Source organism: Cinclus cinclus, chromosome 4 (assembly GCF_963662255.1).
Source record: "Cinclus cinclus chromosome 4, bCinCin1.1, whole genome shotgun sequence".
NCBI lineage: Eukaryota > Metazoa > Chordata > Aves > Passeriformes > Cinclidae > Cinclus > Cinclus cinclus.
The window spans coordinates 58,996,491-59,132,484 of NC_085049.1; the positions used below are offsets into that span (position 1 = coordinate 58,996,491).

A 135,994-nucleotide genomic window follows, 5' to 3' on the forward strand; every position below is an offset into this window, starting at 1 on the left:
GAACAAAAGGGAAATTATGTGTGAAATAAGCTTAAATTTTATTGTTAAAAATATGACTTAAACATCAATTCAACTTAATCAGTGGAGTAATGAAAATAAAATTACCAATTAATAAAATAAAGAGCCCTGAAAAACTCTTTCTGCTGTTGTCTAGCTACCCCAAGGAGGTTTTGTCGTCCCATGGCAGCCACTCCCGTACAACAGAAAAAATAAACTGGTTTTGGCCAGCAGGTTCCCTCCAGCACGTGGGCTCCTAGCTGCTCCCAGAGGAGCTGAGTGAACAGAGGGGAGGCAAAGGAGCAGCAGCTTGGCTCCTGGAGCACCTCCACCATCCCAGTCCTGGAGAAAAGAAGGTGCTGGGGAAACCTTATTGCAGCCTTTCAGTACATGAAGTGAGCCTTGAAGTAAGATGAAGACAAACATTTTATCAGGGTCTGTTGAGACAGAACAAGGGATAAATTGAAGGAGGATCAACTTCAATTACCTATAAGGTAGAAGTTCTTTACAATGAGAGTGGTGAAACACTGGAACAGGTTGCCCAGAGAAGTGGTAGATACCCCATTCCTGGAAGCATTCACAGTCAAGCTGGATGGAAATGACCAAACTAGTGCAGTTGAAGGAGTCTCTGCTCATTGCAGGGAGGTTGAATTAGGTAATTTTTAAAGGTCTCTTCCAGCCCAAAACATTCTATGATTCTATGATTTGAGCATCCCAGAGATTCTGGGAACTCAGAGAGAAATCAAAGTGCAGTACTCACTTTCTGTAGGGACCCACTAAAGCAGGAAAGGAGCCCAGCACAGGGGCAGCCACAGCATGCACTGCAGCCTGAGCTCCTGACAAGGACAGCTGAATCAGCACAGAATTAGCTGAGTGAGAGAAAGTGAGGGAGTGGAAAAACAGAGGGGAGATGAATGAGAAGAGCTGGAGAGAAGAAATCCCTGCCACAGGTCCTCACAGCGTGTCCTCCGAAGGGCTCTGTAGGCTCTCACCCACCTACCCTCAGGTGTGTACCCACAATGAAAAGTGATACATTGTACAAAACCACGACTCAGTTACCTTCTTTCCTGTCACTAAATCTTGGCATGGTGCCTTCCTCACCAAGAGCTTTTGTACACAAAGGATGTCTGACACCTGCTGAAATGGAGCTGGACTTTCCTTCAAGCACATCCTTCTCCCTGGCTGCAGGGCTGCTGGCACACTGAGGGGGTGAAGCTGCCAATTGCCCAAGAGATCAGAATTTCAGCACAAAGAAGAATTAGTAGGAAGGTGGGTTGGGATGGAGGCAGGAGGAAGTAAAGCCATGTGGGTGTGAAATGCTGGAGGTGGTGAATGACAGCGAGGATGGGTGAAGAGGGCTTTTGTTTTTAAGCACAACTGCAAGAGAGAGAGGAGCACCTGTCCCTGAACTTCAGAGCCCGGAACAAGGAGCCCATCCATTTGCACCTGTAAGCCATCCGTGCTCCTCTGGGCCATGGACGTACACTTCCATGGTGTCAGATTCCAAACCTGACAATAACCGGTGCCCCTCGGGTCGGCCAAGGGAGCAGCCAACAAGAGAAACTCTGTAGACGAGGGGCACGGGGCTGTCCTGGGAATTGATGGCAGCTACACAGGCATGAGGTGGACAGAAAGTTGACCAGCAGCAAGGTCAGGAAGGAAAAGGAAGGGAAGGATAGTCACTTAAAATTCCAGCACACTGTTTTTGGGGGCTCATCACAAAGCCAGTCTAGGAGGCTGGGATGCTACTAGACCAGTGCACAGGAAGAAAATGATGATGATGATAATGATGATGATGGCAACAATAATTCCAGCCCCCAAGCCTCTGCAGGAGCCCTGGGGTGAGAGGCAGGAGCTGGCAGGTGATAGCAGCAGCAGACAGGCTGCGGTACAAGCAGGGGACAGAAATGGCAGCAGGTTGGAGCTGCTTGCTCATCTTCAAGGCAATGCAGTGTGCCACTCCTACCCAGCCCTCCTCTTCTGGGAGGTTCTCAGCTCAGCCTGACACTCATCCCTACCTGTGCAGGAGGGGGTGTCACTGCTGATTTTTTTGATGGTGGCATTAGAAATCAGTATCCAGAAAGGCTGCTTTAATTGCCTTCCACTTCTTTTATTTTTCTGCATGTTTGAATATTTCCAGAAAGAATTAGGTTAGTTTCATTTGTTTTGTTTGTGTGTTTTTTTTGTTTTTTTTTTTTTAACATTTGGGTAAAGAAAGTATGAACTGTGGAAAGAAAGGCCCTAATAAATGGCAGATGTATCAGCAGCAGCAGAGCCTCTGGCTCTCCCTTCTGTGGGGTTTTTAGCCCCTCATAGACACATCTGCCTTTGAGAGAGCTGACAAGAATTAAAGAATAACATGATTTAACCTGGACAGCATACGTGGGCTCACCTGTTCCTGCAATTACACACTCAGGAAATTAATTTTGATAACTGCTCCTGAATACCTTCCTGTGCAAACGAAACTTGGCTGTATTTCTTTCCTCTTCTAATCCCAGAGGGGATACTGAGAGGCCCTGAAAGTGTGTTATGAAACTACCATGAGACAGGAACCTTCACATAAGGAAGAATTGGATCCTTGCCCATCCCAGCTGGGAACATCAGAAACTGCTCTGTCTGGACGTGCTTTGGCTCAGGGGGATGTAGTGACAGATTCTCCCACTCTGCCTTGGTCAAGTGGTCTAGATTGTGAAGGGAGCTGGAAATTGTACGTGTGTGACTCGCCAAAAAAATCCTGTATTTCAAAACTGTTTAAACTACCCAGCATGGATTTTGTTGCAGTGATCTATATATACTCCTTAATATGAGGACTTTTTGTATCAGTGACCTAAATATGCTATTTGATATGAGATGTGTAGCTGTTGTCTGATTTCAACTCAGAGACCTTCCTGACAATTAAATCAGAACAAGAGGTACTTGCTTTGAAAAATCCAGCCTGATCCCACAACTTTTCACAATCAGCATCACAAATTGGAACCATTCAGTACTTTTCACCAAACAGCCCAAATTTCACAAGACTAGCTCTCATTCCACACAAGAACCCCAAGCTCTTTTTGAGTATTACAGAAGAAGCCACAGATTTATTTTTCTTTGGTTTTCTGATGCACAAATGAAGTTTTAGAATTCAACCACTGACCCATGCTAAGAGTTTTCAGATGTTTCTGGCTGCGGCCCACCTTAGGGGCTAGGCTTGCCTGACAGCAGTGGAAGAGGGCAGGAGAGGTGATGGTTCCCTTCCCTTCAGGACAGGGAGCCACTCAACTCCCACCTGCAGGCAACCTGCTCCCATTGTGCCACAGACTGCCCAGGTCACCAGCTTAGCCTGGGAGGAGGGGAAATGCATTCAATGTCAGACATGAAACATTGATAGTGAGAACAGGGAGGCGGCAAATGAAAACTGTCCATCAGCTGCTTGTGTGAGTGCTCAGAAGCCTGAACTTGTTCCCTGGCTGCACACAGTGGGGTCTTCCCTTTGCTATCCTGGGAAAAGCAGTGGGGAACACTGCTGAGTACTCTTGGGCCAAAGTTGCTCTTTGATTCATCCCTCTTGGCTTATAAAAGATCCATCTGAATGATGCAGCTCCCTTGAGTGCTATGACGGTCCAGATAAGGACAACCACAGGAAAAATGCCCAAATATTTTAGCTCCTATGTTTTTTTTGTTTTTAATGAATCTACTATGAAAAAGGACAAAGGAAAAGATGACTGATTTTCTGTAAAACTACTAATTCTCTCCTCAAGAGAATTAGTTCATTCAGTTGACTGCCCTTCAACCTCACATCTTAGGACTGAAAAGCAGAAAGAAAAATTGCACCCCTATTTTGCACACGTAACTCCAGCCATTCAGAATGGACCTGTTTTCCCATTACCTGTGTTTTCTCCCTTTTTCTACCTAGTATCAGTCCTAGCAGAGTGTCACATGGGAAAACAAACCAGAAACTTCACAACTGCTTTCCCTTGCAAAGTATTTAAAGTGTAAGGTTCCCACTTATTACCATGAGGGGAAAGCATTTGTACAGCAAGGGCGGAAAGAAAGCCCTTCTTTCTTTTTCTCTTTGCATGATTTTAAATGATTAACACCAGAGAGAAGTATAAAACAATGGCTTGATAGAGACTGTCCTTATTCCTGCCAGATCTTTCCTCAGTAGAAGAGCTAGGAGGATGATCTCTAACGTCTTCTGCATGACTAGTGTGCCAAACTCACCCTTCCAGGATTCCTCTGAAACATTTGTGAGTTTAAACCATACTTGCATTTCTTGCTTTTTTAAAACCTATATTCTGATCACTGCAATGTCAGACAGAAAATACAAACTCACCATAAGATGCAGCTCTACACAAAGGAGTGTGTACACAATCAGGAGACCAGGAGGAAGGCAGCTCTCATATTCCCAAACTTTTTGGCTTCTCTTACCAGACTCCTTGCAAGACAGGTCAGGAATAAATTATTATCAGTGATAACAGTGCTGGTACAATGCAGCTTCCTGTCCAGAAGCAGCTGATTGCATCAAACAACTCATTCTGGCTAATCAAGGCAGAAATCAGAGGGGGAATTCCTGTGCTTACTACAACTCTGGGCAGAGTTGCTGAGGTTCAGGACGTCTCCAAAAACATCCCCCACCAGCTGAGAGGTCTCAGCACTCTTCCCCTGCCACAGGTTGAATTGTGGCCAAGAGAAGAAAGATGTTAAACTTCTGTCCTAGGTTTTTCAAAGCCTCTCCTGGTGATAACCCAAGGCTTTTCTAAGCACCACTACCTGTGGCTAGAAGAAATGGGAGATGTGCTGGGTTCACATCTCTCACTGTGTGCTTAGTGAATGAGGGGACTTTCTGCAGCTGTGTCTAGATTGGAGAATGGAATCATAGAATTGTTTAGGTTGGAAAAGGCCTCTAAGATCATGGAGTCCAAACATTAACCCAGCACTGCCAAGGCCACCAATAAAGAATGTCCCTAAGCACCACATCTACAAAATTTTTGAAAACTTCCAAGGTCAGTGATTTCAACACTTCCCTGCAAAGTCTCTTCCAATTGACTATTCTTTCAGTGATTAAATTTTTCCAATATAAAATCTAAACATGCCCTGGTACAACTTGAAGCTACTTCCTCTTGTGAATTGTTACATGGGAAAAGAGACCAATGCCCATCTTACCCAACCTCCTTTCAGGTAATTGTATTATCAGTAGGGACTAGAAGGGCAGACAGGGTGCTGGAAGCAAACCTTATCTGTAAGCTCCCTGAGACAGACCTTATAACCTGCCCTGAACTTAATTTGGTCACATCTCTGAAGATGATGGTGCTGTGTCAACAGTGATTATTCCAAAAGTCAGCACTGAGCCAGCTTAAAAACAGGTCACATTCCAGTGGCATTTGCATTAACCCCAAAGCACTGAACAAGGAAATTACTTTCATGAAGGTCTCTCCTCATGAGAAGGGGCTTGGATGTCATCCCCATTTTACAGATGAGACAAAAGAAAGAGCACAATTTGCTGTAAAATCAAGCACATGTTCCCTTTTCTATTCAGCATGAGACACCTGAGAAAAGTTCACAACACCACCTGGACCACACCAAGACAGCTGGAAGATCACAGAGCCCACACTGTTGAGTTTGCTGGCCCCCAGACCTTCTTGAGGAGCTACTCATGGTCTCTTCACGTGGAGCAAACTGCACTGTATGCCCTGTGCTACATTTTGTAGAGACAGGTGGATGCTGGACAATGCCTGCATCCACTAAAACACATGGTCCAGCTTGCACACAGCCACCAGTCACTCACTGGCACCCACCATCCTCACACCACAGGCCAGAGCTTCTGCCATCCCCTGCCAAGGGCAGTTGGATGTCATTTTGTGTGGCACTGGAATGATGAGCTTCGTGCTCAGGTGTCATATCATACATCACATTAGCTGCTCCAGCAGCTAGGAAGGGACAGTCAAGATTCATTAATGCTGTTTTAACATTAATTATGTTTGTAGAGTAGTGCTGCAAAGGAGCCTTTTGATAAGCATACCCTTCCCCAGCTACATATAATTTTCCACTCCCTTTGCTTTCCAGAACCACACACTTCTTTCCATTAAGAGAAAATGACAGAGCATTACAGTGTGTCAGGACAGAATAAAGCAGTTCAAGGTCATTGTGTTCTTCACTTAACAGATGACTTTTGACTTTTCCTCCCCATTTCTTCCAATGTATAGAATATCAGATCACTGCCCTGTGGAAACTAACCTGAATTCCTCTCTGAAAGTAACTGGAGAGGTGGCTGCCTGGAAAGTTCTTGTTGCAAAGAGTCAGTTTTCTTAACACAATGCTTTGAAGTCTTTGTCACCTCAAACAGAGAAAGTCAGCAACTACAGCCACTCTGCAAATCATACAGGCTTTCACAACTGAAAAAGTGTATTTTCCACAGAGATCAGGCCACATTCTCTCATTCACCTTTGACATTCTAATTCAACTGGAAAGTAACTCCTCAGGAAAAAAAAGAGGAGCATATACAGGAGTAGATACAGGAGAAGAGCTGGGGGGAAGTTGTAGCTGGGCAGAGGAAGGATGGCTCTCAGGTCATTGGCAGGGACTCGGTTGCACAACCCAGAAATCAAAGACTGAAATTATGGGTGGTGTTGGCACTGTGAAATTATTTGGTGATATCCTTAAACCAAGTGGTAGTAACAAACATGGGCAAAATGCCAACAATCACACATAACATCTACTTTTGTCAGCCCAAGTAATTAACTTTGTCTCACAGAATCACGTCAAATCTATGAAATAAACATAACAATGGCAGGTTTTGGTGCTGGTTACAGCAATATGGAAATATCATCCCACCACATCCCTGTGGTGACAACCTTTTGCAACAAGCACATTACAAATTCTTCCTTCTTGCAACTTAGTTTTTCCATTTAATATAAGTCCATGGGTTTCACTCTCCCCTCTGAAATGCCTTGCACAGAAACCCACCACTTGGCTATTTCTTTTTCTTCTCACCAGTCTCTCACTTTGATTCAACATATATTTTTCAAACTAGAGGTTTGTTGGTTTCTTTTTGCCCAGCAGCATTCAAGGCAATAGGCAGCATATTCAATTCACTGATGTTCTGACATGGCAACAAACAAAAAGTTTTGACTGCATTGAAAAAAAGGCCCGAGATTCACCTAAGGCTTTAATTCACTGTAATGCTATAATGACACTAAGGAAAAAATTTAAGCTCAGCAATGTGTACCAGCAGCATTGGACACACACAGCACAGGCCAAGTGCAAGCACCCATCACCACCCAGCAAGGAAATACAACTCTGCTACACAGAATGGCATTGATCTCCTCCTTCCCAGCTTCTGGTGTGCCCTCTCTCCAGGAAAAAGTTCCAAATCTTCCAAATGTCATTTGATTTCCTTTGGCTCAGAGAAGAGTCCCTCTGCTTGGGTCTCTGGCAGCGAGGGAGAGCGAGGCAGGGCAGCGGGACTTGGCTGCCACCTCCTGGCATCTGATCGCCTTCTTCTCTGCACACACCAAACCCCGCGGAAAACAGAACACAGCAGAAATACAAATAGGAACCACCACTGCCCCCCGGCTGCTCAGCCTGAGCCCCTTCTGACTTCTGGAATTAAACAGACTTATCATGGAGAAGGGCAATGAGATATTTTGCTGAGCTTCAGAAATTATTTTAGGTTTTTAATGTATATGAATATGCATATATTCATAGTTTTTAGTGATAGGAAACTTGTGACACACTACAGGAGCAGTTAACATCTTGCACACAAGATGCTATGGAGCTACAAGACTTCCATGAATGTTTCTCCTTCAACTTTAGAAAAAAAATTACATGTATTTTTTCCAGACAAAAGCAATGAAGAAATAACTCTCACTAATTCTTTCTCTGGCTTTTTGTCCTCTTCCATGTTTATGAGGAAAATATCTTCTTTTTTCCTATTTTATCCTCCAAACACTAAATACATCCACTAAACAAAATATTTTGGTTCCCTTGGAACACTCTGCTTTATTCTTGATACATACTTGGAGAATTTTAAAAGCATCATATAAAATCTCCAACTTGTATCTTTCAAAATATTATGGAAAGATAAAAGGTTGTCATGTGAAAAAAAATACAAAACCCTCACACATTGCCTTCTGTAATCCTGGGACTTTCAAAACTAGAAAATGGTGGTGTCAAATCATTCCTGATTCATGTCCACAAAGCAAGCCTAGGGGAAACAATTCACAAGAAATGAAGACATTTGTTTTGTATGCAGCAGGTGACTCTGAGGTTTGGCACTGCATGGACATGTGCACTAGGAAAGATAATGAGAAAAATCCATCAAATTAGTTTTCTCAAATCAGCATTCATGAAAGACAGCACTTCATAAAACCATCATATCAACAAGCCACCATGACTCCTCAAGGACATTAAAAGAACAATGAACTTCCCAAAACAACAGGACAAAGGAAATTTTTTTTGTTCAAAACAGCAACTCTGGACTTTGATGTGCTATCACTCTGCTGAGACAATGAAACAATTAGGGGAGGCCCCCTCACATCTTGAATCCACCCAGACATGCTGAAATCTTCTGCCCATCACAGATGAAGGTCAGAAAGGCCAAGCCAAGAATTGTAAACTGACAATTTCCAGCAAGGAATCCACAGCCAAGCCAGCCAAGCCCTGGCCAGAATTTGTCTCTAATTCCAAATAAACCCTATCGGGGGAAAAAACCCCAACCTCACCCTCCATATGTGGATGTCAGAGTACAGAAGAGATTAGCTGGTACTAAGAATAAAACCGACGTGTGCTGTGACGACAGCTGGATAACAGGCACTAACAAACCCCCAGTGTGAACTGAGCACTGAACTGAGCACTGGCTGAAATCAGAAAAATGGGCTTTCCTCTGGATAAACCTGGGCTGATCCCAGGCCCCTTCTGCATACACATCCCTGAGCCCAGCACGTGCGAATCAATCTGGCATTTGGCATTAGAGATAAAGCTACAAATACAACATTGTTAAGAGGCTTTCCCTGTAGTTAAAATCTGCTTCTCTGAGGTGCTGTTCCCAGTAACTGTGTCATTAAAGTCCTTTTCACCTTCTTGCAATCTGGCATATTGCCACATTTGGGAGACTTTCTAAATGCTTTATGCAATTTTGGCAGCAAATCCAAATGCAAATACCAGCAACCTAGACACACCTATTGTTTTCTTCAGCTAGTTTGAAAAGTCATAGAAAGCAACACAGCAAATGAAACGTGCTGAGTAATGGGGTATTCTACAAAAAAAAAAAAAAAAACCTGACTGTCCAACCATTCCAACTCCAAAAGAATATGCATCCAAGATTTCAGTCAGGGATTGTTAAAATGAAACCTCTCCCCACTGGTACAGTGGAGATGGGGGTGTGAACTGTGTAGCTGATTGCTGCTGTGATAGCACCCCCATGAGCTGTGCTACACCAGGATCTGCTGGAGATTCTCTCTCACATGGATTCTGGCCTTGTTATCACTTCACATTTCCATTGCTGCAAGTTATGGAGACTCTTATCTTGCTGGGCTTTCTGATCTGGACCACCACCACCGAATTCCTGCTCTTCCCTCTCTTCCAGCTGCAGTAACTGGAGGATAATTTCCCTGACTGCAAAGGACAGAAATATATCCATCTTTGCACAAGCTTCTGCCTCTTACCTTGAAGTGGCTCTGCTGTGCTCCAGGCTGCACTGACAAATTCACTACATTGCTAGAAACAGCAAAGAAAAATGTTGTCAGCCAAACAGAAAGGTGGAGATACCTCTTTTTAGTTACAATTTTCCAGAAAGTTCTGGAGTCCATTTCTTTTAAACACAAAGCAAAAGAAGAATAAAGAAGTCAAAATAACTCTTTAGCAGACAGTTTATTGCATGGTGCACTGCCAGTTCAAAAAAGCTCTTTTGCTGTTATTCATTGAATCCTAATGCTATCCTCTTATCTAGTGCTGTCAAAACCTGTAAGCTATGAATACTGTGTAAGTTATATATGCTGTTACACACTAGTAAGGTTTTGCACTAGGTCAGCATCAACAGCTCTGTACAGACCATGCAGTCATGCACAGCTTTATTTGTGCAAGAGATGGACCTGGCCCCTCTCTGTACCAGGAAAACCTGAAGAGGGTTCTTCAGCATAGACCATCAGACCATGCCCTAAAATCTCTGTTTCTGCTGTAAAAGACTGCAAGAGGCAGAGAGAGGTTTATAATGCCCACAAAGGACCCTTTTGTAGACACAGAATCCAGCTTTTTAGATCAGGTGATTAAACAAGCACATAAAAACAAGTGGTTTAATACCCATCTTCCTCATGATATCATTCTCATTCTTCTTTGCTTTAAATCATATTGAAAAAAAGAAGACATAAACCCCAACAATGGCCATAAAAACTATGGGCCTCCTATATAGCTCCCGCTCTCCTGCAGCCCTGTGCTCTTCTGCACATGCTCACCAGCAGAGAAATGTTTTTGATATGTGGTGTAAAAATAACTCCATCAATAGCAATGATTACCTTTTTCAAGATGCCCATGCAAGGAATATCCCAGTTGTGAAAGCTCACCTATTTTTTTCTCTGAACGGACTGTGTTTACCTGTTTTTACTACAGAAGTCCAGCAAGGAGCAGGGTCAGCACTCCCCCTTTTCCATCCTCAGCAGGTGAGCAGTAAGACATGTAAAGAAGGATTAATCTGGACAAGAAGCTTTGCAGTGCAGCAGCGCAGCACACTTTACTCCTCTTGGTCAGACCAGAGGTAAATCCTGGTTTTCCTCCCACAAAGGGTATGCATCAGCTTTCAGGTTTTAATAACTTTCTCCAGTGCAGCCAGAAGATTGTTTCATGGAGAGACTCTTCCAGCACAATACAGTCAGCTCTGACAGTAAATACCCAGCAATTTAACAATACATAAGACAAAAAGAACATGTTATACCCTATAAGTTGTCATCCTCCTAACTGAGGCCTAGTGAATAGCATTTCTATTATATGATATACTGAGATATATATATCCAAAAGATATATATACATGAATAATATTAATGAATAAGCTAAAACGTGTTAAATATTGCCCTACCACACAGGCAAACGATAATCACAAGAAACATGGTTTGGAATAAAAACTGGAGCAGAATTAATCCCAAACATCAGAGATACCTGAGAAGCCACTTGTTTTGCAATCTCTAAGATCCTACAGGGGCTTCCTACCTTCAGTCAAAGTGTGGGGCGGAGAGAAAGAAGAGTAAAGGATTAAATTTAAATCTCCTAAATTGAGCCAAGGACAGAATTACCCATGATGGAACTTGGCTAAGACAGACGATCCTCTCTGCTGCTGTCTTTTTTAATCATCTTTCCTTTCTCTCTTCTCTCAAAAAACAGTATTAAAAATGTAGGCAGAAGATCTGTTTTTCACCTGAAGATGAAAGTATTTTCTGCTAAGTTGTCTAGAAATGAATTTATACAATTTTTGGATGGAACACACAGTTACTACTGACTGCACAGCAGAAAGGCAGAGCACTGGCAGCCAAGGCTGTCACTGCAGGTACTTGTGCCAGAGCTGCTTCTGCCACCCCACCTCATAGTCTGCCTCCATGTTCCATCTCCAGCTTCAAATGCCATAGCCATGTCCATTGGGAGCCACCTGTATCTAAAGGAACACTTGGATGTTTTGTGCTGTTTGATGGGAACTATGTCATTAGTTCTCCTACTATTTTTCTCCAGTGAAATGACAAATCTACAGGGACAGATTAGCTGTCTTTACACCATCCCCTGAATCTGTTATTTGCTTATGAGGAGGACAGCAGGAAATGACAATTTATGTAAATGCATTTTAAAATAGAGTAAAATTATTTTATTTCATTTTCATTTCTGGACAGTAGTTATCCATCAAGGATGAATTACAGCTCCAGTACCAAGATTAAAAATAGTATTTCATGGCTTGCTTTGATAAATTATGGACTTTTTAATGTCCAAAATATTCACCAATGCCTTTGAAGCCCAAAATAGTTTCAGGTAGTCTAGCAGAAATGTCATCTGCTCAAACTACATCTGAGAAAACTTAGGTAGAGGTACCAGCTGCAACATGAACATTTGCCTGCCAAAAATGACTTAACAATTTCTCAACCAACTGCATTTTGGCTCAGTCATGCAAGGTTAAGTAGTTTCTCAGTTATTTCAGTTTAATGCCTAAAACAATACTGGAGAATGCAGAAGCAAAAAAAACATTAAACGCCACAGGTCTGCCATTAACAGAAGACTGGAGATATTCCCAACTTCAGTTGCTTTTGCTTTCATTCCTTTATGAAACTGTTTCACTATAACTGGTCAGCAGAGCCAAGTAGAGAGTTTAGGGCAAAATGTCTATTACAAGCTTAATGGTAACACAGACACAGCCAAGGCCAGCACACTTTTACATGGGGCTTCTGCAGTCAGCTTTTTTGCAAAAAGAAAATACTTCTCCCTTTGAATCCACGCTGGCAGGTAGACAAGTATTTTTTGGCTAGTAGATGCTTAGCAAGCATTTACCTTCTTCTTTCAGGTAGAGCAACCAGAAAAATATTTCTGCAGGAATTGCTCCTTCATGCCCCAGACCAGAAAGGTCCGAGGTGCTGAACTCAGCTCCTGGCAGCCAGGCAAATTTCAGCCAGGCTGGCACAAGAACCACATTGCTTTCCCACAATGATTCTGATAGCAGGAATTTTCAGGTGAGGTAGCTTATCAAGAGCCATACTACCAATTCCAAATTTCTTATTTAAAACACCCCAAAGACAGCAGACTACCTTTCCACAGGGCATCTCATTTCAGTATAAAAGTATTTTCACTGAAATTTTCAGAATTGTGATTCACTCTTCTCCAGTGGTGAGGTCTCCAGTCTTTCATTTTCATCCTTTAACAAAGTATAATTACAGCTCATTGCACTTTTGTATTGTTACTTGTCTATGTAAATCCTACTTGGACTGAAATCAACCAGCATTGAATTAAAGGCATTCTTCTTGTATAGATATTGTCAATACTCATAAAAGAAGCAATTGGTGTAAAGGGACTTACTCTTATTCAAAGACATTATCTGCAGAATTATTCTACAATTTCCTTCTTAAAACTGACTCAATTCAGACTCCAAAAACAGGTGTCATTTGGCAATTCACTAATGTATTTCCAGCAGCATTCAAGTCCTTTCCCAGACATTCTTGGTGTTAAAACTGCCATGAAATTTTTCAATACTCCAAACAGAAAACTGTCCATCAGAACAATCCTACTGCCAACTTAACAACAGGCAGAGCACAATGTAATTTGGATTTTAGGGTCTAGGAATACTGACCAAAACTATGCAAAAAGAACATACACAGATACACTAACTAAGACAAGAGTTATGATTTTTAGGCTTTATGGTCAGGGAGTATCAGTGGAAAAATAAACAATACATTTTTGAGCGGGCATAGCACTCTTGAAGCATAGGGCAGTGCCCCCTGTCTGCATAAGAACATGGTGTGAATTCACATATTCTCAAAAGGAACAGGGTCACAAAACTTCACATATTTCTGTAGCAAGCCCATTTTCTTGAGGCAACTTGAGGGACTCAGCTTCAAAAAGCAAGAGGTTATCTTCCTCCTATCTAGCCAGTATCTGCATTCAAAATTTTCAAGATTCAAAGTAACTGGATTAAAGAAGACAGATGGCACACTCACTTATAATATCCATTCCAGCAGTTCAGAGAGCTCATCACCACGTATTTGGGGCAACATCAGATATTCTGCCACAAGAAGGTAAAGGAAAACCATGCCAAAAATGTTATTCTTTATGAATTATTTTAATGAACCAAATATGAAGTGACAAAAACAGGTCAAGGAAAATAACACCAAACCAGTCCCACCAGCTGCTGACAGAAGGTAAAGATACAAGAATAGTTGAGGACAATTTGAGGGCAAAGAAGAAAGTATAGTGAGAGATAATAATTCCTGCCAAGGATATCAACCAAATAACCAAATCACATAATAGTTTAAATTCCATGTCAAGTGTCTAAAGAAGGTCTCTGTTTTTTTCCTTAACACAGTGAGTACACAGAACAATAGGGAATAGGCTATCCCTGAATTTGTGGCAACAGGTCCTATAGAGCATATTCCAGATTTCTCCAAACACTGGAGACAAAGGTGGCTAAAAAGAGAAGCAGAGAAAGTGAGGACCCTTTGCTACCCAACTAGATCTCAGAAATGGAATGTGTTTTCTAGACCCCAGAATCTTTGGCATAGGCTCCTTTTCAATGTCTATGTGAGTGCTTTAACCCCATGACTGTGAAGGTTGCAGCAGTCAGTTTCTCATACACCAGAAACATAAGAGCAGCAGTAAGGACTGTCTGCAGGAGCTTGGCTTCAAGGCCTTTGTAGAGTCCCACTAATCCAAAACGCCTAAGGAGGAAAAAAAAAAACAAACAAGAAAACAAGTATTAATAGCTTTCTGTAAGTAAATCAGCACACTACAAAGAAGAATCAATATCACAAGTTAATGACAACTGTAGGAATCCTAAACCCATTCTTGATCTTGAGCCAGCTATGTTTAATAATATTTTAAAGAAAAATTTCTGCAGAAATTCAAGGTCTTTTGTGAAAGAAACCTGCTTATTTTCAAGTTGAGAGGTGAAATGAATTAGTATCCATATGCATCTTATATATCCTTGCTGTCACTTATGGTATAGACATTTAGGAGAATTTGGGTTTGTGGGCTTCCTCTGCAACGTATTACAAAGACCAGGTTGACGCAAATGTCAAGTTTAAGGGAGGCAAAAGGAAACAAAATCCAGATCCAGCAACATTTTCAAAATATTGGTAATATTCAAGTCTTCTCTACCATGGTGGGAGAAATAAAACGGGACAGCTCACCTCACTCTCTGTTGAAGAAGGTAAAGAACGTTTCTAAGACTGCCCAGTGTTCGGTTCTCTGGGTTCAACCTGTGACGTCCAAACTGAAAAAAGGAAGAGTATTTTGCTGTTCTATTTCTGTGCTTGGTAGAGAACACCATACATGCATGAAATCTGGAGAGCCTACCCTAGACCTCTTTAAAAGTTTTCTATATTATACGACCACCAGCAGAGAACAGAGGCCAAAGCTCACACTGCAAGCTTTAAAACTGTATATACTACTGTAATTTGGCTTGGTTTTAAGATGCAGTCTAACAAATATTTCCTCTCTTTCAGTTGCTCTGGAGGAAGCATTTTTCAAGATCTCAAAAGCATAGTTTGCAGAGTCTTAGTAGGGACACTCAAAGCAAGTTCTTTCTGGCTTTCTCAGCTTTCACTTCAAAAAGATTCAGACCCTCACACATCTGCAAATCATTACTACATCGAGACTGAGAGCTGAACACAAAATTTATCTGCCCAGCAATGGTTCTGGAGCACTTCTGTGTGAACTACTGTGGAAGAATTCAAAACTGTTTGATCCACCTACCTGGTCTAAATAATTTGGTTTTTTTTACACACTGCACTTGCTTATCCCCAAGCTGGTTTTCAGTAGGCATGGTAGCTGCTGCTGTAGAATTAAACTAGCAATCTCAGCAACTCCTTCTCTAGCATTCATTGATACTTTTATCTGATACAGGTCGATAGCACTGGCAGCAAGGTGTAACTATGAATTATTAATATACAGGAGTTGGCACACTTGTGCTTGTAACAGCACAGCCTAATAGCTTTTGAACACTGTATTAGGCTTCTGTAGTAAGAAAGAAGAACTTGAGCAACTGCATGTTTTATGAGTTTTTTTCCCAGAACATGCTCAGGCAACTGCTACTGTTGAGGTGTAAGAAATTACCACTGACAGTAGATAAAAGTATGCCAGCTGACTTAGGCAGCTCAGAAATTTTAGGAGAATGCTAGGATGATACAGGTTCCTTTACCATGTGTCTTAATGACTTGGGTGGAAACAGCAGCAACAGAATGCTAGTGGAAATCTCCTGTTATTAGGGAAATATGTACTAAAAATCCACAATCTTCTCATCAGCAGCCACCCATTTGATAATGATAAATCAATGTTAAGAATTATTGTCAAAGACTCAGACAAGCCCCACCCCCAAAAACTGCTATCTAGGTTCCAAGTTACAGTGTCAATCACAGCCCAGATTAGTCATAGGCTTCCACACTACACCATTACATGCCTCAGTCTCTTCTCTTCTCCACCACTGGACAATTTTTGTACTACAAACAAATGTTCATCAAGAGAGAAGAAAACAATTAATTTTTCAGTAGGATGTTAACACTTCAGTGTTTACTGCAGATTTCCCAAAGGGATTAGCATTCTCTATGATGGAGAAGAAATACTTCAGTTTTAAAGACAACTTTTTCATCTGGGAACACTGAGAACATTAATGCTATTGCTGTACCTCCAGAGGCAAATTTAATTTATCTGCTCTTTACTGGCACATAGGCTAAAGAACAGTTTCACTGCATATGAGTAACACCAGTGTCACATAGTTTTAATGACTGGGAGAAGGACACACCAAATAGCAAAGCTGGAAGCTGCTATCACTGTCAGTTACACAAGATAATTGTTCATTACTGTCATAGAGACAGTCAGAAGAGAACTGTGCCAAAGAGTTGAAAGCAAAGGTGTAGACTGTATTACAAAGAACCCTAAGAACTTCCAACAAAGAGTAAGTTTCTAAAGGTTTAAGGTTAAAAAGAAAAAAACAACTCCTGTACTATTTTGATGACAGAACTTAATTATGATATGTAAGTTCATATGAATTATATTGAGTTCATATTAGTCTGTGTGCAAATCTGCTAAAGTTGTTTTTAAAAAGCACTTACAACTATTTTTTTTCCACGTAGAATATTAGTTCTGAAAATACTAAGCCTTTACTCAATCTTTTTATAACATCACTTAGCGTGAGCGACAAAAACTTCCAACAACTAGAACAATGCCAACTTTAGATTAGAAAACACATCACAAAGTAGAGCAAGTCTGAACTGGACAGCACAAATGTCACAGACACACATTTCTGCAGTCCTTGACAGATGTGTTCAGGGCTCCTGGCTATTCTTTCATAGAGCAGAGACAGAAATAACCCCTAGTGACTGCAGAACTAGAGACAGGGTCCTTGTGTTCCCCATCATCACAGGGAGAGGATGGACTGGCACTGGATTTTTTTGTTTGTTTGTTTTTCTTTTTTACACTGTCATTGAGAGTCAGAAAAATTTTGTTCAAAAAGCTAAAAGGATACAGAAAAAACATGAAACCTCAAGACTGTAACCACTTCTCTAGGAACCAGGGAAAGGAACGAGGACTGAAGCTGTTCTTTGGCTGCAGCCCCACGAAACCTGCACTGCTGTGCAATGCTCAGGCTAAAACAGAGCACTCCAACTTTCCTTCCAGCTCTCCTTCACACCAGGAGAAAACAAGAGCATCGCAAATTAAAAACAGACTGATGTTGCAACTTATCCAACAGAGCTATAAAGGAGAATTACCTCAAGTGAGATTGGATAAAGCTGTTTATGTGTTAAACTTCTTGCGCCCTTCACCTAATTAACACTTGTCTCCTATATTTCATCATTTTTCTTTTCTAAATTCTAAACAGACCAATTTTTGTAAGGATGTTCAGGTATGGATAAAGGATTTAATTACTGGAATGTGGACTTTCTCAGTGGAATTAATAACACAGGGAAGAGATATGTTTGTATTTTGACAGAGAATGGTCATTGTTGGGTTGCTGCTCATTTAAGTCTTGGAGCACACCAGAAGGAAGAGGATGGGTGGTCCCATAACCAAAGCAGAATGTGTGGAAGACACTGGCCACCAGGTGGATTGAAGCATGGACTCTTAAAGAACACACTGTGAAGATGATCACTCAGGGCAAAATAAATGGGGATATCGACTCAGGCTGAAAATTCTAATTTAAATTGGTGGATGTTACCTTTACTTTGGGTTTTTGTTCTCCTCCACAGAGAGGTTGGCAGTACTGAGTAATGTCTTGTAGCATTTCCCTTTACATAGCACTTATTGCCCCAAAATAGAGGAACTTAATATACCTAGGGAGAGGTACTGCTTTTGTATAAGGCTGTTGAATTAGTAGCTGAAAGTTCACACCTTAAGCACCTAGGTTTGTTGCCCATTATGACAGCAGCAGCCAGTTGTAAAGTTAAATGGATGCTGCTTAGTTCTAATTGGTGACTGGACAGATGACTTGGTCTCTTGGCCATAAAATGTAACTCTACGTGGAGAAAAATTTATTTAACTACAAGTGAAGGTATCATTCTGCCACAAACGTGTCATCAAGGGATTGTGGAGTCTGTAATGGTATTTGAAAATCCATCTTTTATGTACCTTGTTAATGTACCGTTTTTATTGTTGGTGCATGGTTATGGATGCCAGGATTTTGAGAGTATGTATTGTAAGGACTTGTTAGATCGTAATGGGTCACTTAATGGCAATGTTTTAAGTTTGAAGATGAGAATAATTGAATGGTTTTTTTGTAAGGTGAAGTATTGTTTTGTCTCCCTGTTGTCTGCTTGGATTTTTGCAAGGGATCTGCAAAGTCCTTAGCAGCTGTGCTCTTGGTTCAAATAAAAAAGGGGAATTGTGGAGAGGTCAATAGCTGGCCTGCAAGCTACAGGGTTAATGCAAAGAGGGTTAATGAATAAGGGTTATTTCTGAAGGTATTCCATCAAGGCCATTGGCCTGGAGACCAAGAACAGAAGGAGGAGGAGATAAGCAGAAGACAACCTGCAGATGGGAAAAGTATTCCTAGGAAAGTTTTGTGGAAAACAGAGGTGGAGGTGGGTTTACACCAATCAATGTTATGTTGATTTATTGTAACCAATGAACAAAGTGTAAACTTTGTAGTGTATAAAAGACAGGTAGCTGTTGTAATAAACAGAATATTAGCCTGCTGAAATGTAGTGTGTCTATTTGTATGTCGTGCCCACCTTAGCAGTGACAAGAGCTATTTTTGCTTGAATGCTTTTCTGTATCTGCCACTCCAGTGACAGAAGTCTGTGTTATTAGTTTAGCTACTACTGAGATGTGACCAGGCTGTTAGAATAGAATAAGGCATTGAAAGAAAGCACTAGTTCAGCTGATCAAAAATTACAAAAACTTCAGAAAAGATGACTGCTGACAAAATTACACAGTAAGTATATTCAAATCCTCTTCTTTGAAATACAGCATCCTAACTATCTTTTTACATGTTACGAAAAATCAAAATACATTAGTTCCACTCTAACTAGAGTTACAAATTGTTACAAAACTTGCTTGAAAATTATTTTTACCAGATGAATAATTAACATGGAAAATTCCCTTTTTAGAGAAGACGGAAAAAGTGGTACTCTTAGCATGGAAGGCTTGTTTTCAATAATTCATCTCATTCTCCAAATCTGTCCAAGTTTTAGAACATACACAACAGCTTTACTGTACAGGAAAGTTAAGGCTTCTCCTTCGGAAAATATATTTCATGTGGAAACACTTATTAATATTTAACTGTTACAGAGTTTAAAGCACAGAAATTAAAGTACAACATACTTATGCATGGCCAGGTCTCCTCCTTCCTTCCTACTCTCCAGTTTTGTCTTCTGTCAATATTACAATATTGGTACACTCTGAAGGCAGCAGCATTATCCACCACATACACAAATTGCAAGTAAGAATAAATGCAAGTGTTTCTATTACCACTACAATTAGCCTACATGGCCAGGCAAGTGGTTAAAGATATTATTTATGGGGGAGCTCAGCTTCCCCTGATGAATAACATTCTGGACACTGACAAGGTCAGACCACCATCTGATAAACAAAACCTATGAATAGAACTTTTTTATTTTTAAATACCATTGGTCATCTGGAAACAGACTGGTTTTAGAAGATTTAATTTTAACTTCCCACTTGACACATTCTCCATTTATATTCCAAGAAGCAATGTACAATTCTGTAGTGCCTAAAAGCAGTACAATACATCAGGTTCTGTGAGACACTGTACCAACACAATACACTGGCAATCCTACCAGCTACTTGAAACAAATGTGCTCCAGTATACCAAGCTCAATCAAAACCAAAGAGGAGAGCCATTCTAATTAGGGACCTTCATTGGGAAAAATGCCTTCCAAAACAATGGGTCCATTAACATAAATAAAAATAAGCCATGTGAACAAGGCATGCACTATACAGACCAAGTCACAGACAGAGCTACCTTGAAATGAAATTATTACTTACCCTCAGAATTGACTGTACTGTCTGCAGAGGATAAGTGAGTGTGGTGGCAACTGCTTTGGCTATTGCACCAATGACAAAAGCATCCAAGGATGTGAGCTGTTCAATAGATAAAGAACAAATTTACTTCCACATAGTGCCAAAACAGCCAATTACCCATTTGTATTTGGGGATTCTGTACTGGTACCTGCTACCAAATTATCTAAGGATCTCTGGAGTAAAGATTTCATGTAATCTCAGAAGTCTTCTCATTTTAAAGAGCTGGTTATGGTTCAACTAGCTTTCCCACATCTTAATTTCATTTGTAACTTCCACCTGTTTTTGCATGTCTCAATATAATTAGACTACTAAAACAGGGTTGATAGAAAGCCATACAATTAGACCACTTCAAAGCATTGAGAGTAGACAAAAGGTAAGGAAGTATCATTTGAACATACCATCAATCAATAAGCATTTCAGTTTTTGCAACAGTGAAACCAAAAAGTCATACAGTTCTTGTGAAAAGGTGACAGCGGAAGATTCCTTGAACACCACTCTGTACTCCTGAGACATAATCACTACACTGCCAGGCAGAATTCTAGCCATGGGCTGAAAATCTCATCCCCTAATGGTTAAGAACCCCTGCTGAAGCCCATGCTCTGCACCAAAGCTCACAGTGCCCCAGGATGCACCAAATAAATTGTTACAGCCTATGCCAATTACACTGCATCTCAGTCTAACAGTGTGAATTAATCACTGAACATAAGTGGGTATCCATACCAAAACATGCTCAAAATATATTCTAAAATAAATTGATTGCAATCAAAAATATGCTCATGCAAGCACATTATTAAAAATGTCAACCTGATATATTTATGACAACCAGGAAAAGACCAAATAGGAAGAAAAATGTTTTCCAAAATAAAAATTACCATTCCTAGCTAAAAAAAAAAAAAAAATACATATATATTTCCCCTCTTCACTGATCATGGACAAAGAAACGCCCTAATTTAAGGTGGAACTAAGTAATTTAAAACAAACACATAAGTAAATATGTTATTAGCCAACAAGAAAATAACAATGCAGATGGAAGCCTAGCTCGTAGTTCAAAAAATGTGCATAATGCAACTGCATAGATCCATCAGGCACAACTGGGGTGCTACAGCTGCAGTATTAACTAAAGACAGTAAAAGACCCAAGCCTCATTGATGATGCAAAATCTCATGTAAAAATAATCTCACTATGTCTTGGGGAAAAAGATGATGGCTTGGCAACATACTGATATGACGTAGCGTTCTAAAATCACAAATTAACAGCAAAGCACCGCATCTTAAAGATGTATTATGTTATAATGTTATCTGAAAATGTAATACAAATGCTTTTCAGCTTGCTGGAACATAAAAGGAACATGAGTTCAGCTGAGATTCTATATCTGATATAGACAAGAAAAAAGAATAAGAAAAAAGAAGAGCCCGATAATTAAGGGACAGAAAAGTGATTATACTTCTGTTTAAAAATCAGGAAGATATGGTTGCAATGCTATGTTTCAGTCTAGTGTCCATCCCTGGAAAAAATATATTGAAAAATTGAAGTCTTCAAGAAAAAAAGGCTATTATTTACTGCCAAAAGTGTTAAAAGTAGACTTCAATACAGTCAGTATGCAAATATTTACAAAAGATATATTAGAATTGAAATCTCTACTTCAAATCAAAACCTGTGAACATATGCAAACAAACATGGAAAAAAGGTTCACTTTTATTTTTACAGATAGAAGGATTTATTATAGGAATCTCTTCCCTGGGGACATGAGACTCCCATCTCATTTTATGATGCTGAATCCTTTTTAGACACATTAATTTAAAAAACCACTTGAAAATACAAGAACTAAAAGCAAACCTATATTCTGAATTTGTTCAAGTGATGCACATGAAAAAACCTGTCTTGTAACAGAGCATGTTCATCATCAGGCCTCAAAACATACTCACTTGCAGCTGCTTTTTCAAAAGTTTTCGTTTAAAGCCTTCATAAAACATAAACTGTATGGCAGGATTGAAGACCAGCAGCAAGGAGGGGAAAGTACCATTCCATAGAGCTAAGACTCCTTCATCTCTCACTATCTGATGAAAGGCATCTGAGACAAATGGTGAGGAAAAAAATCATTACTAATTTGAGTTCAAAACTCTGAATATAAAGGATACGAGAAGTTACTCTTAAAGACTAATGTTCAAAGTGCATAAAAATCCACTGAAGTATTTTATGCAAGCATTTTTACCTTCCACTTTAATCCAGAAGTTAACAGAAAGGTAGTGACAAAGGAGGTTCTTGTTTGCATTACCATTAACATCAACAAAACTTATTATCTGCACAGGCAGCCCCTCATTTCTTTGTTTTTTTTTTTTTTACAAGTGTGGCATCCACACTAAATTCTTCCAAACCCTCTTCAAAATAACTGTAACATTTATTTGGTTGGTTGGTTGGTTGGTTGGTTGTTTTTAAAACACATGTGAGTGATTATGAGATTAAGGCGAGTGAAGTTTAATTTTCAGACTGTCTGTCCAAACTCAGACTACCAGCTACCACTTCATGGGGCTCACTACTGCTCCATTATCTGTATGATAACATATCTGCCCTTGCAAAAGATATCTTAGTTACAGGAATGCACACTGCAAACTTCTAATTACCATCACAAACAGCCAAGTCCGGTTCCCTGTAACACTCAATGACTGCAAAGTAGCATAGAGATTACAGGGTGAAATCAGTTACATCAAAAAAAGTCTTCAGAGTCCTTGATACATTTTATTTCATTAACTTCTCTTTGGTTGAAAACAACAATAGGCACTTACCTATTATGCCTCTGTAATTGGTTGGTACAATGTCTTCATTTCTGAATTTTGCTCCCTGCAGCTTCAGGCGTGTGTTCACTACCCAGAGAGGGGTAGTCAAGAGTACATTCACCACTCCTAATGCAAAACACAGCACAAAGAAAATCAGCATGAAACAGAAGATTTCAAATGTTTTCTTATCCCCTTTTCCCCCGATTCACATGCTTCTGAAATTTCTGGTAGGAAGAAAGAAAAAAAAAACATAGCATATGGGAAAAAGTAAACGATAATTTGTACCGTAATTCCTGCAGCTTTTGTTCCAAAATATATTTACATGGATTTTTTCCACATATAACCAACTTAAGAATTTCCTTCCTTACTTCCACCAGCTATCCAGCCAGTCATTTTACCTACACTGAAAGTAGAAACTACCAACTCCTCCCCCACCCCTGAAAAACCCCAAACCCAGAGGTCTTTTTTAGATGTTTTTATGGTTGGTTTCTTTGTTGTTTTTTTTTTGTTTTGTTTGTTTTGGTGTTTTGTTTTTTTGGTTTTTTTTTTAAGCTTGACTCTATGCATCCACATGAGCAATAGTCCCTGAAGAGTATCACTAGCAAACACAAAGCCCACAGTGGTAACTTTTCACACTGGATGTGCTAGAAAAGTCACTAATGTTACCATCCCTTCAAAGAAAGCACTTCAGCATCCACATGAGAGAACAGATTTAAAAAGAACATATGGCCCCATTTGACCTGCATATATCTGGGAACTTCCTGTCACCTTCAAGTGACAACCCAAAACCAAGTCTGAAAACTGACGCCCAAATGCTTACATTAAAATTTCTTACTGTACTTGAAATTATTTCAAGATTGGCATGTATCTTTCCTCTGCAAAAAACCCAACTATCACCTCTCCCTGCCACTTGTCTTCAGCATCTAAGTGATGATGCTTAGGTACCTGTGAAGCACCACACCAAACACAAATATCACACTAAGCCACAAGAGCACTCTGTTTTGTGCCAGAATTCACAACAGGAATGGTTTATGCATTTTCTTAGAAGACAGGGATGACACAGAGGAGCAATCAGAAAGAAGCAGCTCTGCATACAGTGGGAGGTGTGAGCACTCGGTGTGGCCTCCAGAGGACTTCGTAAAGAAAGTCATTAGACAGAATACACCAAAAATACATTATTGACAAAATGGAGATTAAGTATTACCTGCAACAACCCCAAGAACCAAGTCTTTTCCAGTGGTTGAATGCTGACCTTTGACCCAGAGGGCTTTAAGACTATTAAATGTATAAAAATAAACAAAATTGGAGCAGCAAAGGCTGGAGATAACAGGGAACCATCCTCGATATGGTGCCAACCTAATGGAGAGCAAAAAGTCACAGTAAAAATCAGCGAAGTATTTATGTGATCTGGCTGATTTTATGTGTTGAGCATCCCAGAGAGGATCGTGTGGAAGATCCCAGAGATACAATGCTGTATACTACAGGAAGTACTAACTAGATATGTCTTTATCAGCAATGGTAACAAACCATACTTAACTCCTGAGTAAGGAAAAAAAGTATCTGGATTCTCACAAAATTTAAAAATCGAAGACTAGTTACTGAAATTCATATACTGCACCTAGGAGAGTTCTGCAATGGATGCAACCTGGGACACAGATACGCAGGTGGGAAGAATTTCTAACAAATGTCTTACTGTAAAATCTAGGGCAAATCAGCCAAGTAAGTCAGAAAAAGACATTACCTAGTTAAATTTAAATAGATTAATCCCAGAAGAAAAACTGAATATCACCTAAACCTGTCTTGATTTAGGAATGATTTCATAACAACTGACTAACAAAGCTCCCTTCTCTGATGATCCTGTAAAACAGGTACATTTCAACAGCTGTCCCACATTCCCAACACGTTCTACAAAACATCCAAAAAAAAGATAACGATACACACCTTCACTGGAGTTGCACAGAACAGGTAGAGAGCTGATATCATGTTAAAAGCATAAAAAAACCCACCCCAACAGCAGTAATTATGGAGGCTCATTAGAATCCATTCAAATACTGTGTGCACATAGAATTTAAGGCTCTCCAATAACACTGTAAAAGATGCAAGGCTGGTAAACACCACATCTGACTTTTCTTAAAATGTAAATGCTACTTTTTCATCTCAAATCCATCGAGTGCTTCTCCTTGCCATGTAGCTGGGAATACAACTTACTGTTAGGACTACTTCTGAAGTTACAGGCTTAGCTAACCATACAGTTACAAATAACAGACTATGCAGTTATTCATAAACCAAATTATAACAATTCTTATATTACCTATCTCTTCTGTGCTGGAAAAGAAAGAAAAACATCCTCTAGGGATCATGTCTTCTTAGTTTGGGTTTGATTGATCTATTAAGAACGACTTCTGATGATTTTCAAATGAAACATCTTGTAGTACAAAACATGAAACTAAAACAAAACCCATGAGTTTATTTTAATGACATCAGTCGTCAGTAGCAGCATCCATGATTCACTGCAATCTTGAGAAAAACTTGGTGTACACTAAGTGAATGCCTTTCAGATCACCTAGAAAAGGATGGAAGTGCAAGGAAAAAAGCTGTCTGATAAGCTTCTGCAGGAAGTCCTTTACCTCAACCTATTTTTTGTATCTAGACGAGAGAAGCAGTCTCACAAAAGTATGGTAATGAGACAAGACTCCGCAAGCTTATGCGAACAAAATGTTTATGATCTCACATCATATTCCAGATTTGTGGTTGTTTGGATTTTTTTGTTATTTCAGACACATCTCTAAATTAATACCAATGCTTTGCCAGGCCTTCCCAAAACCCTTGGAAGAAGTAGTGCTCCTCTCTTGCCAGAGCTACTGATTTTTCTCTTTCACAGGAAAAGTAGGATGACCACTTTTGCAGTCTTTCCACCTCAGTTAACTTCTTAATTTTTCTTTTTTACTTTCTAATTTATTTTAATTGAAGTTTACCTGCCACTCTCACATGACAGAGGTAATGTGGAAATGTGAACAAGAGCAACCAGCTGGCAGAGAACTTCTCATGCACACAACTGCCTAAGTTCAAAGGTGACACAGCATTATGAGCCAAGTTAAACTTTTGTCAGCTTTAATGTCCTGCAAGCCCTAGTCTACTTAGAAGTTACAGGGATTCAGTTAGGAAAAGAATTCTAACAAGGACAGGCATAAAACTCTTTTTCCCAGCCAGCTCAGCTCAGACTATTACAAATACTAGAGCACAGCACAGCTGACAGTTAACTGCTTTTAGATAGATGTTGAATCCCACCAGCATAGTGCCACGTGTTGTTTACTTCTACATGTTTAGGAGAAGAAAAAACCCTTCCAGCTGGGAAACATGTCTTAATTCTCCTCTTGAAAGTGGCTCAGTTGTCCAGGAGTTCCACCTTGGTTATTGAAAAATTGACACACCCAAGAATCCAGGCAGACAAAGCTGGTTGATCAGGCATATGAAGGTACATTTGCATTTCTGAGGAGACACAGCTACCTCACTAATGAAGGCACAGTTACATCACTGAACAGATCAATTGCATAAGGTGCTCAAGAAAGTTAATCCTAGTTAGCTAAAGATGAACATATAAGATTATGCAAGTCATATCACACTTGAGTGGAGACACTTCAATTCGGAATAAAAATCTGTCCGCACAGATACAGGCTAAGTGTTCCACTTCACAAGTATATTCAAATTAGTTTTAGAGCTTGCCTACTAGACAACAAACAGAAAATTAGTATCTACTCACAGGCCTTCTTCCTTGATTATTTCCAAAAGGACTGCTGGTGTTGTCTTCGACTTCCGCTTCTCGTCAACTGGAAAGCAAAAGAACCAAACTTTCAGATGATTCAAACTTTTAGCACTCTTTTTCAAGTTCTTATCCCTGCAATTCTGAATATACCCTAAAAGCACGTTTCTTCTTCCTCATAAAGGATAGAACTACCCTATTTCTCCTTATTTTAATTTGCTAGGTAAGACTACTTCCTTCTTTTATTCTTCCCCAGACTGGCAGGTTCTGTTGTGCTCCAGAGTATCTATAATTACCATTTCTTAATAGTTGTGACACGAACTGAAATTAGGCTCCCCTTGGGTAGAGGGCTAGAATTGGACCTGCCTAGCTGCTCTCAAAATTATTCCTTGGACAGCAGACTAGCACCAGTAGCAGAGCAATCTCCTACAGTTCATCTGCCAACAGCTAAACCTCAGCAAAGCAGTCTCTTCCTGCATTGAAAGCTGTTCATTTCTCAAGCACATACTTCTGACAATCTGGTTCATGATCTCCCTCCAGTTCTTAACAGAGCTTTAGTCATAGCTCTAAAATGCTTGGTGATCCTGTGCCTTTTGATTAGAAGATAAGAGTTTTAGAACAAGTTTATACCCAGATGCATTTTTGTAAATATTGGGTATTCCTAATCTCAGTTCTAACCCTGACTTTTCCCTTTAAACCATCCTCTGGAATAACTCTAGATTTGTTTTTCATGATAATGCCCCTGCATTTTGAAGTGTTCTCAACAGCCAAAAACAAGAGCACACAAATACAATCTGTGCAATCTCACATCTTTGTTTTTGTCTTTGGTCTTAGATAATAATTTAAAAGCCACAGAGCACACAGCCTTTTCAGCTAATTAGAAGGTTGTCCAACTTTCAAAAGGAAGAATTACCTCCAATTGGAAAAATGGTGTTACTGTGACACAAATAACACTCCTGGTCATGTAGAACACCCCCCACTACAACCACCCTTACAAGTGCCCAGGCCAAGATGAATAGAAATGCCATTGTACAAAGAAACTCGATTTTGACACTTACCCTGAAGTCTAAGCCTAGCTGTATCCAAAGGAAAAAATACAGTCATTGCAGTCATACTGCCCTGAAAAACAAAATAAACTGGCTGTATAGTGTATCAGTTGCTTATACTGTGCCTGCTAGACTCTTTGCAACCCTTCACTTCTCACCCACAAACCAGTCTGTTGAACAAGTTTAAAAAGGGGATAAACTCCATACATAACAATGAATTTTTGTCCCATACTTACAAATGAGGGGGTTTTTTTTCTCTTGGATTAGATCAAGCTAAAATTAAAACCATTAAAAGCTTTTTGACAAAAGAGAAAATTTTTGAAGCCTGAAAGTTGATCTAGTGGGCATCAGAAAACAAACATTGCACTTTCTCTACCTCCTATTAGCCTCAAGAAGGCCCTGGCTTGGTGTAAACCTGTTTTCCATGCGTCAGGTGGCTGCTAAAGCTGTGGGACCTCTTCTATTAGCAGCTGTGAAAACTGTTTAAATGGTGGGAAGGTCTGGGATACAGCAAGTTACTCAATGCTGCATTTAAAATACAGTGCACAGTGTGACTTGAACTTTTCTACAGCAGTCTTATGCTATACATTTAAGTGAGTTTTGCCTCTGGAAATACTCTAGCACCTCAGCAGGCTGCTTGGACCTATCTCTATAACCAATAGCAGAAGATTAATTTTCTGGTGATGTTACCACACTAAAACAATTCTGGGATGATGTCTTAACCAGACTTAAGTTTCTCCAGTTTTCATAATGCTAGGTAGCAGATGTAAGACTTGGCCACAATTACCTGGTTATTTTAACACATTTATTTTGGACTCTTGCCAAAACAGTTCATTCTGCTCTCCCATGTACTTGTCCTTTGCTGTATCACTCTCAGTACTTACCACGTACCCAGCTGGACAGCAAGTGGATTAATGAACCCATCTGACTGAAAATTTCTAAAAAGTATATCTCAGTTAGAAGGTTAGTGCCAGCACAAAAAAAAGTGCCAGGAAGAGCTATAATACTCCTCCTAATGAGCAGCAATAATACATTACCACAATTTTGAAGACTGCCTCAAAACGCAGTTACACCTACGCACAGAACAAGACTGCACAATCACTGTAACTTCCAGCCTCCCCCTGCTCAATTTATCCTGCTTCCACCCTCCCAAAGTGAGATTTATCCTGGATCCTTGTCTCAATGCAATGCACCACACAGCAGCAACACACACAGGCTTGCATTCAAAGTTAGAAAATGGCAATGTAGTAGTGTCACACAGGACACAATGGATGTGTGGCCACAAGACACAGAATTGTCTGTTCCAGTTGGAAAGGACCTGTGATGATCACCTGGTCCTGCTGACCCCACCCCACTTCAGGGCTGACCAAAAGCTAAAGCACTTTAAGTGCATTTCCCAAATGCCTCTTAAACTCTGACAGGCATGGGACACTGAGTACCTCTCTCAGCAGCCTGCTCCAGTGTTTGACTGCCAAACTAGCTGACATCTTATATGGAACTACAGTTCAAGAGAATGTCACAACATAACTAAACTGACCTAACAGACCACTCCACATAACAAACAACTTGCATCCTCTCCCCTTCTTTTGCTAAACCGAGGAAAACAGAAAAGCCAAATTACTTTTCTCCTGGGTTTATAAATGGAACAACTCAACTACATGATGAGGAGGCTGCCAGAAGCATCATAAGGAAGAGACAGCATTTCATAGCCAGAAGAAAGGAAAAGATGGATGAGCAGGACCAGTACTTTCCCCAACAACAAAAGCCCTCAAGATGAATTCAGATTGCTTGCAAAACTGCATTGAGACCAGCAGGTTAAATTATATTACTGAGTGCAGAACAGATGCTGCCATGTATGACCCTGTACTGCTGGAAGAGTGAGGTTTCACTGTCAGCCTTCCCCCCACCTCCCTGTCAGCACTGGATCTCCGTAGTTTGCCAAGTCACATTACCATTGAATAATCACAGGGACAGGTACAGACTGGTTCATGTAATTCCAGATTCTTGGTCAATTGTATTTGCACCCCTGCCTCCTCCAATATTGCATCATAACTTTCTGGGCACCTACACAATCATGCAGACACAGAAACTAATCTGGCTGAAAAAACTGCTTTTTCCACTGGGCTACTTCTTCAGTCACATCAGTTCACTGACCAGTCACAGCACCCGATAAACAACTGTGCAGTAGCCAAGGGGTGGCCAGAACAAATGGCCTGAGGTGACTGCTGCCAAAAGAAGATGTGTGCAGGACCACAGCCTAAAGCGTGGCTACAAAAAATAGTAATAACAACAACAAAAAAGTGAAACATATAAAAAAAATTAACTGCTATTTTTCAGCCACCATTCAGCCAATGAGGCAGCCTGACTGCTTTATAATACTTCCATAAAATTCTCATCCCTGCAGCTTTTGCAACAGGAAGATGATGTTTTAGCTACATGCAGAGCTAAACAATACTTATGCAACTCAATTAAAGTTCACAGGAAATCAAGCACTGTTTTTTGGTTTTTTTTTAACTTTCCACAAAACTATTCCTTCATCTCATATTTGGTTGCCTAGAAGGTATATGAACTTTCAGTATATTAGAATACAAGCAAAAGTTATCTTCTTGTGGTCTGACATGCTTCTGATGAATTAGCTCAACACAGTTCTGAGTTTATGGCTGGATTTGTAAGCATGGTTCACACCACAGACTTTGTCCAGGGGCACAACCTGACAACAGCAATCTGTATTTCAAGGGAGAAGCTAACAGCAAGGTTTAGAAAGTATCACTGACTTCTGTAGAAGCCGGCAAAAGGGAAATGGGTAATATTTCAATGATGAGATCATTTGAGAGATCTCCACTTTTTGAAAGTGGAAACAAAATCCCCAGTGCCTTTAATGTTCAAATATGCAGACTTAAAACAGTTTAAAGAGCAGAAAAAATTCTTGTGTTTATTTATAAAAAACCACAAAACATTCCTTAAAGTCTTGCTTTTCCTTTTAGAATCAGCCTTTGTAACACAATCACTGAATTGTCAGGGCTGGAAGGGACCTCTGGAGATGACCCAGAAGAACCACCCCCTGCTCCCCGCCAAAGCAGTGGGGACATAGAGCAGGGGACAGAGGAATCCATCCAGATGGGTTCTGAATGTCCCCAGAGAGGGAAATTCCATGACTTCCCGAGGCAGCCTGTTCCACTGTTCATCATTCATTTAGCAACTTTCACCCTGCAGGAGACACGAGAAGTCTTTTCTATCCATCGGCGTGCCCAATCCAACACGCTACAGGCACTAAAATTCTTAATCTGCTGGAAGCAGAAGACTGATTTACTATTTAGAGCTAGCACTCTGAAAATAAAAATTCAAGGGCTGGGCACACTAGGAAATCTACATAAATTAAATGCGACTTCTTAATTTACAAGTGTCACACGAAAAATTGAATTCAGGAACCGACACAAACCTCCTCTGGCTGCACTTGCGCTCGCTTTACCTTTTGATTAGCACCGATGCGCTGCCTCCCCCTCCGCACCTCCCGAGCACTTAGGAGGCCGTGGCAGGAGGACGATGCCTGGTACAGCTCTCGGATTATACAGCTGAGGCGCCGGGCCTCTGCCTGAGCTTAGATTTTCACCGCTGAAAGGGTGCCCAGCTCCGAAGGAGTCAACCCGGCTCCCTGAGGGACAGCTCCCGCCGGCTCAGAGGCGGCTCCGGCTGCCCGGGCCCGGCGCCGGCCTCCAGCTTCGGTTCCCCGGCCGAACAAAGGCTGCCGCCCGCCGCGCCCCCCGCTCGCTCGCTCACCACAGCGCCGGACACGGCGTGCACCAAGCTCTCGTAGGAGGCGACGGACGACATGACGGCGGCCCTCTGCTGCTGCTGCTGCTGCTGCTCCGCCCGGCCCGGCGGCCCCGCGGCCCCGGCCAGCTCTGGGCCGCCGCGCGCCGCCCCCGCGCCCGCCATGCCGGCCCTGTCACGTGACCCGGCGGCCCCGCCCCGCGGCCGGGGGAGCTGAGGGAGGAGGGGGAATGACCTGGGATCCTCGGCGCGGCTTTTCGGGAAAAAAAGCAGCGTCGGGGTGCCGCCAAATGCCTTCTTGTTCCTTCCTCTGTAACTGCAATAGCGCCTTTTCTCTCCACCAGCAGCTTCGCTTCTCTTCGAGAAGCCGCCGAGAGGGGACCTCAGCGGCGGCTGTCAGCCTCTGAAGGGACCGTGGTGAGAGGATGGAGCCGGGCTCCTCCCGGTGGTGCCGAACAACGGGACGACAGGCAATGGGGCAGAAACTGATGCACAGGAAGCTCCACAGGAATGTGAGGAAGAAATTCTTTACTGTGCAGTGACCACACAGTGGAACATATTGTCCAGAAAGGTTGTGGAGTCTTCGTCACAGATGTTCAAGAACCATCTGGACACGATCCTGTGCCATATTTAATGGCAATAGTGCCATTATTTCCTTTTTAAAAAAAAAATAGCAATTGAGAATCATGAACAATCTGAGTTGAAAAGGACCCAGAAGCACCATGATGTGTTCTGGGATGACCCTGATCAAACAGGGAGGCTGGACCAGGTGACCCACTGTGGTTCCTTTTCAACATTGCTCATTTTGTGATTCTGTAATTCCCTTTCCCAAACATTTAACATAAGCATTTAATTACGAGGAAGCAATACTAAACTTCACATTCTCATTCTGCTTTTTTTGCTAACTACAGTCACTTCTTACCTTCCTAAAGTCCCATATCTTCAAAGTACCACTTTTCCAAGACAATAGTTTCTTCTTACTCCATGTGGACTGATAGAGTCTGATGCATTTTCAAGCATCAGGGGATGTTTAGCCTGGAGAAAAGGCAGCCCAGGGGGGATCTTATTGCACTCTACACATTAAAACAGGTTGTAGAAAGGTGGGGGTCGGCCTCTTCTCCCAGATAACAAGCTGCAGGAAAAAACAGCCTCAAGTTCCACCAGGGAAGTTTTATACTGGATATTAGGAAAATTTTCATTAATGAAGAGGTTAGCAACCACTAGAAAAGGCTTTCCAGGGAAGTGGTTGAGTCATATCCCTAGAGGTATTTACAAGACATGTAGATATTGCACTCGAGGACATGGTTTAGTCCTGGATGTGGCACTGCTGAATTTGTGGTTAGACTCAAACTTACAGGTCTTTTCCAAACTAAACAATTCTATTATTCTATTTTGTTTACTCCTTTTCCATCATGCTGAGAGTCAAAGCACAGGGCTACAAACAGAACATCTCCTGGCTTGCTACACCCTTTGGTAGCTGAGAGTGGAATGAGAAGTCCTAGCAGGACAGCACTAGACACAGGCAGCTGGCCAAAGCACAGGGGAGCTGCGGGTCACTGCAGTTAGGGCACACAGAGACAAGGCTATCACACACACAGTTTGGGAAAATTCAATAAAACTACAGCCTCCTTTTAAACTTGTATGTAGGAGAGGTTCCACAAGTATGAAGCAGCTGAGAAAATTAAATTAGTTTGGACATGCCCCAATTCATAACAGCACTTGGAAGATGATCCCCATGTCTGTTCATATCCTACTGGGGTTTTTGCCATTCTAGTGTCTTTTACTAGTTTTCAGATTGCTTCAATGTTTTGTCTGTGTTAACAATCACTCCCCCTTTTGTTAGTTTCACCTATACTTCAGAAAAAAAATATTATAATTGAAGATAAGAACGAATGTTCTCTTTAGCTTTGCATCATATTTCTCCTGGGCTCTTTGGTTTCTGTTGTTATGCCATCTTCTTTTGTTCTCGCTTTCTGAAAGAAAGAATAACTTCATAACTTTTCCTTCATAATTGCAATTCCTAGTCCATCAGCCTCAACTCCCCAGCTGCCTCCTGTTGTTTGAGCTGCAAGAGCTTACATCTGTGGTAAGAATCACCATAACATCCATTACTTAAACAAGGACAGGGCAGTTGTAACATTAGGCTCTTCCCAAGAGTTTCTATTGCACAATTGAGTAAGCCGTTCCTTTTTGAGATGTTCCTTCATCAGGTGGCTATTAACAGACCCCTTGTCTCTACCCTTTTGTGAGGAAAATCCCATTATCTTCTTTGAGGGAGGGCAGGTATAAAGAACACAGGTTACTCTGCCTAATGCAAGTGTTTCAGTTGGAGAAAAATATTTTTCCAGTGTAGTGCTCCAGCACATCCCTGTACTCAGACTTTAGATGCTGATATCAGGAACCTAAGATTCCACAATTCTTTCATACAATGCTGATACCACTGATAGTCCCAATTTTATTTTTATAATGTAAGATCCCTGTGATGGATGCACCCCTTCTGACTGAGTGACAGTACTTTGGTTCAGTCATCACCACAAAGGAGACCGGCCTGAAATTACCCTAAGCCATATTTTATTCAGGAACAAAGGAGTTTAAGCATCTCTTATCAGGAGATCATTACCAGCCTGAGCTGGGACTAGACAGAAGTGAAACTGCTACAGCTGCACACCTGCACATACACCAAAAGGGGCTCTGGCTATGAGTCAGGCATTTTAACCTCTAAATAAAGGTCTGTAGCCCCCATGAGCCTGCTGGGCTCTCCTGTACGGCAGGCTGCTCGCCAAGGATCTCCCCGTCAGACAGGGATGGCTCTTAAGGTTAATGCTTGAAAGATCCCCTTACCAAACATCTGAGATCTGTAATGAAGAAAGTGACATTTTACATTAAGCCTAAAACTATATTGTACACTTGCTGCAGCTTTTATGAATCCAGCTATAGCTTAATTATTTGATGTACAGTAAGCAGTAGAGCATTTGACCAGAGGGTAAATTATTGTTTAAACAATAATTTAAAACATCGTTAAATCACTGTTTAATTACTGTTCAATTATTGCTTAATAACAATTCTATCATCATTCACTTTTCATTTAAGTGTCAGTCAATTATCTTTAATTATAGTTTAATCATTAGTAAAACCTTTTTAGTTACACCCCCATTGATATACTCTTAATAACTGACTTGTGACACACTCCTACACGCAAAAGACTCAGACCTTAATTTAGAATTAAGGTGTACACAAGTCATTCACTATCCTGTCACTAAAGCAGGCAGGAGCAGCTTTACAAATCCAGGGAACAATTACACAAAGTGACTGCACAAACAGGTCCACAAGCTTTTGGGAGAAATGCCTCAAACAGGACACAGACTCCCATTACTGCTGGTTTTTGTGGTTTTGTCCCTCTTGTGTGAAGGGAAACTTTCACCAAAGAGTCAGTTTGTACTGCAGACTGGAATTCCATCATGAACACGCACCCAAATAACTCTATGCTATTTCTACCATATTTAGCAGTATTTTCAATACTACACTACGCCCTGTATATATTGCAAAACAGAGTATTAACAGGTAACACAACAACTGCAATATTCTAAAATTACTTTTTTGTTGGAACACAGACCTAGTGAAGTTGTCCAAGAAACATGAGGGCACACTACAGATTAAATTAGGTAAGACGTGCCTTGTATTCTACCAGGGGAAAACAAAAGGCAATTACCTAAAAACATACACAAACCTACCTACATAGAAGGTTTTCTGAAGACGTGGTCTTAAGGTCTTCACGTAAATGCCACAAATCCATCAAGTTTCCAGGCAAACACATAATATGCACAAGTGGGGTTTAAGGAAGGACAGACAGCCCAAGCCACCTACTTTTCCTCAAATCTGTCAATACTGGAAAGCCTGGAAGAAGTGAACTAAATTAAGCAACTACAAGTACAAACATATTCTCTGCACATGAACTACATCCTTATAATTTCTTGCTTGCGTAATTCTGTAGGTTCCTGTACAAGGAGGTAATCATTCTTGAGAAACTTTATTCTTGATAGATTTTCTTTGCTGACCCAAACCTTGTTTCTGATTCATGACAAGGAATGAGGATACTGTTGGTGATTCCAGAGATCAAATTTATTGCCTCTGCACTGTGTCCTAAATTTGCAAGTAAAGAACGAACCCTGAACTTAAACTATTTCTACCCTGGTACTCTCCTTATTCTAACATTAATTTTAAAAAAATAGAAATATCTATCTCCTTTATTTTTGCTCAGAAATTCAACTCATTAGAGAGTGCAAACATGTTAAGACAGAATTTAATTACTGCTTTCAAAACTACTTTCTGAATCTGTTGCAAAACTTTATCTCTGAGAAGGTAGATAAACTGGATCATACTCCCAGTACATCATAGATAAAAGCAACTAGAAATTACCAAATGAGATTGCATGTGCTGACAATTTGAATTCATTAAATAGAGCAATTTGATCACACCAGCTTGTCAAGATTAAGCTTAAGTATTAAGGCCAAGGTAAAACCAGTCTCTTCCAGAAGCAAGCATTGTAACCACACACATAATAACAAACGTATGTGTGTGAACTTTGCCTGAGCCAATTTTGACAGAGCCTCTGGAATGATGCAGAATGTTCCCTATGCACTTCATCTAGGTCCAGGGACATCGTAAAAATTGAAATTATTTTTATTTTAAATTACCTGCATTTGTTGTTATTACATTTAATCTCTTATCACGGTACTTGCTTAACCTAACTAGAATAAATGTCCCTCAGTCACCTTTAGTTTTACATAGACTAAGCAATTGTCAAAAACAAATAACACAAATTTTTGTTGACTTGATATTGGTTTTTCCGTCAGGCACTTGATAAATGTCCACCATCTGTTCTAAGTGCACTTTTTTCTTTCTTTCTTTTTTAATAGACACTAGTAATTAATTCCAGTTCAGAATCTTGCTTTTTCTGGTTTGAAAAGTTTTCACACAAGAGATTAAAGAAAAAATGTGCAAGATTATAAAATGGCTTCTGAAAAAACCTTTTTTTATTCCCAAGAACTTTTCCTCATTGTAGGATAACACACAAGAAAGTGTTACAACAAATTGTCTTGTGCAAGTTGTGTTATTTTTTGCCTTATAAACTCTTACCAATAAGCCATATTTTAGACCATTTTTAAAAAATCAGAAATAAGAAAGCACAGGTGGTTTTCTCTTCCAAATGAGAACTAGACACTAGTGGCTAAACATCAGAATGAATTTTCTCTAATGAGAGGCAGTGCATCTGGCAGCAGCTCAGAACTTCACTCTCAATATAGTACTTTGATATTTTTCCATCCAATTCTGATGATTTCCTAACAACTTCCACCTCCAGTCTATTTTAAAAGCTAATTTTATTTAACACTGTGCTGGTTGTTACATGATTCCAGCTATGATATTTTTCCTTCTGAAATGCAAATTCTACTAATTTCTAGAACTCTTACACCAGTGAGAATGTTAAAAAAACAAGTGTTTCAATAATGGAATTCAATTTACTACTTCAGACCTCACCTTGTTACTCACTTTACACTTGAGTAATAAGTACCTTGTTTTTCTGAATGCCTTTGTTCCTATAAAAATTATATGTACCATCTGGACTGCTGCAGCTGCTGTAAGAAATTCTAAGATAAACTGCTAACCTAAACCCTGGAATCCTTCACATTTAATTTCTTTACATACAGTAGCAACTCACATTCCTTGTAGCCTCTGAAATAAACATTTATACATTTAAAAAAATCCTGTGCAACAACAAAGGTGCCAAAGTTGTAACCCACTTAACAAAGGGACATAACGTATTCTGCAAATACATTTATTTATTGATAAGATCTCAAGTTTGTCTGAGATCATCCATTTGGAATACAGCTTTCAAAAATCTGTTTGTACAGCAGATATATATAGTAGTAACACTTTGTTAGCAAGATTATAAACAAACATCTGGATTTGGTTAGTCATCAAGATTCAGATTTACAAGAGAGCCCTCGGTATTTATATTCTGTGGGATCTCGGGACCTCCAGTCAGCAGGGACAAGGAAAGGTTTGTCTTACATGAAGTTCCTGTTTGTGAGGATCACATCAAGTGAGTATGACTTACCCAAGCTTTGATTCACAAGATGATCAGTGACTTGTAGCCTGGTCACTTGATTTTTTTTTTTTCTTGCTCCTTAGTACAGATCCAGCAGCAACCACCTGATCTGCTTCATATATTTGCCACATTAAAACTGTTCCTGCTTCCTCTATATTTGCAGTTTCTTGTATCACTACTGACCTCCAATGATTTGTCTTGTGGTACTAAACACGGAGGTGTCCGCGTTCCATTGGACACCATCATTTTTTACTCCACTTCAGCTCTTTGGTAATCCTGAATTGCTTTTTTACAATGCTACCCTCACTGCATCACATGTGAAGCAAGGTTGAGGCCCACTTGTGCAGAGATCTGAATGTGGTTCACAAGACACCTTTCTCTAGGTATCAGAATTAAACACTGCTGATGTTTTCCTAGTGAAGCACCCTCCAGCTCCAGGTTACCAATCATTGTCCGTACCAGTAACTGCCAGGGTCAGACTGCCCCGGAGTAAAGGTAAGGAAACAACCCTCCAGCCTCTGCCACTAGCATCCCTCAGCCTACAGGCCCTGAGGGATTTTAAAGTAGCTCCAAACACTTCCCATCTGCAGCATGCCATGATCCATGGGAAGGTACAAGCCAAAGCTAATCTGGCTCCAGCTCCCCCGGCTATGTCCAGAATCCAGAATCTCCCATCCATATGGGTGAAGGATTCTGCTTGGACAGCAGGTGCCATGAGCTCCCATAACAATCTTATTTGCTCTTCCATTCCACAGAAGAAGGATGTACAGGCAAGAGAGTGGCTTGTATGAGCTTTATACAAAAGCCCTGAAAGTAACACTCAAGAAAAACAAGGTGACATTTAAAGACAGGTATTTTAAACTACATACAGTACTTGCAAAAAGCTGTTTCTGTGACATGGTTTTACCTTTATGTGGCTTTTTAATACTCATTGATGCATTCTCCTCTGGCCTATCACTGATTTACCTAGGTTTGTTCCATCTGCCTTCAACTTTGAGAGTCCTGGCTCCTACTCATCCAGTCACTGCCTTCCTACAAAGACAAACCAAGCCACCTCAACAAGTACTATTTATTCACAGCCCAACAATGAAGGGAGAGAAAAATTCCAGAAAATTCTGGTAAAGGCACCAAGCTTTGCATTTGCCACATTACTGTGCAAAAGGACTCCCTGTGAACTGGAACAGCCTGGATGTGGCAACTGAGCTGACAATTGTTTTCCCTTGGGGCAGCAGCTGAACCAGAGAAGACAGTCAAGTCACTGGGACTCACACAGGAACAGGCTATGAGCTTCTGTTACCAGTCAGCTGCAGATGCATCACTGCACTCCTGAGCAGCCCGGGTCACTGAATCTCTGGCATGGGATCAACCAAACAGCACAGTACAGGACTTGTCCCCAAGGCAGAAAAGCACACCTGAGCCAGGGGCAGGACTGGCAGCACTTTGTTCCACCTGACATTGATAGGCTCTTGCAGCTTTCAGAGAAACTGCCAGCAGAGCTAAATACTGCCACTGCACTTAAAACAACCACCCTTACTCTATGCTGCAACAGAATAACCTGAAGGAGCTGCCAGTAAATACAGGAGCAACCAATGAAAATACTAACTTCCTCATTTAGCTACTTGTATCCCACATTTGGAACTCCACATATTTGCTCACCTCTTTTGCAGTTACTATCTGCACTTTTACTTCTGCTCAAACCAGTTTAGCTGCTTACATGTCCACACACCAACTCAGGGAACTGGGACCAGGTCTAGACAGCTCATCAGTTTACCTGCTGAGTAACACTAAAACCAAAAAAGCTCACACACCAAGAGAATCATAGGATGTGTATTCCCAAAGAACAAGAATTCAGCTAAACAGCTAATGCCAACATCAAAATGAGAGAGAATGCTTTTACAGAATCAATCAACTCTCAATAAGGGCAACTGATGAGTAAGCAAGCAGGCAGGACACAGATACAACCATTTCTATTAGGTAGGAGTAACTTCCTACTTTTGACTATTCATGGGTAGACAGACAAACAGCCAAGTTGGAATAAGAGGAAACAGTAGGGAATAAATTTATATTCAAGATACTCTAATTTGCACACAACAGAAATGCACTAGCCTGAATGCAGAAGACTTAGCCTATACTGAGGGGTGACCTACTTCAAATATCTCTTCTTGGGAAGGGGAGATCAAGACTATGACCAAAAGCCATACACACAGCAATACACAACTGAAATTTGAGTTCATCTGGTGATGAAGATGAGGCATTAGGCATTTTGTTCCAATTTAAAACACAAGTTACATATACAGTTTAATTAAAGCACTTCCACATTTAATATAAGCAAAACAGGTTTTATCAGAAAGTTACACAAACCCAAAAAGCTGTGTTTTCCAAAACCATACTTTATTTTTAAAGGCTAAGAAGTATTCAGAACTGTATTTCTTAAGCAAAACGATTCACATTTCTTTGTGCAGGGTCATTAGTAGGAGAAAAAGCATTTGGGGATTTACTTTTTTGTGACTGCTGTTGACTTCCTACACCAAACCAGATTTGTTTAAAAATGGTTAACACCAGTTATGGCTTAAGATACAGAACTATGAAAGAGTAACATAAACCTTGAAACTCAAGGGGTGAACAGGTAACTATTGTCACTGTTTCCACATAAAGATGTTTTAGCCAAGACAAAGAGAAGCAACAACTGTCTTTATTGGCAGCCAAATCCCCTGAACATCATCAGCACAGACACTGCTCCAAAGATACCCATGCTGATAAATGCATGTGTTAGAAGGATGTCCTCTCTGTTCCAATTACTTCATCTTTTCCTCCATATCATGAGCCTCAAAACCATGGAGGAATGAAACCACAACAACAGATACTTCATTTTTTTTAAAACAAGAAGCTACAAGAAGAGATGGAAGACTACAGAAAGTGGTGAAGAAAGAGTCATCACCTCTACAGAGACAGCAGGACTTTGACCAAGAAATTTTAGTAAGTGAGCATGTAAGAACCCAAACCAATTCAGAACCCAGAGCTGCAATTTTGTTGGGTATTCTCCCCTTCACCAATCTGTAACTCTGCATGTACATGTTCTGGATGGCTTGCATTCAGTGGGACAGAGGTAGTGATGGGAAAAAAATTCCTTCCCTAAAGTTTCCAAATAGATGCAACCTGGTAAGCATGGCCTCAAGGAAGGGTGAGTGCAACCAGCAGAGGGCCTGCCAACTGGGAAAGGACAAGAGCACAAGCACAGACAGGAAGCTGCTCTCCCATACGCAGAACGATAAATAAAGGTACTGGACAAGAACTGAACAAGTAACAAAACATCTGTGGCCTCAGCAATAAGTACTTCATGCCAGGTTGTGCAAAGGGTAGGACTATACCTTTGCTGCACAGTTGTGGTGATCAAAATGATAAAGTATTTGCAGTACTGCCAGAAGTTCCAGTGTGTAACTAGCTAGCCTGATTATACTGACAACAGCTCTAAAAAGTCAATCACCCATGAAAAAAAAAGTATTTGCAGACAATTCCTTTATCCAGTTAATTCTTCAGACTTGTCCCACCTTTGCTTTTTTTCTGTCCTAAGGGGATTAAGTCAGAATTCAGTTATTAAAGTTCTTTCCCTTTTGCTCAGTGAGAGCAATTAAAAAAAAATAGCATGTTTTTATCTTATACTCCTGGAATATTACAATTCGTTATGCATGAATGTTCATTCAGAGAAAACTGTCTGTAATACTTACAATGGAAGGTTGCAACTGTTGGACAAGAAGGGATGGTTGAAAACTAGGTCATCTGAATATAATTTGAGTTCTATAAACCAGTAATTGAATAAAGTCAATATTTGGGGCTACAGAGCAGTTCTCCTTAGACCACCCCATTTCTCCTCTTAAGAAGATCAGAGGTATAATGGTTTGTTTTATTGCAACACTGGTTAGCCAAATCCAATCTTTGCCATTCAGATATGATTTTTAAGAACCAGGGATTTTATGGCTTACTGCCAAATTTGGCAGACAATTTACTGATGAGATTCATGACCTTGGGATTACTCTGGTACTTGGACATATTTGCTGGGTTCTGGGCAACATCTTGGAACGCAACCATAACTTCTGGATCCTGCAGGACAAAAAGAAAAAAAAAAATAGGGCATTGGTAAAACAACTTTACAAAAGTGATTATGTGGCTCCACATGAATCTAGTCTTGCTCTCAGCTTTTACATGACAAAACTACATTAGACTTCTGGCAAGAAGTCTCTGAAGACAACTCAATAATACAGTGCATGTTGTTAAAGTTGTGTCACTAAACACCAGAGTCATTACTGAACTTGTTACTGTAATAGGTGTGAGAAGGGGGATAGGATAAGACTTCTGCTTTCCCAGAACAGGAGCTATCAAACACAGCCACACCTACTGTACTCTTTCTGTTCAGACATCTTTCAAAATGCATTTTGAAGGATGAAGGAGTTTGATGTGTGCAGCATGCATGACAGGATAACTCTATTCTGACCAACAGCTGATTCTTATCCTTTTCTCATTTTTTCATTCTAGCAGCTGAAGGCTGAAACTGTTGGGTTGTGAGCAGACAATGTGGCAATGTTTGGCTTTTAAAAATGCATCTAATTCTCAGTCATTCCTCACCTCCACTGAGAATTCACACTTGGAAAAGAACCTTATTTCTCATCACACTACTGTGTTGATAAATACATCCACATGTTCAATAGTCAGTGCCCAAAACAACAACTCCTTCTTCTCTATTTAGTATTAAAGAGAAGCTTTAATACCTTTTTCACATATGTAGTATGCCTTTGGCCTCCACTGGACTTGAACTGGTTTTACTCATTTTATCCGTGTATGTTTTTAACATAATGAATCTGTATGTAACAATTTTACATCTCAGCCTGGAAAAATGTTTCCATTATAAGCAATATCTACAAAAAAATTCAATTTTCTTTAATTCAACAAAAGTGCAAGCAGTTTATTATGTTCAATACAAATCACAGATGTTACCTGTAGTTTCATCTGCTGTTCTTTCTAGGATAATTAAGTATTTTCACCAAAAGACACACTGTTTCCCAGACTTCTAACCCATTGCTACAGCAGGCATGTTCTTTGGAAACCATCACAACCCAACCACTGTGCCCAGAGCTGTCTGTGCTGCAATAACACCATTCTGTATCTATTCTAGCATCAGACTCAGTCCAAAGCTGCTTAACAAGTCTGATCCTAAATTGCATTTGGTAGGTGTGGACTCCCCTGAAAGCACCCACACACCTCAGTCATATTTTATACATGCTGGGAACCAAGAGTCCAGTCTTACAGGAGGATTTACAAATGTGTTGTCTCCCTTACAAAAGATAATCTGCAAAGTATATGGAAAATAGAATGCCAAAGTTCAGAAAAGAGAGACTAGATACATTCTCTCTACTTCACAGGATACCCATGCAAAGAAAAAAGGAAGACTTTCACAACCTCAGACTTCTTGAATTGATTTCAAAGCAGAGCATATGATTATAAAGATTATATCATGTTGTCACATATATGAATATGGAACAAAAGGCTGAGTAATCTTAGTAATTGGTTTGCATCAAAGCACTCCTAAATTAATGTTAAATATCCAGTTTTATGCTATGTGTTTCACTTCTCTGTAAATTCACAGCAAGTAAATGATTCTGTACTTTCGTGACTCTCTGGAAGATCTCAACCTTACAGAGTGTTTATAACATCCAAGGTTTAACAGTGATGAGCAATATTAACAAAATTAAGTGTAAGACTGAGAATATCAACTTTTCTGTAGGGAAATCTTTAGTGCATAAGGTGGAATGGTAGCCATTCTATTAATGGTACTGGGGAGACATTCAGTTTTCTAATGCTCTGGTCTTTAGTTGCAGAAGGAAAAATAATACTTCCAAGAAAAAAGTTATCACTACCTTTTTTTTTCCCAACTGAACACATTTTGTTGGAAGTGTCTAACACATGGCTACATGTCTAATAAGGAATCCACAGATCCATCTTACACATCACTTCTTATAAAAAGAACTTCTACTTGACTCCAGAATGCAAATGTCATGTGTCTACAGAAAGCAGCTGTACGTGCAAGATATGAAGTACTAGACAACCCTACAGATAAAACAGTAAAATAAAACACAAACTTCAGTCAATTCTTCTGGAGACTAGAGAGCTTAGGGGCAAATGAGCTAAAAAATCATGCCTTAGAAGTCACTGTAAAAAGTCACAACTTGCTCTCATTAAGAAGCTGTGAAAAGAAATGCAAGTTTTGCTGCTATGAGAAAAAACAAATCCTGAAGAAATAAATCATCAGGTAATAGAACCAGAAATCTTCCTCAAGAAAGACAATTTTAAAGTAGTTTGCAGACATCACAAAATCACAGAATTGCTAGGGTTGGAAGGGACCTCTGGAGATCATCTAGGTCAACACCCCTGCCCATGTAGGGTCACCTAGCCCAGATAAGATTTATGCCAGTGACAAGCAGTAACTCCCCTAAATACGTCCACAGGCAGCCACACCTGGTTCTTTGGTTGCTTCTATGGATGACAAGATGAAGTTAACAGCAAAACCAGTGAAATCTGGCTTGTCTTCAGGCACCCATGGTTGTTCAGGTTTACTGAGATATTACAAGACTCAGGCACATTTCAGTGTTAACTCAAGGAGAACAGCCTCCAAAATTATGAAATTGTAACAAGTCTAAAGTGACTGAGGTGGTGGCCTTTACTCCTAGAATACTCCCATTTTGACACTAACTCCTCACTATGAAAAGCCTCTAGACTATCAGTTAAAAAAGCAATTTTAGAGCAACTTGGGTGATTCAGTGTGGTCAGACCTTTTTGTTACCTCAGACAGCAGACATAATAGCTGCCAATTAACATTACCCATCAACATATGCCATAGCTGCACCAGGCAGATGCCAAGCAGTAGAAATTACTGCCTTTTAAAACTGGAGCTTACACAGACAATTCAGAAAAGACCAAAAAGCAGAGTTGGATATTTTAGGAAAAGGTGGCAGCGTATACATAGATCAAGTTCTAATAAATCGTATCTAGATACAAAGTTGGTACAAAGAGGACAGTAAGAAACTCAAGGTTTGCTAGCAGGCTGTACATGCTAAGGCCTCCCTGCATTATCAGAAAACACTGTCAACACACATTCTTGCAAGAGTCCTACCCTGTGCCAGGGCATATGTGATCAGCATGCAGTGGAGTTTTCTTGAAGGCATGTGACAAGCATTTATTATTTAGCTGCACCTCAACACTCTTTTCAGCAACCTCTAAACACAAACTCCAGTGTTACAGCAGGAAGTAGCCAGGTAAGGAAGACAGCTACAAATCAAGGGCCCTTTCTGCATGGTTTGGATGCAAGCCAACACTGCTGACTGGCAGCCTAAGTAAAGGTGTGTTTTCCAACATCAGCAACCACTAAGGGAACGAATCTATGAACTTCTGCATGGAAAGTGATGCTTTCTTTGTGATTCCAGAGCATACTGAATAAGCTTCCTTTGTGATGCCTTTATCTATGATAAAATGAGCTGAGGACAATATGTAACTCTAACCACAGCAATACAGAAAAAAGAAACAGGACAGTTTTATACTTGATCATATTAGAATGCAAATGTAACTACATAGCTCTGACTTTTTCTAGCCCACCTGCCCTTAAAACTGGTATTGTCAGCCATGTTCCCTTTAATCTGTTGAAATACTTTCCTTGAATAGAATAGTTATGACACTGAGTAATTAATTAATTGAGCAATTAATCAAGCCCACTAGGGAAGTAAGCTTTCTGAATATTATTTCAGAAAATGCCAGATGGAGAACTATTCTAATAATACTTTGTCTCTGGCAAAACTTCAGACATTTAATCTCCTAAGAGAAAGGCAATTCTCATCACAATATTATTATAATATACTGTGTAAGAAAAATATTGTCAATTTTTTTGTTTGTGCATAATTTCCCCTCTACAAAGTGTGTGCATTCAAAAAATGAGCAAGTGAATTAAAATGTGTGGAAAATTACCATTTGAGAGACTTTTTCAAAAGAGATGACAACTGCATATAGCACACAGTTTTGCCTATCACAGACAGAGGGCAGCATTTGTGTGTCATCAAGCTTCCATTAGTTTCAAAAACAGCTAACATTGAGTCCAGACAGTCTGGTGTCACACACATCAGGAAAGAGTTTCCCAACAGAAATAAGCAAGCACCCAATTGCTATCCAAAAGATCACATTTTCCTTGCTCCCCTTTGGCTCATAGGTGCTGCTCTTCTCTCATTCAGAACATGTAGCTTTAACAAATACTCACCTGCATAGCAGCAAGAACTTCTGGATCACTGAGAATCTCATTGAGACCTGGCATACCTGCCATTCCAGGCATACCTCCAGCCCCAGGAAAGCCACCTGAAAATCCAACACAAGAAAAATGCATGGTGAAAAACGTTCAACTCACCTAGACAGTAATTATGGTCACTGAGAACAAGACATACTGCCCTTGCCCCATCTCTAAAGCCATGTCTTCCATATGGCTACAGCTGGTCCACTCAATGGAAAACAGGGTCTTCACCCTCTCTCTCTGTTAAGACCTCCATCTTATTTCATCCATGTTTTTAACCCAATTGAACAGGAGCCTTGTAATGAGTACCGTTCTTTTCCTGGCTAACTAAAATGAGGTAAGTCTCAAACTCAGGAACATAAGGAGTTTGAATGCCTAGGCTGAACAATTCAGGACAGAAGCAGCTCAGTATGACGTCCCAGGCACATTTCACATTTGACAGGAACTTTAGGTTTTGAAAAATTGTACCATCAGTGGGAAGAAACTCCAACAAAACAAGAAAACTATTCCCGAAGCAAAATGCTTGAGGTTCTCTTATGGAATCCTTGTTCTGCAGCTTCCCCAGCTGTGCTAAGCATGACACATATGGTCTCTATCTGGCTGCTGATCCAGTTGGAGCACACACACAATCTATCTCAACTCTCAACTACATCTCAATCTTCAAGAGCATCAGTACTTTTGTTTCTCCCTGGTTCACTGTCTAACATGGAAAGCCTGATTTTTGTGAAGCTGTCAAAGACAACTTTCCTATAAGGTAATCTGCACTGCCTCCTTTAAAAAAAACTATTGCAACCAGCACAGATTTACTTCAAGTTCAACTCAGATTTTAAACTTTAAAACTACTCTTCTTAAGCAGAATGGATTCAAGGCACCCTGGATAATTTAGAAAACATTTTTATACTCATTTTAAAACACATGATCAAGCAAATTCTGATTCTTTTGTTTTCCCAGACCTAAATTGTTTCATTATGTTATCCTTCAGTTATTGATTTCTATCTTCCCCCTCTACTTGCTACACAGCATCAGTCCTCTTCAGGAGAAAGAATCCCATCCCTCTTACCACTAGTGCCCCAAGAGTTATTTGTATACAAGTTCTAAACTTCACATAAGATTTTTCTTCTCTGTCTTGAGAACGATGCTATAAAAACTGCAGTTATAATACTCCATATGGAAACAACAGCCATCTCTACCACAAGTATTGGTGCTTGAAAATAAAATACCTGGGAAGCCACCAGGGAAGCCACCAAACTGAGCTCCTCCTGCCTGTCGTCTTGCTTCTTCCTCCTGCAGATGAAAGCACATCATTCCACACAAAACAATGGAACTGCAGCCTGTTTTCTACTGCTCAACTGGGTTTAGGAGAAAAAAAAATAGCCGAGACTGTTTCAGGCAGATATGCTATCACAAGAAACAAAGCACTCTACTACCTTCAAAACCACTGACAAGAAATTGCTCTGTCTATTCTTAATTTTGTACATGATTGCAGGTTAGTTATGCAAGGTATGTTTCTACTGAATACAAACTGTATAATTTGTTTTAACTCCCCAACTGCATTTTTAGAACTCCCACCCCCCACATATTAAAATACATCATTAAAGCACAAAACAAAGCAAGCAAACTGTGCCAGGAATTGAGGAAGAGAAGCAAAGTAGTATTCTGAATTTAAAACTTCCCACTTTGGGATCCGTAAGTACTTTAAGTGAAAACTATTCTGGAACAGTCATACAATAACTGACTTCTTGAAATACAGGATTAGTAGAAATTCTAGAGACTGTTTTTGTCACAAGCAATAAAACCAAATCAACTCAAATGCCTCCCTTCTCCAGATTTCATTATTGGTTAAGTAACCAAGACAGAAACTAACACAAAAATTTAAAACTTACATTTAAAGTATTTTTTCCTCTGTAATTTTAAGCAAAATTAACACTCTCCAAATTATTCAAAAATATTAAAGCCTGAATATTCACCCTTTGTGCTTTCTCATGCTCCTCCCGTGCCTTCTTCACTCTTTCCATTCTTTCCTTGATTTCCTTTTCTTCACGCTTCCGCTCATATTTTCGCCGATGTTCTGCAATTTTCTGAGCCTGTCACAATGGAATACCAGGAGTTCCTACACATTTCTAGCATATCACACATCATATTTCAATACAAAACAAATGTAAGCATAACCAACCCGTTCTACCAGTTCTTAAAACTAAGATCTGATTTTGCATCCTAAAAGCTCTTTGTTTTAGGAGCCATTTGCTACTTCTTTCCCATGGCAGCCAGACATTCATGTCTACTCAACCCTGACTGGATTCACCAGAACATGCACTATAGCATAACTTTTTGCAGTAGTTTTGGGACTTCCATCGTTAGAACTCAAACACGTTATTATTCCATGTCCCTTTATGCTTTTATGCTGAAATATTGATTTCTCTGGGGCTAAAACCAGCAACTGCCCTGGAAAAGGAAGTACAATAGGAAGTATAATTCCCTCTGCATGCACACATACACACACACTTTGTAGAGTTAGTGTTATTGCTGTTTCTGATGCCTCTACAGCACGTACAGACTAACACAAGCAGACCAAAGAATTCCTCAACCAAACCAAGAAAGGGCAGGTGGAGAGGAAGTTTGCTTCCTTTTTACTAACTTTTTCCTCAAATCTATTAAATCTATAATCCCAGCAAAAGAGGAATTAACAATGAACTTCCCAAGGCTCCTCACTCAGGCCTCCTTATAGCAACAGAATCAACTGCAGCATGGCTTTCCTCAAAACAGAATGTATCTTTATAAATAATCTCAAAAATGGTTCAGGATTTCAGAAATAGCAGATGATGGTTACTCTGTAACATTCCTGTAACTGAAAAGAAAAAAAAAAAAAACAACCCGGTGCCAGAACAAAGATACTAAGACAATGGATACTCTCCTATTGTTTTAGAATACTATTTAAAGGAAAAGATTACTTTTTAAGTAGCAGAGCTTTGATACAACTTATTTTAGCTATTAGATGATCATTCCATACTACATCATTCCTGAAGTGCATCAGCCAGAGAAAGCACACTGGAGGCAGCAGGAATGACAGAGAATGAATGCAGTACCTGCTATCAGATCCTGATATCACTGACATTTAATGGCTCATTAAAAGAGAGGTAAGTGTTCTGTTTTCTTTTTAACGATGCATGAAGAGTTTCCAAATTCTAGATTTTTGTTATTTCTAAGTATTTCTCAAAATTAACTAAATGTTTTTAGAACCTCACTTAGCCTTTTAGCTGAAAGTGCTACAAAGTAAAAAAAAAAAAATTTGGGAAAGCTTGAAGTGAAAAAATTAGATGGACATATCATTTTCACTTACTAAAGATTTTGAAAATCACCCATGAAAAGATCCTATGTTTTTCCTAGAGCTACAAACACAAATTCCCATGCAGTTAGCAACTACACATCAGTGTATCACAGATACTCACTCTGCTGTTTCTGTGCTCAGGCAGATTAACTGGGAAAGAAAAGGCTCCCCTTCAGCCAAGCATTAAGCATTACTTCTTATGAATACCAGTTGAGACCTAAGACCTAATTAAATTAACCACAGATCAACAGTCTCCAATAAAGAAGACTAATGGATTGCAAAATGGTTTCCATTGCCATTTTGCTGGAGACAGCAAAGACATGGTAGAAAAGCTGAAGTTACTAGACACAGGAATGTTTATGCATGTGGGGGTTTAAGCTTGACTGGCTGCCAGATGCTCATTAAGCTGCTCTCACTTCCCCCTCCTCAACAGGACAGAAAGAGAAAATAAGATGGAGAAGCTCTTGGCTTGAGATAAAGACAAGATCACTCAGCCACTACTATCATGGGCAAAACAGACTCAACCTGGGGAAGATTAATTTAATTTATCGCCCATTAAAAATGGAGCAGGACAATGAGAAACAAAGACAAAACTAAAGCCACCTGCTTCCCGAAGCTCAGCTTTACTGCTTCATTCCCCACTCTTCCACCCTGAAGAGCACAGTGGGATGAAGGCTGTCATCAGTTCATAACACTGTATTTCTGCCACTCCTTCCTTTTCACACCTTTTTCCTGCCCCAGCATGTCTGCCCCACAGGATACAGTTCTTCACAAACTGCTCCAGTGTGGTTGTCCAGTGCTAAAACAACAGACTGTTCCACCATGGGTCCCCCATGAGCTGCAGCTCCTGCCACAAAACCAGCTTCTCTCCATAGGCTGCAGTTTCTGCCAGGAGCCTGCTCCAGGGGACTCTCCATGAGCTGCACCTTTCTTCAGGGCAGAGCCACCTCCTGTGTCATGGGTTCCATGGGATCATGGGCTGCAGGGTAGACTGCCCCACTGTGGATCTCCATGGGCTCAAGAAGGACAACCTGCTTAACCATCACCCTCTCCATTCACTGCAGGGGAATCTGCTCCCATGCCTAGCACACCTCCTCCCACTTCCTTCTTCACTGATCTTGATGTCTCTGAGGTTCTCTCATAGCTTTCTTCTTTACTGCCCTCCTTCTCACAACTCTTACACTGCATTTTTTAACCCTTTCTTAAATGTTATCACAGAAGCACCACTGGCATCACTGACTCACTCAGTTTTGGCAGCATCTGGAATTGGCCCCCTCTGACACAGGGGGGCAAGCCTCAGGTCTCTCCTTACAAGAGGCCACCCCTGCAGTCTCCACCTTCTCCCAAACTTCCTATGTAAATCCAATAAAATGCAACCAGCTGCCATCCGTGGTGTGACAGTCATTTCAAAGGAGAAGGCAAAAACATGAAAAAGCAAGGCTGCTATCAATAGTGTTACATATGTGTCTCCTTAAAAGATTGCTGAGGTCAGCCAGGGGAGAACAACTGAAAACCAGCTGGGCAGAGCTGAGGCTGCCCTCATGGGGCTGACTAATGAAAGTACAAACGATAGCAAAATGCTTCCTTTGGAAAACGTGCTTAAGATCAAAGCTCTGATAAACTCAGAAATACCTTGGGAAAAAAAAAAAATCACTTATCAGCTAGCTCTGTCTTTTCTGAACGTTTTTTGTCTAGATTCTAAAATACCTGGCAAACTTCAACTGCTTCAGACTCTTCTGTTAAAAATTTAAAATTCGTATTTCTGTTACATGCCCAGCCACACACACCCTATTTCTCTACACACAGCCATAAACAGGTGTTGCTAAAGACAGAAGTACTTATAAACTCAGTCTGAAGTGTCAGAAGACATATGAACACATATGAACAGACAATGCCTGTTGAAGAATATGAAGGCAGCTATGTCACCCAAATGCAGGAAATCCTCCCCACTTACTCTTGGCTGCACCTCCTTCAGCATGGCGCTTGCATCTTCATCATAATCCAGTTTACAAGCTAATGCAAGATCATGAGCAGCCTCCTCCCAGTGACCAAGAAGTCTGGACCAAGAATTCAGAAAACACCAACAGTCAGAAGGGAAAACGGAACACTTGTAGCTCTTCAAAACATTTAACCATGCATCACTCAGAAATTTTACCTAGAGCTACAAGGACTTAGAGAAGTTTAATAATCATGGTGTTTCCTCTAAGCTGCACACTACAATACCATTAAAGGACGCTTGCTTGCTTCAGATCCTTACAGTGACTTTTGCTTGAAGTAACAATGAGTAAAAAATTCTCCATGAGATCATGTCATTGTCTGCTATAAAGAATCATCTAGCAGGGAGAAGGTGCCCTAGCTAAACACATGAAGCACTACTAGCACCTCAGGCTTCAGTGAACCCTCTTACTCAGCACTCAAACCTCGTGACTGGATATACCATGTCTTAAAACAGTCAGGTAAGCCTCTGTGCACAATTCTTTGCTATTAATTTATATATACTCTTGATAATTAAAAACTTAAGCAAATGGTGGTATTACTAAATGGTCAAAGCACTTCTGCTCAGACAGAGGTATTAATTCAAACTATTCTCCAGTCTTCCCACTCTTAGGCTTCACACTGCAAATTAAAACTGCAGACACTAACAAACTAGTCTCTAAATGCTGTCTAAAATGCTTTTTTAAAAAGTTGTAGTCGTATTTACTTCTTCCATTTTATATAAGCCATAAGAATTGTCAACTTTTATCTTGATTTACTGGTACTTAAAAATAAAAAAATAGTTGAACTATAGTTGGCAGGATCTGTAACACCATTTTAAATAATTACATTGTTTGCTTAATAACCTTTTTCAATTGCAACAAATGGTTCCCTAATAACCAAGCATTTAAATTTACTATGTGAAAGAGCTCCAGGGTCTAAGGAAAAAGGACAGCAGAGAAATGTTCAAGAATTATTTGTCAGTAAGAAAACAAAACAAACTACGTGAAAATCCAAACAAATAAAACAAGCAGTGCTAGACCTCATAATCTTTACCAAATTATTAGAAAATGCTATTCAGAAAAGCAGTAAGCCACTAGAAGATGAGAGAGAGAGGAAGGGTGAGGGGGCAGGGACAATACCAAGAGGACTACTCATAAATTGCCATCAATAAATCACCATCACCCTTCCTATTCTCTAAGCCACATACTCAGCACAATGGTTTCTTGGCTCCCAGCTACTGCTCTCAAGTACAAGAAAAACAGTTCAGGGGCACAGAGAAGGAGAGAATGTATGAACAAAACCATTCCCTCCAAGCAAGATAGTATTAAGTACAGGTGCAGTTCATTACCTATGTGCTTTCCCCCTCCATTTATAGGTCTGTGCCGAGTCAGGATTAATCTTGATGGCTCTGTCACAATCTCTAATGGCAGCATTTGGCTTCTGCAGTTTCACAAAAACACTGTGGGAACAAGAACATTTATTATACATATTGAAATACCAAGTTACTAACTTAAGCTGGAAATAATTTTGGATGACTAACAGGCAAGCTAGTGAGATAATCCATTTGAAGAGCTGAGCTCAAAAAGACTTCATAGTAACATAGACTACAGAGTTGCTAAAATTCAGTCTCACCCTCCAGTATTGTAGGTGAGTCATGAGCAAGAACTGAAAGCATTCATTGTTCAGACTCAAGCCTTGCCAGCAAGTATAACTTCAGTGCAGACAAGAAGATACATAAATTCAAAGGACAGTTCAGCCCCTTGGTACTTGGAGTCTATGACCAATGGCAACTAGCAACTTGAACAAAACAACAATAATATTCTGAATGCCATATTGCACAGTCTTTAACACAGTAACACAAATAAAGCATGAGGAGTTACACAGGCTACAAGGATCAACAGCTAGAGTCATAAGGAAAAGGAGGTAGGAGATGAATCATCAAAATCAACAGCAGCAAAACAAACACAAATTCAGCAAGAAGGCCCAATTCCTTGTCAATTAAATGTAAAAATAGAAAACTTTACAACACACAAGCATATCAGTCGAGTGGTATCAGTATCACACAAGCATAACTAGTAGAGTGGTACTTTAGGAGTTTCAAGTAATTAAAATTATCTTAAAGAAACACTAAAAAAAATATTCCTGATTTGACAAAATTATTCAGTATTCAACATATTCCATGTCAGAATTTCTACATCTACATCTAATTCTACATCTCTCTTTTAGATGTATTTGAAAAAGGTTTATCAACAATTCCTGTAAGTAAATTCATTATTAAGGCTTGTTATAAAGCAAGCACAAAGTCACACATTATCTTCTAAGAACAAACAGGTGGACAGGGTGTCAGAGAAGTGTCCCAAAGCTACATATCATCAGTGAGAGCCATTCCAAGCTGCTGGCTCCACAAAGCCCCAAGTGTCTTAAACACACAAACCCCCAGAACCAAAACCATGGATTACTCCTAGCACTTGATCAGCATGGCCAGTTTGACACTATTCCAAAATATTATTCATTTCTATCTACAACAGACCAAATTGAGGGAACTTTTAAACTTCTCCTAACATTCTTATTTTTCATTGCTACACCCAGTCCTGAGAAGACAGGTCAAAAAGATCTTAAAAATACTGTTATGATGAGGCATTAAGGTACACAAGTGGTGTTGCATGCAAAAAGCTTTGACAGGGAAAGGAAAAAACCTGCAAGGCAAGTACCAGTTAAGATGTATTACAATAGAACAGTTCTTTGTATCACAAAGGACACTAATTAATCTTATGAAAGTTTTAAGTTCTCTTTGAGTAAAACTTTGCTATGGGAAAGATCCACTAAATTATCAAATCATCCACGGTTAGTGGTCTTTTGTGTAAGAACAGAAAAAACCCACCTGCTTCTGCAACCCATACTTGTCAAGCCTTCCTGAAGAATCAGGAAGATTAAGATGTTCGTGCATTATGAATTTAGAAAGTTCTCAATGCATCATCTGCAGTCTGGTAGATAGATGTTAAGTAGCAGTAAGGTGGGTAGAGAATGGGCTGAGATACAACATGTCTTGTTCAAACGTAAGACTGTTGAACAGAACCTGGTCTACTAACAAATTCATTTAGCAGGTACAAAAGGGAGAGAATTCACAGGACTCTTAACTAAGTTTGCATCTAAGCAGAGTGTTATTTCGATCATCTTAACCTCACAATACAAGTCAGATTTTACAAGTGCTTGTAACCCAGCATTATTCTATCTTAACATACCAAAAGCACTATTGTTGAGGAATACTTTCAGTGCAGGTAGCTCCACGTGCAGCTGCAGTGTGAGCTCAAGACTGAACTCTGGGTGGTCAGAGCCTCAGGCAAGAGCTTGTGTCAACCTTTGCACAGGGACCGGTGGCCCAGCCAGGTGACTGGACACTCAGATACAGCAGGAGCCCATGACCCCAGGCTTTCACAAGCACAGACTGTGAAGGTATACAAGTCCAAGGCTTCCCTTTGTTTGGAATTCCTCCTCAGAGGCACCAGCTCAGGCTGTTATTTTTAAATTATGATTGAATTATTTTAAGGATTCAGACATCTGAGAGTCTGCTGAGGGAAACCCAGGGTCAAGACAGCAAGGAAACCTGATCTGACTGTGTGAGTGTGGGGGCTGTAGCTACAAAGTCACTTCAGCCCCAACTCGGGTAGTGCAAGCATGACTGCCAGGGTGCCCCCTGGAAGGTCAGACAGGAAAGCATCCTTAACGTTACCACAATACATTTTGGAACACCATTCTATTATTTACTCTCTTACCAAGATTCTTTATATGGCTGCTACAGTAAATCTGGTGAGTCAAGTAGAAGAAAAACAGCATGAAATGAACATTTCCCTTTCCCTTCTGTGGTTTAAGTTAATACAGATCCTCAAGGTGCTTTATATTTAGGCTTCTTAAGGAAAATAACAGAACAGTCAGAAACATTAATGACTAGTTTATGACTCACCTTGCCCTCTTGGCATATAAGATGGCCAAACAAGGATTCAGCTTGATAGCATCTGTGAACAAGTCAACAGCCTTCTGAAGGTCCCCTAAATATAAGTACCAGCAAAATTTCAATCATTATGTAATGAATTTACATCTGAATTCCCAAACCTGCCTTACCAAATGTTAGGTGCCTAGACACTTCTTAGATGGAACATAACCAACAAAGAAAAATCACTTTCACCCTCTCACTATGTTACTCAAGTACAAACTCCAAAATTAATGCTTGAGGAGAAGAGATATTTTTCCCAGTTAAATTTGTGTATTTAACTTCGAATGCAATCAAATAGAATGTCACATCTTTACTATACACCTTTTCACTGCATTAGGACAAACCACTAGAGACACTAATCATAATATGCAGGGAATTACTACAACGACCAATTTGTAATTAAGACACTGCAGTACCTCATTCCCCCCCCTCCCATCTTTGGCTACATTGGAGAAACAGTACTTCAAGAAGCTTTGATATTCTAGATAGTTTTGGATATCCAACAAGAAGTGTGTTTTCTCTTCCTCGAAAGCATTCAAAATGGTTCAAGATATTCACCTTTTTTTGTAAGAGGAGAACCAAAACCAATGTCTTAGAGTAAGTACTAAAAAACTATTTATCACCTTCACCAAGAGCATTTATTGCTTCAATCTTCTTTTCATTAGCTTGATCTGCCATCTCTTCAGTTACCTAACAAAATAAAATGAAAAACACACACAAACCCCAAAAGCTGTAGAGTCCAGGCCAGAATTACCACACAAAGACATTCTCAAAGGAGAAAGTGCTTCAGTTGTCCAATTCCAGAATCTTAATTTTAATTTGCATTGAAACTGTAGTTCAGAGAAACCTTTGCTTTCAGCTTGAAGACATTAGTCAACATTATTTTTAGCTACAAAACACTTGAAAGCTAAGTTGAATAATGGCAGAGTTCTACGTATCTAGTTTGTATGGGTGTTTTGATAAACTTCTTTGGCATTTTTTTTGACCTGATCTTCCACATGGAACTCTTTGATTGACTCTAACCTTGAATAAAAAAAGAATGTGATTTTAAGCCAGTAAGTTTTCTGTTTAGAAGAAAAAAAGCCAAAACAACAGCTGGCTACACAGATAACAGAGCATTCATCCTCCCTCAGCTGCTATCCTTGATTACACTCAAACCCTCCGATCTCTCCTACTGCCACATTGAAAATATTAAATATTTTGCTTACCTCCACATTTTCATCTCCCATTTCTTGAGGGTCATCGTTGTCTGGTTCAATCACTCCCTCATTATCAATTTCTGGGGGAAAAACAAAAAGCAAGACTAAGCTCCATCTACAGAGACAGGATTTTCAAAATCATTTGCACATTGGCAAAAGGCAATCAAGTCACTATTTCCCCCACCTAAGTCGCTCTCTTCACTTTCAGGTTGAGGTGATTTAACCGGCTCCTCTGGGTGTTCCTCTGCTTTGTCCTGAGAGAGACAAGTATTTGTAAGCACACATTATTTCTGACCAATGCTCTATTTCCACTCTCCTAAATAACAATATATTAGAAAAATCAGATTGCTATACAGTTGAACCATTTTATTTTTAAGATGCTAATCTCCTTTCCCCTTCTCTCACATTAAGCCTATCATGTACGCAAATATTTTAAAGCCCAAATCTGGACTCAAGAACTTCTATTATTGGTAAAGCTGATCCTTCAAATTTAGTAATACAATAATCAAAACCAGATAGCATCCAATTCAGACCCAGTTTTGCAGTGATTACTAACCAACCATTCCAATCTTCCAGCCTTCCCTCACACATTCTCAGGATCAAAAATTCTCTCAATTTAATACCATTAAGTTAAGGTCCTTTAGCAGGGAACAACAAGCTGATGACAGTAATTTAAATATTGTTTTCATTTGCCAAGGTCTGAGATTGTTTCCACTTCTAAATACTTAGAATATATTTTCAAAAATTTCAAATGTTTTCTTATCGACTTCCAAATAAAATTTCATCTGAATCCCATAATTTAGCACATCCGGTCTATCATCACAGATACAAGCTGCTTGCCTTCATACTGTGTCACAGACTATATTCAGTACAGACACACAACCCCTCCATATTGTCCTAACTAGCCAGTAATTCCAGCATCCACTGTTTTGTTTTAAATTCAAAAAGAATTTCAAACTTGAAAAAATCCTGATAAAAATACCTATAAGGCAAATTTATTTTCTCCTTTAAAATAAATCAACAAAAGCCAACATCTCCCACAATACTGCCTTAAAATTCTGATAGTTCAAGTGATCCCTTCATTATTTATCATGCTCGTTAATATCTCTCATGAAAAGATTGTAATTGAATCCACTAATGACTAGAGAAACAGCTTATAAACAGACAAGAGAAAACAAACCAAAGGAGAAATCAAGACTCTGTATGGCATTTGCCTTGCAGAGAACATCAGGCATTCAGGATTAGGGAAATGGAGCATGATAACACTTGAAATGAACTAGGAAGCCATCTGTAATAATCATCTACAACACACAATGGGCAAGCTTCAGACCAAACTCCCACATTCACCCCCCACATGTGAGTAAAAGTGACTGCAAATTTTCCCTTTCTGCTACTCAGTAATTTTGCCAGCATCAATTTTCAGTGATAAATTCTTCATATCTCACCTTACTTGTCTCCTCCGTGGAGGTACTGGCTGGAGCAGGTGGAATTGTGCCTCCCATACTTTTCAGCAAAACAGAGAAAAGAGAAAAGACAAAACAAAATAGTAAGATTATCAAAATAGTGTCATGTATTTTATTGATTCAAATCCTGATAATCTTAGCTTTTTGTTGTAACACAAAACATGATGATCCATTTCACTGTCAAAGCAGCAACTCGAGTACCCATCCCCCATGCTTTTTTCAGTGTAGTGTCATGCACACTGTCTGCTGTACACCTCCACTGAGACTTGTACTCACTTGCATCTCCCTTCACCTACCCACCCTTTCTCACAAGGAAAAGCTGCCTCTTGGCTTAAATGGATTTTCTCCTTTAAATGTAACTTATGTTTGAACCAAAACGAGATAGTGTGATTATAGATATTACTGAAATTAGAATTGGTTTTTTTGAACAGAGGTCAAACAATTAAAGAGAACAGCCTAAAATGCCTATGCAATTAAAAAAACCTGCTGCCTAGGAAAAAAAAAATAATTTCTCTGACATATTGCAATATTCCTGCCTCTCCTTTGCCACAATTAAGGAGCAGTCTTGGTGGAGACAGCATTCTGTCAATATAGAATAAACTTCCACATGCTAACTTTGATTAGCAGCCAGGAATAAGCAGAGGTTGAATTCTCCAGCAGTTAGATAGAACATCTAATCATACCTATGACAGAACACCACAAGGGACACCATTCCCAGACATCCCCTGCCCCACATTTCCACCAGCTGATGGTTTTCAATAAAAACTTTTCCATTAAATCAGGACCAACTCCTTGGGGCCCCACACAACTGGTTAGATGGGATGCAGGGGAAAAGAGAAGGAGGTGGGTAAACAGGGCTGGGCAGAAGGAATTGGAAAGGTGTAGGACTATCTGCTTTCAGGAATTAGTGCAGCATAAAAGTGTATCCCAAGGATGAGAAGTTATAGATTCTTAAGTCAAACTACTGCAGTCCATTCTCCCCTCTCTCCTCTCAGCAGCACCTCAGAGTCAGCCTCAAACTGGCTGAAAACATATCTGAATGAGGCAGGAGAGGACAGGAATAGGGATGAATTGGGGGAAAAAGGGTATAAGGAGTTGGAGAAGGAGCTGACAGGACTGACAGGTCCTGGCACAAGGCCCTGCAACAAAAGGCAAGCAAACAGCACTAAACTACTTCTCATTTACAAGGAAAAACTGTCAAAAAACCCCAAAACCAACCAATCAACCAAACTCCAACAAGTGACAAACTCCAGCATGTTCTGAAGCTATTGCAACAATCTCTATGTGTCCCTGGGATGTTGACATTACTTAATCAAAGTTCTACTGCAAGGACTCAACAAGTGCAGTCTGAGAAATCATTATCCAGCCAGGCAGAAAACACAAAACACAGACTAACTGTTCCACTTAAACTTTTGCCCTCGTAGGCTGACAATAGAACACATAACTCTATTAGTCTCTAAAAACCAAGGAGAGGACTACAGGGACCATCTAGTGAAGCCTTGGAACTATTCTTCTGCATAAAGGAAACTACAAATTATAAAGCATTTTAACAGAGCTAATAGCTAATATCCACGGTATTAGCTGGTTTTAAGTCTGAAAACTTAAATCACCTCAAGACTACAACACCTTGGTCTCTATTCTCTTCATATCCCTCCAAAACTATGTAAGTTCAGTTCAATTTGAGAAATTTTTACTAATATACATGCATGTTTTATAATACGCTATTTCATCAACTGCCAAGGTTAAACAGTTTCACTCACAGTACTTGAAAATATTTTTGCAATCCTGCTAATCTCTATTTAAACTACAGTTATAATCCCAGAATAACTCAAAACCAAGTTAATCTAAAATCTCTTAACCCAGTATTTGATAACAATGTTTGAATGCACAGCAGGGATATATGCAAAGTTTGCAATGTATTAAACCTCAGCAGTATATGGAAACACAAGACACTCTTGTAGGGAAAGGCAGGTACTGAGTGGTAGAAAAAGCACAGATACACACAAGACACACAAATAGTTTAAAGTGTGTGATGCCAGTAACAACTGGAAGTTGTCAGAACTCCACTGCAACAGTGACTGCATTCCACATTTCCACTCATCATGGCCATTAAAAGTGACACATTTATGACTCGCTGGGAGAGCTGCAAATGTGATTTCTGCAACCACTTTCATTATTGACAGAAAAATTATCTTTAGAGAGAAATTGGATTATTGTGAATTCAAAAGGGTAAAAATCTATTTGAACAAAACAAGAAAACAAGGCAAAAAGCCTTACTGATCAATTAAGGATTCTGTGTTTTACTTTTAAGGATGCTATTGTTTCCTTGTTCAATTGCAGGGTTTTGAAACGTGTTTCCTTTAATGACTCATTTCATAATAATTCAAGTGAAACATTTGTATTTTTATGCAATTATGAAAAAATGGGCTTGATAAAAGGAATGTCATAACACTTCCCAAGCACACTCATGCACTATCCTATGCTTTTTCTGCAAAGAGCATTGATATAGAAATTAAATACAGCAGCTAGGCAGAATAAGGGTTAGAAAACAAGTGCATGAAAACAGGTAAGACTTAAGGTTCCTGATGCAATATTAACAGCTAATCAGAAATAAAGCATCCCATTCTGGCTTCATGAGTAGTTAGCATAATTTAAATTAGAATCACTAGGTTTAAGGAAAAAAAATAACACAATTAGCAGAATTTTAGTCAAAAAAAATAATGATGGATTTTAGTATAATTTAGTCATTATTCTAATCACTCATAACACTAGCTGGGTAAATAAACCTATGTCTTTCAGGCTAAGACAGGTAAGCCAGACAGAGATTTAAGAGTTACCGAGTTTTTCACCTGAAGGCAGGCCATGCTGTTTGAGACAGTTTCCAAAGAATGATTAGGCCCTATAATGCACTTAACAGTTCTACTGCACACAGCACTATTAACTAAAGGCAGAGGGAAACACACCAGAATTCCAGACCGTTTTGCACAGTAAGTAATTTGGGTACCACTACCATCATCCAAGTGTACTGCTTAGGCAAATATTTAACTCAAATACGTGAAGAAAACCAGAAAATTTGAGAGAGCTGTACGAGGTTCTGCTCTGAATTATTTTTAAACTTTTGAGACAGACACATTCAGTGAAGATTTTATGCACAGAAAACATTCCAGGCGCTAAACGTAATTACTGTATTTAGAGACAAACACCAAATATAAGTTCTAAAAATTAATCTGGAAGCTAATGCCCTTCCCATTAACATGGAGAAAGTGAGGTTGTCATCTTTCCATTCCCTAACACTTTCTTTGGCAAAAATAAGTCAGTGTTCTTCCTCTCCCTCTTAAAGTAGTCTGTCCACACCTTCAGATTTACGCAACAAAAGCCATGGGTAAGGCACTGAAGCATTTTATGCAGTAGCAAAAGGAATAAAGATGCAGTAGGATGAGACAGACATCGATCTCCTTCCTAGACAGAGGTACTTCTACTGTCAGTAGGGCAAAGCCAAGTTCAGTTAAATACCAGTGGTTTTACAACTACAGTATTATTCAGATGCATAAAAAACTTAAATATCACAGTTAAAAACCACGAATAAACACTTAATTGTAGCCATTTTCATTACAGGACATGTTGTGAAATGCCAGTGTTTACTTCTCTACACATATGTACATATATATACATCTATATAAATACACAAATACACGAAATCCTGCTGACTAACACAAATTTCTAAAACAAATCCCACTTTGTCACTAGATAAACACCTTTTAAATTCTCGTTGCTTAACACGTGCACCTGAAAGCACCTTCACTTCTCAAGAGTTCTTTAGCACAGCACCCATACAAGCCAAGAGGAGGCACCGTGGCTGAACACAGGGGTTCTGTGGGCTCTCTGCCAGCAGCAAAGAATCCCAACCCTTCCAGACTCGTGCTTCTGGGCGCTCAGGGTGGAGCCCCAAGACAATTTCTATTTGAGAAGCATCTGTCACGGCAGGCCCCGCTCACACAGAGTAAACAGCAGGTACCTAAATGGCTCACAGGGAGCGGAGAATTCGACTGCCTTTGAGACATTAAACTTCAAAGAGCAGAACACGTTTTGGACAGGAACTGTAGCTGCCAGGTATTTTGTGCTTTTGGGTACCAAGATACAAATCAACGTGGCTCACCTCTCCAAAAACTCGGCTCCTTTTTAAGACAGGCTAGCCAACTCTGCTGCGTAATGCGAGAATTAGCTCAGTAAGTATTACTCTGAGGCTTTCCAGGCTGGAAAGCTGAGCCACTGAGATGGCCGGGGGGCAGGCTTTTTTTTGCAATGTGAACAGCCAGCGTTAACGAAACGACACAAAAAATTAACAAGTCATTTTAACGCGCCGTGAGTAATCCCGGCGGGAAGAGGAGCAAAGGGCGGGAAGAAAAGGAGGGGAGAGGGCGGGAAGAAAAGGAGGGGAGAGGGCGGGAAGGCCGCAGCGCGGACAGGACAGGACAGGACAGGACCGGACCGGACCGGACCGGGGCGACACCGCGCGCCCCCCGCCCCGGCCACGCGGCGCGTCCGCGCGCCGGCACGCGCTGAGGAGACACGCCCCCCCCCCCCCCACCGCGTCCTGCGACAGAACAACCCCCCCCTCGCCCCTCACGGCCGCCTCCTTCCGCGGCCCGGGACCCACCTCTCCACCCACTCGCGGAGGAAGGCGAGCTCCGGCGTGTGCAGCAGGCCCGGATTCTGCTTGCACAGCCGGACGAAGGCCCGCAGCTCGCTCAGCTTGCGCGAGTCCATGACGGCACGGCGGCGGCTCAGGCGCGCTCGTTCCCCCGCCCACACGCCGCGGAACCTTCCAGCCCGCCCCGCCCGCCAGAGGCCTCGCCCACGACCGGCCTGGTTCCACGCCCACCGCCGTTGACTCCACCCGTGCCTGGCAGTGTCCCGCCCATAAGCGCCATTGACTCGCCCGCAAACGCCGCGCGGAGCCGTGGAACTTTCCAGCCCGCCCCGCCCATCCCATTCCGACGCCCGGACTCCGCCCACACCAGTCGTGGTCCCGGGGCTTCCGTGGCGTGATGTGGGGGGAAACGTTCTGGAAGAGGCAGCCGTGACCGGGCAGCTGCGCTCCGCCCCGTGCGGCGCCGCTCCGCTGCCGCCCCTGCCGCCCCTGCCGCCAGCCCCCGCCGTGGCGCGGGTTCCCCTCGCGCGCGGGGCAGGCGGCCCCCGGCGGCTCCTGAGGCGCTCATTGGCCCCGGGCCGCGCGCGGTGATGGTGTCAGCGCGCGGCGCCGCGGCGCAGGAAGGCCCCGCCACGCGCCGTGCGGCGCGGCCATGTCGCGCCTCCCGCAACAGGGGCTTGTCCTGGCGGCCCGGGGCTGGCGCGGCGCCGCAGGTCAGACATCCCTCCTGCCCCCACACCCCGACACCGCCCGCGGCGCCGGCTGTCGCCGCTCGCAGCCCCGCTTTCGCTTCTCGGGTCGCGGGAAAGCTGCTCTCCCCGGCGGGGGCAGCCCCGGGTCAGGGCTGAATCTTAGGGAAAAACAGGCGGTAACTTGAACGATAAAACAACGGTAGAAAGCTCCTGGCTGCCTTCAGGGTGTTGCTTCATTTAATGCTCGCTGTGTCGTCTCGTTGCGAGCCGTCCTGTTTGTCTGCTGTGCGTGTGCAGAAAAACAGTAGAAACACCAATTCTAAACTAGACTGCAGTTACGTTTCACCGCCCGGGCCTCCAAGCATCGCATAGTGAACGCTTTATGTTGTCATACATAAATGGTCTTCAATTAGAGGCTAATCATGCTGGCTCCCACAGCAAATCTACCGTCTGTATGTTCTGCTGTAAGCCTTGGCGTCAACTACCTGAAAGGCAGACGTTTTGCTTGTGTTATCCTTGCTTATGCTGGTAAAGAGTTAATAGCATTTGTTCTAAGAATGGCAGTACAAATTGGTTTCCTAGTAGGCACGTGGTAAGTAACATCAAGTGCAACTACCTTCCGAAATATCAAATAGATGTTTACCTTCTGACTAGCCTCTCCTTCCTACAGGTCTGGAGGGTATGTATTCAGACACAAGCACTTCTTCACTTGCAAAAGGCTGTGACTGAGAATTCTAAAAGTTTCTGACAATTCATTTTTAATTTTAGAATTTGTCTTATCGTCCCCATTCCCAGCTCACAGATGGATAATTGTAGTTGTCTTTAAAACTCACCTGCCTTGGCTGTGTGTGGGTTTGGAAGTGGGATATATAACTATTCTGTTTGGCTAATGCTGCTGCCATGGAAGGTCAATACATAAACAGGGATTCTCAGACAATGTCCTCCAGACAGGAAAAGAAAAACACATTCCTGTATAAACCTGTGTTATTTGATGGCTTCTTTGCAGCATTATTAGTAAAAAACAACTGGAAAGGCCTTGAAAACGGTGTAATTGTTCCAGATGAAAGAAAATTTTTGAAGATGTAGTCAAGAAGACACAATATACAGGTGTGGTGCTTGGGAGCCCTGTGGTGTTTGAGGGAAGCAAGAGAGGGAGAGTGTTGAGTGCCTCATGAACACCAGTTGTACGATTTGGGATGTACAAACCAACAGAGCTTCCTGACTTTCATTGCTGGATTGTCAGGTTTAGCATGTTTGTTTGTTTCTATCTGTTCTATGAATATTTGATTGTCAATTGAGTTGTGTGCACAGCAAATGGAGAAGTTAAGGAGGGATATTTATGTCATGTAAGTGAAGGAATGCTGCTAAGAGTCTGATGACTAGACCACAGTTCTGCAGTTTCCTAACTGTAAAGTTTGTTTGGTTGGTTGTTTTGGTTTTTTTTTTACCTTGACATAGTGCATTTCTTTTCCTCTAGTTTGCAAGTCGTGTGCTGTCCGAAGATTTTCCATCCAGCCTGCCCAGCAGAAGAAGATTCCAAACCGGTATTTGGGCCAGCCCAGCCCCTTCACACATCCACATCTGCTCAAACCAGGTAAGGTTTGGGCCTTGCATGAGCCAGGCATTGATATTTTCTTGTCTCTGTTTCTCTGAGTGTCTTGATTTGCTGCATCATAAAGTTATCTGTGGTTTCAGCAGTTTATTACTACCTTCGTTAGCCAGTAATTATATTTAGTCGCTAATTTCCTCATCTGACATGATACTGATTCCAAAAATAAGCTTCAGTGGCATTTTGTGGGCTCCTTGTCCTGCAAATAAATATGATTTTTTTTTAAGGGGGAGTCTTTTGTGCAAGCTGAACTGCCAGAATGGTTCATATCCCATGTCTTGTGAGTCACAAAACAAAGGTGCAGTTCAGCAAAGGTGAATGGGGGGGGGACATTGATAGATGGACACCTCTTGTCCAAAGAATGTGCCCTGTTCAGAGGAGTATTTAATATGAGGAAAAGGAGAAAAAGAAACTTGTGACTATGAAGTAGACAGTAGTAATAGAAGTTGTGCATTTTTTTGAGATTCATGAAAATGAGCATGTAGGCATAAGATGACCACACTTAAATCTAAAAAAAGAAACAAACAAAAAATGCAGCAAAAATATATTCAAGAATATGTCCAGGAAAACATTCTGTGTTCTTCCATAGATGGGGATAAAGGGAGAACAGATGAATGTGTGTGTGTGTGTGTGTGTGTGTGTGTGCGTGTGTGTATATATATACACACACACACACACATTTCTGTATTTAATTGTAGAATAATTCATGTCAGAAGGAACCTCACAGTTAGCAGGTTCCCCCTGTGCTCAAAGCTGGACTAACTTCTGCATTAGATCAGGTTGCTTAGGGCACTCCTTTACAGCTCACAATAAATGAGGCTGACTCCTTAAAGTGCAGCTGAAGCACTGGAAGTGAATTCTAGCTATCCAAAGTATTTTTCTATTTAATAAAGTAGAGGTGGTTTCCTTAAAATAATATAACATTTTTATTGTAATTACTGTTTTTAAAAGCAAATGCCTTTAATGCAAAGAGAATTTCCAGGCCTCACAGTTGGAAGGCAGCTGGGATTCCCATGTTTCACCCCATTGCAGCTTCTGAAATTCACAGGACTGTGGCAATTAAAAAGATGACTGGAATGGGGTGGAACATAGGAAATTTACAGTATAACATTGCAGAATTGTGAGGCCAGATTGCATTAAAACAGTTTCTGTGTTCTCTGTCATTTCTACAATTGCAGAGTAAAATAAATGTGGTGGTTGTTTTGGGTTTGTTTGGTTCTCTTTAAAGACTTTTACATCTAAAAGGTATTGAGGATATAATCAAAAAGGTGTTAAAATTAATGCAAATAGAACTTCCCACTCCCACTGCACTCAAGCAAGAATCCGCTTGCAGTACAAGTGAAATGTCAATTTTTGTTACAGAATTGTCACTGTGTAATACATGAAATAAGAAGAAAAGATTATGGAAGTGGAAAGTTAACAAACGGTATCAAAATTCAATCTATGTTGAAGTAGGGTATTAGCCAAAGTACTGATTAAGGTTCTAATACTAATTTAGATCATAGTTTGAGAATCTCACAGTTTTAAAAATACGTACTTCAGCTGGTTGTCCTTTGAACTTCAGTCCTGTTTTGGTGAGTATCTTGATTGCTGTACTTCATGTCTTCTGGGACTGGAGCAGTTGAAAGGGTACCTTCATCTGAGAGATCATTTGCTTGGTTGGTGTTATTAGAAATACAGTATTTAATTTTAGAAAAATGGGAATTGTTTCATACTGAGGAAAGCTAGATATGCCCTGGAGAAGATCTCTTCCCTTAACAGGAGTCTGATGACAGCCTGCAGTCTGTGATTTGTGGTTCTGCCTGCAATCTTGTGACTGCTTAGACTCTGCAACCTCTGTGCTTCTGCCTGATCTCCCAGAATCTTTGACACTCAATCTGCCCCTTGTGGTTTAGAAATAGTCACTTTATGAGTTGACTCAGTGTGTATTTGAACAAACATTCTAGCTTTATCTGAGGAAATTAATGCTCAACCTCAGGAGGTAAACTTCTGTTCAATGTCCATGCTGTAAAGCCCATCAGTTCTTAGCAGTCAAAGTGCAGTTTGCCTTGCCCCTACCCCCCCCTGCCTTTTATTTTAACATGTTTTCTGCAAACACTTGGATGTTTGTCTGAATCTACCAGGTTGTGATTTCTGTGTTTGCACAGAAATACGTAACTCGGCATCCAATTAGTTAAAACCAATGTCTCTTTGCATGATGGAGAAGCAGGCTGAATGAGGATGTGCTTGTAGGGATGGAAGCTGAAGAGGATCAAGGGAAAGGCTTGTGAGGGATTACAAAGAAGCCATGCACATTTAAAGCATCAGGGAGTAGGTAGGACAGGCGTGTGACTAATAAAATACCCTTTGTGCCTTGAATTTCTCCATCTGATTTATTTTGTATTCACAGGAGAGGTAACCCCAGGATTGTCTCAGGTGGAATACGCTCTTCGCCGACACAAACTGATGGTGTTGATCCAGAAGGAAGCCCAAGGCTGGGATGGTTTGGACCACACAGTGATTCTGCTGTCCAACCCCACATACTACATGAGCAATGACATCCCCTATGTTTTCCACCAGGACACTAATTTCCTATACCTCTGTGGGTTTCAGGAGCCTGACAGCATCCTGGTGCTGCAGAGCATTCCTGGCAAAGCACTGCCATCTCACAAATCCATACTTTTTGTGCCCCAGAGAGATCCAAATCGAGAGCTGTGGGATGGGCCCAGATCAGGCCCAGATGGGGCAATTGCTCTCACTGGAGTAGACGAAGCTTACACCATCGAGGAGTTCAGGCACTTGGTGGCCAAGCTTAAAGGTAAGAAAAAATAGAGAGGGAATGAGATGAGGATGTGGTCTGCAGAGTCGGAATGGTACAGGTTTGGGAGGTGGTCTGTGACATCACTTTGAGACTCAAATGAACTTGGGGAGGAGCAGGGAGTATGGCTGTGGCAAAGGCAGTTGGAAGTTTGTGTTAGCTCTTTGAGGGCCACCAATGAATATGGAGTTTTGAAAATTTCTGACTTTCTTGTATATCCATGTGAATGCCAGTCTGCATATCTGTGAAATATTAAGGAACAGGATAAGACCGTGTTGCTGTTTTAGTCATATCTGTTTGCTGACAGAGCCAGAACCAGATGATGTAGAGGAAACTCAAAGGCTTTTTATTCATAGTTGACTTGGAAAACAATCCGCACAGGGAGCTTGCTACTCATTTAGCTAGATGATGACTTGGCCCCAAAATACTAACATTGCTGTCCTTTAAAAATATTCTTCTGCATCTCACATCACCATGCAGCCTCAATACTTATAATCCATGGGGAACTTAAATACATTGTAAAATGAAGATGAAGAAGGCTCATGACTGTAATAAGGGCAAGTGTGACTTTGGAGGGGTCACGCAACTAGAGGGAGAGAATTCTGGAGTAATAATTAAGTATTAATTATCTTGGAATCAGTTATTTTGTTTCAAAAAAGGGCCTCCTAAAAATGGTTAAGTCACAGGGCAAAGGATGATCAAAGAAAGCGTGCAATGTGTGTGAGGTACATGCTGAACAAACCTACTCAGCTTGAAGAAGAGAAAACTAGTCAAGGAGTGAGATTTGTATAGTTGGGAAAAGTACAGAGGATGACTATGGTTGATTAATTGTTGGTTTTCTTAATTTAAAAACAAAGGAAATAAAATTATCACATGGCAGGGTTTGGCACCTCTTAAGATGTAGATCATTCATGGAAATTTGGAATATCAAAATTAAAATGGAATGAGAAGTTTGCAATTATTTGGGGGAGAGGTCCATGAAAAGCAGTAAATCAGCTAGGGCCAATACTCTTTAATGAATGCTCAGTTTCTTAAACACTTTTTGTAAGCACCTGCTAATGGTTACTGTTACCAAAGAAGGAAGGCCTGGGTGGACATCAGCAGTGACTGACCCTGGCTTTTTTTACTCATTTGCATTTAAAATGTTCTCCTGAGGAGAATGTTGGTGTTAACTGGTGTTCTGAATAAATTTCCACTGTGAGTAAAGGTATTTGTTCTCAGTAAGCTCATCTTCTGTGAATGGCAGTTTTTCCCCCAAGTGTCCTGAGGCATTGTTGATAATGTTCTTGATTCTATGCAAAAAAGGTAAGTTGCTTTCCACAAGTGTGGACAGGCCAAATGGGAGAAGATTTAGACGGTGCACTGTGATGTGATGGCTGCTTAGCTTACACAAGCCTTCAACAGGGGAACTCTGAATGGATCTGAGCCAGATGCATATATATTCAGTGATGGTTGCAAACCCCATTATTTGGGGGGAGATTTGTCAAATCTATATGCTACAGATCTCATTTAGGATGAATGAGTTAGTTTAGTATGGGGAGGACATTTCTGCATTTATTTTAGCCTCCGTCAACTTCTGTTTTGTATTCCAGGTGAGTCAAACATGGTTTGGTATGACTTGAGAAAACCAGTGCATGCAGAGCTGCACTCTGACTACATGCAGCCCCTGGCTGAGGTAAAAGCTCGGAGCAAAAACCGCATCCAGGGCATTCGACATCTCGTGCAAAACCTTCGTCTGATCAAATCCCCTGCAGAGATTGAGAGGATGAAGATAGCTGGCCGGGTGACAGCAGAGGTAATGGGGCTGTGTGCTCTCCTAATGAGCCAGTGCATTCCCTTGATAAGGTGACATGAGTTGGAAGGAGAGCTTTGGTCTAATCTGTTACTGAACTGCTCTTCCTCAACCACTGGCTGAGCTTGGCTCCCTCCACAGGACAAGAAGAAATGGGAAGACTGCTTGGACTGCCAGATTCTCTCAATTAGCATAACTCCAGCGAAGAAAACCCAGCAGCTGTTAGACTTTGTTTAAAAGAAAAGGCTAGCTTTTTCACTGTCTTCCGAGCTCCCTCTCTGCTTTCCAAAATAATTTTCTTTCCCATCTATTCTGTTTATTTTGAGGAAACAAGATTTTTATGAAGATATTTTCATATGTCTGTGTCTGCATTCCACCTTCTCTTTAAGACATTTCTAACTCATTGGCCACTTTTAAACAAATCTGACAGATACCTCAAATGCAGTTAGGTTTTCATAAATATTATTAAAATAGATAGCCAAGTAGAAAAGAGAGGCACAGGTTGTCCTTTTCTGAAGGAAAAGTTGCATAAGGCAATCCTATTGTACCTGAGGCAATCCACAGGTGAGCCAACTTCTAAAATGCCAAATCATGGGATCAGCCTCAATCATCTAATCCTTTTTTTTTTTTTTCAAAAACTAGAGTCAGTCATCTCCTGAATACGGTTTAATAATGTATAGCTCTTAACTGATTCTAGTCTTAACAGCACTTTCACCAAAGAAGTTGGTGAAACCCTCAGGTTCCGGGCCAGCTGATTTTGGGCCTTCCTCAAGAGACAACAGGTGAAAAAATAAAACAGTTCAGGCTCTTTTGCTAACTGAAAGTCAATTCTTTTTCATAGGCTTTCACAGAGACTATGTTTGCCAGTAAATCCCCTGTGGATGAGGCCTTTCTGTATGCAAAGGTGAGTACTTTGTAGCTGGAAGTGAGAAAGAAGGGGCTAGATGTCGGTTCTCCTTCCAGGAAACCAGAAATGTCAGATCTCTTTGTCACATCTCCCACTGTAGTACATTTATTCACCCAACTCTTGTGGTTCCTTGGACATGCAGAAAAGTCAGTGTGAGGAATTCTTCAGCTGCACTTCCTGTACCCTTATTTAAGGAGTGTAGCATTTGTCTACATTTCTCTCTGTTGGTGTCTTTTTGTATTATCTTGCAATGCAAAACCTGCTAAACAATTGGAGGTAAAGTTATTACCTTATTCTGTAATACAGGTCTGTTGTACAAAATTAAAGTAGTTATAGCACCTGTTTGTAAAGCCTGCTTCTCTTGCCTCTAGCTTTTTACTACATCAGATTACCACAGCTGTGTTGAGGCAGTTTAGATGCCTCTCACAAAAAAACAACTAATTGGCCTGCACATTTGGTAAAGAATTTTGTAAGGAATTGCAGTGAGATGCCTGTTTAAGAAACATCATCAGGATTTGACCCTCTGTTATGACATGGATGAACCTATGCTGAGTTGAAAAAAACTACTTTAATTAAAGTGTATTTTACAGATCAGTTTTTCAATCCAGACCAGGATCATAAAACCTTTGCTCCATGTAGGCATCCTGGAGTGTTCTGTCCCATGAGATTTTTGGTAACCATAGAAAAGCCATGCTATTAATATGTTGAGGGTCTTTATAGATGTAAATTTATTCATTTCCATGCTTTCATCAGCTTCATCATTCAAGAAGGGTAAAGATCTCAAGGCTTATGGTGCTTTTTTCTTCTATCCCTTCAGCCATCAAGGTGTAGTGCATGCTTTCAAACCTTCTTAGTTCAACAGTCATGAAAAATAGATACTGCTGTAAATATGCTGTTACTTTGCAATTTTAAAAGACAGAAACAAACCATGACTCTTATCATGCTGACATATAGTATCTTTGAGAATTCACAAAGTCATATGGCAAATAAGAACATTAATTTATGTAAGAACAAATTCTCACCTGGATGTATGACAATGTAGTGAATATTTGAGACAATATTGAACAGCTTGTACCACAGAGAGCTTCTTGGAGACCAGGTAAAGGCTTGAAAAACTCTTGAAAAAAGTGGATGGTTCTGTATATTTTTTTTTCCTGCAGAGTTCTTGAAAAATATTTAGGACTGGCTTCATTTAGTTAATGCACTTTCCAGTTTCATTTTGTACTGTACAAATTAAGAAAACAGTTGTAGGACAAGAATTACTATGGTTCTAGGGCAGTTAATCACCTAAATCAGCAGTAATGGTTTCCTCTTCTCTGTATTGTTACTCCAGTTCGAATTTGAGTGCCGGGCTCGTGGTGCTGACATCTTGGCATACCCCCCTGTTGTTGCAGGTGGCAACAGATCAAACACTTTGCACTATGTGAAGAATAATCAGCTCATCAAGGTAACCCTTGTGCTGTCCAGTAACTTGAAATGCAGTGCTGTGACACAGATATATGTTCCCTAGCTGCTGCTTGTTTTGATGGATAGATCAAAGCACTTAAATACATATTTTTTAAGTGAGCAAGGGAAAAGAATCCTGCTCTGGTTAATTTTACTGTCAGTGGCAAATTCAATTTGTCTTTCCTCACAGTTCTTGCTGCAGTATTTTCTGAACAGTGCGAGGACTTGCAAACAAGGTTGCAGAAAATTTAGTGAAGGTCTGCTCTCACAGCAGCTTGCAGTGCTGGGGACATCACAAAAAAGGGGAGCCACTGTTGCAGGCAGAGCAAAGGCACTGGAGGGGATCTTCTGCTATCACTTGAATTCCTTGGCCTTGCTTTGCAATCTAAGGGCAAAGTGCATTCCTGCTCTGGTGAAGCTGAAAAGCATTTTGGTTCCATGTAGCCCAGCAAAGCAGGGAAGGGGAACAAGTGGGGAATGGATCAGCATTAAATGTCAAGAGGTGGAAGAGTAACGTGTTTTGTCTTATTTTGAAGATTCACATTGAATTGAACCCTCTCCAGCTTTCCTGACAATAGATCTTTAGATTCAGATAAGTATTTTCAGAGGCAGTGTTCCCTCGCTTCTCTGCTCACTGTTTACTTTTCAGAGGAGCATATTTTTCTTCTGTATTAATGTAGAATGAAACTTTCCCACTAGCATTGTCTTTACTTGAAGCTGGCATGCTAGCAGACCTTGAAATGATCTGCAGAGACAAAGGTACAAAAGATATGACAGGCTGCTTTTGGCAGGAAGAAGCCTCCTTTGCTGTTCTGTCATCCAAGGTCAGGTGTGCTGCTATAACTCCAGTTGCTTCTGTTAAAGTTGTTCAGCTAAATGACTGTCGCTTGTTTTGTTTTGTTTTTTTCCAAAACTATTAAGTAAGGGGTTAAACCCATAAGTTTGGCTCTTCCTTTGTGTGCTGCTTCCTACAGATCTTGTTTCCAAATAGGCTAACAAAGTGTCTAATTTGGGAAGTATCTGAGTGTTTCATTCAGTCATTTACTTAGAGGGCTCTGCTTTAAAGAAAGAGGACAAGCACAGCATAAGGCATTTACTGGACAGTCAAACCACAGGCTGAATTCTCTTAGTCAATAAATTTTTCCTTAGCTTGTTTAATTGCTTGGAAGATGGCAGGTGCTGTAGTTTCAGATTTGCCTTAAAGAATTCAACCAGCTATTCTGAAAAAGTTTAAAAGTACAATTTAAATGGATAGTTAATGCCCTATCCAGTGGGATAGTGAGATCTGCTCACTGTTGGTTTGTCTGCTGTGTGTCTGTTTGTGTCACTTAACTATTCGCAATGATAGCAGCTAGCACTGGAAGTAGCATTTGCAGTGAAATTCTGCTGATTTATTCTTTCCCTTACCATGCTGCAATTGTGTTGTTGTTCCACGTCAAGTCTGCTGGTACAATCATGGATCTGTGGAATGAATCTCTACATGTAGTGTAAATGTGTAGAGAATTTAATCCAAACTTGTTGAACATCTTGCTTTAAGGAGGGCAAGCAAGGCAGTCATTCTGTTCCTGGCACTTTGTCTTTCTTCTGTGTGACTTTTTGGGAGATGTGTAGTCATTGATACAGAACAGTTTTGCTAGACTGAAATGGAGATTCACATCTGCAAAAAGTTTTTTTCTTCACCAGGTAGATCTAGAAAGATACATTAAAACAGTCAAGAAAGTTCTGGAAGAGAAAGGGAAGTGAAGATTTCACAAGCTGTTCACCAGTGCATTTACAGCAGTGATACACTGTCAGATTTTGTGATACAAAGTGATTATGGTGGGTGCTCCAGTCTACCACAAGGGTGAATTTGTAGCTGTTGGTTTTCCTGTGGGGAGCTCAGAAATGCTATGCTTTTGTTGCAAACCCCCTCTGTCTCAGTCACTTACAGCTGAGAACTGCTAGTGAAAGGAGTCACAGGCATAATTTGCTGGAGTAAGAGATCCAGGTGTAAATAGGACTCATGTCTCAGAGAGCAGAATAGTTCAAGGAAAATGCCTTTTTCCTCATCTTAAAAGTTCAGACATTAGATAAGCACAACAGAGACTACCTTGCAGAGAAACAATCCAACTGCAATAGCCTATTTATAAAAAGTAGTACCTGGGGTATTACTCTGCAAAAGGAATTCACATTTCTACAGCTGCATTGTGAAAACAGAAGCATAACCTCCTTTCCTGGTTTCAGACATAAAAATCAATTAATAGCTGAACTGACCCCACAGAGCATTCTTTCCTGTTATTCTCCAGGATGGTGAGCTGGTCTTGCTAGATGGTGGATGTGAATTTTCCAGCTATGTGAGTGACATCACACGTACCTGGCCTATCAATGGAAGGTATTTGCAATAAGGGTTTTTTTTTTAAGAATTTTGATAAGTTCTTAAATAACTGATGGACTGTGTGTTTAATCATAGTTTTACCATGTCCCATTCTGTGGTGCTTCAGAGTAATCAAATTATATAAAGTAATCGTTCAGCTGTATTCCCCAATGCCTCATTAATTACTGCATGAGTATGTGTGATTATTGCTATTTTCAGCTATCAGAGCATGCTTAAAGTGCAGAGAGAGCTTTTGTACATTCAGCTGTGGCTGACTTCAGTTGTGTATAAGAAAACAGGAGTTTCAGCTGATGTGTACATAGCTCTGCCAGTTGTGAATTTGCTGGTGTGGCCTTTCATGCAAGGAAACAGTTGCTTTGCTTTCTGGTTTTCCCCTGCTCCATCCTTGAACTGAATCTGTCCTCAGAATAGGTTCTGGGATCAGAACCTCTTTTCTCTTGGAAACAGAGATTTAATTGTGAGATATTCCTTTACTCAATGGTCTTCAGGTTCACCAAACCCCAAGCAGAACTGTATCAAGCTGTCCTGGATATCCAGAAGTCCTGCTTGAGCCTCTGCTCTCCTGGCATGAGTCTGGAGAATATCTACAGCCTCATGCTGAGCCTTATTGGACAGAAGCTGAAAGACTTGGGTGTCCTGGAGAGCAGCATCACTGACAGCCATTTCTTCAAGGTACTTCAAGTTCTTTTTACTCTAGTTTACCTCTGTTTACTCTAGTTTACTAGAGTAATTTACTAGTAATTTACTCGTATAAATCCTGATTGCTTTATCCTTGGGTAGTTTTAGGGCTTTAATTTGGGTCAGAAATGTGGTTTCAGGATGTCTCTTCTAATTGCTGTTACATGGTGCTTTAATTCATGTTGTGGGCTGGTCTCAGCACAGGAATGAATGTCTCTGGTTGGGCTTGGTTGAATCCAAGATGCGTTTCAACCGTTTGGTGCACAATTGGGTCTGAAGTAATCCCCAGTCTTACATGCACACAGTGTGAATAGTTATTCCTTGGCTCTTGCTGTTTTGCTCTGCAGGTCCATTCCCATTGCTCTGCACTATTTGCCAGGGCAGAAACAGCCTTACAGAACAGTCTGAAGGGAACTACAAGCACATGGGCACTAACACAAGATTCTGGGTCCAGGGTTGACTGCAGGCAGTTATTTGTACTTTTGTGGTCTGTTTGACATCACATAAATCTGCAGTGCCACCAAAAGATGCAGCCTAGTTTCAGTCATTCCACCTGCTGCCTCTTCCTCACCATTTTGTGTTAGTACTGGGATTCACGGAGCTACCTGGTGAACAAGACCAGGAAACTGGTCTGCCTTAGCGCTGAACCCGCAGATAAATAGGATTGGTTTGCAGTTAGAGAAGTTTATCCGGTCACTCTCACTGCGGAGCTGCCTGATTGCTGATGCCAGTACTGCAAAGATGGCGGAACCAGGTGACGGCATTACGGCTTTTGGCGGCCGGACAGGTTCCTGCCGGGTTTAGTTGCGCTCGGTGCCGGTGCCATGGCAGCCCCGGCTGCCGCCGGCGGACGGAGCGTGTCGTGCCGGATTCTCCCGGCAGGTGGAAGCACAGCCAGGCGGGAGCAGCGCCTGCAGCTCAGTCCCCTGGGAATGAGGAGCGTGGAGCAGGGAGGAGTTCTCGCTGATTGCTGCTTTGGAGGGAGGGAGTTTAGGATGGTGGGGGGGTGGGGGGGGGGGGAGGCGGTGTCCGTGCCTTGTAGAGACGGATTAAAATCATGCTGTAGCTACTGAACGAAATCAGTACAGCTGTGCATAGAGACCGCTTTCACAGCCCAGAGCAGTTGTATCTGCTGCTGTCAGTTGTGAAGGTCTGCTGATGGGAGTTGTGCAGGGCTTGGATGTTTAAGGGATAAAAAGGGCTGAGCAGCAAAGCTCAGAGATTTGCAAATTGACATTTTGCCTGACATGCTGACATGGTGATGGGTTTGGGCTGTTGTTTTCAGTGCAGGGGAAAGGCAATCTGCAATGTGCTCATAATAGGTACTGGTGGGTTTTAAGGGCCATCCAGTTCTAGTAAATGGAAGGCAGGCCCTGGTGACCTTGGTATGGTAGTAAGACTGCTAGTTAAGCACGTAACTGTTCTGTCTCTTTTCTCTATCTGTCTTCTCTTAGGCTGTTCGAAAGTACTGCCCTCATCATGTGGGCCATTACTTGGGCATGGATGTTCATGATACCCCAGATATATCCCGATCGCTCCCGTTCCAGCCAGGCATGGTGATAACCATTGAACCAGGTAAAAGCAGTCAGTGGTGGACAAAAACATGTAACACTGAGGGTAACAGTATTGCCTTTCAATAATTAGCTGGTCCTGCAGACCAAAGCATTCAGATCCTTTCTGGTGAAGCTGGAAACTATAGCAGTATTGGAAAGCCTTAAGTTATTCCCCTCTCAAAGTTCATGACAGTCTCAGAAAACCCTATTTCCTTCCCAAACATAGCCACAGTAACACATAGTGGGAGTAAACTCAGGAAGTGGAATAGTGTAGAGCTCGGGCTGTGCAGCATAGGTGAACTGCAGTGCAGAAATCAGGGTTGATTCACTTGTGCTGTGTTCTGTGTTCTTGCCACTGAACTTCTAGCAGTCACTGGTAATGTCTCAAGTATTGCAGTTTGCAGTTATAGGGTTTCACAACTTAGCTTTGCAAATTAGGCATACTGTGAGGAATCTTTCTTTCTCCTTGTCACTAGATTTGGGGCTGTCAGCTGGAAACTTATATTTAATGCTTGCCTCTTCTCTCTCTGTTCAGAACATTGTTAAAGACATCATTGTGAATGTAACACTGAGAGCAAGAAGTGTGAAAAGGCCAGATGTAACTATGGAAGTTTTTATTAATGTGCTGATATCTGTAGGCACAGAGGGACACTTCCCATTCTTTGCCCACCAACAGCCATGAGTGAGAAGAGAGTAACTTGCCGTATTAATAATTCTCAGAATCAAACACATTATGTTGCTGAAAGTCCAACCCTGCTCTCCTGGTAGTGCAGTGAGGGAAAGGTGGTTCTGGAGAGTGTGGTGTATTCTAATTTGCTTTCTTCTTTCAGGCATTTATATCCCTGAGGATGATGTGAGTGCTCCGGAGAGGTTTCGTGGCATTGGTGTGCGCATTGAGGATGATGTTGTGATAACAGAGGATGCACCTCTTGTCTTGTCTGCTGACTGTCCCAAGGATATCTACCACATCGAGCAGATCTGTGGCCACAGCTCATGATGCCCCTTCTCTGCCTCTTTCATCCTCCTTGGGAGACTCAGCCCTGCAGGGATGCAGATCCTTTAGCTGGCTGTAGTTGTCAAGTGATGGAAGGCATGGACAGTTGATGGCTGTTTCCATGACTGGGACTGGACGTTGGAACACAAAGGGCTTGGGTACTGAGGGATGAAAAAACAAATTAACCTTTTCTGTGTGCAATTTTCTTCTGATTTGTGCTGATGTTGAACTGTTGTATGATGTGGGAGTGGATTCATCCCTCTGCTGTGTGGATCCATATGTTCTGGGCCCCTTAGGAGGGGTTGAATTTTGTCAGTGCCACCAGATGCATGGTTACAACAGCAGAGACCAAGGCCCCCTTTTTTCCCCTTAGGAGCAGTTTCATAATAGTCAGATTTTTAAAATGAGGCTTTTATAAATGCTGTCTTGGGATAAGAAAGTGTCAGCTTGAATTTTATAGAAACATGTAAGGAGAGAGTCTGGTAGTCAGGAAGATGGGTTTGGTGGAGATGTAGTTGTATCTGAAGCCCATGGAGAATTATTTTAATATTTTAAGGATAAGGATGTGTTTAGGCCCTGTCCAGGCATATGCAAAACAGGCCTGCAGCAGGGAAAAGCACCTTTCAGCTTTCAGTTTATTGGAGTGTTTGGTAATTTCAAAAAGTTCAAATAGGGCTCAGAAGGTTAGACATATCTATTCTTGCTGTCTTCCACATTCCCTTCCTTTTGTTCCAAAGGTCCATTCCTTTTTTCTGCTCTGAGTCCTTCTTTGCCCTAGGAAGCAGGGCCATGGGCCATGTTGATTATGCTGGACTCCACTGGTGAGCTGTTGGTTGTCACCCAGATGTGAGGTGTCTAGTTCTGGGACAGTCACAGCACCTTTCTGGCTTATGCTTGCTGCATGCAATAAGTGCCAGCAACTTCAGCAGTGTGGTTTTGAAGAGTCTGCCCTATGGCAAGTGTAAAGTCTTTGCATGGCTTTTATATGGAATTAATTGGAATTAAAAGTAATTCTTCTTTTCTGAACTTGGAGGGCATGATAAGAGCTGACTTTTGGGTTTTTCCAAGTGCTCTGATAATATTTTTGAAGCAGCTGCAAATGTCACTGAGGCTAGGCTGGATGGAGGAGTAAAGAGAGAGTTTTCTGCCCTGAACATCAGCCTACCACCCAGGCCATTGTATGCCATAGTAAATACACCTACTTAAAGCAAGCACAGCATCTATGTATTTACTGAAATACTTGGACAATCAGCTATTTAACATGTCTGAAAAATACCTCTCATCAGAGCGTGTCCTGTTATTTACACTTGCTGTTGCATCACCTTACTTCCTTTCTTATGGTAGCTTTCAGTGCTCTTCATCTGTTACTCTAAATTTTCCTTCTCCTGTCTTCCTAGATTGTCTGGTTTTGGTGCACTATGTCACTGCTTTCTAATCCATTTTACTTTCTTATCAACATTACTGCCTCTTCTCCAGCTTGGCCTAATTCCACACAGTGGTTGTAGCCAGAAGCATGTGGAGAAGGTGGCCAGGGTTCTGGAGTTTGATGTCTGGCTCTTCTGTTGTGTAATGTCTAGAAAAAGCTGCACTTTTTTTTCCTTTTTATTTCCCCCCTCTTTTTTTCTGTATTTCACTTAGTGAAGGCTAAGTGGGAAGTGTCTTGCATCTCTCATTGCATTTAACATGAGCTGGGTGCATGCACTGAGGTTTGAATTTTGGCACCTGAAAGGCAAGACATGCCATAATTTTATTTTCTAAACATGACAAAAATAAATGCTTTTACAGGGTTTAGTGTATCATGTTTCACCTGTTTAAGAGTATCTGATAATCTCTGATGGCAGTGCTTGTTAAATACTCCTGTGTTGCAGTGATAGCTACAGCCTAATATGTTAGAAGAGAGGCTTCCTAAGTATGAACACAGACCTAGACCTGATGAATACTTTTGATGTTGTTCTGATCTGTAATACATTTGTTCCAATTACACCTGTTAGAGCCACATCAGCTGGGCCAAATCTTGGAGATTTTGGAACTATGTAAGCAGCTTAAAATAACATTAATCTGAGAGATACATGTGTGGTCTGATCTGCACATCTACACATGTATCTAACAGAGTTAATAATGGTACTTACTATAAATGAGCCTTTAAAATGCATATATACAAATTATTTTTAAAATAAAACAATTTGTAGAAAGCAATTTCTCAATTACTTACCATCAAGTTGCATGTTGTTGAATAGATATACACACCTCCAAAAACAGCATTATTTTTCAGAGAGATTTATAAATTGTGTGTGACCTGTCTTGGACTTGAAATAACATTGTGAAATGTAGGCACACACTAATTTCTATTCCTCTCAGGAAAATCCTGCAACTTGTAAACACCAGTAGATCTTAGGAATGGTGTGGATGAATGTTTCTGTTGCTAAATAAGTGTTTGTGACTCTGCTGAGTGGAAAGTAATGGATTTGCTAGGGCTGCTGACTGTATCTGATTTAGGCCATGCATATTCTGTAATTCCTCCATTGTGTTAAGCCATTTTTCCAGCATAAATTGCTGCTGGTTTCAATCTCTTGTTCCATGTAAAGGGTGCATTTTGCAGAAGGTATTAAATCCAGTGAACCTAAATTTTTGAAGGCTTTTCCTCACTTGTTGCAGAGATGAGTAATCTGTGACCCACACAGATGCTGTGTCCCTTGCAAACAACCAAATGCTTGAACATTTTACACAACTTTCATCAAGAAACCCTAAAGAGCTTGGTTCTCTGGCTGCCAGCACAGCACATACCTGTGATGTATCTCCCCTGTTGCTGATCCCATCTTGCCAGACCGTCTGCTTCTGCCACAGAAGAGATTCCTCACTCCAGCCACTTGGGTGCAGGAGCAGCTGTCGGTGGCACAAGTCGACGGCTGCTTGATGAGCGCATTGGTGGGATCATGGGAAGTGAAAGAGAAATTGAGGTATACACAAGTTCCCGTGGGGAGAGTTTCTATTTCATGTGGCACAGGTCTTAAGGACATCGGAGTATGAGAGAAAATGGGAGCCATCCATCCCTATGGAGAAGCTGCTTTGCTTCCAGAGGAACCCTGAGAGGCTTTTGGCTTTCCCACTTCACCTTCTAGCAGGGGATTGCTTTGCCTTGCAGAGAACTAGTAAAGTCCTGTTGCTAAATACAGTCTGAGCAGAGGTACCAATTTGCAGATTTGCTTCTGTCATTGGAGTGGAACGAAATTTGACATTTAACACAATTTGGCATTCTACCTCTATGGGGAAAAGTACAGTATGCCTTTCCTAAAATTGCATTCATTATTTTGTGAAGGAACACAGTGTAGGAAGTAGCAAACTAAGGTAGCACAGTAAAGAGAATGGAGAGTTTTGAGACTGTACAAGGCAGTAAGAGAAGAATCAGGAGAAGGTTATGATTTGGAGCTGCAGGGATGTGTGCCAGGGGGATGGGAGAGCAAGGAGGGGAACAACAGGGTATAAACTAGCTATTCAGTATGATGTCAGAATGGTGCAATAGCTCCAGAAAACTGGTTATGCTGTTTCATAACCCTGATTGATTTGTCCTACTCAGTAGGGAGGAACAAAATAGTCAGATTGTATTGATGAACTTGGTCTTCACAGTTAGTTTAATTATTTCTTTTAAAAATCAATAGAATTTTCATATGAGAAAGTTTTATGAAGTTTCAGGTTATTGATTATGTGTCATATTTCAAATAATGTGAAGGGAAAAAAGTATGTTTCTAGGCAAAATCTTCATTATGATGGAGGGAGTAAGGCTGAGGTTACATGCTCTTATGCTATCCAAATTACTGCTGTGGAAATTGAGTAATTACTCTCAGGAGAAATACCATAAGGTGAAAAGAGTTTGGGTTAAACTTGGGAAAAATCTGTATGAGATAAATGACAAAAATATTTTAATTGTGATATTTAATACTTTATGTAATTGGATAGCAAAACTCTGCACTGACATAAATTAATGGTTTTAAATTTCTTTTAAACTGAGTTGTCCAGAAGCCTGTACAGGCATCTCTTTATTAGTATGCAGCTATAAAGTGCACTTAAGTTTACAATTCTGACATCATTACAGTACATCTGTTAAATATGCCCCCTACATGTGTCCACAGCCTCCACTTCATTAAAAATTATCATTTGGACACTGTCACAGTGCTGGCTCTAGGAGATGGTCTATAAAATTCACTGTATTTAAGAGATATAACGATAAATTACATTTTAAAGCAGTATTTATAATTGAAATGGGCAGTGAGGCACCATGGGCTCAGTGACACTCAATTTCAACTCCTTTCTCCTTCTCAGTTTGTCTTGCTGCCTTAACTGCCTGGCAGCCCTGAGCCTTCTTCCCTAGCAGCAAGAGGAGCAATGAACCCCTGTCCTCCTGGGACATCTTATGCCTCAGCCTACCTGGTTGTTTCTCTGAAGCACCACCCAATATTTGGCTAATCAAAACCAGGCTTTTCAGAAAATGGGCAGAAAGGAACAAGGAAGAATTTCCAGCTCCTCCATGAGTGTATTACCTTCATTTGCTGACTCATACTATGTATGACTTTTTAACAACCATGACAGAGTTATCCATTAACAATGGCAAAGGAAAAAAAAATCCTGTCTGGGTAAGCCTGACAATGAGATTTTTAAACAAAGAAAAAGTTAATAAGCAAGCTGGTTCTAGACCCAGAAGTGAGAATGTCTACTATAGGCTTCAATATGTTCTTCCACAGGGGTGCTGGGGAAACAGGTAGCAATGCAGGAGCAATGTGCAGTCTTCTTTTGGGAGCTTTTTGCAGATGCTGGTCTCAGACATGCTGTGGTGGGGCAGAACTGACACTGGTTAAAGCTGTGCATTGTTTTTTTTCCTCCCAAGACCATAAAGAGCCTGTGGCTTTTTAAAGGAATCTCAGTTTTTCATAATTCAGGCAGAAATATCATGGTAGCACAGGCTCAGAACTCAAATGGTTCAACTAGTTGTTGGCATTCCAGTGAAAACTTCTAGAAATGCAGTTCTTTCCAGGGAAAGAGCTCACTGTTTTTGTTTTGGTTTGGTTTGGTTTTTTTTTTGTTTTTTTTTTTTTTTTTGTTTGGTTGGATTTTTTTGTGAGGTTTTTTTTGTTGTTGTTGTTGTTTTTTGGTGGTTGTTGTTGGTTGGTTGGTTTTGGGTTGTTTGTTTCTTTTTTTTTGTTTTTTGTTTTTTGCAAGTAAACCAGGCCAATATGGGCAATATTTTGTGAGAGGGAGAGAGGCTCTGTTTCTTTTTATTCCCAGCAGAGCAAGGCTTCTGCCTCTGTGTGCCTTTGGGATATTAATGCAAAATGGGATTGGCCACCGATCCAAGTTAAGATTACATGATTTGACTCTTGTACCAGGAAATAGTTAGTAGATGTCAGGTAATCTCTTATGTGAATATTTTACTCAGGAAGTGCTTCAGGTTTGGGGATAATATACTTTGCTCTTTCAGTCTGCTATGCACAGAGACTGTATGTGTAACATACAACATCTGTTTTGCCTATGGGAGCTATAACGAGCACCTCTGTAATTAATAGTATTACATCTCCGTCATGAGCACCCAGCAAATTATTAGAGTCATTCAGAGGAAGCACAGCTGCTAATGGCACAGCAGGGGGTTGTGTTTGAGCTTTCTCTACAGGCCTTGTTCCAGGCTACAAAACCTGGTTTTCCTGGTACTACCTATGAACACCCTTCCTTACCACCTCTTGGCAGAATGACCACTGTTATTGGGTGGCCTCTGCAAAGTTTGTGGTGGCATTTCTGTGCTGTTGTCCTAATATGTCATCAGGATCTGCTTAACAGTTTTAACATTGCTTCTTGGATAGACAAGATACAGCATCAGGAAAGTTCTGCTGTGGAGCAAGGTCTGGTTGGCTCCTCACAAGCTGTGCCCTGGGTACATCAGCCCAGTTGCTTGTGTCCCCCTGTCCTCAGCCGGACAGAGAGACATGGCCCTATTGACAGCTCAGGAATGTCCTCACATCCCCATGCAGCTGCTCCTGTCAGAGGCCTTAATCTCCAAATGTTCTTCTTACTCTCTTCCTCTTTTGGACTTGCAGAGGTACCAGTCTGGAACCAAAAGCTGTAGCCTCTGGTGTGCTTGTTGCACAGACCAATTGCCAGAATCCATATGGTGCCACTGACGCTCCTGTGATGCATTGCAGTATCTGGTACATCTATTGCTTTCTAATTTATGCTTTATCCTCTTCTTTTTTTTCCAGAAGATGAGCTATTTAACAGCTACATGGGTGTTACTGTGGTGACTGTAACCAGGCAAAACCATGCAGTTTGTACTGAGATAGTTTTACATTTGTGGACTTGGAGATGATTAAGAAATTTTTAAGGGCTTGTTGTGCTTTATTGGTCTTCTCTGAAGAACAGAGAGAGGTTTCTCATGAACTTTCAGTTACACACCATGAAGTAGAAGGGTATAATTAATCTCCAAATGCACAAGTGTATTAATATCTATACACAAACATTTCATATTAGGCAAACAAATGTTATGACTTCTAGCTAGTTAGAGATTTAAAAGTTGTTTTCTCAAACTATAATTAAGATTGTTTAGATATTTGACTCTTCATTTCTTTGTGCTTTGTTTGTATTTCTTGTTATATTTAATTTTACCCTAGAATTTCCAAGGTTTATAATTCTTGGTGTTTGAATTAACGCATTATCTCTCTAATGTATTTTACTGTAAGTCACTGCCATATAGCCTTATCTTTGCTTCCATCTTCAGGGCTTTTTTTAACTTTTATAACATAATTTCCCTGCAGTATGAGGCTTTTTTGGGAGATGGCATTCTGTGATTCTCACCTGAGGAATGCCTTTGCAAAAAAGGTGAGAATGCGCTGTCTGGAAGATGTGACTATTACTCTTGAAGCTTAGAACTCAAAACTCTGTGAGTTTTGAACCCAAATGTACCATTTTAACTTAGGTTTTTAGGGATATAAAATTGAATGAGTATAGCAATTAATGGAAATTAGGATTGTAGAACAAACTTAAATTCCTAATAAACTGATAACTGTAAATTAATCTTAGCAATCAGACCTAACAGTTATTTTCCTCTAGTGTGCAAGTCTTTGGAATATTACTAAACTTTAATAATAAATTAGAAGACTGATAAACTGTTTCTCTAAGCTCATTTGAGACAAGAATTGCACCAAATGGCACATTTCTGAAGGACTCAATTTTTAAATGATTCATAAGCTAATAGAGGTCTGAGTTGAAATCCTCCACAATATTGCCTATATTCTGTTAATAGAGTCACTGAATGAAAAAGTAGGAGGGAGATCTTCGATCAGGTAGTTTGAGCACCTTTCTATTACAGCCATTGCATTTCACCTCCTCAGTTTAGTGCTGAGCCTGGTAGTTTTTGTGTGACAGCAGGAGATCCCTCAGTAAGGCATCAAGCCTTGTCAGAAGGCTTGTGAAGGTAGAAAGATAAGGTGGAGAATGGCTTCTTTCAGTCATCTGCTCCAGCTGTTAACCACCCTATCATCAAAAATCTATGCACTTCCCCCCCCCTCCCCCCCCTCCAAGAGGCATTATAGGGAGGATAAGGAGCTTTATATGTCTAAAGAACCTGCTTTGGGTTCAGTGTAGCCTTGACAGTGGAACTGTGACTGTACTTCTGTGAAAATGTCTACAATTGTGAAATTCATTCATTTCTGAGTCCACAGAGCTGTACAACAGGGCCATTCACAGTTTAAGGAGAAGGACAAAGAACCAGAGAGGAAAGAAGGGAAATGAGCAATGAAGAGACATATGTGTTGCATGACTCTCCTCTGATATAAATGATCTTGGATGTGTACAAACATGAAAAAGAAAATCCAGTCTTCTGGTAAATAGTGCCATCTCCTTTTTAATCTTTTTTTCCCCCTAGTACTTAACATAATCTTGGTATATTTAAAAAATTAAGTGTAATGATACAAAAGAGGCTGCAAAGTGACTCCTCTGGACCTGGATCCATACCACACTGCCAGCCCCTCTTTTTGCCATCATGTTTGTTACCTTAAAATAAGCAACTGTAGAGGGCAAAAACATTGTGCAGACATAGTATCTACAGTCTTCTCTTTTGTCCTAGGTTACAATGTAAAGATGTGCCCAAAAGTATGTATTCTATCACCATCTGTTGAAACTAGGTGGGGGAGTGATTCTTATCTCTGTGGGAGATATCCTCTACTAATGGAACATTTGTTAAAACCAGGTGGGATAGTGTTCTTTATCTTTCCCAGGACCCATCCTTCCTCCAGAAAGATACCTTCTGTTAATGGGCCATTGAGTCCCACTGTATGACTGATAAAATTACATCATCCCATTGGGAGATGCTCCACCCAGGGGGAGGAGCCAAACCTTTCCCTCCTAGGAAAAAAACTGAGATTTGGAACACCAAGGCAGCCCTTACCCACTGGTTTCCAGAGGACAAGAGCTACCAGACCTTTCCACAGGATCACTGCTTCAACAAGACCACTTCATCTGGACCGCTACCACCACCCTAACTAGCAGGGTGTCAGGTTGTATTCTCACTCTGTCAGTGGCTTTTCTTTTGTACTATTGCATGTATTTTATTTTCTTTTTTTTTTTTCCTATTAAATTGCATTTCTTACTTGGAGTCTCTCACTGGTTTTGCTTTCAAACCATTACACCTTCATTCCCTGAATCACCTGCCTTTGATTGCAGACTACTCATGCCAGCACGAACTGCAAGGAAGCTCCAAACCTGAAGAGTAAGTACAAAGGACTCAACCAAGTAATCCCTTTGGGTGGCATTCTGCATTCGGGATGTGGTGTTTGAGGAAAGGCCCATCCCTCTGTGTGTTCTGTCACTTTAACTACCTCAATAGCAAAGGTCTTTCCTTAAAATCCTTATTGTTCATTGTTCTTGCTTTACATTTGAAATCAAACAGGTGCAATGCGAACCTTGTGTACCTCCAACTTTTCCCCATGCCACTTGGTATTGTGCCACTTATGTTGATCTGGCTACGGTATATTTAACAGATAAGAAATATAGTGTGACAGAGATGCTTTCATCCTGTCAGCTGGTATTCTCAGAACATTTCCGTTGGAAAGCTTGCTCTAGATTGTATGGTGGAAGATATGAATGCCATTGAGTGTAGTTAAAAGGAGGGATGACCTTTTACAGGACCGGTAGCCTGGATTTGCCCTGGAAAATTTTTTGGGGAAGGTGTGATGCAGGCAGCTTGTCCCAACCCCAAACAATGACCAGGAGGATGTCTCTGTGAAACATCATTCCACACCTGGAAGAGAAGCCTTGTGAGCCTGTGTGCACACACCATGTGCTTTTCTGCACACTTCCCTTTTCAATTCAAACGGGGGGGAAGCACACAGACCCTTGCGTTCCTTTCTTCAGTAATTGATTCAAGAGAAGTGCCTAAATAACAGAGCAATTGCTAGCTGAGCACTCAGTGATGGATAATCTCTGCTGCTTGTTTTGAATTCATTATTTCCTCTGTCTTCTCAAGCCAGTCATGGCATTATTTTGCTCTCTTTTCAGGCTCTTCTATTTAGTCTCATGTAATCAGCTTGCACGCAAATCATTATTTCATTTTATCTGGAGGTGGCTGGACTGATAATAATATTTAATCAGTTTCAGAAAGTTTTAGAGGTCACTAGCGTCAAGGAACAATTTCCCTTAGCTTCTTTATAAAGTGTATTATTTTATTCTATAAAGTATTATTCTACCACAAAATAGAAACATTATTGAAATTTGTACTTGTTGAAGATACCATATTCTCTTCCACCAACTTTGAAATAGTTACATAAACCAGAAGATTAAAAACATTTTTTATGATACAATCTGGGCAAGGAAGAATTTATTTCCAGCTTTTTTATGCAATAAACAGATTTTTTAAAAGAGTAATGTTTTAGGCAGAAGATGAACTGATTAGCAAAAGTTAACAGTATGAATTACAATTAATTTTGTAGCTATTTAATATATAAAAATACATAGATATATATATTAAAGCATCCTTTTCACTGCTCCCAGGTGTAAAATCTCCCAAGTAAAGAGTGGAGATTAGACTAGTCTTGAACTGGCATGTTCCAGTCTCTGACTGGAAGTGTGGTTTCAGTACAGGCTGCTATTACGTATCATACCCCCAGCTGAAGTATTGCTCAGCCTGTGGAAATAGGAACAAGTGCTTCCAGTGTTATCCCAGTAATGTTTTAGTTGTTAGTAAATGGCTTTTGCTCCCATGAATTCCAGTCTTGATGGAAGTGACTGATGTTCTCTGTCATACTCCAATGAGTGTTTGAAACATTAAGAATTAATGATGTGTTCAAATAATGGAAAAAAATTTCTTCCAGCTGATCTGGCTGCCCCTTTACTGGAAGGATCACTCTCCAGGTGAGAGTGGCTGTGACTGTGCTGGTCAGATGTAATGGGGCAACAGGCTCCCTATGAGCTTTGGCATGTGGGGCAGAAGGAAATGTCCATTCTGTGAGAATGAAAGGTCTTTCTTGCACATCTCTATGAATGTGCTAGTGCTAATGGCAGAAGCCACAATTCCATTTTTAATTAAAATGCCCAGTGTTGCAAAAACAAAGATGCTTTCTTCATTTATTCTGCAATTTTAGTTGAACTAGTTCAATGAGTTTAGCCTAAAGTATGCAGAGTTCATGGAGAAACTCTTCATCCCTTTGTTCTATGGGCAGTTTGTATCTTCTAGGGGAAAAAAAGTAAGATCTGACAGCTTGACAGCTTTCCATCTGTTTTCTGTACTTCGTAGTAAATTAAAAAATAATAATAAAAATAGTAATAAAAATTATTGCCTTTTTAATATACTCTTTCCCTGAGCACTCAGAAGTTGAAGTGTCCCTAATATAAATTCAAAGCCAGCACACAGATATGTACTCTGCCTTGCACACCTACTCTTTTCCATGTAATATGAGTAAAGCATGAAAGATACCGCTACAATCACTTGTTAAAAAATAATATTGTTTACAGCCATTCTATAGAAGTCCTTCAGATGTGTGAGCAGTCTAGTCCATAGCCACAGTGTTTAGAGGATGGAATTACATTTGTACTACCCATATTCAGGTTCTCTGAATTTAAATTCAGAGGCAGTTTATATCAGGTGGGACAGAGGACTCACTTCCATATCAGAGAAATGTATCTTTGAAAATTATATGCATACCTTGGTGACACATGCCTGTGAATCACGAAGAGAGAAACAAAATTAACTTCGCAAATTTGTATGCATGTATTATTTCTTGTCCTGGAAATAATTTGATTTTTTTTAAATATACTTTTGAATTTGCAGAGGGATGGTTTCTACAGAGCTCCCTGGGGTTAGTTACATTAGCATTTTATATGCTGCTCATGTAAACTCTTGAGCTTTCATGGCTCTCATTATTAGTTTTTAATACAGCACAGTTCATACTGGCTCTTACTGCTGTCTAGTTTTGGTTGGGATTTTTTTGTAACTCCTCTGGTGCAAGAAACACGGCCTACGCTTGTTTGAAACTCTCCTTGTCTGTGTAAATCTGCTATTAGTATCCTTTTTTTCCTTGCATATTGTAACTCTCTAAGAACTTAAGTTGCTTGTATTTGTCATGAAGTGGCATGTATTTGTCAATTATTCTAGATAGCAAACCCAGATCTCATATTACAGATGGGAACCCAGAATTTTTAGATGAGAAATGGAAGTATCTTCTTTGTACCTTTGTACCATTATTTTGGTTGTTCCACAGATGTAGAAATCCACTGTTGAACTGTCTAAATAAATCATTTTAGTAAATAGTGCTCCTTATTCAAAGGACACGTGCAAATAATTCCCAGCCAAATGTTAGTTATTGACTTCTAAGTTAACGCACTTTTTGAAGTGATCCTACTATGATTCTTCTCTTTTGGGCATCTGAAATTCTTTAAAGCAACATGTGATTTCTCACCTTTCTATAGAAAAAGGCCATTTCTATGTAGGGTGAAGAAAAATATAATCTAAATAAAAGTGTGTTTTATTTTGCATATTAATGTCTCTAACAGCAGCTCTCCTGAACAGAGAGAAAACATTTTCTATCTAAAAATACCTTAATAGTTATTCTTGTTACATTTTCTATGGACAATTCAGATAGTTTTTTAAAAGTCTGTATAAGATACTGAGAGGTGCAAAGCTTATGATTTCACAAGTCTTATGAAGAAAGGATGTTCTCTCTTGTGCATTAATGTATTTCATCAGAAGTCCTGGGAATCTGTCCAGCTATACATAGTAAATATTTCACATACCAATAAAATAATTCCTCAGCAATTCAACCACTCAGCACAAATGAGGCTTAATTTATGATGGGTATCTGCAACTGTTAAACAGTAAAATAGGCTCCTGACATAAGTGATTCTTTCATGCTGTTATTTCTCTTAATTTTTTCAAGATCATATCTACCTATCATGATCATGATTTCAAAAACATATCCATATTTTGAAATTTCATCTGAAAAAAGGAATATATGTGATTTTGAGCTATGTGATTTTGAGCTAAAGTGTATATATAAAGGGTTTAGATCAACACCATTACAGGTAGGCATAAAATGTGTCAGTTATTGAATTAGGCATTTGTTTTGTATATCTAATGATAAAATCAATATGAGGCTCCATCAGAGGAGAGATCCATCAGCCTCCATCTTGCTAGCATTCAATCAAGAGATTGAATTAGCAAACTTCAAGGGAGAGAAATGTTTCTCCATTTTTTTGACAATCCATATTACACTAATTTGGACAGCTTTTTCACAGAGCTGTGCCAGTTTACTCAAGCATTGCTTTCAATATAATTTCATTAAATCAATGCAAAAGGTTGTGTTGACCTTTTAAGTATATATTTAAATCTGATCAGTGGAGCTTAAATTGATTGGGAACTGATTTTAGACAACTCTTAAGGCAAATACATATGTCCACATGGGGTTCCTCAGCTGTTCAACGAATTGATGTGAAATCCAATTTAAATTAAGCCACCACAAACAAACCACTGTTGTCTTGTAGGTGAGTCCCAGATGTGCCCTCCAAATTCTTTGAGAACTTTCTTACTTGAACAGAGAATCCAAGAGAGATACAATTAATTGAGTGAGAGCTGTTCATCCTTGTCCAGAAAGGAGGAATGACTATAAAACACAGTAAAGTTTCCAAACAAATATCTGAGGTTCAGCCAAAAGCTGTGTTTGTAAACCTGTTCCTACTGTTTTTTACCCTTTCCTCTCTGCAGTTGTAACTGTAGTGAACAAAGCAAAATTGCTACCACTCACCAGATTTTGGCAGGAGGAAGCCTCCTCCATATCTCATAGGTTTAAAAATCCAAAAATGAGTTTAAAAGAAATCCCCTCTAGTTCATGTTTGCTAGGGATTGGGATACCCAAGGTTTTCAACCTTCAGTTTGCCTTTGAGGAGCATTGGTGTTTTCATAGTGTGGATTATTCCACTCTCTTAAAACATCATTGAAGACCTTTGCAGAAATGTAGAGAGGCCCCTTGATCTTCACAGCTCTTAAGTCTACAGGGGGATTTCAAAGATTTTGCTCTCAGAGAAAAGAAAGGGGAGATGCAAAATGAATTTCACTCCATATTGACTGGCAATGCAAATAAAATGGAATAAGATGGGTATTTATAGAAGGGAAAGATTACACAATAATTTCTACATTTCAACAAATCTGTAACCTGGGTTTTAATGACTGAGTTTAAAAACACCAACAATCATAGAATCATACAATAAAGTAGGCTGTGAGAGAAAGCAGAGGTGAAAGCAGTAAACAGGAGGAAATTGTACAGTAAATTAAGGGAAAACTGTTTTAGTATAAGCAACTACCTGAATTATTAATCCAATAACATGGGAATACAAGTTGCACTCCTGAACTTCTGGTGGCTATTGGTCCCTTAACCTCTCTCACCCACTCTTATCCAGATAAATTACCATCTTCTTCATTTTCCCCTGTCCTAGAACAGAGGAAAGTAAGTGAACAGTTTCCCTTATATTTTCCAAAATTATTGAAGTATTTGACAGTTTTGCTGTATAAATGAAGAGTTTTAAGGGCCCTTCTTCAATTTCACACCCTTTTCTAACAGGAGTTTGCTCTTTGATAGGCATTTTAGAGCTCTCTTTGCCAGTCCAAACCCCAGCAGGAAAGAAGTAAATGCAAAGGTAGGTTTTTCTTTGAAGAAAGTGAGTTAAGAGAATAGGCCTTTTTTTTGTCTCCTCCAGGGATTCAAAAGGGTCTGGTGGTGACTGCTAATGGTTTGGGTGTGTGTGGAACTGGTAGATTTCTGGCCTCTTTCCAGCTTTCCTGGTTCTTCAAAATTACTTACAATGTTCCTATTCAAACTTGTGCAAATGATTATCGTGAATGGTTTCAGACTCGCAAAAGATTATGGGATGTGAGCGAACTTTAATAAAAGGATCTTCCATGATAAACTCAAAAGTATTTCTATATATTGAGGTAAAGGAATTAACTCCATGGTACTCAGTGGAGTAAACTCAGAACTTTCTATGTGTCTTGCTGAAACCTCCCCAAAGGTGTTGCATCTTGTTCTATTATTTTATTTTTTAAAGTCTTGTTGACTGCAGGTGAGTGGGAGTGTGTTCCTAGTGCTGGACTTGGCTCTTTCCTCTTTCTCCTAGCACAGGTGAGTGAATCCTTAAACTGGGTTGAGAAATAAAATTTATGAATGTGCTGAGCAGAAGAGGGAAGAAAAAACCACGAAACTCCCACCATGACTGGAGGGAAAAGAAGTGACTATGTCACTTTGCAGTGGTAAATTACCAAAAGCAAAAACTACCACAAGTAAAAATTACCAAAGCAGTAGGCTCTGCACTTACACTTGTTTCTTTGTTTGCTCCTATTTTCTGCATTTCCTGTGGTTGTCAGAACTGGGGAGCTTCCGTGTTCTCCTGTGATCAATGAAAGCTCGCTGTCTCAAATGGTCCTTCTTTCCACTGATGTTCTGAAGATCCAGTTGTGCTGAGTTTGGAAATTAAAGGAAATGGTGTTTAACACAGCAAGATACGTTCAAGGTATGTTCGGTATAGAACTGGCAGAGACACCGTCTCTTGTGGGATTTGCTGACCTAGATGCTGTAATGAACTTTCCAGTGAAGTCCAAAGCAAGGCTTTGGACATCAGTGTATTGCTTTTATCTAGGCATTTATAACAGAGAGTGGTTAAATGCCAGAAATACTTTAAATCCTGCCTTCTGAGGACTATCTGAGTTAGGTACCACAGCTTTTTGTTCCTGGTACGGGGGGCAGAGGATTGAATCTCCCTCACTCTTGCCTTCTTTTGTAATGTCCATATAGTTTTTGTACCAGAAATTGCCATGTCAGCAGGCCACCGATTTTTTTTTCCCCACTCCTTTGTGTCTTTTTCTAAGAAGAAGTTATATAAAATCTGTCTTTTTTTTTTGCCCTGAAATAACATCTGAACTCACTACAACATCCCCCCTGCCTAAAACCAAACAAAACCAACAGTAACAACAAAATCCACCAAGAAAAGTGACAGAAAAGCTTGGATCTTTGCAGTTTTCAATTGTCAAATGGTGCCTTTGCTATGACTACCAGGGACTTCAACAAGATGTTTTTACTGTCAGCAGCATCTTTCCTATTGCGACAAAGAAGGACGGCAAAGGCTAATGAATTGTGTTTTACTGAGCAGAGCCTGCAGTTAGGAACTTGATTCCATTAAGAGATCTTTGGAGGAATTTTGGGATATTATATTTCTTGTAAGAAAGACAAGTGTCTTTTAAGGAAGACAAATGCAAAGATACAGCTCAATGGTTGTCACCTTTAATTCAAAAATCATCAAAATCTTTGATTCGGTGAAGGTAGCTTCCAGACCTCTCTTCTTTCTTTTTTTTTCTTTTTTTGTGATTTTAGTACTTGTTTCCTCTGTATGACTCTCTCCCTATGTTCAAGCCTGTCAGGGAAAAGCTGTAGATAAGAATATCTGTAAACAGTGTTTTAGTGTCTCCCACACAGCAGTCTGGAATTGACTCCCCTCGTATTTCTGAAGGTTCATGGATTTCCCAAATCAGTAGGAGTTTATTGATTTATAGGCAGGCAAGGTTGTGTTACTACTTTGGTTACTCTTATGTTTTTTCCTGACTACTGCTAATCATCCTAGATCTTCCAGTGTTGCTTACGTGCAGTAGTAAATGAATATAACTACTTGTCTACTTGTATTGAGTTATCTTTTTTTTTTTTTAACTCTTATCTGAGCCATGAAAGAGATCTGATATTCAGATGGTGCAGTCTCCTGCACTTGGACTATCCCATAGACTCTTGTCACCTCATGCACTTCTTCTGGGATACTCAGATTAACAATCATCAACCCCTTGCTACTGCTTTCCAGTTACCCTCTGAAAGGCTTGTCCTCTCTCTCAATTACAATACTAGCCTATTTTTGACATCTCATTGTGATCCTAGCTCAGGTTAAATATTCTTTCTCTCTTCCAAGCCCTCACTCTCCCTCTGTATAATTTTTTTTCTCAGTTTCTGTAGACAGTCTCACCCTCCTGCTTCTTCAACCTTCTGGTTAACAGAGGTGCCCAGGCTACAGCTGACCCAAGAGGTGTGGTGGCTCTGGGGCCCACGTCTTGCCTCCCCAGGCTGCAGGCGGCGTGGAGAGTCCTGGCTTCCCCGAGGCCCTCCATGCAGGCTGGTAGCGTGGCCGTGTTTCCTTTTCTCTGAGCAGAAGCCAGGATGCTGCTTTTTCTCGGGAGGTGGCAGCACAGCCAGATGCACTCAGCGTATGCAGTTTGATGCCCAGAATTGCAGAGGGGTGGCAGGGAGGTGGGGCTGGTGTTGGGATCCCTTCCGAGATGGAGCTCCTTAGCTGGGAGCAAGGATTAAGATGGGGAGCACAGGGGTGCTCATGCATAGGAGTGACAGCTTCAAGCCCTTTCTTGAAGTGGAATGGAATCAGCCCAGCATCCTCACAGTAACATACTGGGATCCCTGTGTCCTGAGCATGCTCTTCTGTATCAGCTGCAGCTGATTGTTAGGCATGGTGTGGGGCCCGAGATGCCCACTGTGGGGACAGTGTCATTTGCTGAGCCTGCAGGCACAGCCCCAATTGTTTGTTTATTCATGTGTGGGGAAAGGCTCTGCAGGAGTTTGGGCAGTCAGTACATATGGTGGGTTTTGCAAGCACCTACTTTCCTGCAGGCTGCCACAATGGTTGCGTGTTATTTTAGCTATCAAGCAGTTTAAGGTAAAATGCCAGGAAAAAGGAAGAGCAACAATCAGTCACCATCCCAATAAATAGTGCAACCTGCTCCTCTCTCAGAAGCTCATCTGGGTTTTTTAGCCATTTTGGAGGCTCCCATTCTCTCCTGAGGTTTTAATAATGGATTATAAAGACAGGGGTACTATATGGGGTTTAATGTGGCCATCATCTGGAAAACATGCACAGAGGCGGGGTGTTTGGGTTTCCGCAGAAAGCAAGCACAGTCTGATCCAAAAATCTATGGGATATATTGCTTAATCTACCCCTCTAGCTCTGTTCTCTGAATTCAATTTCCCCACACCAAGCACACTGAATCAACTGGAGACACTACAGAGCTTTTTTGGGAGGCTGTTTGCCTAATTCTTAAACTTTGAGAAAGTTTTGTGGAAACACAAAATAACTGTAGATTCAGTTTTGCCCCAACAATAATTTGTGAATGCTGTCTGTGGCTTGTGCATCCAAAAACAACGGGTGCTAGAAATCCCAGCTTAGGTAACTCAAATAATTTTATTAGCATCAGCAATTGGAGGGCAGCCAGCCAGTCAGCCCTATAGTTCTTTAAAAAGTAATAAAGTGCACCTGATTTTTGCTCCTTGGATGGCAACCACTGACTGGCAACTAGTCCCATATACCAGGTAATTCCTGCTTGACACTGCTTAGGGCACTGCTGAAACCACACCTTAAGCAGGCAATACTGAGAGGGTGAAGCAGAGAAAGGCAAGAAAAAACTTGAGGTTTATAAGCACTTAGAAAAGGGCCACCTCCCTTCCCCCCCCCCCACCCTTTGTTCCTGGCAGTCTTAGAAGGCCCATTCTTACTCTCATGGCTTGCCCTGAAGAGTGTTTGAAAGTGCTGCAAGTCTCTTTCAGAACACTTTTCTTCCTAAGTGACCCAAGTGCCCCAGAAAGACCCTGTCACACTGGAGGACTAGTCGTGATAACTGCTCATCTTCTCTGGGGCTAACAGAAAGAATATAAAGGAGAAGGGCAGTGACCAAACTCCAAGACACTGGTTTTGAAAGGTTGGTGGTACCTTGCCTTTTGAAACAGTCTTTGACAACTGGGAGAGAGTTTGCCTCATTTTAGTTGGGAGTAACCATATTCGCAGCAGTTGTCACATGCCACCCAGTCCGTCTCCCTGCCTTTTCAGCATGGTAGCCTTCTCTTTTTTTCCCCTGCATGTCCCACAGATTTGAAAAATGATCCTTTCTTCAAAGCAACCCTGGTAATTTGGATGTTACACTGTTACACTTCTTTTGAGACTGACGCCTTTCAAAGCTGCAGCCTTTCTTCCTGCAGCAGCTGCTGACAACCCTTTATAACACATAGCCTTAAGAGGGGAAAACAGGTCTGAAGAGATACACTTTTACTAGGAGGAAAGACATTAGGGATGGTACTAAAATCAACAGAAGACAGATTATTTCAAGCAAAGAAGGTAGTTTAGCCCTTTTTATGAAATGCAGGACTACACTGTCACTAATTTCACTTTACAAAGTGTACTGGAAATCTCTTAATACACTTTTCGGTGAAATGTATCTGCATACACAGACCAGTAAGTATTAATTAAATATGCATATGCAATATGTGTTCTGTCCTGCACCATGTTTGCTGTCTTTTTTGTTTTCCTAAGAACACTCCCACCTTTTTAACAAGACTTAAGATCTGCATTGCTACATTGTTTTTGCTGCCAGAAACAGAAAGATAAATCCAGACCACATGATGGCTGGCTGCATGGCTTTACCCCATTGGCAGCCACCTCCCCCGGGTGACATCGGCTGAAGTGGGGAGACTATAATTCTATAATACAGTAGTTGCTTAAAGTGGAAATAAATGTTAACCTCTCTGTGGTATATGTATGCCCTAATCTGCCCTAGGTCTCTTTGATCAATATCCTATTTCTTACTGAGAAATGTCCTCCTGGAGATGCTGCCATACACATTTTGGAATTAGGGTTAGAATTGATGCCTCTATTAATAAGAAGTCTTGCAAATTCTGCTTTGAAAAGAGCTACTTTCATGAAGGTGAAAAGTGCATTTTCTCAAGCACCCAACTCCCATTTTCAAAACACTCATTTGCAATAGTCCTGAATATGGAGCAACAGGACAGAAATCTGAATTTATGCAGCTGTAATGTATAGCAATAGAGATGCCCCATAACCAAGAAGCATCCGGGGAAAGAAGTAGTTCAGTGAAATGGAAGCTTTCCATGTAGGTAATAAGAGGAGTTAAAGGGTGTTTACATGGTGGAGGGCATTTTTCTTCTTCAAACTTACCTTTATTGTCTATGCAACTTTCAGGCTCAGCCTGACGCTACAAATATTTAGGTATGTGTGTAAGTTAAGGCACAAGTGTTACATGTCTTTCAAATATTAATCCAAATCCAGATATAAAAATTATTCCAGCGCATCCAATGACAACATCATCTCGTTCTTACTGCAGGTCCCTGCTTTAGGCTTAAGTCTGTTTGGAGACAGCCAGACACTCCACCCCGGCAAGCACTGGGTCTCAGTAAAAAGCTGTACGCACACAGCAAGACGGGTACAATGGAGCCAGACCAGAGCAGAGCTGTTGGGCCCAAGTACTCAAGAGAAGTACAGATATTGCTTGCCTGTATCTGTGCAAGAGAATAACCTTTTAGTCCTTCTACAACCTCCTCTTTCCCAAATCCATGGAGTGGCACAGTGTACAAATGGATTTAGAAGAGGTGGCTCTTCAGAGAGATCGCATCTCCGGGGACCTGCAAAGCTGGGTGAAATTTCAAGACCTGCAGCTGTACTGCTGGGGAGCGTACTGCCCTCACTTTCCATTGGTGAGGAATACTAGCACGGACCTTCTCGGGAAGGTGCTGATGGAGGAAGCTCCCAGAACCAGCTCCGGCGCCTGTCGTCTCCATCCTTGCAACAGAACAGGCAAGGCTTGGGCAACTCTGGCAGCACCTTTAAATCCATGCTGATTGTAACTACTGTAAGCCCAAAGAGCAAGCCGTGTAAACTGCGCGTCCAGTCTCCAGCAATTCTATGTTCCTTTAAAAAAAACCAAAAAACTGAACTGCGGGAGAACAAAAGGGCTACAGCAGCAACACCGCCGGCCCCACCTCTTTCTGCATCGATTACGGAGGGCAAAAACAAGTTTATTGAGGGCTGAAGCCCTCCATGTGAGGAGAGCGGGGAGGCAAATCCCAAGGGACAGCAGTGAGGCGCGGTGCGGACCCCCGGACGCCGGCGGCAGAGTCATGAGCTAAAAGGGCGCGGCCCCGCCCTGCCTGCCGCCCTCAAGGGCGCGCCCACGTGACCGCGCCCACGTGACCGCGCCCTCAGCGCCCCCCCCCCCCCCATCCCCCCGCGCCTGCCGGGAGCGCTCCGAGAGAGGCGTGGCCATGGGCTGGCCCTGCCCACCGCCCCCGCTCCTCCGGCCCCCTGCTCCGCCCTGTCGCGCACGCGCGCGGAGCAGGACGCGCCGATTCACGCACCCAAAATGGCGGCCGCAATGGATGTGGACACCCCCAGCGGAACCAACAGCGGCGCCGGCAAGAAGCGCTTCGAAGTGAAGAAAGTGAGGCCACGCCGGCGCGCTCCTCCGGCTGCTCCCGGAGGGACGGGGTGGGGCTGGGGCCGGCCTGATGCCGTCGAGCGGGACGGAGAAGGGGGCGACTTCCCGCTCCCCTCACGGAGCCGGGCGCCTGATTCCGCACCTCAGCGGCGGGAGGGGCGGGGCGAGGCCTTCGGGTAGTCCTGGCGTTTTTCGTAACCAATGGGTGAGGCGAGCTGCCGCATGTGCAGCGGGAGCTGGCCAATCAGCGAGCGCCGCTGGCGGGGGCGAGAGCAGGAGCAGGGGTGCAGGCGGGGCCGTGCCGGCCGGGGGATTCCCTGCTCGGTGGGTGCCCTGCTGGGCGCTCCGCCGCTCGCTCCCCTCGAACGCTCCCGCCCCGACGGGCATCGGCTGTTCCCTACCCAGAGCTTCTGGATAGCTCGGGCCGGCGAGCGGCGCTGGAGTGCTTCCGCTTCCCCATCACCCCCGGCCGCTTTGGCCCAGCCGCCCGGGCTGCCCCATGTGCTGCGTAAAATGTTTTCTGCAGATGTCTGTGGCTGACTTTCCTTCTCCTTATTTAAATCGAGCCATAACAACGTGTTAGTGAGCAAATGTTCTCATGCTACCCTGGCTTTACCATAATACCGCTCTCCTGTCCGGTGCCTGTCAGCTGGGTCACGGTGGTGGTCCGAGCTCTTCACGAGGGTGTAGAGAGCCGGAGATAGATTGTGTGGGCTAAGGTATAATTTATGGAAAAGTGGCCCCTAGACTGAATATCAGTAAACATTTCCAGTGATTCCTGCTTGTAGATGAGTTTGTTTGAAATGCAGCTGCCATCCGTGATGATGGAAACCCCTGGATCTGTGCAGAAGGAAGTGTTTGGGTGTCATAATTGTTTGTCCTTTGAAAATAGGGACGGATATAATGAGAGTGGTAGGAATTTATAATTTATGTGTCAGTGGGATTCCTCCTTCCCAGCAAGGTACCAAGACCTTTGTTGCCTGTGTGGCTCAGTACAGGTGTGTGGGCCATCAGAGTAGACCATGATGGGACAAGAGGTGAGTACTGGAGTGTATGGGAGAAATAAGGATGCTGAGAACTTTTGTCTCAGCTGCCTTAAAGTATGGATGAAGTCCACGGGAGATGAGTACCTCAGCCTGAAGGCCAGCTAGATGTAAAGTGTGAAGATTGGGAAAAAAATGAGATCGATTCTGGTGCGTGTCCTAAAAGATCTAGTAGCATTGTGAATACTTTTGATATCAGTAATAATGAAAAATTGAATAGCATATCAAAGTTGATACTGCCTATCAATACTTGGAAGTCTGCATTCGTCCTTTAGTGTCCCAACCTGAGGAAAAGCAATGAAAACATTGAGATGGAAATGGAACAGAGTAGAGAAGATTTACTATGTCAGTGCAAATATATACTGAAAAAATGTAAGGGGGGAAATAATCTATACTACTTAAGTGGTAAATTAAGATTATCCTGATTACTGGTACTATATTTTGGATTTCTTTAGATGTTGAAGGCAAGCCTATTTATTTAATGAGTTTACAAAAGACCTGATTATGGATTTTGTCTGGAGGAATAAAAAGGTACTATGTTTTTCTGCGTAGCTTGCCTTAAATTCCTCATACTCTTACCCTGAAGTAGCATAGGACAGTGCTATTACTTTTTTATATATATAAAGTAAGTCTTTGAAAGGTTGATTTGGTAGTATTTTTAAATTTTTATATGCAGCCTTGCTGATAGGGTGTAGCTTATTAACCTTATGTAGGGAAGATTATTCAGGAGTCAGTGGAGAGTAGCATTAGAGATTTAGTTGTTGACCCCAGCTGCTCTGAAGGGTGATTACTAGAAGAACTGCTGCAAATAATGGGAATTCCTCTTAACAAAAGTGGCATCTGAATTGGTCTTTCTCCAAGGCACTGTCCTTTCCTACAGAATTGAGGATTTGGCATGAGGTGCATCCTTGCCCTTGGATCTTTAATGGGAATCCACACGTTTGCATTTGTTTCACAAAAAAACCAAAAACCAACCAAACAAAAAATGGGGTGGGGACTGTGGGAGTTACCTTGATTTTGAAGTGGGAAGGGCTGAGGTTTGTGAGAGGAATGTACCACTGCTTCCTAGTAACACAAACTCATGATGAAGAATGTCTCTGGATTTCTAAGATTTGATTTTTCTTAAATATCCCAGCTTTTCTATTTCAAAAAATACACAGGATCTTGAGGGTAGCGAGGATTTCTGTCCACTCTAAATTGAATCAAAACTCTGTTTTTCTTTTTTTCCCCCTCTCTCTAGTGGAACGCCGTAGCTCTGTGGGCATGGGACATTGTGGTTGATAACTGTGCCATTTGCAGAAACCACATTATGGATCTATGTAAGTAAATGGGGGTGGGACAGTTTGGACTTGAGGATATAATTCAGCAAAACTTTCAATTAGTAACTAACTCTTCTGCTAATCTCTTTTTTTTTTGTGATGCTGAAGTCTCATAATCTATTTTTGTGACCTCTGTCACCATATTTCTTCTTCCTCACCCTTTTCTTGTAAAGGGTAGGATCACTTGGTACCAGATCAACAGACATGATGCTGCTGAGTGTATTTTGAATGCAGCAAAGAAAAGGAGTAATAATAAAGAGGAACTGAAATTATTCAGGGTTGACAGGCATTGCTTACAAAGAGAGGAATTGTATTTCAGAGTTTGGGAGGTTGCTATGAGCGTCAACTTCTTGATGACACTCATTAAGATGAAGTCTTGTAACACTCTCTGTGTCTGTGTCTGGCAAGGAAAGACATGGACCAGCAAATTAACTGACTCCTCATTCTATGAAACCTACCTTGCCTAACTTAGTACGTGTTATAGCAGGGAGAATTTTGTTGCCACCTAGAAAATTACTTGTTCACTTACAAAGGAGAGGAATGAAATGCCAAAGTAAAAAGCAATATGTTGTTAGTATTGGTTTGATTTAATTTTTTTTTTTTTTGCTGTATAAATTTGATGGTTCATTTCTATCATGAAATAGATATGCGTGGAGTCACTGTTTTCTGTCCCTTAGAGTATTGTTAATGAGTACAAACCTTTTTTTTTTTTTTTTTTCCTTTCAAAAAAGACAAGATACTGTTGGCACCATAACTGTCCATCTTGTTTCAACCATGAGGGACAGAAGACCTTTTAACATACCCCAGATAAACATTTACCTATATTCCTAAAGTGTGAGGTTGGTGGAACCCCCCAAAACAAGCCTGGGTCCAAGGATAGTGCCTGGGCATGGATCCCATTGGAACAGTTTTGTTGCACTTTGGTTTTATGCAGTTGCCCTTGGAACCAATACTATTGGCAACTTCCTGTCAGTAAGATACTATAGAAATAAAACACTTCAGAAAAATGAGACTTCAAGGAACAGCTACTGAGAGATGCACCTGATTTTATTTCATGTTTAAATAATAACTACAAAATTACTTTCAGAAGCTTTGTTTGTTTTTTTTTTTGTTTTTTTTTTTTATGAAGTGAAAACACAACACACTGGTCTGAAAATGGGTTAAGCAGGTTCACTTCTCTTCTTGGGGACATGTGTTTGTATTTTGAGCCAGCTACTGCCTATCCATGCTTCAGTTTATCCTTGGTTATTAGACAGGGGATGTGTAACACTAAACAGAACAGGGATTATTAAATAAATTGGGGTTCTCTAATGTAAAGATTTCCTTTTTAAGTGCCTCTAACCTGTACAATCTTGGAAAGAAATTTCAAAAGAAGGTGGACACTGGACTACTACTTAGTCTCTCAGGTTTAAAATATATTGAGAGGAAAGCATTATGCTGACAGGCAAATGGAATTTCAAAGATTTATTAGAAAATTAGTTAAATTTATGGAATTTACAAATGTATAGAATGAATATATAAAATCCTGTAATTAAAGATAGTTATTAATAATAAGAGTGGTGTATTTTAAGATAGGAGATGCTGGTATGTTTCATTCTATCAATCTGCTTCAAAATTAATTGAACCTTCCATGACAGACCAAATACAGTCTCATATATTTGCATTTTTTATAAATAGCAAATAGGACATATGGGATGAAGGAGAGGCGTGGAGGAGCTTGAAGGAGAATGGACAAATGCTATTTTTCAGTATCAAATTTTGTTTATCAGTTCTTAAAAAACATTTTTTAAAGTCCTACCAATATGTGGGTGGGGGTTGAGAGTATATAGGTAGATTAGCAAAAACAGCAAAGGAAAAAGACATAGGTAGTTTTGTTTCTTTTTTGAGTTGCTTAAGCTTAACATGTTATTAATTTGTATGAGCAGTTATGAGGAGCCTGGACTGCAAATGACAGACTAAAATTGACAGCATACAGAGTAGAAGGGATATCTAAATTGGTATTCCGAGATCAGTGTTGGCTCTGGATTTGCTTACTTCCTTATTACAGATCATTAATGTTGTTAAAAAACTCTTTAATTAGATTTTCAAACATAGGATGTGAAGTGATGGCAAATTGAGAAAAAATTAATAGAATGTGCAGGGAAGAACACAAGATTTGATTTGATAAAATGCAGGATACAAATGTCTCCCACTCCTAGCGACGAAGAGAAACCTAGAATGGGAAATCACTAGAAGAGTGATAAGTAATGCCAGTCTTGGTAATGGAAGCTTGTTAATGTTGTAAAGTCAGGCATCAGTGTTAAGGTGTCATGCAGTTCTCCCCATGCATGTGCCTTATGACTCAGTAATAATATGATTCAAAGGATTCCCCCTGCCCTCAGTTTGGTTTGTATTCAGTGTACAGAAGGAATTAGATTTTCAGTGTTTCATTCTTCTCTGGAAAGACCCAGGTTCTGTTCAGATTTTGCTTTAATCTTTCTTCAAAGGCTTGCTGTCTGGTGCTGGTCACTGCAACATGCTAAATTGGAGAGTGTTAACAGTGTGTTTAGTATATTGGATTAGCTTCTGGTCTAAAACGTGTAATGTCTTATTGTAGTAAGATGATGTCCTGGTTTGAAAAGACAGGTGTGCTAGGGAAGAGCAGGGCCTTCTAGAAATGGAGCTAATAAACCCCTCCCTCTGAATTAGTGTAATTTTGAAATTAAGGGGCTCTCAGGCAAAGATAGGGGGGTAGGAATTTATTTCCAATCCAAGAATTTGGATTTTTTTCTTGATGTGTAAATATACAGGTGATTTCTGCAATAGAAAATGCATAGGAAGTGGGCTGGTTCTTAGGATGTCAAGATTCAGAAGCTGCCATTATATAAGATGTGTTTCTGCAACTCCCTGAGTTGAAATGCTTCAATTACATCTTTCACAATTATTTACAGGTATTTCAGGTTTTAGCTGTATCTTTCTGTCCTCACCTGCAGAGATACTCTGTCAAAAGCAAGGCAACAGAAGGGTTGTTCAGTATTCCTCCAGTACCTGTTACTGTCTGACTCTTACAGCTTCTTTTGGGTCAGCAGATGGTAAATAGCTTCTCTTTCTTTCAACAGCCTGGATCATCAGCTTTCATTCTAGGATGGACATCATCCATGTGTTTTTTCGGCTTTTTTAAAATTTGTTTATATATTGTCCTTTTCTGAAAAGAAGCAAGTACAAGACAAAAAAGTGCTTCAGCTTTTGGGAGGTCCTTTTTTGACAGCCAAAGGTAGCAGTGCTAGCAGTAGTCTCCAGTGTGTTTGATTAGGGAGTTAAACCTGGGTGTCTTTTTGGGAGGGCTTTCCATCACCAGCAGAGAACTCCTCCTCACAGAAGTTCATCTGTCTCTTAAACTTTGGGATTGTCATGCTTTAGACTGTCAGTGAAAGTTTGAGTAACACTGAAAAATGAATGTCAGTGCTGCTTCTTTTGCTTGCCTAAAAACATCTTTCTTCCCTCTCACTCCCAGGCAAAATACAGAGTCCTTTAAATCCTGAAAAATTAAAAATGGTGTTCATGCAGCTCTAATGTTAGGGCCTCTTAGGGAGGAAAAAAAAAAAAAGACAAAATAACATAAAAATGGCCTAGATGGACTTCAAGTCTAATATACCCAATATTTTGTTTCCATCAGGGAAAGAGAAGAAACAAGATAAGTATATTGTGTGCTGGAGTATTTTCCTTGTTTTCAGCAGAGGCTTTCTGAGTTAACCCTTGCTTACTCTGACTTTTCTCCCTTCAGATGGATTTTCTTATCTTTTCCAACTACTCATCTTCTCATTATTATCTGTTACTGTACAGACTCTGGCTAGATATTTAAAGAAGTTAATATACTATGCCTCATGACCATGAGTCCATACTGCAGTAACAGTAAAACTGTTAAAGTTCAGGTGTAGAATTTTATACAATTATCCAAAGTATTTGAAGTTCTCCAAGGATCTTGAGCATCTTCCATATTTTTAACCAGATTCAGTTTTATTGCTGTATGTATTGAGAGATTCAGGATTTAAGACATCAGACCTTTCAGAAGTACTAGATTTTGTTTTCTTCTATAGGCAGGCAAGGGATTGAGCTTTGGACTTCCTGCTGTGGTATATCATATCTTTGATGTAAACCCTATGATAAACACAGGTTCACTCAAATCTTGCAGAACAGCTGTTGCCGCTGAGTTTCTTTAGACATCAGTCTTGTTTTGAGTAGTTCCTCGTGACCAAGGTTGACATCTCTTGCATCTCAGAAAAAATGGGTCTTTCTTTTATTTTGTGCACCTCCACACCTAAAAAGTGTGAAGCACTGAGAAAGGCATGAATAGGACAGAACAAATAGAGATCACATTTTTCAGCCAAACCTGTGGGATTTTAAAGTTTTTGAATCTTTAATTGGTGGATCAAATTCCTTTTCCTCTAAGCATATTCATGCACATAAAGAGTGAACAGAACTGGAGCTCATTCAGACATCTTCTTTGCCAGGAAAAGAAAAATCTGCAAAACAAGAAAGCAGCAAGCCCATGTATTGAGTTCTAATATGAACTATCAACAGATCTTTTAAAATAATTTTTAAATCAAAATTATTTAAAAATAATTTTAAAATCAAAGAAGGCATCCTTTAGCAAGAAGTAAAATGTTAGTCTCATAGGTTTGTGCTGCTGGTGGTGGAGGAGTTGGAAATAGCTTTTTTTCTTCTGAAGTTCCTTCTTGAGCTGGAGCAGAATTGAATTGTTCAGACTTCAGAATGGAGAACTGGCTTATAGGATTTACTTTCTCAGTGTTGTTCTTCTTTCCTCACTCTTTTTCATCTTCTTCATCCATGCCATTTTGGACACAAAAGCCAAAAACATAACCCAAACTGATAAATAATTAGGGTTGGGGAACCTCCTGGGTACTCAGCTCCAAGGTACAAAAAGTGCAAACCATACTGTATTTCCTATTGTGGATTTTTGGGATGCACTTACCCATCACAAGACTATAAAATAAAGACAGGCAAACTCCAGCATTACATGAGCAAATTAAATTGCAAATAAAGTACATAATGTCTGATGGGAATATATAAGAATTTGTATTGAGAGAAACCTGGGAAAGAAGTTAAAGTCAAGTTAAGTACTGTCAACTCATCATCAAAAGACATCTCTGTGAACACAAGAGGAAAAAATGAAAATATTTATCCTTGAAATCTGGGAAGTAGACACGTATTTCCAGCAGATGAGCTATGTACTCTTGCCCTCTGGAACTTTGGAATACTAAAAAAGTAGAGGAAGGAGGAAATCAGGATTAAGTATGTTTTGATATGATACTTTTGGAAAAACAGTACACATTAAACCATAGCTCTGGATACTTTCTGCTGTGTTAAATACCACAAAAGAGCTTCTCCTCCTATGCCTACATTTGCTATTATGAAGGAATCTCCCAGTTAGTGTTGCATGTACATCTTCAACTCCTGTGTATATTTGTTCAATCTTTATTTTCACAGGCATAGAATGTCAAGCCAACCAAGCATCGGCTACCTCTGAGGAGTGCACAGTTGCATGGGGTGTCTGCAATGTAAGGAAAACTTTTATTGTGGAACTTGTGTGGGGTGATGCTGTCCTCATTTTTTGAAGGTGTGGGACAGAATGAGTTCTGTAGCATGTTTCACATAATCCACCAGAAAAAAATAATTTTGAAGTCCTTATGTTTACTAGAATGTAGAAAGGAGAGTAAGAAGAAAGTGAAAGATGGAGAGATGTAATAAGACACAGAAGAAAAGGGTGGAAGATAAGCCTTAATTTTTTTCTTAAGGAATAATAGATCTTTCATTATGAGCATTATTTCCTGATCATGGTTTGCCTAGAAGTTACACCTTTTCCTTTCCCCTGGTAACAGGATCACTTGGATATCAGCCTGTTTGATTTGTCTGTGTGCAGGCTAATTAAGAGAGTCAGTCTGGGGTGACCAGGTGATTTGCTTCCAGTTTGAGGGGAAGATCAAATCAATTGATCCCACTAGCATGTGAACTCCAAACCTCCTAGCTAGCCTGGGCCTGAGTTGGAAAATAAATTATTCCATAGTGGAATAACTTCCTGCTCTTCAGTCCCATCTTTACTATGCTGTGGGATTGAGTTATAACACGATAATGCTGGAACAGGACTGTAAATGTTGCAATTCTATTTGCAGAGGACAAGAGCAAAATTTTTCACCATGTCAGGATATTCTAGTGTCAAAAGTATGTTGTTGTGTGTGAGAGTCACCACAAGTGAAACCTTGGTTTTAAGTAGCTGTATGGGTAAGAGAAATGATGCCCTTATTAAACACATAAATGAGATTTTTTTTTTCTTTTTAATTTTGCAAATTCTGTTTTTATTCAGGCTCTGGTATCTCCTGCAGACTGACAGAAAGCTTCCTTCAGAATGTATACATTCATATCATCCCTGCTACTCACTCTGAAATCCTCTCTTTTCTTTCTGATTGTGCTTCTTATCCAGCATCTGCTTTGCCAATTTTAGCAGCTGCTAAACTCTGCACTCCCTCCTTCAGAAGTCAGAAGTCAGTCAGTTACCACTGCATGCACTGTGGAACAGGCTCCCTCCTGCCATTTCACTGATGTTTCCTCCTCTCTGAAAATGTGGATCAATTTCTTGGTATTTATCAGCTAATTGACTGATCAGTTGTCCCTACCTTTTCCTGCAGACTCTTGCTATTCTCTTTGATGCTTTCAGTGGTAGTTTTCACCTTGAGATGCATTCATACATTCTGAAATCATGTGATCTGAACTTTGTCTTCCAGCACGCTTTCCACTTCCATTGCATCTCTCGCTGGCTCAAAACTCGCCAAGTATGTCCACTGGACAACAGGGAATGGGAGTTCCAAAAGTAAGTATTCTGCACAGAATTCAAGATGGAAAGTCCACTTGCCCTGTAAATATAAATGATCAGTGTCAGATTGGTGTGTCTGAGGGCGTAGTTGCTGTTCAGAGAGGTTCTTTCCTTAGTCACCTGGTTCTAAGTGAGCTCTGAAGGAAGTTCAAACAGCTGTGGGGTATGTGGGAGCTGTTAAAAAGTAGTGATTTCTACTGACATTCTCTCTAAAGAATGGAGAGCAGGAGAGAAATGGAATTGGCTGGAAGTGGAATCTCAGGTGAATACTGTGCTGCTGCATGAGCAGTTTGGGTTTAGAGGATGACCTGAACTCAGCTTCTTGGGTTCCAGAGTCTTTCTGCTGAGGTGCCAGACATCTTATTGGGTCCCTCTGTTATCTTGATGATTTGTTTTATAACTCAAATAAGCTCAGAGATTAATACAGCCGATTTCCTAGCATCTGGACATCAAGTGTCCATGTAGCCATTCCTGCAGATTTGGCCCATTTATTTATAATTGCTGTATTGTTTGTTTTATTTAATGTTTTTTAAAGGTTTCGTGTGAAGAATAGTAGTAGTAGGAGATCCAAGAGAGTGTTTTTGAGGGATAATCATATTTTGAGAGGTAATTGTCCATTGAGAATAGTTAGGAAGTTTGCCCGCACCATTCTGCACCATTGATCTAGTAATCTTTCCTTAACTGTGGATTGTCCCTCTCCCCATTTAAAAAGAAATTAATTCTAGTCAGAGTCCAGACTGCAACAAAGCAAAATAGGTATTATCACTTGTTGAGGATTGTGTTTGGGCTCTGGTACCGTCAGTTGTGCAAATCATCATTTACATGACAACTGAAGTACCATAGTTTTGATATTAAGGTGTTTTCCTGAACACGCAATGAAAACTGAGTCCATGTTGCCTGGCTAATCACTTCATATTGCATGGGCAGCATGATGAGAAACAGAAACATGAATTAATATCTTCTGATGTGTGCTCAGTGTTACTTCTGGGGCTGTGACGAGCTTTGGCCTTGTTTCATGCCGGATGTATTTGAAGTGGGATTCAGGGTAAAAGATAACTGGTACTGAGATCTCTTGTACATGGTGTTGTGGATTGTACAGTCTCTCTTCTAACTGGTGTCTGGGTAGCCTTTTGGGGGAAGTGAAATGTGGAGAACTTCCTAAGATTTCCTTAATAGCATTTCACCTTCATCCCATTTGCATGTTAATTATGCCGTGGTAGAATGAAAATAAATCCACCCAAACCAGCAGTCCTGCGAATTGTAATTTTTAAAGAAGCATTAACATATTATCTCTTTGCAGGTATGGACACTAGAGAGATGGTCACGCGCTTCTTGTTATGTCATCGAACTCAGCTGTTCTTGTCACTATGAGTTTGTTTTAGTGACTTGGAATGTCTGTAATGTATACAATTCTTCTTTCGTGCTAATTTCTTCCTATTGTATACCATTGAATAAAGTCTTGCTGGAGCTTCCTGTCAAAGCTTTTTGTCTTGTGTTCAGGAGTGGGCAGTCAGAGCATGAGGAAGGAGAATTATCTGCAGACCAGGGACTTAAGCTAAGCTTAACTCTTTAGCTGGGCAGTGCTTCTTTTTTGCTGTGCCAGGCTTTTGACTGTGAGTTTGGTCCTACTCCCACAGATGTGAGAACCACACCTTTGGCTCACTGAGGTCTTTGTTAAGCTCCATTGTGTAGTGCAGTGGGTGCAGGACTTGGCCTGGCTGAGAGTAGTTTATGCAAATAGCTTTTTGTGTGGACATGTTTTATTACAGCAGAGTTGAAATGATCCATACAATTATGGGTTGTGTCATCACTACAAACTATTCTCACTTCTGCTCTTGAGTTTGACTAGATCACCTCCCCTGCATAACTTCCCAGTTCCAGCTGTTTAGCTTTGGGGAACAGAAACAGGATGTCACTTTTTGTCAGCATTCATAAGGCACACTTTCATGTGTCGAGTGAAAGTAAACTCAGGAATTCATGTGCTAGGTTGGCTGGAAAGCTAGAAGTAAGCAGTATATAAGCAAACCAATTCTTGGTTGGCTTTCTAGTGGTATTTTTCCCAGTTCAAGTCCAACTGGCCAATCATTCCTTTGAAAACTATATAATGATCTCTTTGGTGTCTCCTCTGCCAAATGGCCTAGTATCCTACTCACTGCATCAAATTTTGTTCTCTATGTCAAGAGCCTCAGTAGATGCTGGGAACTGAAACAGCATCCAATAAATTCTTCCTGCTACAAAAGGCTGGCTCTTTATGTCAGCAGTGGTAGTGGTAGACATGGTAAATTTTTGTCCCTGGCTATTCATGATGCTGTCATTGGATGTAATTTTTTTGCTCCATGCTGAGGATGGGAAATTTGATAGCTGATGTTAAATATTAGTGTACTGTAGTGATAGGGGATAGGGGCATTGACAGAACCAAAACTTGCAGGTTTTTCAGTAGTTGTTGGGGCTTTCTCTAATCTGCAGCAAGCAAATGTCAGGATTATTTTATCAGTTGGTGTCATTGCTCTGAAATTACATGGCTGTCTGTTTTCCACCCTTAAGAAAAAACAGGAACAAGTAGGACTAGAAGAGTTGATAGCTAGACAGCTTATTTACCTTGTTTCTTGGTAGAAAACTCATCCTGAATTTGCCTGGTAGTTTTGGTGATGGAGGCAGGAAGGGAACAGAAGAGGAGGGGGAAGATGATCTCAACAGTGGTCAAAATATTCATCCAGGCAATAGGGTATCCAGGTTAAATGCCATTCCCTGAAATTTGAACTCCTATTTAATGTCCTGTCAAGATAAATGAAATGTCAGATGTCCCTGTTTTTGACTGTCCGTTTTGTTTGCAATGTTTGGCTTTTCAGGACCTGGTACCCAGATGCTCACCAATTTATACCCTTGAGAAGTTTGTTTTGGGTTCAGCTACATTGTTCTGATTTGTCCCCCTTTCATCTGTGTATATTGCCCTGAGCATATTTTTTTTAGCTGGGGACAGAAATGTTTTCTTCTCCTCCGTGGCTTTGTGTGCATTTGCTTGAGGCTGTGCCTTCAGAAAGACAAGGAGGTTTGGTATTTTTTATTGCCTTTTTTTTTTTTAATGTACCCTCCAAATGGCTGGCTACAGGCACTCTCGCCTAAACACCCTTTGAAACTCTGCTCTGCTGCAGTGCGTAAAACTCTGTTAAATTTGATTTCAGATTGCCTTTATAGTATAGGAAAATAGTATAGGAAAACCTGGTTTTCCCAAATGGAAAAATACGGAGCATAAAGCACCAATTGCTTACATGCCCAGGATAGAAAATCCTTTTTCAGCTGCTGCCCATTGCAGTGGCCCTGCTGCCACTGCCCCTGCTGCAAAGGTGACAGGCCATGGCTGCTGCAGCACAGGGCTGCTGGTAGCTGTGTTTTCTGTAGTGCATTAAGGGCTGTGCTTGGAGAGACAAGGAAAAGCTTCAGTGAGTGAGCTCAGAGAGAAGCTGTGTGGCACAGGCAGCACCAGGTGAAGGTACAAGAGATCTCTTTTATCCAAGGGCACAAAGTGCCCCATTTCCCCAGGGAATGCTTACTTGCTCGGGCTGGTATCACTCTGTCCTAACTTTTCCTGTTCAGCCTCTCCACCTCTGCTAGATGTGGAAGAAAGCCCGTTTATTCCCACTGCCTTTTTTCCTGAAGCAACAATCCTTTTTGATTACAGCTTCCTCTTTTTGCAAAATACAGAGAGCTTCTTGGGGAGGAAGGAGTAATAGGGCACATTTCTAAGTATTCTGTGGTGCAGATAGGTGCACAGGAGAGAAACGACCATGTCAGTGTGGTTTGCCCATCCTACATATGGAGAATGCATTTGAACTGTGGATTTGAAAATAGAATCAGGAGAGAATGACAGTTAAAACTGCAGAGAACAGTGTATCCTGCAGCTGCCTGGCTTAGAGAAAAACAAATCACTGGTAGACCTGCTGTGGAGCAGAAAGTAATTTTGACATTTCTGATTCTTTCTACAAGTCTGTCAGCTGAAGCAGGCTGCATTGCTGAGAAGGCCATGGCAGAGAGCAACCAGAACAACCAGACAGTGACTTCCTTCTCTGCCTTTTACAAAAGAGACAATAAGCTCCAGGTGCTGCGTGGCATTGGCTGTGCCTCATGCCCCAAATCCCTCAGTGGTCTTGCATTAAAATGCCAGAATCAGGACAATGTGACCCCAGGATGACACAGCACATTGGGCTGTGTGGAAGTAGGATAGGATGGATGGGAATTTTCCCGTCAAAATTGCTACAGACTGCTGTACATTAAAAAAATGTCAGGCTGTCAGGAGTCTGCTGGTTGAAAAATGTCTGATGTCTGAGAAAAATGGCTGAAGCCTCAACCATTTTGCCAGGTTTGTAGCAACACACGATGGAGTGAACTTCATCATCATGTCCTCCTGCTGCAGTCAGCTAGGGAGTGGGTATCTGTGGAGATGCAGATGTTTTGGCTGGGATGAGAAAACTTTGCAACTGCTTTGTGTGGTCCTGTGGTCCCTGCAAATACCCCTTGCAGGGGAGCCCCAGGAGCTGCTTCCACATCTTTATGGTCAGGTGTGATGGTGAAACCCCAACCACACATGAGAAAACAAAACTTTGAGTGTGGAGTTTGTGTGCAGGTAAGAAAGGGGCCCACAACTATGAACCCTTTCCCACTATCTCCTAATAAAGAAGCTAATGGCATCCCCAAGTGATCTGGGACCACATCACCAAAGCTGATGTGGAGATGAGCTAAGCAGTAGTGTATGAGCTGCAGCAAAACCTGTGCAGGCAGAGAGCTGAGCTTCAGGAGGGGAGCACCCACTTGGTAAGATCTGCACTATTTCTGAAAAAGAGCCTCCTCCAAAGGCATCAGGGCAGACAATGGCAATAACACAACTTCCTTGACTGACTCTGCCATGAATTTCATTCCTTGAGCTAAAAACGAGCAGCCGGGAATGAGGAGGAAGATAACTCAGAGATGGGCAGAGGCAGAGACCAAGACTAAATCTCTTGTGTGAGAGACTTAGTGCTTGCTCCCATTGTCAGGCAAGCAAGGAGATGTTCTGGAAGATGGGGCCTACCCTTGGTGAAGAACACAAGCTCTTCCCTTTGTCAGTGTGGGGGTGACCCCATGTTGTATTTGGGCGGCAGGAATGTGGTGCTGTCATGGGACAGCAGAAAGGCACTTGCAAGGTGTGGAGGTGATGCCTGTGAAGCATTGCTTGGCCAGCTTGCTGCCAGCCCTTTCTGGACCACTATGAGCTCCCATCCTTCTGCCCTATGGCAGCTGCTTTGCCATCCAACAAAAAGATGAACCTCTTGGCATTGTAAAAGGAGGCACTGGCACACCAGATTGCTCATCCCAGCCTGCATGATGACTGCTATCACTGCCTGGAGATCCCTAGATCGTGGCTGGAGCAAAAGAGGAGGAAGAGGTGACACTGCTAGGGTATTTTCCTAATGCAGGTTCCTCTGGGGGCTAGAGAGGAAGAGGAGGGTGGATGTAGAGTAGCATCCTTTGTCTCCCTGCTTTGCTCACCACCTTCTCCCCACAAAACCTGTGGGAAGAGCAAGCTCTTCTTGCCTGCTTTTGCTTTTCCTCACGAGCTCCCTTTGCCAATATCGCTGCCAGTTTAATCTGCTGTGAGGAAACACACCATTCCCACACCACAGGTTCCAAACATTGCTCAGTTTTCTTCCCCAGTGAGCAGGCTTTGCAGTAAGCCTGTTATTGCTTGCTGCAGGGTGCCTTGGTGCATGGATGGTTTCCACATGCCCCTCACCCCATCACCACCCTCTCCCCATTCCCCACTGCTCACTCTGGTCTGTTCTCTGCTCTCCTCTTTCATTTCCCCTCTCTGATATTGTTCCCATGGAGATCCAGGGTACCAATGATGCCCTTCCTCTGCAGCCTGAGGGAGAAGGTTACTGGGATGATTTTGGGCTCACCTGGGCTGATGTTGCATTCAATCCCAGAAGTCAAGCTACAAGGTGCTGGAAGCTGTGGTTTGTCTCTCTGCTACTTGACTCCTTCACAACAATAGGACATTGGCCTGTTCTTTCCCTTTTTCAGCAGCTTTCCAGCCTCTCTTAATTGGACACAGAAGGGGTAAAAAGAAAAAAAGGCATTTGAGGTTTGATTTGAAAATCCATTGGAAATTAGCACCAACTGATTTTGGAGAGGCCAAATGTGAGTGTGGGGATGCACCACTGCCTGTTGCCTTGAAGAATTTACCCACTCCACTGCAGCAGCCTGGAATTTGTCTGTTTGCTGCCTTTTCTTTATGTATTACTGTGAATATGGCTCAGCCACCTGAGGTCTTGGTCCTTGCATGAAAGGTGAGTCCTGACCTCTCTGCTCCAACACATAAACCAGGAACACAGCAGAGCAATTTCCTCTGGAAAGTAATCAGATGTACCAGCATGGTAGATATCAAAACTCAGGATGGGAATGCAAAGTGCCAGGGTACTGATGGTGCCCTTGAGAATGTATCCTTTTCTTCTGGTTGTGCTGTTCTTACTCTCTTGTCCTCTTCATCTTCCTGTGCTGGATCTCAAATCGATGCTTATTTGCTGGGAAAGGGATTAAAGGGAGCTTTCTTCTCTTGAGATGCAGCCTGCCTAATATCTTTTTTCATCCCACTTCTCCTCCCATGTCCTAGCAGACACCATTTTCAATGCAGATTATCTCCTGTCCACTCACAGAGAGAAGTGTTGTGCTGTTGTATCAGTCCCTTCATTGCAGTTGTATTGGATGCAAAGAAATAATAATTTTGATATTTTAGACATGAAACATGTTTTTTTAATGAAAACCACAGGCTTGCATGTTTTGTGTGCTCCTCCCCCTCCCACCCTTCACCAAATGTCAGTGTTGTGGATTTTTGAGGGGCGTGTGCTTGCCAAAATCCACCCCAGATCTGCAACCTTTTCTGTAAAACAAGAATTCAGTTTTGCATGGTTTTAGTGTACAAGTCACTATGCTTGTCACAAAACCCTTTTACTCACATTTGGTTTTGGGGATGAGAGATGGCTCCAGGTGCCAAGGCTCTCATGTCCCACTGCTCCATGCAGAGTGAGTGTCCATCCATCTCCCTGCTTAGCTGAGTGGAGACCAAACATTTAAATACTTATAAATCACTTATCTGTGTAATGTTCAGAGATTAAAGTCTATAAAGAAAGACAACAGCTCTGTGAGGGCTGTCCTGAGCCTCTGGTTTCTACAGAAACTTTCCAACACTCCCTAAAGGGACTAATGTGAGAAGCAACACAAACTTGTCCTCACCACTGATATTTTGGGTGTCTCTTGGTGCCACTGTGTGCCTTTCCAGTGGGGCAGTAAGATGACAAAGAAGTGTTGCTCCCAGGTAGGAGGCAAAATACCCCTTCCTTTTTGAGCCATTTTAGGACAGATACCATTTTATCCATGTGGAATCTTCTTGAGATGTTTCAGGTATACATGCATCCAAATGAGTCTATTGGACACAGCTTCCAGGAGGGTAAAATTCAGAAAGCAGAAAGGCTCATGCTGGATTTGCTCCAGGGGATTTTTACCTATATCCCGGATCCTGTTCCTGTGCCCCCGATGTCACCCATGAGCCTCAGCTTCATTTCAGACAATAATCAGCTGATGATAAATCCAAACCACAGTCTCTTTTTGGTTCAGGCTCTACCCACCTTTAAAAACTGAGAGCAGTACCCAGAGATGCTCCTTCTGCTCCCACATTACATACGACATCTCTCTCAAAAATTGTTTTTACTGTTTCTGCAACCACTGTGCTCATGCAATATTTTTGTCCTGGGCTGTGACTGCCTCCACCACCTCACTGACATGGCTCATCCTGCTTACAGCTGGAGACCAAGGGACAGGATGGCACCTGTGTGAGAGGGACACAACAAATCCTCAATATCACAAGCAGCTGCAGCATTTGTGCCACAAATCACTGTTAGAACCTCAGCTGTTATTTGTTTTGTGGCCGTTTCCTCACTTATGCTGTAGGTTGCATTGGCAAAATGGAGCTACAGGTGATGACAGTGACCCTGGACTTGAGGCCACTGTTGATCAACCATCTACTGAAGCACTAAAAGCAGCTCCTGAAGGATGAGTCAGCCTCATTTGTTTTCTCCTTTCCCACTTCTCTTCTGGGATCAGAATGCCAGTCTGGGCTCTTTCCCTTGAGTGTGTTGTCAAGCTCTTTGAGCTGTCTGTAACTGTAGTATCTTCATTAGTGCTTCACAATCCGTGGTCATCCCTGAGCAGCAGCCCATGAAGATGTCATGCTTCTGACAGGAGGCACCTGTGGCTGGTCCTAACTATTGTGGCAGCATGTGCTCATCAGCTTTGCACATAGAGCAGATGTGCCTGAGGTGAGGATGATGAGCTCAGCCCAGCTCTTTTCTGCTGCCCATAAATCACATTAGAATATATCAAAGCCTTGAACTGTCAGCGCTACCTAGATGTAAATACTGTAATTATCCTAAGTAAAATTAACAGTTTATCAGACTTCCTGTGTTGAATCTTTTTATTACATGTTGGGCTTTTTTTCATCACAGATTTGATTTGCCATAGAGCTTATGTGACTCTGGATTATCAATCTCTGGCTTTCAAACACTACCTGACATCATGAGCTGTTACAGCAGCTAATTGGCAGCTGCTCAGAGACTTGTTTTACCAAGGAGAAGGCTTCTCTCCTGACTGCCCTGAAATTTTCTGGTTCCTTTCAAAAAGGGTTTTCCCATGCAATGAATGGTATTGGATCCTTACCAAGACCCTATGGGATCCAGGCACAGATGCGACCCGACACAAATAAAGCAACGATCCTCTGCCAAGAAGAACATGGGGTGACAAGTGTAGGGAGCAGAAAGAGCTCCAGCTTTCCTCATGCACAGCAAAGCATCACACAGTGAACATGAGGATGGTCTCTCCAGCCCACCTTTCCCAGCAGTGTCTGCCTTCATGGGCTGCCTCCACATTAGGAGAGGCTCCTGATAGTGGCTGCCAAGGTGGGAGCTTCAGAGAGGCACTTGCACAAAGCTGTGCTAATATTACAAGTAATTTATAACATATTCATAGCTTCCTAATGATTGTGTTAGGCTACACAGTTCAAGTCATATGAAATAACCTTTTTTTTCCACCCTTTCAGAATGGCCATTCAGCAAAATTATTCCAGTAACAGGGAAACACTTGACAAAGCCCGGTGCTGCATTTTTCACTGCCCACCTCCCTGCAGCAGAAGACAGAGGAGAGTCAGCACAGGCATTTCACTATAAGTTACAACTGGCAAAAAAAGGGGGCTGTATTTTGAACACATTAAAAAATGAGCTTTTTTCCACACACACTTTTGCACAGCATTAGGAGACAAGGAATGTTACTGCTTTTGTCCCAGTGTATCCTGGCATGAGAGGTTCATCTTGGTGTTTTTCTTGCCTGTTCAGAGCCTTTCCACCAGATACACACTTCCTGAAGATGATTCAGAACGTGAAACGTGACAAACCAAAACTCATTATAATAGCTTGTCTTGACCAAGGCCAAGTAGGAATATAGCTGTGTTATTACTGTGAGCTGGAATGCAGAGTTGTTTACTTCATTCATAGGAGCAACAACAAAATAGCAGCCCGTGGTGTTGGCATGGGTAGAGCCATAACTAAAATATTACATACAAAATAGAAAAAGACCTGGAATAAACTCCTTATTATGGATGTAAAATACTTTTTCTTGGGCAAAAGAGGCTCAGAAAGCTTCAAGAACTTGTGAGAATCTCCTTGAAAAGCAGAGTTTTGACCAACATCTGACAGGAAACCTCTGACACCCTGAGGATGAAACACTGACACTCCTGCCTCCAGATGAAAGACAGGGTCTGAACACTGGCACTACACTGATGAATGAAAGCTTCAAGGTTGGAGACTTAAGAAGGAACAGAGCATTTAACCAAGGTGATTTTACATTTTGGACTAAATACACTTCTGGAACCAGGGCGAGAATTGAACATATATATCCATTCCCAGCCACTGAAAAAGGAGAGCTGCAGGTACAGTAAAGTAAGAGCAAGCTGAATTCCTCATCATGAGACTAACATAACTAGGTTGGGGGTTGTTTTGCTTTGCTTTACTTTTCTTTTAATTAAAAGTCTCTCTGTACAATTTTGACAAGTATTTTCACTGTTTATGAATAACTTCTTTCCAGGGACAGGTTTCATTCCTCAGCTGGTCCTGGAGCAGCTTCCCCCAGCCATGTGAATATAGAGGGGTTTCATTCTCTGGAGACAGCACTTCATCTGAAGTACAAAACAGGAGGATATAATGTAGAAATAACTATAACAAAATCTGCTTAACTTTGAAAGAGAAACAGACTGTTTATCTGGTTGTAACAACATCATGTCCTTCAGTTTTGTTCCAAACTTTCAGTCTACCTTGGACCATCATTTGCATCTTAAGTAGATCAAGCCATCCCTAAATGCCCCATGAACATATCTGAAAGCAATATGTTCTTTTACCTCGAGCATGTCTTCTTCTTCTTCAGCCCACTGGAGAAATCTTTTAAAACAGCTCCTCAAAGTGCCTTCTAAGAGGAGGAAGGGTTCCTTTTGTGGGATTTCAATATTCTCTCTCTGTTCTGGACATCTGGTCCATCTACCCTCCTCTGCACCTCCCCACTTTCCCAGTCGTGCCTCCACCTTCTTCCCATACACTAGCAGGCACTGCTGCAGGAGACGGGTGCCACCAGCTGTAATGAGCCAGGAGGTGACTTTGGAAGGCAGCACCAAAGATCTACAACAGCTCATTTAGGAAAATGGCTTGGGTTTGGCGAGATAGCGTCTCTTAACCCCATTCCAAACTGCTATGAGAAAGAGTCATGCATACATGTGCTTCCCCTGGTCCATCTATGTCCATACCAACTTTAAGAGGAGACATAAATGCTGTCAGAACTGCCCTGGCTTTGTTCTTTCCTTGAATTTCCACCACCATTTTTCCCCTCACTCCTGCTTTGAAGATCAGCTGCAGTAGAAGCCATATAGAGGCTTGAAGAAGACAAAGTAATGTGCATATCCTGGAAAGTATGAGCTTCAAGGTATTTAGTCCATGGGCAGAATGCGTGCAGAATGGTGTTAAGAAGGATAGCATAAAGAGAAATGCAGACAAGTCCTGGCTCTGCCTTTGTGGAAAGCCTGTGCGCAGCAAGAGGAGCTGAAAAGCTCTGCCACACCCGCGCTCCCTCAGTCTGACTCTGCGGCTTTTCCAGGGCATCAGGCTCATCCTCCACCTCAGCTTTCTTGTTGGCAGGCCCGGGAAAGCAACACAAACATCTGTAACACAGGTTTAGAAGTGATTACTCAGAGTCTACAATGCTTTGGATCAGAAAAGTGCAGGGCAAGCACTTTTAGTTATTTAGGTGCTAGACATGTATGGTAATTACTCTCTGCTTGTGTGTTTGGGTGGCCTTCTAAGTTTCAAAAAAACGAGACTACCATGAATCAGTCACCAGCAAAGATGTCTCAAGAAGACGAGCTGAGGTAGGGAAGTTTCTGTAGTGAGTCATAGCAAGATCACAAGTAATTTGTCAGTGAGTTCCCATCCTCATCCTTGGCTGTCCAAGCCATTTCCCATCCTGTGGGGTGGCCTCCAGGCAGTTGTGTGCTGCTGGTGCCAGCGTCCAACATCCCTGCGCAATGCTCCTGTCCACACCTGTCTTCTGTGAGCAGCAATGCACAGGTCCTCCTGCATGTCTTCATGTCCATCTTTTTTCCTCCCCAAAATCTACTTTTTGGGATATCTTTCAAGGATTATTCAGAATGTAAGAGAGATATATGTTGGGGCTGAAATGTAAACTCTTCCTTTAGCAAGCCATACTGTTTTGATACAAGCAAAACCAAAAATCAATTTGTTCCACCTCCTTCTGCACAAACATTGTAAAAAAACATAGATTAATTAATTGCAGAAACATCAGGCACCAGAGGGGTAGAGAAAAAAAATCCAAAGCCTTGTAGTACAACTCTAACAGCATTTCATGTTCTCTGGGGTTTTCACTTGCAGTGACTCTGAATCAAGGTTTCAGTCACACAGAATTTAATGCCAATTTTTATTCTGCTCATTCCATGCTGGGGACGTGCACTTGACCTCTGCGAAAATACACTGTAAGGCCTCAATGCATCAGTGCTTTTTGAGTCTCGGGTGTGAGCAGGCCCCCAAAATTATTTCTCTCTTTAGTTCTCTAACGACAAGCTTTTTCTTCTTTTCTTCTCCCTGGGTCTGGATTAATGGATAGGCACTATCCATCTGTGCCAAGGTCCCAGCTCCTGGGCGAGGTGATGAAATTGAAATTTCAGCTTTGGGAGCTGAGATTATTTCTTTTAATAAATGAAATGCTCGGTCTTTCATCATACTGAGAGGAAATTTGAAAACATCACCTACAAGATGTTGGCTGAAATCTGTGGAAATGCTGGAGCTGTAGATCAAACAAGAGATGCACTGTAAAGTGCATCTCAACCAAGACTTAATGAGAAGGGTTATTTCTACAAGGGCTTCTTCCTGGTTTATGGCTGGGGTGGCCTTTCACTGCCCTATAAATTTGGCTGCCAGGGTAGAAGATTTGGCAGGGGTCTCTCTTATTCCCAGAGGTGTGGGAGTCTCACAGCCCAATGACATCATACCAAAGACAGGGGACATTTGACATCCTGAGGATGGGAGACTCCCCACCACTGGATTGCCAGCAGAGGGTATTTTGGATCACCTTTAGAGGTGATTTGAAGGCTAAAAGATTGTAGAGTCCATCTGGCTGCCAGCGCAGAGCAATGAGCCCTGTAAATGTGCCGTAGTGTCCCTGGGGGCTCCTGCTGCAGCTTCTTTTGCAGGGCTGGTTACAGGATAGGAGGACTTGGCAATCTTCAAGAGCACCCTCTTCATGCCTCCTATCAGGAGTGCTGTGATCACTGTAATCTCTACCTGTTTGTTTCTGAGGATGATTTTCTCCTGTTCAGTGACTGAGTTGGCAGAACAGGGGGAAAATGCTCTGATAAAGCTCTCCAGGTTCTTGTGAGCAAAATGCCTGTCTTGGAAAATGGACCCACCAATATTTTATAAAACCAAACATCTTAAAACTTGATGCTGAATGTCCTCAGTAGATCTTCTCTATAGAATTATCTTCCTCTCATCCCTGCCTGGATGTGTCAGTCCCCTGGCCCATGGAGCTTTGCTGAGGAGACACTTATTTTCTCAGCTCTGATTGGAGAGCCTTGTCAGATAAAACTGCAGCAAGCAGTTAGCAAAATTCTGATCACTTGCTTCTCCATCAGTGTGCACCTTCTTGAACAGAAAGATTTCACAGCCATCACTCAGGGACTTTCAACCCCCATACCATGCCAGTAGATTGCTCTGGCTTTTGTAATAAAGGAGCTCACTTTGGATCCTGCTGATTTCAAATATTCGCTTCCTCTTACTATCTTATTTTGTTTGTTTGTTTGTTTGGGGTTTTTCCCTTGAGAAAGCGAAAGTAATTTGCCTGTTGTTGCAAGGTCTGTTTTGCATGCTCCCTTCCCTAGGACTGACGCATGGCTGCTGGGACCAGGAGGTGACTAAGGGCTTTGCTGCAGCTAAACCCCAAGCAGAGAGCCCTTTGCAAAGTTGTGTGCTATATAGCGGGAAATGTTAAATATGACGAAACAGTTTCAGGGTTCGGTGTTTCAGCAACCGATCACTCCCAGTCCAGGATGAATCACCCTGGAACTGCTGCAACCTCAGGCAGGTGCTGCCTCCAGAGCGAGCCCTCCCACCATCCCACCATGGCCTTTCCCATCCCCTTGCAGCAGCAGCAGCCACATAGGCATTCTTCTCACTCAGCACTCAACACCCTTCATTTCCAGCACGATGGCTGGAGCCTGTCTGGCATGGTGGGACATCACCATGGACTTACTAGACAGCACCAGCAAAACAGGAAAGGGAACCTCTAACTGGGAAGTTTTAGGGTCTGTCAACAGTCTCCGGGTTTCCCTGTGCCTGTACAATTTCCTGAGAGCAGAATCTGTTGCTGTTGGATATATTCCATTCTCTGGAGAGGCAGAGGGGTTCAACAATCTTAACAGCAATAAATCCCAGCTGAAGTAAAAGGGGCTGTAGAGTCAGCCTCACTCAGAGAAGCACAGAAACCCTGATCACAGGGTAGGAGTGATCTTGAGAAGGAGCTGATAATCCCAGTGAGTTCTGCAATCTGTTCATATGCTGCCCACATCACCAGCTGCTGTCCAGTCCTAGGGTTTAAGATGTTCATGGGGTGTTTCTGAGGAACTCGGAATCCCAGCTCTACCCTGCTTTGTCCTGATTGCATAAATAATCCCAAAACAACACACCTCTTGGGGTAATAAGGGGCTGAACATGCTCATTTTTGGGTCTACCACTGGCAGTATTCTGAAGATGACTCCCCTGCTTAGCATAGGTGCTGCCAAACAGGGCAGCTGGGAGATGTGTCCTCCTCTGCTTTGCACAGCACCTTCTGGATTCCCAGGGTTCTTCCTTGTCCCACTGTGCCATGAAAACTGCAATTAGTAGCAGCTGCAGAGCCTGTCCTACCCAGAGGCATCACCATCCACTTCTGGATATCCTGCTCACACCACTGTGAGACCTACTTGTAGCTCCAGAAAACAGACTTTTGAGGGGCTGCTGCAGGGTAAGCTTGTGAGACTTAGTCCATTTAAATGGTGGTTTGTGACTGAGCTGGAAACCTTTTGAAACTGGGTCCATCAGCAAAGATGGGTCACCAGAAGATGGTTGGTTTTATAGTTGGAGTATAATTAGTTATTTAGAAAAAGAAAATAATACCATCATTTATGTGATATTTGATTGTTTCATCTAGAATTCAATTGTTGTTCTTTCAATTTCCTAAGATGAAAGTACAGTAAAATAGGGCTTTTTCACACTCTTTTTCTTTATAGCAAAAGATAAGATTGATACTGAGCCAAGGGACCGAGCTCTGCCATGAGATCCTGGGTGCAAACCTGGCCCTCCATTCCTTGCCTCAGGCCTCTTCCCATCAGCACACCAAGGACTAGATGAAAAAGAAACGTCCTTTCCAAATGGACTCAACCAGATTCCCAGTGTTTTTGTTCTGTACATAAAACTGAAAGATTTATCAAAACCTGCTGTTTAGATAGCCTGTGCCATTTAAGCACATTTGGTAAGGAATGCTGTTATGTTTTAGAACACCAAATCTAAGAGCATCCTGTCATGCTCTGTAACAACATTACAATATCTAAAAAGAAAGTAGTTTATTTTGACAATCCAAAATTAATGAACACTAGTAACCAAATTGCATGAAAACAATTGAAACCATAGTCTTTATTTTCTATATTTGAAAGCATTCAGTTTTTCTCCTCAATAATCTCTTGCTTTAATGGCTATAGATTTTTACTAATAGTCACCTGGCAGCTCTTTTTAAACTGCATTTTGAGAAATAAGATTTCTTCATTGATAATCTCAAGCCTTCAGAGCAAACCATGAGTTCCCAACTAAAGAGCTCTTCCCATGTCAGCACAAGATGCAAAATTTTGAAATGCAACCAAGGTAAGAAGAGGTATTTGAATTCCTCTGAAAGAAAATAACTCCCTCAAATACTACTATCAAATGCAGAAGTACTAACATTTGTCAAAGCTGAACAGATCTTCACCTCCTAGGACTGCTGGGGCAGATGGGACAGAGTAGGTGGAAGAATATGCAGAAGGCAAGGAATAAAAACTCTCTCTGACAAAGAGGCAGAACCCCTGGAGAGGAATGGGCCAAGTTGTGAACCTTCATTAAAATAATAAAATCAGAAATGCTATGACCTGGCAGGTAAAAACTTTAGTTTATAAGATGGGAGGAGTGACCACCAGGGTTTGAAATGTCCCTCGATGACAAATGTGAGCAAAGGTGGGTGCGTTTACCATGTGCACACCCTGAGGCTTCACCATCATTGCTCCTCTGTTTCATCCATCCCCTAGTTGAGTTGGGAGCACCAAGAAGGAGATCTCCCTGGACTACCCACAGGTCTGCTCCAGGGCAAAATTGCCTTTAACCCTGAGGGTTCTGGTCCATCCTGCCTGGCTCTTGCTGGTCCCCCAAAAATCGGGGCAGAGGAGCATATGGGCAGCTCTGCTGCTCCTCTCAGTGCCACAGGCACCTTAGCTGGATCCTGGGGAGCAATTTGGTGGGTTCTATATTCAAATCAGGGTGTGAAGTAGAAAATTTTCTCTTTCTCTCTGTTGTACTTGGAGCAGTTTGACAATGACACAAAATTAATATAAAATCAAGAAAAACAATCTTTTAATCATTACAAAAATAAAAAGTGCAACAGTAAACCACAAAGATTTCTGGAAGTTTTTCCCCACAGTGTATCATTGCTCTCTTGTATTCAGAATCACCCACTAGTGAATTTGAATGAAAATCACTGAAAATATAAAAGCTCCAGAAACGTTTCTGATTGAGAGAGGTGGACAACAAACAGATCATAAAGCTGCATGCAGTCGCCATAGCGACAGGGCTTCCAAAAGGATGCAGGGGAACCTCAGCCTTCAGGAGCATCACCAACCTCCACCACACCTGGAGAAACAGGACCATCCCAAGAGGGACATTGGGCCTTGTCCTTCAAAGGGAGGATGTCCCTTCAGAGAGACAGGTGGGAGGCTGTGCACACAGAGTCTTTCCTGCTGGTTCCCTTGCCAAAAGAATCACTGAGCAGATGTGGAGAGTTTGGGATCTTGGGAAAACACCTTCAGATACATGGCCTTAGGACAGGTATTGAGTTGTCTTGGCTTACTTCATGTGGTGGGGATGGGAGGTTATCTCAGTGTCTTTAGCAGCCCAAATTTCTAATTGAGACTGAGCCCTGAAGAACTTTAAAAAAAATTAATTAATTCAAAACCAAGAGAGGCCAGAAATCAACCAGCTTAGCTCCAAAAATCTTCCCTGTCATGCAGTGATTAAGAAAAGAGCACTGAACACTCCTGACTCCATCATGGGGCACTGTTCACAGAAGACTTAATCTCATATGGTAGAAAAAAGATGAGAAAGGGAAAGGGCTGCTCTGCTACCCAATAAATAGCAAAAGCTATTGATAGATACTTTAAATAAAGTTGAAGTCCTTAATATTTTTTTTTATTATCAGCCTACAGTGAATATCTTGCTGCTGAATAGGCAGCCAAGAAAGGGAGTGAGATGCAAGCCTGAAAGAAAGCAGTGGTTAGAGAGCAAACAGATGTGGTAAATGTTTTCAATTTCATTGTGCAGGAGCAATTTCACCCAGCACTGACTGACAGTAGTGGTTAATTTGGGGAGTTAGTGATGGATATGCCAGGACCCTCCAAGTTTAAAAAGGCCAAAGGAGTTCCTATGGGGAGAAAAGGGAAGACAAGAAGGCAAGGGAATAATAGACCAGTTAGCTTAACTGTAACTCTTTAGAACAAATAATGAATTTATTTGTAAACATTCAGGATATGACAATGAGATGAGAAGCATCCAACTTGGATTAGTCAAGACCTAGCCATACCACACCAAACAGCTTTTCTCCCAAAGCTGACCAACAGCAGAAGCTCCAGAGGTGCAGCAGCTCAGCTCCACACAGGCTGTTGCCCAGTCTCATGCAATGTCCTGCTAAAACAGGCAGAAAAAACACTCTTGATAAAATTAGTGGAGGGCTAGTAGCAAAGGCCTGTGCTGTTCTGGACTTTAAAGACGATTTATTTTCCAAATGAAAATAAATTTCCAAGTGAGGGTGATCCAGGATCTGTCCTGACCACAGGCTTGTACGTAGCTTTCATGTGAATTATTTGCCTGAAAGATTAGGTTGATTAAACCTGCAGATGACCCAAAGCTGTGTCATGTTGTAAGTAATACAGATAACTCTTCCTAAAAATAATACAAAAGAGGCTTTATAAAATAAAATAAGATATTCAAATTTCAGCTATGCTTACTAATAGCATCTCGGAAAGACTGAATATACATATAGATGAGATCAGTCAAAATCCTTAGCTACGTATCACCCTAAATCAGGAAATTACTTTCTACCAGAGCACTGTGCAGAGCTCACCCCCCAGTTTGTGCTGTCTCTGCAAAAGGAGAACCAGAGCATCTTTTATTTTACATTTTAATTTTTTATTTTAAAAGCCCACATATTGCCTCAGGCATGCTGTAATTCACATTGGTGACAAAGAAATGTGAAAAGCCTTCCACCACATTACCAACAAGCCTGGGGCCTCCATGAACTGGGAATTCAAATACATTTTGACCCTTGCTTGGACAAGACATTGTGGGATGAGAATAGAACCAAAGCAGAGTCAATACTGAGAAAACTTTAATGGCCAAATAGTAAATAATGTAATAGTGTTTTGTTGGTTTAGATCAGAAGCCATGAGAGTAAGGGAAAAAATTCCCCAAGTTAGCATCTCAATTATTTTCCAATAAGAAATTCACAATATTATAACTGTAGGAGGAACTAGCACAGGAAAACTGTACCAAGGAGAAAGTGTGCTGAGCAGGATACCAGGTGTTTTTCTGAAAGTTGAGAGATTCCACCGACAGCATGTCAAACTCCCTTTACCTCTGCTGCAAGACAAACTTCCACCTTACTGGCAAGGCTTCCTCTTATATATCTGTATTTTATATTACAGATACATGATCAAAACTGATCTGGCAAAATTAAAGGTCACTTGCTGGTGGGACTTCCTGACACAGCTTATGTGGGACCTGGATGAAAAAGGCCATCCAAACCACCAGGGTTCACAACTGGCCAGACAGCCCTGAAGTGTGGACCCAAGGGTGATATAAGTAGAAGTTATACCTGTATAAATGATAATGATAAGAGAAACATGATTCTTTTGTATCATCCACTACCCAAAATAAAACCATGAACATGCTGTCTTGGTCTGGATAATGCATGCAGAGGAAGATAAACTGGACTTGAGGGAAGCCTCTCATAGGGCTGGCCAGGCTGCAGCCTGTTCTGGGGCCATGTCAGACTCCAGGCTGTGTGCCCAGAGGAAGCCTTCAGTGCTGTGCTTGGGATAATGAAGAAATATGGATGTGAATGAAACCCTCCAAGGAATTATTAAATTATATTGTTTGTTTTTATCTTTGTTTTAATGAGTCAATTCCATCTCTTCTTGGCTTTCTGTTGGCATGAATGGGTGATCAGGTGTACTTGTGTGAAAAATACCCTTGGAGGAATACTAAAATGATGTAGTAAATTAGTTAAGATGGTAGGTTTTGGAGCTGAAACCAAGATTATTCAGAAGTAGCCAGGCTTTCCTAATCTGGTTTCTCTTCTGCTTTGGCAGTGGAGAAAACCTGGGCCACTTGTGAAACAGGGTATATACAGACAACAAATGTTAATACATTTTCAAGTAAAATTAAGATTTAAGAAAGGATGTGTTAAAGAAAAGTTACTGTGGTGATGCCTGCCATTTTACATTCCCAAACAGTGAAAACGAGATTACCATATGACCTGGGTCAAACATCTTGGCAAAATAATCCAGAGAAGAATGGATATCCCCCTTCTATGCAGGAGAGACATCTCCTTCAATATCCTTATATCTTTCAAAGGCCTATATTCATCACTGTTGGAAAACTCGCTGTGGTTTTAGCCTGAAAAGACTCTGCCTCCTCCTTTAAATCTTCCTAGACAAGATTAAAATCTAAGTAATTCCTTCAGTGGCAACCTCACAAGTCACTTTGATAGATATACAGCCTGTTGATCAACCATTCGAATCTACTGATTTATTGATTTGATCTTAATCATGATCTCAGTGTGATCATCTAATTGATCTGCCTTTAATTAGCTTAGCAGAAATAATGAATTAATCTGGTGATATCCTTGCTCAGGTGTTCCTTCATGTGTTCATCCTTTTTAATCACCTCTGCAGGGAATATACAAGGTAGGCTTACATTATTAAATAGTCATCGAGGTCACAAACCTGAGGGCAGGAGTAAATTTGGGTAGGGCATATGCCAGCAGTTCAGCTCTGCATCTCTCCAGCCAGCCCCTCATATACCCTGTGAATAAACTCATCTCCAAGCACATTTGGTCTTCCAAAGATCTTGCTGCATTGCTGAATGAAGGGCAAGGAGGGCTTCCTCCCAGAAGCAGTCAAACATTTCAAGGATGTCCTTCTCCATGGTTCACAACCAAAGAGGAGCAGACAGGGCATCCTGGATTCAGGGCCCCACCGTGGATGATTTATCCTCCCTTAGCCTTCACTCACGAGCACAGAAAGCTCAGATGCTTAAAGTCCTTAGGGAAAAAGTTGTGACTGAATTAAACTGAAAGAGAAGGTAAGATTTTTAACTAAAATTTGAAAAATACAGTACTGGGGTGACAAGCATCCCATTCTGTTCTTTATTTTTTGCATTGTCACAGTTCTCGGAAGCCAGGAGAGACCACGCACTCCTGTGGGATAGGTAACACATAAAAAACAAGTCTCAGTGGAGTTTTATGTGAGGTGGATGGGTGGTAGAAGGAGCTGAAATCACGCAAAATCACTCGGTATTTGCGCCTAGATGGTTAAAAATTGAGCAGAAGAGCTGAGACTTCATGCTTGTCACACGATGTGAGTGAAGTGAAAGAACTGGGCTGGTGCCCATGTAGGAACCCACCATCAGAGTATGAATTCCCACTGCTCCCAGTGCCCAGGCAACTCTTCCTTCAGGACTGATGCTTTCAAATTCAGGTCAAATGCATAACCACAACAGAATGAGCAGGAAGAAAAAAAAAAACAAAAAAAAACAACCAAACAAACAAAGAAAACACAAGGAAAAACAAACAGAAAACTAAAAACCAAAAACCACCTCCTATTACCAACTCTGTGAGTAAGGGATGCAGCTTACTTGACCATTCAGTTAGTTAACCCTGTTCTTTACAGATACTGCTCTTAACTTTGTGAAAAAGTCAGAAGACATCATCTGAACTGGCTTAGAAATTACAAACAAGCATTTCAATTTTTATTTAAATTGGAGAAGCTGTTAGAAGCCTGTTTTGAAGCCAGTTTAAGTTCATGGAAGGATTTAATCGGGCTTTGTTTGCAGGCGTGGTGGCAGCCTCTTTTAAAGTCATTCCTCTGCTTATAATCAAGCCTTTCCCCCGTCAGATTTTAACCGCTTCTTCCAAGGTGAGGCACCGGGATGGGCTGGTGGCAGTCCCTGCTGCAGTCGCATACCACTCGTGTGGTGCTGGCGTTTGAATGCAGGCTGCTTCAGTGTTTCCACTGCCGACTGTTTGCAAACGCAGGAGAGGAGCTGGGAATGAACAGAGCAGAGTCGGGGAGGGAGGGGTTTGCTGGCTGGGCTGGAGTTAGTCACCGCAGACTTCCATTTCCAGATCGTGAGGAAGGACTCAAGCCATTTTAGGCATTTTCTTGGACTTCCTTCTCGGCTTTTAATTGAAATACCCAGGAGGGATGGAGGAATCCACAGGCCCATTTTGCACTGATGTGGGATACTTCTGTGCAAGCACAGACGTGCTCCCCCTTCATATTGTAGAGTCAGACCACTGTTGTTAGTCCTTGGCATGGTTCCTTTGCATGGCAACAGGGAGTCTTCCACACGTCTCACCTTCTGGAAGCTGATGCATTCCTCTACGGGAGATGCTCACTGTGGCAAAAATAATTTTTAAGTAATTTTCTTCAGGAGCTAACTAAGTCGGGAAGGCTTGAATATTCAAAACAAAACACACTTAATTCTGACATCTCTGAGGTATATAAACATCCATATACGTTTATCCATATATATCTGTAAGTGCCACAGATAGGAAGACATATGAACCAGCAAATTACAAAATCACAAGAGAATTTGAACACCCCTGTTCCATTTCAGCAGGAATTCAGATGCCCACATCTAGCAGAGCAAACAAGAAAAAACCCTGCATAGCTGCTACTGACACATCCAGCTGCCAGACTTTACGCTTCTCACACCGGTGTTGTAATTTTGCATCTCCCTTTGTCCAGCAGCACTGTCCTTTTTGCCAGAGCAGCTGTTTGGGACATCACCCTCAGGATGTCCCAGGTGAGGCAGGCAGCAGGCATGCTAGGAGCACATCCAGCATGGCTGGGCAAAGTCCCCTCTGTCCATTCCCAAGCCTGGGGCCAATCCTCACCGTACAGGGTGGCAGCAGCAGCAGCAGCAAATGGGATTTTATTTTTATTTTTTTTTTTTTTTTGTGCAGTTGATGTTATAATGCTTTTTTCTCCTGCTGAGACAAAAGAATTTTCTCTGTCCAGGGAAGCTCATTGTCCTGGTCACCCAGAGAAACTTCTCCTGGTCTTGGTGCTTGGCCTAGCAGCACCGTGCAAATGCCCATGGCCAAGCTGCTTCACACCGGGCCCAAACATCTGCACAAAATACTTATTTATTACATGGTGAAAGAATCAATGTTTCTGGCCTTTTGTGATGCAGATTGTGCACTGAGTGCTTTGTGTTTTGCTTTCTTGAAGCTGATTCTTAATTAGCAACAAAGTTGCAGTCACAGAAACACTGAGGAGAGAGCAGTAACATCAACCTTGAAATTGTTACTTTTCTGATCACTAGAAAAGCTCTCTACCTTCCCCTAAAAGCTACTTAAATGTTTCTTCACTTCTAAAAAATGATAAACCAGTCCTTGCTGACAAAGTATCATGACAACCACGACCTTCCTTTCTCGTTGGGGCCTGCCGGTGTATGAAATCATGACCAGTCCAGCCATCTCAAAAGGTTCTAGTTTTACTCACAGGTGCTTGCAGGTTTATTATGGAGCCTGTGCTGAGCTGGGTGACTCACCTTTCCCTGACACCCCACTGAATGTGGTTTGTGACCACCTCCATGCCCTGAATCTGGAGCATCCTGTGACACTCCTCTCCCATGTCTGTCCTGCAATCAACAGGAAGGCACCTGAGACGGCAAAAGAGGTTGGAGTAAGTATCACAAAAATCAGCCCATAATACTGCTCTGCTAAAATGATTTTTCCAGGGCTTGATGCAATGTAGGAGTGCAAGGAGAAAAAGTGTGCTGCTGGGGGGCAGCCACAGCTTCTGCATTCTGGCTGCACTCTTGGTGCCTTTTAACAGCGATGCACCATCAGGGGTGATGCTCCCTTCTCCAAGGCTCCAGGAAATGACAACCGAATGTCTGGTGTCACTTGATGTCAGCACCCCTCGCTACAGGAGACCAAAAGAAAATAAAAACTCATAGGCAATGAAATGTGAGGGTTCGAAAGGAAACTTCTGGGAAGAGAAGTAATAACTCCATATAAAATAGGAAGGTAGGGAACTGAGGATTAACCCTATTGTATCACACACAGTGGTTGCATTAGAATTCAACTGTATTTTGGTGTTTGTGGTTAATAATTGACTTATATTTGCATGCAGAAGGAAAGAATTCATGCCGAAAAGCCAAGAATGTACAAGAATGTTTTAGAGAAGAACAGAAGAAGAAAAAACCAACCAGACCTATATTTCCTGTGGATTTTTTTTTTCTTCCACGGCAGCTGTAAAACCAGCTTAGATTGTGTAAACTAAGTGTATTATCCTGTGAACAACAGGGTCCCATTAGCTCTGTCAGAAGGCCAATACCCTCGGTACTGAAAACCTCTTGATTCAGTACATTTCCCTGTAACAGAATAAATTTCTGCTTGACCCCATTGAAGGAATCACTTTAAACCCTAAAACACAAAAACCATTAAAGCAGAAAAAAAGTTACTTTCCCTCCCTCTTTGCATTTTGATTGCAGACATCAAACACCACGTTGTAGTTCACCATATAGAAGAGTGTTGTAGCAAGAAAAAAAAAAAAAAAAAAAAAAAAAAAAAAAAAAAAAAAAAAAAAAAAAACCAAACAAAAAACGAAACAAAACAAAAAAAACATCAAAAAAATGAGGGTAAAAAAAGCAAGGAAGGAAGGGATTGTATGGCAGTAATAAATGTATGTGTGGTGCGGATTTGTGTCTGTGGGACAATTCAGGAAACAAATGAAAAGATAAGTTTTGGGTTTAAACTCAGCAGATTTCAAAGTGCATTGTTTATACCTCTGCAGTGCAATAAACCTTATCAAGAGCTTTTCCATTGGATACAAGAATCAAAAGAAATAAGAGGAATGTGAACAGTATGCTTCCTTTGGATTGCTACACTATCTGTAATTCTTTCAGCACAGATTTCCCATGTTAGCTTAAGCTGTCTCACCACTACAATTTTTAGCAGATAATCATAAATACTTCGCTGAGCTGACTGAGTTGTTCAGAAATTAGCTATCATTTCACTCTCCACAAGCTCAAAGCATGTGGCAAATTCAAAGGTCCTTAATTAAGAATATAATACTTTCATTCTAGAAGCTCTTGCTTGCATCCCAGTAATACTCTGGGATAAATCAACTGCTGAAGTAAATGCATTAATTTCACTGCAATTTCATTTAGAAGCTACAAGAGTACTACATTTTTATTTAACGATTTGAATGTGCTTTCTGTCAGGGCGAGTAGGATCACCTCTCCCTTACAGAGGGGAGAGCTGAGCCTGGGAAGTGAGAGGCAGAGATTTGACCTTGGTAAAAGCTGGGAGAGCATGCGAGCCTCTTGCTCCAATCCACGTTTGCACTTTCAGCATGAAGCAGGACATGAAAACAACACACGAAGATACATACATTTCAAGCATGAGATTTGGCTCTAGATCATCAGACCTCAAAGCTGAAGTATTTCCTAGGCAGAATGTACTTCTGCCCCTCTCTTAAATTGAGAGGTCAATTTTTGTCTTCTTTTCCTATTTTGTTCTTGTAAGGGAAGACAGCATGGCATGTTTGTTAGAACGATAATGTTGCATTTGCTAATTAAATAAAGTGGGGGTTTTGGGAGAACTTCTTTTAAGCAAAACCATGTGTTCCAGGGAGGAAACATTCTTCTGGTAAACAGCTGAGCCCTTAACATTTAGCAACATAACTCTGTGTTTGCAGCTATTGAAAACTGTGTGACCGAGGAAGCCTGTGTTTCTGAGGCTGAGGACTGAAAGCATTTTGCTCGCTGTCAGAACGCCAGCCCTTTCTTTTATGTATATGCTAAAAGCAAGAAAGAACCAACTATTGGACAGTTGCTTCTTATGGTTTTAATAAAATTTGTCTCATATCAAAACACTGCTGGGTTTTAATGTTGACGCTGTGCTGAGCAATGTTCTCTGCTCTGGCACAGCTGGCTCTCGCTTTCCAGAAATACAGCAGCACCCTGGCAATACTTGCAAAAATTGCAGCCTTCAATCATTTCCTCATCTCTCTGACCTGTGCCATGCACAGATCTCCTTGCTGGTACAAAGAAGGGGGTCATTCCTCCCCCCTCCGCAGCTGCTGTGTGAACAGAGTGCTGTGGTGGCAGAAGGTAGCTAGGGAATAGAAGTTACCTGCCAGACATGAAGAGCAGCCCTGGAAAGCTCAGGCAAAAAAAGATAATAGAGCTGGAAACTGCAAGCAGAAACAGGACTGAGAGAATGGGAGTGCCTTGTCCTTGGCTCCTGCTTTCCATTCCAAGAGTCTACATCTTTCACAGATACTCGAAGGGCCACAGGGCTGTGGGACAAATCCCGCTGAGGGGTAGCAGGCAAATTTTATTTGGTAAAAGTGATTTTCCAAGCAGCACTAGGGAGTGTGGGAGGCTGGCTGGGTGACTTCGAGATCTTACACCGCTTCTCCATCCAGCAGCTGGAAGGGGAAGACCATAGTCGCAGCTCCCTCTGGGTGGAGGGAGGTGATTATTCCTCTGCCCGCTCATCTCACTGAAGATGGGCTGCTGAGCTCCGGGCATCACGTTGACCTTTGCAGTACAAAGGGATCTTATCTTCTCCTTTGTATCCCTTAAAACAGCTGAGCATGCTTACAGATTTCACTAACTACCAGCTAAAGCCAAACGAGATCCCACGATAAAAGTTCAAGGCTCCGAATTCCTCTCTTATTACTTTCCTGAGCAGATTCTCACTTTAACAGACTTACAGTGCTTTCATGCAGTTCTCTTAAAGTACACAAGGACTACTGTAATTACTGACAATAATGAGATAATCAGTTCTTCTAGGTGTTATTTTCAAGGGATAAATATTATTATCTGTGCTGTAAGAATGGGGAAACTGAAGCAAAGACGAGAAGTTTTTGGATAATAGGTGGGTTTTACCTTAAATATTCTAATATCCTCTTGGTTTTATTTGTATAGGTTTATGGATTTGCTTCTTAGTCCGCTTTGTGTTCTGTTCTTGCTTTCTAGTGTTTTTATCTGTCGTGGGTTGTGTGAGTGTACTAAGGTTCATTTAAGAGAACTGCAGTGATTATGGAAAACTTAACAGATATTGAGGAGTTTTTGGTCATTGTTTGATATATAATTTATCATAATCCATTTTCCCGACTTTTTATTTTCTTTCTCCTCTCTTTATTTTTGATGCCTTCTTTTTAATAAAAAAAACCCCACAAAGAATATTCTTTTCTATTTATTTTCCATATACGTCAGCTTGCATTTGGATCTGTAATATGGAAAGCCAACTGAATATCACCTTATAATGTCTAAAGAACTAAGATACTTTACTGTGTAGGAAGCTTGCAAGGAAGAACTATGGCTTTACTAAAGTATCAATTAGTCACTTATATATATAATTAATATTCAGAAGACATATGTTAGTTTGGTAGTATTTATCTAAGTGTTTCCCACAGTTCAGGTATGCTTCCCTGAACCCTTTTCAAGGATAGATAGACAGGTAGCCAGATCAGAGGCTAAGCTGCACCAAAAACAAACAATCAAAAAATAAAACTAAAAAAGGACTTTGTTTGTCAGCACAATTTCAGGTGAATTGTGTGGTAGGATCTAGTCTTTAGATAGGAACATGTGTCACAAAACTCTTACTTGAAACATTTTCTTTGCTCTAAATTTTGTAAATAAAAGTAAACTTTAGTTGTTTAGTAAAGGCCAGACTTCTAAAAACATTTAGGTGTTTATGTGCACTTCAGCATCTTTATAAAGCAAGCACTAATTCCTTATTGAACTGTGGACTAAGGGCCTCCAGATAGTCTGACAATCATTCACTTATTTCAGTCAACTTCTAATTCTAAGGAGACCAAAAAGTTAGAAGAAGTCTCAGCTGTATTAAAAAACTGCTTCACAAACAAAGCAAACAGTCAATCTGGAAAAAAAAATCAGGTAATATAAAACCTTTATAACTGGATTATTCTGGCAAATTTAGAAACAATAAAAGGCAAAAAATCTGTGAGAACCACTCACAGTTTCTCAGGTGGTGTCACTGTTAGGTTTAAGGCTATTAGCCCTGACAACTTTAGTTCTGAGACTTTCTACAGATTATTTTCCTGAGACTTATTTGTCCTTGCAAGGATCCCTCTGCCTCTCTTAAGTGTACTGCCTATGCCTTCAAGACTTTTGAGGAAGGCTAATCCAATCTTTGGGCATTTTTGGAGTGGTTTGTGTTTTTCCTTTTGCGCTGGGCGAGACAAGAACAATCTTGCTTAAAATAAAACCCAAACAAGGGAAGCTGAAGAGTGGGAGTATGTGAGGGAGCTGGTGGATAACTTACAGCGCTGTGAATCTCCTCCTGCCTGTAGGCTCCTCTTGTGGGCTGCAATATTCGTTCTGTGTTTAGTCTAGGCTCTTCCCAAATACCTGCTTCGGCTCTTAGGCGGATTGCAGAGAGCTCAGCCCTGAGGGTGAGCGGCAAGGGAAGTCCTCCTTGCGAATGTCCGGTTTTGTATCATCACCTCCTGATTTTCCATTAAAGACACGCACGTGCCTGCATTTCCCTTCCAGTCCTATCCCGTAATGGTGTGCGGCCCGACGGAGCCCAAACGCACCGAGAGGAAATGCCGGGATGGGGCATTTCCTCACGGATGAGCCCTCAGAGATGTGAGGAAAACTCCTGGGGGGAATCCATAACCTCTGGGACGGCTCGGGGGCTGAGAGGGCTGGCGAAGGATCGCGCCAGTGTCACCTGTGCCTGCGACAGCCCCTCTGAGGGCGGGTGCGCCGTCAGGGCTCTGCGGTCCCTCACAGCCAGCCCTGCGCCATCCCCGGCACGCGCGGGGGCCTGGCGGAGAGCGCGGAGCTTGTGGGCTTGTTTACCTTTTGGCATAAAGTGGTGCGGGTTTTTTTTTGGGGGGGGGGTTTGTTTATGTTTTGTAACGCCGTCGGGAGCCTGAGGCAGCTCTGGGTACCCCCGGGATGGGCAGCACAGAGTGACCCCAGATTAGGAGGAATTTATTCACAGAAAGGGCAATTAGGAATTGGGAGCTGCCCGGGTAGTGGAGTCTGCCTCCCTGGAGGTATTTAAGGAAAGACTGGACGTGGCTCTCAGTGCCATAGTGTGTTTGACATGGTGGTGTTCGGTCACAGGTTGGACTCGATGATCTCAGAGGGCTTTGCTAATCTAATTTATTCTGTGATTCGCACATCCACTCGCCCGCCTCGGGGTGCGGGCACCCCTCCCGAGTCCCGTTCCTCGCCGGCCCGGGGCTGCCGGCCCGAGCTGCCATGTCTGTGGCGCAGCACGGCCCAGGACCGGCGGCAGGAGCACCCCGCCCGCCGGCGCCGTGGGGAACCGGCCGGGAGCCACCAGCCGGCAGTGGAGGAAGGAGGGCGGTGGCGAA

General features: G+C 41.3%; 4 protein-coding genes across 10 annotated transcripts; 2 read left to right on the forward strand and 2 right to left on the reverse strand.

The window, feature by feature from the left end:
* Positions 1–13,761: 13,761 nt before the first annotated feature.
* On the reverse strand, positions 13,762–31,650 carry SLC25A17 (solute carrier family 25 member 17). 3 transcript variants are annotated; one of them, XM_062491361.1, is made up of 9 exons: positions 31,545–31,650; positions 27,780–27,840; positions 26,722–26,788; positions 24,166–24,317; positions 22,971–23,087; positions 22,113–22,258; positions 20,152–20,247; positions 14,841–14,923; positions 13,762–14,369 (listed from the first exon to the last, which is right to left on the reverse strand). In XM_062491361.1, exons 1-9 carry the CDS (start codon positions 31,596–31,598, stop codon positions 14,222–14,224), a joined length of 924 nt encoding a protein of 307 aa, XP_062347345.1. In that variant the 5' UTR covers positions 31,599–31,650; the 3' UTR covers positions 13,762–14,221. The 3 variants fall into 3 exon arrangements, with proteins under 3 accessions (XP_062347345.1, XP_062347347.1, XP_062347346.1); XM_062491363.1 differs by lacking the exon at positions 31,545–31,650 and adding an exon at positions 31,237–31,358; XM_062491362.1 differs by lacking the exons at positions 24,166–24,317; positions 26,722–26,788 and having other exon boundaries at positions 31,545–31,627.
* Positions 31,651–40,014: 8,364 nt separating this feature from the next.
* On the reverse strand, positions 40,015–62,717 carry ST13 (ST13 Hsp70 interacting protein). Of its 2 annotated transcripts, none has more exons than XM_062492208.1 (12): positions 62,577–62,717; positions 57,902–57,959; positions 56,641–56,686; positions 56,466–56,536; positions 55,881–55,947; positions 55,228–55,312; positions 52,615–52,725; positions 51,244–51,346; positions 47,932–48,048; positions 47,185–47,248; positions 45,938–46,032; positions 40,015–41,742 (listed from the first exon to the last, which is right to left on the reverse strand). In XM_062492208.1, exons 1-12 carry the CDS (start codon positions 62,684–62,686, stop codon positions 41,614–41,616), a joined length of 1,056 nt encoding a protein of 351 aa, XP_062348192.1. In that variant the 5' UTR covers positions 62,687–62,717; the 3' UTR covers positions 40,015–41,613. The 2 variants fall into 2 exon arrangements, with proteins under 2 accessions (XP_062348192.1, XP_062348190.1); XM_062492206.1 differs by having other exon boundaries at positions 56,641–56,710.
* A 492-nt stretch (positions 62,718–63,209) lies between these two features.
* Positions 63,210–80,047, forward strand: XPNPEP3 (X-prolyl aminopeptidase 3). The gene is made up of 10 exons (XM_062492209.1): positions 63,210–63,283; positions 64,740–64,856; positions 67,261–67,668; positions 69,261–69,463; positions 70,302–70,364; positions 71,701–71,814; positions 74,099–74,184; positions 74,676–74,859; positions 76,320–76,440; positions 77,249–80,047. Exons 1-10 carry the CDS (start codon positions 63,223–63,225, stop codon positions 77,413–77,415), a joined length of 1,524 nt encoding a protein of 507 aa, XP_062348193.1. The 5' UTR covers positions 63,210–63,222; the 3' UTR covers positions 77,416–80,047.
* Positions 80,048–98,106: 18,059 nt separating this feature from the next.
* Positions 98,107–108,900, forward strand: RBX1 (ring-box 1). 4 transcript variants are annotated; one of them, XM_062492210.1, is made up of 5 exons: positions 98,107–98,200; positions 100,481–100,559; positions 106,047–106,117; positions 107,339–107,424; positions 108,728–108,900. In XM_062492210.1, exons 1-5 carry the CDS (start codon positions 98,123–98,125, stop codon positions 108,738–108,740), a joined length of 327 nt encoding a protein of 108 aa, XP_062348194.1. In that variant the 5' UTR covers positions 98,107–98,122; the 3' UTR covers positions 108,741–108,900. The 4 variants fall into 4 exon arrangements, with proteins under 4 accessions (XP_062348194.1, XP_062348196.1, XP_062348197.1 ...); XM_062492212.1 differs by lacking the exon at positions 98,107–98,200 and adding an exon at positions 98,923–99,234; XM_062492213.1 differs by lacking the exon at positions 98,107–98,200 and adding an exon at positions 99,272–99,390.
* Positions 108,901–135,994: the final 27,094 nt, after the last annotated feature.

Excerpts from the sequence above, each read along its gene's own strand:
- ST13 (XM_062492206.1), bottom strand. The coding sequence starts at position 62,686 with ATGGACTCGCGCAAGCTGAGCGAGCTGCGGGCCTTCGTCCGGCTGTGC. Across the intron at positions 55,948-56,465 it reads TGGGAGATGAAAATGTGGAG|GTAACTGAAGAGATGGCAGA; the intron begins GTAAGCAAAATA and ends TTATTTTGTTAG. Across the intron at positions 51,347-52,614 it reads TGGAGGGGGAAAGCACATAG|ACTTCTTGGTCACTGGGAGG; the intron begins GTAATGAACTGC and ends TTCTTGGTCCAG.
- SLC25A17 (XM_062491361.1), bottom strand. The coding sequence starts at position 31,598 with ATGTCGTCCGTCGCCTCCTACGAGAGCTTGGTGCACGCCGTGTCCGGC. Across the intron at positions 23,088-24,165 it reads GGTTCTTGGGGTTGTTGCAG|GAGTGGTGAATGTACTCTTG; the intron begins GTAATACTTAAT and ends GTTTTGCATTAG. Across the intron at positions 14,924-20,151 it reads CAGTACAGTCAATTCTGAGG|TTTGGACGTCACAGGTTGAA; the intron begins GTAAGTAATAAT and ends TCCTTTTTTCAG.
- RBX1 (XM_062492210.1), top strand. The coding sequence starts at position 98,123 with ATGGCGGCCGCAATGGATGTGGACACCCCCAGCGGAACCAACAGCGGC. Across the intron at positions 98,201-100,480 it reads AGCGCTTCGAAGTGAAGAAA|TGGAACGCCGTAGCTCTGTG; the intron begins GTGAGGCCACGC and ends CCCTCTCTCTAG. Across the intron at positions 100,560-106,046 it reads AAACCACATTATGGATCTAT|GCATAGAATGTCAAGCCAAC; the intron begins GTAAGTAAATGG and ends TTATTTTCACAG.
- XPNPEP3 (XM_062492209.1), top strand. The coding sequence starts at position 63,223 with ATGTCGCGCCTCCCGCAACAGGGGCTTGTCCTGGCGGCCCGGGGCTGG. Across the intron at positions 63,284-64,739 it reads GGGCTGGCGCGGCGCCGCAG|TTTGCAAGTCGTGTGCTGTC; the intron begins GTCAGACATCCC and ends CTTTTCCTCTAG. Across the intron at positions 71,815-74,098 it reads AGAATAATCAGCTCATCAAG|GATGGTGAGCTGGTCTTGCT; the intron begins GTAACCCTTGTG and ends GTTATTCTCCAG.